Source organism: Neolamprologus brichardi, chromosome 7 (assembly GCF_056152115.1).
Source record: "Neolamprologus brichardi isolate AB-2024 chromosome 7, ASM5615211v1, whole genome shotgun sequence".
Classification (NCBI taxonomy): Eukaryota; Metazoa; Chordata; class Actinopteri; order Cichliformes; family Cichlidae; genus Neolamprologus; species Neolamprologus brichardi.
In genome coordinates, this window is record NC_142110.1 from 53,270,241 (window position 1) to 53,388,168 (window position 117,928).

Below are 117,928 nucleotides of genomic sequence, written 5' to 3' on the forward strand. Positions count from 1 at the left end.
GAAGTGTGTCCCCCTCTAGTGGTGAGAATAAGAAATAAACCTCTAGAGCCTCTCCAGTTTTCTCACCTTATCGCACAACTTTTTAAACATCTCCGGACATTTAAACAAATTTTAAAAAAGTTTGAAGTTTGACACATTAAAAAAAAAGCAAAAAAACAAAAAGATCTAAATCTTTCAGTATGTTGTTAGGTGGTACTCAACCTCTGGTTACATCATCCCTGAGGTTTGAAAATACTGCATCAGTTTGAAAGAAAAAAAATAGATTTTTATAAACCCTCAAAGCATTTCCTTCTTTTTTTCTCTCCAACAGAGGCATGGACCAGAGTTTGTGTAGGCCTTAGTTTGTGATTCATTAGCGCTGGGGGGTTGGGATGATGTGTTTACACTGGTTATACATCCCTTTTTTTTGTCTGTGTGTATCAGATAAACAGTATTTTTTTTTCTCTCCTCTCTTCTTCTCTTTCTCTCCATACTGCTGATGTGTCACAACCCCCCCCCCATTCCTCTGCAGTTCCCCCTTCTCACACACACACACACACACACACTGGCTCTACCGTTTCCAGATGTGTGCAGAGATGATGTCATGGCAGACCGGAGGCATTGGCCTCTTATCCTTCTCTTTCTCTCCAGAAAACATTCATCACAGACGAAGGCGCACGAGGCGGAAGAGCAAAGCATTGATAAGTTCCCAGACAACAACGTGAGAGAACAGCTCTTAAAATAAGGCCATCTACCTCTGATTAGTTCACAGAGTAGGATTTTCTGACTCACAGGCTGTTTGTCATAAACTCCCACTGGGGCTGTCCACCACCAGATCTCAGAGCCTGAAAAATATGTTCTTTCATTTTGACTTACATTACACCCCTGACTACCAGTGGTACCTGAACATCCTAAAACATGTGTAGGCTGCTGCAGCTGTTGCTTTGTACAAAAGTGGGTTAACTACCACTGACACATGGAGAACAAGAGGGGCAGGAGTTAGTGAGTGTTGTTTCAGTTGCTAGACAACTGCAGAGTAAATAAATTGCAGAGTAAAATACGGCACTGGTCCACAGCACGAGGCCTGTCTGAGATCTCTTGGGGATCATGAAAAAAGCGAATGACTAGCGAGGGATAACATGAGCTGTCCCTAGCCTTGTTACACACCACAGCTGGGCTGGAATTCAAGCCTCAGACACCAGCTGTAAGGGAGAAACCCAACTAACACCCCCAGGGAAAAAAAACTCAAACTTTTTGGGGGTTAGCACAGCTAATACTATCCACTGTCCACTGCTAAAATAGCACTTTGGTCTCATCAGTCCAAAAACGTGTTGCAGAAGTTTTGTGAGCTGTTCAGATGTAAATTTGCAAAGCTAATGCGCGCTGGCGTGTTCTATTCAGACAGACGAGGCTTTTTCCTGGCAACCAATCCAAACAAGCCATATTTGTTCGGTCTTCTTCTGATTGTACTGTCATGAACGCTAACATTTAGCATGCTAAATTAGATCTGTCTGAGATGTACCTCTCAGAGTATTGCATGATCTGACCCTGGGGTGAGTTTGCTGAGATGTCCACTCCATGTAAGATTGTGGCACTGGTTTCACACATGCCTGAATGCTTCAGTAAACTGCCAACACTTCTGCAAGGTGCTCATTTTTGATGAAGATCAGGTAATCAAGTGCATTTGGTCCTGTGAAAACAAAAGTTTTCACAGGACTGTATGCATAATTGCTAAGGAAGAGAAATTAAGGGGGTAATGTGCAAATCAATCTTGGACTTAGCTCCACTTAAACACTGTATATAAAAGATATACATAGTTTCTGATCTGAAAAGTTACACCTTTAAACCTGCATCCTTCCAGTTGTGGGGGACTACTTTGGTTACCAAATGAGAAAATGACCCTGCATCCCTACTTGATTTTATAGCTTAGTAAACTTTTTCATAACAAATGAATGGTCTCAACAGCTAGTTTAAAATATCCTTTTTCAAATCTCTTTCAATACAGCATGGGGTAATTTTGTAGATGGTCCCAAATGGTAACAAAAAGCCAATTAAAGGAGATTTAAGAGTGTCTCTGCTGATGCCATGCACAATGGAAGAGAAAGGACTGTGCACAGCTGAAAAACATTAAAAAAATGATTGTGAATGTCGGTGACAAAGCACCAGAGACAGCTCAGAAAACAAAGTTTGTGAAAACACATTTTGTTTGCTCGATGGGAATTTAATGAGCAGTGTCTTTCGGAAGTTGCGGCTTAATTTACAATACAGTGAGCATTTAGTGTCCTCTGTTAGTACAAAGAGCAAAAACTGTGAGAATTACCACATAATTGAAACCATAAACAGTGAGCATGCTGTATGGAATTACAACCTGGATATTCTGACTTTCCAGCCACAGGTGTAGCTAACACCATTAACAATGGCTATGGCCCATTTAGGTGCTCCAGTTCCAGGCGTCTGGCATTCTGGGTGATGACTCACTTGGTATGAATTACTGGGACACTTAATGGAACAGAGGGATCATTAAAGTCATTAGTTCCACCTGTGCTTCTCCCACATCCACTACAACTGTCTGGAAAAGTTCACAGTTCTCTCCAGAGCCTTGGATCTCTTAAGTTTTGATCATATCTTCTAATTTCTCAAGAAAAATAAATTCCGTATCACGTTCAGCTTACAGTGTGAACAATTGAGTGTAGCACTGGCAGATAACTCTTCTCCATCAGCCCAATGTGTTTAAACCTGTGTAGGAGATCAGTTTAGCAGTTGCAGACTTTAATGAGATTATATCACTTTAGTCGTGTAGTTTAAATCCCCAGCCCACCCACGTGCAAAGCTGTTGTGGTGCGTGCCTGCACAAAACGTCCCTCCTATTTGGACTGTAAAAAGATCTTTTGAGGACACGAAACTCAAAGCAAGTAATCCCACCAGCCTACAAATAATTGCTTTTGATTGTCTGTTGTGATTAAAAATAAGACTAAAACTTTCTTTTATCCTCTAACTCTAAATCCAAATCCCCTCTCAGTCTTTTTTAGCTGAGCGGTTTCACTACAAAGGCAGTGTGACGAATCTTCCAGCTGAGGCTAATCTGTCCCAATCTGTGTTGCACCTCCGGGCCCTCTGTTACTCTCGGTTACACCTCCGAGCCAACTGATGCTTTGGTCGGGGGAGAATCAAATGTCTTGTTTTAGTTTTCTGAGATGGTGAATTGTGAATTCAAGCAATGGCCAAAGAAAAAAAAAGTTTGACTCCGTTAAGTCAGGCTGAGAAAATCATTACTAGCAGTTACAAGAATGACACCGAGAACCACTGCGGTACTTTTACCATGGTTCCTTTAAAAACATACCATCACAAAAAGCATCAGTGAAGTGTCCAATTACTGAGAGACCATTTCAAATCTCTCCAAACCATCTCTGTTTAATAACAGTGCTCTTTAATTTTAGAGGGAAGAGATGAAAAAATAACTACACTGCTCAAAACAGTTAAGGAAACATTCAATCATCACAGTATTACAAAGTCAGTTAAACTTCAGGGATATCAGTCTGTCCAGTTAGGAATCATTCACCATTTGAATCCACCTACTTCAGTGCAAATTAAAGTGACAATAGTTGTGCTGAAGGTCTACAACAAGCCAACACCCCCAAAAATCTTTTTTCTCTGGTTTCGCATTTTCCTGGTGTCCTTGTCACTATTTCAACCCTGAGACAATATCTAGAGCATCAGCATAAAGTCTAACACTGAGTCTTCATCCTGGTAGCTAACAGCACTTGGGATACCATTAGGCAGCACCTGTAGGTCTGACTGATGCTCCAGGGACATGTTTCCACAGTGATCACTAACACATTTCTAAAGTCTCCAGCTATCTTTGTGTAATGTCCCACCTTCTTGTATCTCCTCCACTTTGTCCACACTCTGCTGGGATACAGAGCAATCCTGCTCGTCTCCATTCTGGAGGCGCTGGATTACCTGTGGACCCTGATTGTAATGACTGTCTAATGCCACCATTAGAGACGAGGACACTTGCGAAATTCAAAACTAGAGAAAAATCAGGAAGCAAGGATAAGGAGAGAACAATGCAATGCAGCTGATTTACACCGAAGCAGGTCAAATGGATTCAATTCAATTTTATTTTAACTTTTTCAAACACAGTTTTGCATTCAATATCGTGAGCAGTGTATTTACAACACAAAAGATATTAAAGCAGTTTTAAGACATAGACCACCAGCAACAATGGAAATTACTTACATTAAAATCTATTCAGTTACAGTGTTTTTAAATTTCAAATTTAATCAAATTCACTATAAATTCTAATAGTTTTACAATGACAGAACAATTAATGAAGGAATATTTTTTTAATTAGGGTAACCTTTTCAGCTCAGATGGAGCTCAAAAGCATAAAAAATATAGCTACTGTGAAAGATTCTTCCACTGCTTTTATGCTTCACCTGGGACTGGCAGTTGTCAGTTTGAATATGCCAGCAATGGGCTAATTTTGGGTATAAACTATATTAGAATTAGAATAGGCACAGGATTAGCTTTGCTAATGTTTTATGTGGGAAAAATGTGTCATGTCTGTTATAGCACAAGCACGCCCACTATTTGTAATGGTGAGAAAATCTAAATAAAGCTTAATGTGTTCACCAAAAACATCTACAGGGTGTTTTTGAAAAAAGTGAGAGATTACTGAAAGTTAGTCTGCGTAGCCAGAGGTTGATTCCACTGCAACAGAGAAAAAGAATACAGGACTCAATACTAAAAAGGATAGGTGCAGAAAAGCTTTGCTTTTTGCTTCAATGAAATACTGTACTTCCTTGTCCTGAGACATAAAAGGAATAGATCCATGTTTCCTGCTCTTTTATTATTATGACACCAGTAAATATTGACTAGTTTGACATTTCTGACATTGAAGACAGCTTAGCCCGAGACAGTGCACCAGAAGATTCTGGGGAAACTAAAACATGACTCAGTTTTTCTTGGTCTTGGAAGAAAGTAAAGAAGGGGGAGCGTGTAATTGCAGAGATGCTTCCCAGATGGAAAAAAAATATGCTTGTTTTTGATTTTGCCCCTATGTGATTATCATTAAAGAAATGTGATTCCAGCTGGAAAAACTCACCTGCTTTAAGAATAAAAAGCATAATGTCTCCTGTTAGTTTACCAAATCTGAGGAGTGGAGTGTTGAGCTGTCACTTTGTCGGTTTGTAAACTCGTATATCATCTGCATACGAATGAAATAAACAAATCAGGAACCAACAAGGAGAAAAAAAAGTATTACTCATTATTCAATTTAAAGCAATGCTTTAAACTGGAAATGGATGTGAAGCTTTTTTCCCCCTCATCTATCTGTGGAATGGCATTTGTGGCATATCATACAAGAAAAAGCAAAGTTTCAAATAGTAATGCTCATGAATGATCTGTTTCATGTACATCATCTGGAAACACTCTACCTCTACATCTGACATCAACAATGAATATATTTTTAACAAACATGTTTAATAATAATCCAAAGAAATAATATGTTCAATTATCCTGCACTAATTGCAGGAATTTCAAATTCTGCATAAAACTGAGAAATCTGCAAGCATGGGGTATTTTTTTTATTCCCTGTCAGATGTTGCAAGTCAAGTGTAAGTCAGTTTTATTTATGTTCTAAGTAAACACCAGATCACACACTAGAAACAAACTGATTGCTGATGATTCACTTTCAAGATTCAGCCAAAAGTCAAACGGCGGGGTGGTGATGAGGTGGCCATTAGCAGAAGAAAACTGAGCGAATAAACACAATAACATACTAAAAGTTGGTGTTGTGTAGAAAGATGAGAAGGAGCTGGCATTAGACATATGAATATTGTTCATACATATTTAAAATCCAAGGTTAATTAACCTTTCTTGCCTTTGACTGTCAAAAGACAGGGGAACGATCCAAAATTTGTATCTATACAATCAAGGATTTTGGTATTGGATCGATATTAGCGTGATAGGATACTTTGTTTCTATCCTCTAAGTTCTGTATGTAGTCACCTGAATTGTGTTAAATTCATTATTTTTTTGTAAATAAAAAAATGTACCTCAGATATATATCCCAAACTTTGCAGTATCGCACAGCACTACTGATTTTTATCATGTTATTACTGCCTCAGGCACAAATCCTGTAATTGGTAATCAGCTCAGGCATGAGACAAGTAAGAGTCGCAGTCAGAGTCATCTCATGAATTAAATCCAGAAGAAATTTGATCTTCTGTCCTACAGGTAGCTTAGGATTTCACTGGAAACAAAGCTTAATAATTATTGCATATTTTGTGGGTCATTCCACCTCTAAGTATACTTATTCCCCCCAGAAGCTGGGGTTTGCTCCATCTATGATTCATAACAGCAGCCATGAGTCATCTCTAAACCCACTTACTTGGTCAACTTCTCTGGTATTTCATTTCAGAAACACAGTTTTCTCAGAAGAGTCCAAATTAAAGACAATGTCCACCCAACAGCTTTTATTTATTATTTTGTAAAAGGAAACAGAATAAACTATAACTGAAACAAAACTATATAGTCCTTTTATCTTTGAATTTCTAAGCGAGAGATACATACAGGCCCTCATCTCCAGTGAGCTCTGACTGCGTGTACCAGTGTGGGGAGTCAGCAGGGATCTGTTGGTTCACTGCTGGCTCCACATGAGTGCTTTTGCCATCTACATTTGGGAGATGAGTTTTCTGTGGTACTGCTGCGTGGAGTCAGAGATGGCCAAATGGTCTGGATGGTTGCCACAGCTGCAGTCATGGTGGGGAGAAAAAGACCTTATGAAATTGTCCAAAGATTACAAAAAGTGGCTGGAGCAACAGACGTTCCTTTGTCCTGCGGTGAAGGCATTCCTTACACTCATGCATCGCGGTATTCATTGTGCATGCTCACTAAAGTTTGTTTCCAAATGTCATTTTCCATAGCGGTGTGTGTGCATGATTATGAGTGTGTGTATGTGTGTGATTTAATGTGGGATCTAAAAGAGGACGATGACACTGGGAGAAGCTCCACAATAACATTCCCTACAGTAAAAATGTCACCCTGCAGTCCAGCCGTGAGTGGCTCTGAGCCACTGTTGAGACCAAATTACAAGTCAAGGTGAGGAGGTCAGCGGAGGAATTTTGTTGTTGACCAGTTTTTTTGTTTTGATGTTTCTTTTTTTTTTTCTTACAGGTGGAGGGGATGTCTTTAAAGGCTGCTGTTGTCTCCGAAGCAAATCCACACAACAAAAAAAACACTTTTAGCAATGAGTGGAAATACTGAGCTCACAGGGAAAATAAGCTTTTCTACAGTCGACCAAAACCAGAAATATCACAGCACATGAGCCTGTTTTTAATGCCTACATCAAAGTCTTGGTGTCTCTTTTAGTTTCCCTTCTGCTAGTATGATGCTTGCCATACCTTCCAAAGAACAAGCTTCTGTTAGCACAGTGCATTTTAGCAAAACACTTAAAATTTCAAGTCAAAGCAAATGCAGCAGTCCTGAGCTTGCTCATCTGGGCCCTTTTTGCTCAAGTTTTCCCACTTAGTGGCAGCATATTTTCCACCACTGCACCAAAGAATAAACGGGATCTGTTGTAATTTTGCCAGTGCCTGGAGCAAAAAGAAGAAGGAGGGAAAAAAAGAAATGAAACGAGGAGAAGGCTCCCATAGCAAGAGATTTTCTGCTCGATTGCGAGGTGTTTTATAGCGTTTGACCCACGCTTGCACGCCTTCGTCTCTAATTAGCAGCAGGTAATTGAAGAGCAGAGATGAGTGGGTAGTAGCAGTCAGGCTCGCTGCAGAAAGTGAAAAGTATTTGCTGACAACCTCCAACCCCACCCGCACCCCCCAGGCTCAATGTAAACATATAGCTCACATCTGCTTTTACAAGTCTGGCTGTGATTGGGGAAAGTAGTGCATGCTGTGAATCAGTTGAAGAGGACGTTCGCACCCAGCCTGCAGCTCTGAACGCTCTCTCTGTAAGATGTGCTCGGCGATGTTTGTCTGTTTGTCCATTTGTCAGCAGGATTATACATAATCTATCAGTTTCATCAACATTCATGGAGAGCAGTATTAAGGCCTGTGTGTTGGCAGGCGATTCACTCTCCGAATGCCATTTAAGGTTTTATGCTTTTCAAGACAGACCAGTAGAGTGCCCGTGGCACAAAGTTGAGCCACCTTGAGCCAAGATTCAGCTCCAGTGATTCAGCAACTTTGGTTTTGGACAATTGAGATCAATAATACCAATATGAACGTTATATAATATAGGCTAATATTTATTTATTTATTTGTAAATAGCTGATTTAAGAAATACACAGAAATACACTAACCAGCCACTTCATTATAAGTACCTGTTCAACCGGTCGTTAATGCAAATATCTAATCAGCCAGTCACATGGTAGCAACTCATTGCATTTAAGCATGTAGACATAGTCAAGCTGGCCTGATGAAGTTTAACGTGAGTATCAGGATGATGGAGAAAAGTGATGAAACACTAATTAAATGACTGTGATTGCGGCGTGGTTGTTGGTGCCAGGCTGGTCTGAGTGTTACAGAAACTGATGATCTACTGGGATTTCCCCACAAAACCATCTCTAAGTTTTTACAGAGAATGGTCAGAGAAAGGGAAATTATGACCATGACTCCTTCAAGATGATACAACGGCAACGGTAATCCAGATAACTAATTATTACAACCAAGGTATGCAGAAGAGCATCTCTGAGCTCTTGAAGCTGATGCACTACAGCAGCAGAAGACCACACCACCTGCCATTACTGTCAGATGAAATGGGAAAGGTGTGGCTGGTTTTTAATTAACACAAGCTCACTAAAACAGAAAAACATTTCCTGGTCTGCTGTGAAATTTGGTGAGCAGGTTTAGGATTGAACATTTAAAAAAACAACATGGATCCATCCTACCTCGTATTAAAGGTTCAGGCTGATGGTGGTGGTGTAATGATGTGAGGATATTTAATTGGCACACATTGGGCATCTTAGTACCAACTGATCATTACTGAAACGCTACAGCCTACCTGAGTGTTATTACCGTTTACGTCCGTCATTTTATGGTCATCAGTTTACCAATTACATCCATTGCACAATGCTCAGATCATCTCAAACTGGTTTCCTGAACCTGACAATGAGATCAGGAAGCTCAAATTGTCTCCACAGTCACTTGTGATGAGTTTAACACGCCAAACCGTTCCAGTCGTTGCCTTGCTGCCCCCGTTGACACCATCGTAAACCTGTGATCAAAACACAGGTTACACATTGTGAATGTGTAGTCATAGGTAGTTCAGTTGAACAAAAAAAGGGTTTTTGTCATGTTTTCATAAGAAACAGTAAGCATGGAAGCTAGTTGTACTGTTTAGCAATTAAAAAAAAAACGTTTAGTGTGAAGTACTTACGTTAAATGTGCTATAGCAAAAAATGTACTTACTGATATGAAAGAATTTTTAAAGACTAATTTTCTTTTGCTGGGAAGTAAAAAAAAAACAAAGTCCAGGAGATTTCCACGGTGAAGTTGTGCCTCTACGTCGACACGACTTTGATTTCAGAACTATCTTTCAACCTTGACTAGATGTCCTGAAAAGACCGCCACCGACTATTCAACGCTGAAATACTTGCTGGGAAGCTGCTGATAAACAAAGGATGCTAACTGAGGCAGCCACTGCTAAACAGTCAAGCAGAAACATGACTTTTATTGGTTGCTTGCTTTGACATGGCCACTGCGGGGATGAAACAGATTGCATCTAAAACATACAACTCAAGTTTCTGCATAGTTTGAGTTTAGAAGGAGCAGTCGGTAAATGTGCCTATTAGCGTGCACACACACACACACACACACACACACACACACACACATATAAACACACAACAGAGCCCATTGCATTGCTCTGGGGAGTTTGTCACTCACAAACAAGCATGCCTTGGACTGTAGTTGGAATCACGAGCACCTGGAGATAACGCCATGCAGGCACTGATGCTGGACCGCTCCATCAAACAGCAATACACCTGCCAGGTGGATAGGAGGAGGGCCCCTTCAGGGAGGTTTCCAACTGGAATGTCATTGCATTCATCCGCAGCGTGAATGTTGTAGCCACAGCAGCTCCCACACTCAGTCAGCTCCTTGAGTGCCCCCAGTTGCCTGTATTACCTAACAGGAAACGGCTTCTGGCCAAAAGAGGACAGCTCAGCCAAATGACTGCACTTGAGTCCAAATGACGGACAAGCATAAATCAGAGATCTTTGCTCCGTAGTTAGATGTTTGTTAGCCATGTTGAGTGCTTATTGCCAAATGGCAGTGGCAAGAGGTTATATTGTACAATGCTGACTTGACAGTCCTGGCTGTAATGTGCAAGATATTAAAAATACAGAAACCAAGCGCCACACTCCAAGTATTAGCTCAGCTCAGGACCCGGTCTGCTGACAGCATAGCTATTCCAGATGGAGGAACTAGCTTTCCTCTTTGACTCGGTTTGTTACACTGGAGAAACATCTGCACTTTAATTTTGAGAAATGCCACTGCTGACGTCATTTTGTTTGTTTTTAAATTTTGAAGCACTGGCTATTAATGGCCTTTGTGTCTGCAAAGCTTGATATCCGCCAAGCGGTGTGAGGTGGCCAAGCTTCTTTTGTTGACTGGTGGCTTGTGTCTTCCTTTCCCACATTTGTCATACCTTTGGGAAGGATTCAGCATATTTTGGCTTTGAGAAATTTGCCAAAGCTGAAGATGGTCCCAGTGAAGAAGACGGAGCGGCGGCAGGCCAGGACTGAGCGCTGTTCACAAATGAAAGCTGTTTACTCGTTTCAGGATTAATTTGACGTTGCTATTGCAAAACCTGTGAACAGCCTTCCTCGTTGTGTGGACCTGCGCTGTATTAACGCTCAGCGTCATTAGAAGGACAGGAGAAAGAGGTCCACGAGGCCTGCAGGGCCTTTCGGCTGCCATCGCTTAAAGGACATGAAGAACATGTAGTAACAATAAATATTTTTTGATCATATGTAGCAATCATAATTGTTCAGGAAGTTGAAATAGGTTGTGGTGACTTAACACATGAAAAATGCTCAAACAGCACTAAAATGAAAGGACCTTTTGAACTACAATGCCAAATTCGAAGTAAAAAATACATGAATAAATGAATGAAACAAGCTGCAAATGTAGCTTATGAGGTGACAGCCTTGATTCAATTCACAGATGGATGCCAGCCCCCAACGGCTGTTAATGATGGGGCAGACTGGGCTGATCTCCAGAGGTGTGTTTTCCCCATCAGGCGGGCTGCTCTCACTCCAGGCCAGACAGGAACATAGCAGTAATGGAACAGAGCGAAAGCAGCAGGTAAAGCAGACTGTGGTAAGTGGCAAAAAGTCTCTTACAAACCTCCAAACAAGCTGCTGAATTTATACACCAGGTTTATTGATTCGCTGGAAAAAGCCTGACAGTGCAACAGTAGCATAGAGTGTTCAAGTCGACACCCTTTTTAAATTTGTGACGTATGAAGAGTTGGCCAGTTTGGGATTTTCAAGGATTTTGAATCTTTGAAGTCACCATGCCAAAGTCCAAGTCATGAGACCATCTTTTTCTGGCGGGGTTTTGTGGAGATCACTCTAAAATCATCAAATATATGGTTTTACTTAAGTTCATGCCTCTGGCTACATAAGTAAAATTACAGAGGAAGTCTGAGTAAAGAATAACAGGGTCATTTAGATGTAAGATTATACTAAATCTAAATCTACACCTTTCAGAAAATAAAAACTAGCTGCTGTAAGCATGCTATGCTTTCTGCTAAATGCTAATGTCAGCATGCTAACAAGCCCACAAAGATAAAAGAAAGAGATAACATGCTGATGTTCAGCAGGCGTTATTTTTTGCAAACAAAATAGATCTGAAAGTTGACGGGAATACTCTTAGTTAATGCTCCAACTTGTTACAATGCGTATTAACTTGGATATGACCTCTAGCAGATTTCATGGCAATTACTAACTAAAGAAAGCAAATGCCAACTTCTTTGTGCCATTACAGTAAAAGTATTATTCCCAGCTTCTGTGCCCCATTTATATTTGTACAGTGTTGTAAAGCCTGGAACAAACTAGTGGTCTGACTGACCCTAGAGCCATAGCATCAGCATCCACATTCAGTCCAATTTTTAGGACTGAATAGTCAGTTGATTGTGCAGAACAGAATCTTCTCCTGCCTTACTTTCATCCTGCTGCACTGCTGTGTTTCTTATTAGAGGGTGTTGGAACACTGAAACAACTAACAGTTGTACTGTACGAACAAAGCCATGGAGTATTATAGGAGAGCACAGCATAGACAGTATAAATCTCAAAATGCCACATGCTCATTATCTAACATCCTTGGTCAATCACAAGTGAGCATAGCCTGAATAATCCTTCTTTTCGACAATGAAAATTCATAAAACTGACTTTATTCGTTTTATTCAATAAAACTCACCAAGAAAGTGTTTACTGAGGTCAGAGCCAAGGGTTGTTTTCCCATTGACAATCTAAATAATTCAAAGTATTTTTGTTAGCATGGTTATCGCCCCCTAGTGGGAACTAGAAATAATGTGTAACGTAAATAACAACAATAAAAATACCTCTTTAGAACCAGCCTTATAGAGTAAACACATATGTTATAAATGGTAAATGGATACCCAGAGTCATCAAAGCAAAAGCAACATATCAGTTTGTGTGTAGCTAACAGCAAACCATTTTCACTTGTTGTTGGTTACAATAAAACGTACATGACTTCTTACAAAGGTGTGACGATCCATCAGCGAGTGAGCGATACTAGCCTATAATTCTGTAAAGATTGTTCCCTGACTTATTTGGGCTCCAAGACAGATGGAAGATTAGTCTGAGGCAGCTTTAATCATCAATTCTTAAAGCTAGAAGCAGTGGTCCTATTTTAATGGTGTGATCATCTCCACAGAAAGCAAATGAAGTAAACCTGCCAACCAGGCGAATGAAAGAAATGAACATGTAACGCTTTGCTGCCATCTACTTATTTTCACCTTTAATGTAATAATTCAAAAGCTAGCTATTTTTGAATGAATTATGTGAGCTTAGCTGGTTACAGTTATGTCTTGTAATTCAATTTTCGTCTGTTCTCTTGTCATCTGTTTCACATGTACTGTGTGATGTTGCACTTTGAGGATGACACACATGGCTGCAACATGCCTTCCTTCCTGCACGTGACTACAGATGAAAATGCTGCTATTGCAGGGCAACTCCTGCATGTGATATAAACTCGCTCCTGAATAAACCAATTTAAAAAAGCAAAGTGGAAGAAGTTCTGAATCGTGTTGGCGACACAAACTTCCTTGCCCTGTAGGATCCACTGAAGCAATTAATTTTCTTTAGCCCTTTCAGGCTACTGGGGAGTTCTAGGGAGCAAAAGCCAATGAGGCTTTTTGAAAGTGTGGTGAAGTGTGGTGGAGGAAGTGAGTGCTGCATCTGCTACACAGCATGCACCTGCATACTGTGGGGCAGCTGGGATTTATCAGGCTGCAGCTTAGTGGTCCAGAATCAATATATGTGACTACTGCCAGTGTCTGACTGCCAGATGCAATCCAATAACAGTACAGTTAGTAAGAACACCTTTTTTAAAAAAGTACACTGGACATAAAATGCTACGAGACAGAGAGAGAGAGTTAAGTAAACACAACATGATCCAAACTGAGGTCTATCCAGTGAGCACTAAACATAATTCAAGAACCATCTGCGTTTTATTTTTCAGCTCCATCCTTGAAAAATACTTCCTTTTTTTCCAGCACTGTTGCTGAAAAATAAGGCAATAAAAAGTGTAACACTCCCAACCATTTAAGTGACATTACCATAGCTGAGAATGGAGCACGACTACCCTCTGCTGGACGAGATGGGGCACTGCATCTGGAGCTAAAAGGAAAGTTTTTGATATACAAAGCTTTGTGTAACCACAGTGCAGTGTGGCATGGAGGCGGGGGGCTTAACAATGCAAGTGTGCTCAGGCTATGTTGCAGTTGTACATATTAGCACACAGATTCCAAACCGGGCTACACGTTGCCCAGTGGGGTCGGATATAGGGCCAAATGCTGAATGTTAAAGCCGTGTATGAGGTATAAAAACTGCTGCTACCAGTACAGGTAAGCAAATCTGTGTTAGCATTAAAATTGCTTGCAAAGCTAAACAAATAAGCAGCAAAAATTGTTGAAATTATGAATAAAAATATGGAATATTTTACTAAAGACGTGAATGACATGGCTATAGCCGTCTTGAAATATTAGCTTTATGTGAAGTGTGGATTACCATCAGTAATCACGGGTAAACAGCTGTCGTCAGTAAACATAAAGAACTGTTTGAGCGCAACTGAAGTCACAAATTAATGGCAGCTTGCTAACCAGCAATGTCTGACTGTAGTAAATGATAAACTGAAAGCAGTCCAGAGACCAGACTGAAAAATGAGTTCAGCGTTTGTTGAACACATGTGAACATGAGAGGAGGGGTGGATGAAAGGGTTTAAAGCTGACAGACCTCTGGGGGGCGTGAGTAGCTTTAGGTACACCACTGCTGTAAAAGAGACTTGTAAAAGGTAGTGTGTTGCCTTTTCTGATAGTAGATGACTAAATCCAAGTGTTGTGCCTTTAATCATAGGAATGGTTGATGTATTCATTAAAATGACTCAAAATTAATATAATAAATTATCCACATTTGTATGGTGAAAAGCAGAGTAAGAAAAAGTCAGCTAACTGGTTTCACATTTGGATTGTTGTTCCAACAAAGAAGAAATATGAGCAAGTCATTCTGCGCCCTTACAACTCGTAATGCTTTTGTCATTTTTTATACTTGCATAATTTTAATGGGCTAAATTATTAACACACGAGTATAAAAATGACAAAAAGAATCTTTAGTTATAAAACAAAGTGTGTTACAAGTGGTCTGTGTTAAGAGTAATTAAATCATAAAGCCCTGCCATCACACTTTATCTGTCTCCATTCACATTGTGTTTTATGGTTTAAGTTGCTGATGCAGTTAGTGGTGATTGATGTGACTTTTGTGGCTCATCGAGAGAAGAAAAACAAGCAGACAATACACAGTTTACTCTCCAGGCATATTTAATTGGCACAGTAAACACAATACAAAGTATTCAGTGCTCCAAAACACAAGCATGGCCTACCGAATGGAACACAAACGAAAAAGTGCAAAAACACACCATCTGGTAGACCTTACAAAGGAAAAGAAGTCTTACTTTGCAAAGCAGATAAAGTAATGGTAAGACTCTCCATAGTTAAAATAGATGTTTTCCTTTTTAAACTTTATTTATATACTCATATATATTTTCTCTAATTCCATCACGCCATTTCCACTGTACACGCGGGTTATTCTGGGGCATCGACAGAAAAGGTTTGTGGTGGTCTCGTGTCAGAGCACTGGCAGGCAAAAGCCTGCCCTAAAGCTACTGCTGCCTCATCGGATTTAATCATATCACTTGCCAGACATTGTTTGATCACCGTGATGTGTGAAGCGATGAGAGGGGCGAAAGCAAACGTGGTATTTGATTCAGCAGGGATTTGATCATTCCTTACATCGGCAGTCCAAATGATCAGTACGTCCATCATTCCTCCACACGGGGAGTGTTCATAAAATTCTGCATTAGACAAATATACGATGGCTTCATCCAAAACATAAAAACAATGTAACGGTTACTCATGTTTGCAGTTAAGGGATTTTAGTCCCATTCAGGTACAATAAGCAACAACATATCATTCCAGCTTTAAAAAAAGAAGAGAGAGAAAAAAAGGAAGAAAAAGAGAATCTTCACTCGTCATATATAAAACAAAAATGTTAAAAATCACGTGCATTATGTGCCATTGAGCAGGGGGAATCAGTGGACATCATTTCTCTACCCTGACAGTTTCATGATTAGAAATTTGCCCCCTCGAGATAATCACATCTTCGTCTCCTCACCATACCACAGCGAACGTCAGCATCGTTCCTCCTCTCAGTGAAACCTGGTTAAGGCCCAAAACGGGTGATGATCGGCGTGTTGTCACATTTCAGTCAAAAACTCACAGGAAAACGATCACAGTATATTTTCATATACAGTAGACAGTAGGTGGAGCTTGTTACAAACATCGGGTGTAACTCATATCTTCATAGGTTTCATTTTTGGGTGCTGCTTGGACCAAGTGGAGCCACTTCCACAAGGTGATTAACTTTAAACTAACAACTTGCATTAGACGCTCTGATCAAAATATAGCAAACTAACACTTTTCATACGTACTGTACTTACAAAAAACAAAACAACCTTGACCTATCTATGCATGAGATCATTCAGGAAAGAAGAAAAGAAAAAAACAAAAAACAAAATGACAGTTCGGGTTCCTATCGTCCTTTTTTGTGATTAAACTACACAAATTTGAGATCACTTACTTTCTGTTAAAAACAGGGAAACATGCTTTCTGAACAGATGACTGAAAAAACATGTACGTAATTTTAAAAAAAACAAAAAAACAAAAAGACCCACAGGCACCAAACCCAAACAGTAGCATTCAGGTTAATTCAAACAGTATGACTAGGCAATGAGGGTTAACTGAACTTAAAGGCTGGAGGGAAGGGGCGTAAGCAGGCTTAACACCCCCACCGCCTCCTCCAACCCGCCAGCACAGGGGCGAGGAGGAAGACAGGGCAAGCATGCAGCACACCACAATGCTGAGGGACCCCCGCCCCCCGAGCTGTTGCAAAAGAAAAACACAACAAAAAAAGGCTTAAAGCAGCCAAGGGAGCTAGCCTGAGCCGCCATAGCCTGAGGGAGGGGGGAAGGGCTGTGAAGGTAAGGAAGGGGGTGGGGTGTGGTCAGAGAGAGGAACAGGCACCAGTGACAGAACAAGAAATGGCTGGATGGTATGGATGGTGGATGACACCATCATCTAGAGTTCTGCCCCTTCAGCTGGTCCTGGATATGTGGAAGTGATCTTGGTGAGGAGGAAAGTGGAAACTGTGACACAAAAGACCAACGACCACTGAGCTCAAACGAACGTACATGAGAAGCACAGGACACAAAGACAGATGATTAGCACCTTCAGTTCTTCTGATTCCAGTTAAGTGAAACCTGCAAATATAGAGCTGATTTAAGTGGAAGGCGTGAATATGAGCATCTTATGGCGTCAGATGAACCTGGGATGATTCTGTCTCGAGTCAGTGAGCGAGTGAGCGTTTCATCCACCTGGTTCTTCTGTCCGTCCGCTCCTGTCGGTCTCCGTCCTGTCTCTGACCACACCCTCCTCCATGTATGTGTGTGTGTTTGTGTGTCACAGGGCAAAGGGAAGGAAAAAAGAGAAGTGGCAGAGCCAGGGAAGCCAGCAGCCTCAGTCATGACCGCACATGGTGCGAGCAGTTAGTTACATTAAAAAGCAAAGCGTTGCTGAAAACAACATAAAGCCGTTTGTGTACTGCGGCTGTGACTGCTGAATGGGGGTTAAAAATGGAGAAGTTATGAGCACTAAATTTTTGATGCGTTCTGTCTAAACTTTTTCTTTTTGTTTGTTTGGAAAATTCAGATGCGTTCTAATCGGCCGTCTCTCTCTTTCTTTTAGACTCAGGTCATCTTTCTCTCTGACTCTGTGAGCATGTGAGGAACGTGGTGGTTTCTCCGAGGCTGCTTGCCCTGCCATTCCTCAGCCAGCCTCACACTTTTAGGAATCTGTAATTCAAAAAGGAAAATACAAACAACAAAAAATAACAAAAAGAAGAGTTAGCTTTAAAAAGAAGTGAAGACCAACCCATATATTCAGATATGGAGAGGAGGTCATTGCATTAAATATGAGACTACATTGAACCGGTACTACTACTGTATCTTCAAGAAAGACGTGTGTTGTATGACCTGAATTAACACAAACATGCATCTGTTTAACTAAAACCACGGGGCTTGAATGCATGTTAGAATGAAATGGCTGTACTATCACAACACGCTGTAATCCTGTTACGATAAAACTCCCACAAATGCCACAGCACACACCAAATTTCACAATTTCTGTGTGTTAAACCTGATGTAGAGTTACACCTCGCACACACGGCCATGCTATGGCTGTAACAAATCTTCAAAACTGATACAAGGGACCCTTCAACTCCCAAAATCATACGATATCTGGCCTGTAGTACTATTTTTAGATCTGTGGTGTCAAACATAAGACCCAGGGTCCAGAATCGGCCTGGCAAAGACTCCTAACCAGACCCACTGGACAGCTTGGAAAACATGAAAAATCATGTTTTTATAAGTTTTCCAGCTTTATCTTTAATGATAAAAACAGCCTATAACTATTCACACTACACTAAAGTAATTAGGTTATAGAAAAAAAAATGAAATAACAGAAACGTTTGGTTTTTTTTTACAATGTGTATACAGTAAGAAAAAAAAGGTATTTTCTATGAATTAACAAAAGAAAAATGCTATTAATTACAGGGCAGCCAATGTGCTACACCTAAAACTTTTTCTGTAATTTGTTTCTTACCATTTAAGCCCAAACAGACAGATTTCTGTTATTTACTACAGCAGCTTTTCTTTATTATGTACAAAAAACTGAGATGTCCCGTTGAAATTGCACCTTATTTTAAAAAATTATATTAAGATATCTCAAAGTTTAAATGTGTAATTTGACTTTTGTTTTTTACACTTACAGAAAGGGGAGTAGAATGGGTAGGCGGCTATATGTGGTCCACAGTGTGAAATGCTTTTGACATTCCTGATCTAGACTGTTTTGGTGCGAGCAGATTTATGTAAAACCTGTTTACCTAAACTGTCTCACTGGGCATTCATAGCAGAGTGACAGCATGTACGATCGTCGCTCAGGAGTTCGACTTGTAATCAGAAGGTTGCCGGTTCGAGCTCGGATAGTCTCGGTCGTTGTGTCCTTGGGCAAGACACTTTACCCGTTGCCTACTGGTGGTGGTCAGAGGGCACGGTGGCACCAGTGACTGGCAGCCTCGCCTCTGTCAGTGCGGCTGTGTCTGTAGCTGTGGCTACAATGTAGCTTGCCATCACCAGTGTGTGAATGGGTGGATGACTGAATGTAGTGTAAAGCATTTTGGGGTCCTTAGGGACTAAGTAAAGCGCTATACAAATACAGGCCATTTACCATTTACATCAATGGTGCCCCCCTCTGCTAATGTTAGATAGCTGCATGTTTTTTACAGTTAGTGGATGTAGTTGCACAGTAAGAAAATAGCACTAGAGGCCAGACGAAAAATGTGTAAATTCTATTTTGAGGTGAGTTGTGTCTTTAAAAGAGTGAGATGATTTTTGAGAGAGCCCTGATCTTGGAAAAGAGTAACAGAGTAGTGAAACGACCCAGAGGCTACACACGCCATGCTTTTAGAGTAAACACTTCAGAGACCGATGCAAACAAACCACAAAGCTTTAGAGTCATGACCAGCTCCATATCCCAGCTCAGCCTCACCAAACATAGTTTACTTCAGCTAATTCTCAGTCCTTTATTCTTTTACCACTGGCCTGCAAAAAAGGACCAGAACAGCCCAACACTGTCATTATCAAAAGGTGAATTTAGAAAAAGGAAACATTATAAGGCGGCTATTAATGTTATTAAACTGGACAATATTTTTAAAAAATGACCCCTTACAGGGAAAATAACTTGTTCTTGTTGTAACAACACTGTAATTTATCTAGAGCATGCAACACTTGAGAGGCAGCAGCATGATTTTTAATCTAGTTTAACCTACAAAAATATCTCTTGATATGTCTTCATACTGTACAGCTGATTTAAATTACATTTGCTTGATTGCACATTGAGCATTCTTTCTTTTTAGGTACGTCAAGTGACCAAAACACAATAACTTCTAAAAATGTAACTTTGAGTTGATGGTCACTGCCTCTTCACATGGTGCTTACATTCACTCAGCTGACTTATCACCACACAGATTGAGCTTTGGCCACAGTTCTGGCTCAAAGTCTTAATTAACAGTGTTTTTATTTGAGTAGAATATTGTTATTCAACATTTTAAAACCTAAAAGAAAATCAAATACTGAATGTCTCAAATGTACAGGTGATCACTGTTAGGTGCTGATTTGCGCCATCATGAGCTTTGAGTGTGCCATGTTTTATTTTCAATGACCACTAGGTGGCACTGCCGTGAATAAGAGATGAGATAACAACAGGCTTCACCTCAAACACTTCTTAGACATGATATCTGATTGGCACAGCTCACGCTACTAGAACCAACTTTTCCAACTGTTATGAGGCACAATGGACAAATCCGATTGCTCCTTCTTTGTGGAGCGGCATGAAGTGTCTGTGTGTGTGTGTCTGAACTAGCATCTATAATCTCTGTAACTTGCCCCACTCGTTCAGCACGTGAATGGAATACAGAGTAACAAAAACTATCATAGCAAGAACTTGCTGAGTTAAATGTATGTCATAGCACCTTTGGCATTCGTTTCCAAAAACACTTCAACGTAGGATGTGGGCACGTATCCCTCCTCATCCTCGTTCCTCCGCACGCGTGTCCAGCCATCTCCTTTGTCTTCTTCTATGACGTACAACAGCTCACCCTCAGCCACGGAGATGGTGCCCTCGTTATGACCTGCAGGAGAGAACAGCCGCAAACCAACAGAAGATAAGAACGCTGGCTCTGTATATTAACAGGAACCATGTTCGCACTTTGAAAATCAGAGATGCAAGAAAAGAGGAAGCAAAACCAGATGCTGCACAGCAGGGATATAGTCAGTACTACTTGTAGAAACTGCACAGGCACTTGAACATGTCCTGAGTCAACATATATGAATAAGCACAGGTAGTTTTAACAATTAGTAGCACTTAATGTGATCCATCCATTTTAACAGAAATTCTAAATTTAATCTATTTCTGAAAAGTAAACATTTATAGATACATTAGTTAGGAAAGTGTTACTCAGTGTAAGCCCCTCTTATTCAGTTTTGGAGCTGGGGGGCTGGGGTTGGGGAACCAAGATGTTTGAGACCCTACAAAAAACCATAACCAGATAATTAAGGGAATACAACTCCAAGATGAATGTTAATGTGTTACAGTTTATTTGTTTTTTGTGATGTTGTTATGTAGTTGAACTTTGCTGCTTTGTTAAATGTTGTGCTTTGCTCAAGTAGATTTCAATAGACCAGATTCCAGTAAGTTTAATCTTTTACGCTGCACTTGTGTAACACAATTACGTGGAAACCTTATCTGTAATGAAATTGCTTTTTTGAGTGTACACTCCTTTTTTACTTTTGAACAAATGTTTGAGTATGAAGGTTTTATGCCAAAACGCAAGGTATACAGGGCGGTGAGCTCTCTGGAAATATGTGTAGCTGTAATTCATTTACGTGACTGTAATCCGCAACAGTAGGGACTGGGGTTATTCCTGGGACTTTTCTCTCATTTCTTGTTGCCAGTAGGGTGGGTAGCATTTAGTTATGTAGCCTTGCTGAAAGAAAAACCCTCCAGAATGACTGAATGACTGCAGTATTACAGAATTACTTTATTACTACTATTCTAATATTCATGATTATGACTCATCAAAGGTCTTACACAACTGAAAAACTAGTTTAACCTATACAATGAACCACAATTTCACCGTTAACCCAGCAATCGCTACAGCTAAAGTAAGCATATGCCAATAGAATACACCAGATAGACCTTTACCGCCTCTTTATATGCACTGAGCTTTATGTTTAGCAGCTTTGAATAATTTTCCAAATTTGATTTTGAAATAGTGCAACTGAGAAATGAGTGTATTTTTATACATACTCCTCCACACATTTGAACACAAAGGTCACATCCCTACTCCTCCTCCTCATTCAGAGGAATCAAACTCCTCCACCCGTTTTCCATCAGACTCAGGTTCAGCTTATTTCCAGAAATAACGGGACCTCAGCAGCAGCCACCAGCCAACGAGCAGGCTTCATACTTACATTGACCATTTTTATTTTAAACCAATGTGGCTGCAGTTACCTTCGAAGGGATACAAGGCTTTGCAGGTGCCGATGGTAGGCAGGACCTCCTCATCATCAAACTCATCATCGAACTCCGTCGTGGTGGTTGCGGTGGGGATGGGTTGGGCTTTGACCTGAACCTCTGAATTCTGCTCCTCTGTGTAGCTGCCATCCGGGCTGCTCAGGGGCCAACACACACACAGTAAATATACTGTGAAAACACACATCAATTTCTTCCCAAAAAGTCATGTGTGTTACAAACTCTGGGTTCTGTGGCCGCTTTTTGCCAAAGTATACCATACCTCTCTCTGTCCTGTGCACAGTTGTTGCTCACTGTTGTGCTATTCTGGGTCTCATAGAGTCCGCTTTTCCGGTGTGAATCACTCTTAGACGGCATCCTCTCCTCCACCTCTGCTAACCAGCCCTGAAACACACGCAATCATTATTTGGCTCTAGCTTTTTATTTTTAATTACATGACAACTTGGACCAATGACAACTTGAGGAATTCTTTTTATCTGTGATAACTTTACATTCGGCAAGGACCTAGCACAGAACGAACACCTCATCCTTGCATTCCCCCATTTATTTACACGGTTAAACCAGGCCATTGTTCTGGGACTTCTCTCTCTGCACAGAGAACATGGAACATGCAGCCAATCCCTGCAGCTGCCTTGCATCTTCTCCTAATATGGATAAGCGACAGTCTTCTTTGGAATTACCCCAGCTGGAGATGTGTGTCTGAGCTCCTCATTATTTACTGTTTCAGATAAACCAAACAACACAGCCTTGCCAACATTAACACTCAAAAAGGAATAGGGGCTGAGACAGACACTGAACTTACCTCAAATTTCTGTACTTCAGACTGGAGCTTCTCAATGTTTTGACCTATTTCTGTTAGCCGGGGGTCCACACTGGTCGGGTCTCCCATCTGAGGGTTCTTTATATACACGTCTTTCATCTTAGTCAAAGCATCTCTGGAAGAGCAAGTATTTTTAAGTCTTTGAGGCTTCAGAACAGAATGGAAAGATTTATAACGCTAAATTAAAAAACCCTCTGAATACCTCTGGTCCATTTCTTTTTGTATGTCTTTACTCAGCTCATCGATCTTGCCCTGCAGCTTCTTCCTCCTCTGCTCTGGTGGCAGGTGACTGAAGTCCTCCGGTACAGAACCCTGAAAAAAAAAAATCACACCATGGAAACTTTTTTTAAAAACTCAAAGAAAATAACCAACTTCAATAATCCTTTTTGTGCCTTAGCAGGAATCAGTTTTTGATAGGTGCAGTATCTCTCTCTGTTTTTGGGTTTTTTTCTATTTTTTTTTTTTTTTTAACCCTGTGAAACAAGACTCAGGGATAAATGGGTATCAGAGTAAATAAATGGAGCTCCTGTTAGGCTGAATCATTGAAGGAGATACTGCAGCCGCTCTCTAACACACTCTATATTTAGGATGTTTGGCTCTGTGTAGACTTGAGGCCTTTCACCTATTCAGTCGCCACACCTAATTTAGAGAGCTCTGTAAATGCAACAGAAATGTAATAAAGTTTTGGCCACATCCTTTCATTGCTCATATAGTGTTTCAGGGTCAGCTAGCTAATGGATCTGTTCTCTGACAGGAACGGCTCTTTCTTAAAATGAAGGTTATATGAGCTGCGAGAGGTTGGCTTGACAGGAGTCATGTTTCCTGCTGAGACTGTAACACTGAATAGAATGAGTCATGCTGCTCCGCTGCCTCTCAGTCTTTCTGTAAACATCTGTAAACAAAGCATCAAAACTAATAAATAAATTGATCAGTAAGGATAAGGTAATTAACTAGCTGCTTCTGTAAGTCTTGGAATAACTCAGAAATGCTGGTACTGCAGTACAGCTTACTTGATACATGGTTTCAATTTCTGGACCCTATATATATACTGCGTTCAAGCTACTGTTGTTGTTTAAAAACAATTGACAATCCATAGGTTTTAATGATAGGATTTCGCAATAAGATGCAATGAGGCCTTTGTTTTATATTGTTACTCCATTTGGGGCAGCATTGTGGTTCAGTGAGTTTATGATTAGCTGGAAAAAAAGAACGAAAATAGTGACATATCGGCAGAAAATCTTTGAACTGTGTGGACTGAAGAGGTCAAGGCCTGTGATTGGATCTCATTGAGATGGGTCACAGTGGCACCACAGGAAATAAATGCTGGATCTACAGCCTGGAGGTCAGGATTCACATCACATGAGCCAGATAGTTACCACGGCAACCTTACCCCTTCTCCCCGTATCAGCATGCAACACTTAAAGGCATGCAACACAACAAAGATCTGTCAGTCAGCATGCAGGCATGTCATGCTCTCGTATCAGTGAAACATCACAGTACAGAAATGACTTATTAGTGTTTACGTATCCACGTTTCCTCAGACTAGTGAGGCACTACGATCTAAATGTAGATTTATTCTACGTGATTAAATTTAATCAATAAACAAACTAAAACTATATGCAGGCATTTAGTTACTTGATGTTGTAGTCAATAAAGTTGGACTGTTAGAAAAGGTTCAAACTGATCAGTCTTATTTGACTCAGGCACTGACGTACAAAAACAAACCAAGCATATGCTGTAAAATGTCAAAATGTAAAAAAAAAAATTTAAACTGTTTAAAATTTGTGAAAATGCACTTGTTAACTTTCTTTTCAGAAAAGAAACTCATGTCTGTACAAATATGCTTAACATAAAGACTGGAAGGACAGGGAAACGGCTGTCCAGAGGGGAAGATCTCCTCCTCTCTGCCTTGCATGAAGGGCAATACTCTGATGTTATGTTACATCAACTATTTCTTCTTTGAAGTTGTGCACTATCCCATCAACACTCCCCCTGTGCATCTAGACCTAACTTACAAAGCAACATGGAGAGACACGACTCAGACTCATGTGGATTTTTGAAAATGAATTTTGCTTAATTATCCACTTAAAGCTTTTTAGTTTTGTTTGCCGGAAACACAAACAGATTCTCTCTGATCCGCTTTGATACTAAAGGCGAGTCGCAGGCAAAGCAGGCAGGCCCTTTCTCCAACTGGGATATACCAGTTAGCCCTAAAAACAGATGTGAGTTTCTCGTTTTATTGCCAAAACCTAATTAGTCCATTTTGGGGTTTTTTACATATTTAAACAGGTAAAACAGATAAAGTACTATTAGAGAACCTTTAGGTTTTTCTGCATAAAGCTAGGACAGCTGTTTCCCAGTACTTCCAGTGTGTATCACTATTATCCCTTAACACACCATAAAGTGAATGTTTCAAAATATGAAAAGGATTCCCAAAAGCATTAAACAATTTCACTAATCCTTATGTTTTGAGGAAATCCTCGCTAGTGTTAGATTTACAAACCACACACAAAAATATCAATAAATCAATAAATGGAACCGAAGTGGCATGCAGTGTAAGGACAGGAGCTCGCTTTCTACAGATCGGCAATTAGTATATGTTACAGGGGCATACAATCAGCTGAGACAAGAAGGACTACGAGACAGACTAAGAGACAGACGAATAAAACACAGAGTAAATCTGATCACCTCAATGAGATTCCGGACGTGGGAATTGAGTGTGATCTGCATCACAGAGACCACAGACACATTTTGGGAGAGACAAAATGGGAACACAATCACAACATAAAAACAAACAAACAAACATAACACAAAAATGAGACAGCGACGTGAGTCTCAGGTCCATTGTTGTGTTACAGCAAAACTTAATTAATAATTAAATTAGATCCAAAACAAATAAAATGAGAAAAAAAAAAGCACACCAAAAACATATCAGCGTACAGAACGTTATTAAGACTGTGTTACTGGGACGACGTGACATGCGTGCTATGGTCATGCCGCTATGGTCGTGCAGTTATACGGTCATGCTTACCAGCTTGAGAGAAAGCTTCATGGGGGGAGAAGAGAGAAAAATGGCGAAGAGCAGGAGAGAGAAACAGACAACAGATACATGTCAACATGAGGAGGATATTACGGCCATTTGTTTTATTTTCCTTTCAACAAAAATAGTTTCCGTGATTTTTATAATAATGTTTTACTCTGCCAGACTTCACCATAAAAGGAAAAGAGGGTAAAGTAGTTAAAACTTCAAGAATCTGATTTATATACTAGCTGTGTAATTACTAAAAAAAGCTCTATCAGAAACGATTTTAGTTACTAAGACCCCGCTCTTTTTTTTATGTGGTGAAGTTTAACATTTCTAACATGATGAATTCATGAGAAATGGAAAAAAAGTTGGCTAACAGGCCAACCTACTGCAAAAGCATGAAGTCACTGAGAAAAATTAAGGGAAGACAGATGCAAATTAAGAAGTAGAGGGAGAGTGACAACGACGACAGAGGACAATGTACCCTTTACTTCTTGATCCCGCTCTGCTGCCAACACAATGACACACAGGGCACAGCAGAGGGCGCCAAAAGCATGTTACCACATTAGCAGGTCCATATGTTGACATGGAGGCAGATACTGTACACAGACAAACTGGAGAGATGCTTTCAGAAACCAAATATTCACACTCGTGAAGAACAGCTTAGAAATAGACGGGTCTCTAAATTTTTCAAACTCAAGTGGCTCAGTGAAAGCCAAAAATTAAAACAGGGATAGAATTTGGCGAGGGACTTTGGAGAGGATATGGTTCTGAATACAAAGAACAGAGCAGGTTAACAACAACTGGTTGGTAGAGCCAGAGCAGATGACTTGTAATCCTGTTAAAAGGTCACATGCTGGTGCACCGAGGAGCTCTACTCACTTAGATCCACTAATCAAGTCATCCACCTGTGAATGGCCTTTTATGGTCATTGCTATGTGATCTCCCACCCCCCCCCCCACACACACACACCTTCACATGTATAAAAACTGCTTTTGTAGAAGTGCAGGCAAAAACACAGGCCTTTGCTTCTGTCACCGGTGGGTCATATATGGACTTTGTATCCGGAAATGAAAAAGAGAAATTTTTGACTGAAAGTTGATAAAAACTGAAGTGAAAGAATCAAGTAAAGCTGGTCCAAAATATCCTTTCATATTCTTTCTCACAATCTAAATAAAAGTTATGTTTGATGTTTTTGTGAAATTAAAATGTTTATAGAATAATTAGCTAAAAAGTCTAAGCTGGTCTGCTTCTATAGGACACATTATACTCCAATTGTAGGCTCCCTTTCTAACAGCAGGCCAAATTAGCCTTTTAAGCTAGTTTTGACTTTTGCATTCATCATTGCATTGAGGACTTGTTTTCCTTTGAACAAAACTGTTTGCACTCATCAGCCTGGCTGTCAGGATTTCTCAGCGCTACCTGACGAGCAGCATAACTTCTTTTCTGCTGTCGGCTGCTTTCGGTTTTGTTTACAGTGGGTTTCCTATAAATTAGCAGCTTGAGTCAATAACTGCTGTTCATTTGTAACTGTTTGTTTTATTACTAAGTTTATGTGTGATTTATCATGGGGCCACTTAAAAGCTGCAGCTTTCCGTAAAGAGCGTTTTAGATTTGTTGTTGAGACAGACACAGATCAACAGTTATATTACAGACAGATAACACTGCTGCACTATGGCACACCAGCACAAAGAAAGCCCCAGAGGGGTAAATTCTGGGTACTGTAAGCTGGACCCAGACCCAAAGTGTAACCAGCACCTCATGTCATACAGCCACATGAGGTTTAATAAGTAAGGAGGGGTAATTCCTCAGTATCATAAATAGCGTCCTTATAACTCTCACATCCTCAGGTGCTTGTGACACTTTGTGAATTGACCCCTTGTAGATGCTCAGTGGGGAAGCCCTGAAACAGCTGCGAGACACAGCAGACCCCAAGCTGGCACATGTGATGAGGGATGAAGTCATCATTTTCTAAAATTATTCTTCCGACTCTGCACATGTCACAACCATGTGATCAATACTGAGCCAAACACAGACACTAGCCTCCTTTGTGAGCATGTTTTGCCTCATTAATGGTGAAAATTTCCTCAGACAATTATTAATGAGGCTACTGCCTGTGTTATACATGGCTTTTACTAATCACACACATCCACAACTATTCAATGTTTATACACACTTTTCACCAAATACACACCTGCTGTCTCTCTCACACACACACACACACCCAACACACACACACACACACACACACACACACACTTACAACATATTGCCTTGCTTCAAAAGCATACGTGGGTCTGCCCAGAGTCCTCTTCATTAGCTCTTTGTGATAAATGAGAGAGCGCGGAGATTGTTGCTGTGTGGTCATCAGAGAGAATAAAGCTTTGTCAATAAGAACTTGGGAAACTTGAGCTCTTATACTGTATACTGCCTTAATTTGACTCTCAAGACACAGACGCGTTTCCTTTTTTCTCAGAAGCAACACACGTGCACGCACACATACAGTGACTGGGGATGGATTAGACATCTTATATGCAGTGCACACAAGCTCTCCTGCAGGGGTAGACATCCTGCCATTGCGCGGAGACACAACACCCCACCTCCACAGACATGACTACACTAATCCTAAATGTGTTCTCCTTGTGGGAGGTGTCACAGCAACACTTGTGTATTTTATTTGTTTTCCTACAGCTGTAATGACAGAATGTGACTGTAAGAGATTTTATTGGTAGATTTTCAAACAGGGATTATGCTGGAGTTACATTTGACAATAACCAAGGGAAAGTAATTATTTAGTATATTATATTACTTTTTAGGTTAAACATTTTCTGAATCAAATTAAAAGCTGTGTACCCATATACGCAACACAAAAAGGATGGATGGATTAAGCAATGATAAATGGTTTTTATCATGTAGGGCTTTAGGCAAATGACCTTTTCCCATTATGACACGGTGAGCTCCCTACTCTAGCTCTCCGAAGCCTTCTACACACGTCTTCTGTCACGATACCACTTTTTGATTCAGTGAGTAACATCGCTGAGAGGTCACAGGCACGTACAAAACCACATCTTAACATTACCACATACATTAGTCCAATATATTTAGACTTCCTACAGACTTAAGATGATGACCCTAGTTTGAAAACACAGTAAAAGATGGCGATAAAGTGCTTGTTACCATGGTTACCTACATTTTTGATGTTTTATTAGATTTATTCCAAAAAGAAAGCAATATTTTAACACGGTAATCTACATCAACCAGCATCTAAACACAGAAAATAAACTTCCACTAGATGTAAAAACACCTACAGATCAATTCAATGCACCCTCGTGAGGAATGGAAAGCAGTACTGATGAATTTAAAGATCTCCACAAGGCTTTCTGGTCTGATAAAGCTTTTAACCTTTAAACCTTTATTCAGCCTTTCTTATACCATGAAATGTCAAACTTCACTGTTTAATCTGTGCATAGTTGAAAACAATGCATCTGATTTAACTCTTTTTATCAGTCTTCTCATGAGCTGTTGCAACACATCCGCTTTTAGAAACGTGCACTTCCTGATAGACCTGCTCGAAAAAAATACGCACTTCCCTCTGCACTGCCTCATTTTAATCATTTCCTCTTCGATACTCACACACTGCACTACTGCAACACATTGTTCTTTTGCCTTTTCAGACGTCATGTTAGCACCAATTCAAACCAATGTTTTTACTCTGAACTGCTCCCATTTCAAATTATGAGCATAAACAAAAAAACGATATTTGTGGAGTCCGGAAGGAACATTGGGAGTAACAGCCCATTCCTGAGGTCACGGACAACTGGAGAGTGAAGTAAGAAAGGGCAGGAAAGCATGCTGTGACCTTCCCCAGCAACTGTCGCCTGTATCTCTACAAAACACGCACTGGACTTTAGAGCAGAAATTGTGATGACACACACAAGGGCACTGGAGAGGTGCTGATAAAACCATCCTTCAGGAAGTTGTCTAAACTTACTCTCCCACCATACCAATCGCTTTATTCATACTTTGATTCATACAAGGTTTAACCTTCTTGGTTCCTAGCACGTGCAAAACCCAAAACAATCTGCCTCCAGCATAGACTGCAGAGAAGAGCACAGGGAGCAAATGCAGTCTTCATGCGACTGCCAACACTGCTTAGGCTCCTTAGTTTCTGTCAGAAGGGGAAGGTGGTAGAGAGGGACTGTCATTGTGAGCACAGTTAATCTGAAGAATGAAGGGACAAGATGAAGAGACTGTTGGTGAGTAGGACACATACCATGGAGTCAATACGTGATGGTAATGCTCTACAGAAGCATGCTAGAGAAGCACAAAAGCTGAGCACTGTATGAGTGAAGGTGGGACACTTGTTGGAGGTCGCGTTGCTTACACTTGATCGGTTACTGGCAACAGAAGTAATAATGATGCTGTAGCCATCATGACCATCCAAGAAAGCTCAGCACGTCTTTGGATTATTCACTCATACAGTGTAGCAGCCACAGAGCTCAGGTACAGGTGTACGGACACACAAACACAGGCACAAAGCTGGCTTGGACACACACACTTACCCCTCGCCTCAGGCTCCGGAGGCAGTGCATTTTGGGTTTGGAGGCCATGAAGTCGTTGAGGCGGTGGGAGAGGGGCTCCTTGTGCTGCTTGGGAGACTGGGGGTCGTTGGGAACAGCAGAGGGTGAGGGTGGGGATGAGGCTGGGGGGGCAGGTGGGGGCTGGTGGGGGGACGTTAACAGGGACATAAGCTACCAATAAGAGAGGGAGCCGTGACGGAGAGGAAGAGGAAAAACGTGGAAGAAGAAGAAGAAGAAGAAGAAGGGGTCGAGAATCCAACGAAAAAAGACAAAGGAGGAAAAGGAGGAGGGAACACAAAACAAAATAAATAAGCCTCCTACAAATATTAAAAACACGCAACAGAAAACCCAAAGGAACATAAAAGACAACCAAAGGGATGTCAAACCCAGAGTAGCAGTTATGTTGTGGGAAAAAATAAACTGTTCAACATATAAAACATAAAAAAATTAAAGAATTAAAAAGAACAAAATGACCAGAGTGAGTAGAAAGCGCACAAACGTGTTAAAGCAAGCAGATGCACAAAGCAAACAGCGAAGAGTTTCGGTCAAAGCGCATGCCGGCTTCCATTTTAGAAACCTCCGTTTGAGTTTTGTTTTGTTACTTTCCCAACCTCGTCAACATGCCAGCTAAGACGAGTAATTCACCACATCCCCGAGGATAACAGCTGCTGAATTTGAGGCCATCATCAGCCTAATCTAATTGCTTATTGCGGCTCTAAAACATCTGACTGCATAATTCATCAACCAGCAGTTAAGGAGAGAGAGTGAAGCAGTGATGAGTTTTAGGATACCACATGATGCACATTGCACATGCACTGGTGCGCGATTAAGAGATCTTTTTTTTTTCATTCTGTAAACCAATAGTGTTTTTGTGTTTCTGTTGGCATGCATGTGTCCTTGTGTGCATGTACAGTGTAAATACCTCTCTGTACACTGTGCTCCCAAATTCTGCCTTTACAAGTTTGCCTTAATTTTGGGAGGTTGCATCATTTTCTGCACACCAGGGTTTCTCATGTAGCATTGCACAAACTCGCTTTCTCCCTCACCCACACAGACGTGCACACACACACACGCACACACACTCACAAACGATTGCTCAATCACACTCTGTTCTAATTCAATACCAACAGTGCCACCAGCCCATAAGACAGCCAGAGATCAGTCTTGATGTTTAGACACAGGAAGCTAAAGGAAGCTACTCAAGGATGATCAGTCAGTGGAAAAGTACTGAGGGAAGACTGTTACATCAGATCCAAGAGGAAGTTAATATCTGCCACTTGAGTCCGTTCATAGAGTGAAAAGTAGAAATATATTAGTGTGTGTTATGAAAGGGAGGCTCCAAAATCGGTGAGGGTGATTGCCAGGGGAGGAAACGGGTGGCAAATAATAACAACAAAAATGGCAATAACAACAGAGAACTAGCAATAAATTTCTGAAGTTAACATAGTGAACAAAAGTCAAAAAAATCTATTAAAAATATATAAATTTAATACAGAATCAGCGCCAAGACTGTAACACACACTACAAACACTGAACACATATTTCTACAGCCACTAAAAGTCATAAGAACAAACATAATGGGACCTGTAATATCCCTCCATCCCAGCCCATATAAATCTCCCGAAAGTGCAAAGTGAGCTCCAGGCGAGGAAACTGCACCACAACTAGTGATGTTTTGCAATACGTTTGGGTGTAGCAGTGATTTTTGAGTAAGGTGTTCATTCATATGTTACCTTGTTCTTGTTCTTAATGAAAGGCCACAGTTTGCTTTTGGCCTTGACACCAGGCTTCTCTTTTCCCTCTTTGGTGTTGGACAGGCTGGTTTCAGATACTGTCCTCTTCATGGCCTGGCCATAGTCCTCAAACTCTACATCTCCCGGGGGCTCGAAACCGGACTTGAAGGACTCCACGACCTGCTTAGAGTCCTAGTGAGAGACGACAGTTGCAGCAGTTAGCAGAACTCTTAATCCTGGAACCTCTTTAATTGCGTCAACGACTTTTTCAAAGTAGCTTTTCAGATACCAAACAATAACTAAAGGGAGGGTCTTTGTTGTTTGAGAATGTCTCGAGCATCATTGGTCTGGTGATTATATGCAACACAAATGTGGCCCGGTGACTCAGCTGTTTATATCACTTTCTCTCTGATAACAATTCAAGAGTGTGTCAAGAAAGAAGAGAAGCTGGAATTACTCAGTTTGTGGCCTACAGAAGAAAGAGGAAAAGACCTAAATCTGTCAGGCAGGAGTTATGAGCAAACACTGAGGTCGGGGATACAGCCAGGCTTCTCAGACACAGGAAGAAGCACATTCATCAGTTGCAGTGCACACCAGGCTATCTGAACTGATAATAGCAAAGGGTCTGGTTGGAGTTAGGATCAGGGGGTCAAAGATCTGCTCTTGTGTCCTCCATATGTGAGAGAAGAAGAAAAGAGGAAGAGTATCTGCCAGAGGAAAAGTAGCATGTGATGTGTTATTCCCTGCCGTTGTTTACTCCAGCACAGAGTCATCTTCCTGGAGCCTAGCCAAGGACACACACATACACAGCTACACATACACAAACTATGTGATCCCTGGTTTTGGGTTTTTTGTCATACAGCAGGCAGCCAACATGTGACAGCTCAATATATCACACTTTTAAACACAGGCAAATACTGCTCTCCTTTTACCTATTTAAATAATAGATAACTATACGCAATGAGACACAACCTTAATCTGTGGTTTACGTTTTCTTTAAGGAATTGTTTGACATATTAGAAACTGCCTTGTTCTCTTTCCAGGAGAGATAAATGACAAGACTGATAAACCTCTCACATCTGCCTATGAAATATGAAACCGCAGCAGCTGGCCAGATTTCTAAACTTAGCATAAAGACTAGAAACGGGGCAAGATTTAACACATTAATGTGTGCGCTTTACAGCTACTCATAGCTAGCCTTTGTTACCATTTACCAGAGTTAGGCTACCTAACTCTGTGTTACTCTGTTCAACTAAAAACCATGTCTGTTAACCGACATTCATCATCTTTAAGGTAAAAAATAACGGTGTTGAAGTTTGAATTTTATTCAGATCCACTTTAAACATATTTGAATAAAAAAAGAGTAGCCAAAAAGGAAAGACTAAAGGCCTAATTCTCTGTAACTTTTCCTAATATATTTTCAAAAAGGCCTTCACTTGATAAATGCTCCTAAATACATGTGTCTTTCAGATTTCACATCCCCAGTGTGCAGCTCTGTCAGAAATGGTAATCCTAAAGCTAAAATGGATATAATCCTAATGACACAATCACTCTTACTATTTCAGTCTTTATAAGTTTCCTTCCAAAACCACACATATTACACAATTGCTTTCACCAGGTGTGAAGTACATCTGTTGAGGGATTAATGGAATTTTCTGTCTAATATCAGTGTAATACCCCTTTAAGGAGGACTACAGTGAAAAGCATAATTGAGATTGTGTGGGTTGTCAGTGATAGACTGGCTGATTGAGTAATAACCCCCATACAGTGATGGGTTAACCAAAACCTGGTTAAGAGGTGTATAGTATACATATATAGCTGGCCAGATACTGGCTGCAGACTGTGCAGAGGTGCTCCTGAGACAATCCAACATATAATAGTAGGGGTTCAAGATGCTAACAGGCACGGCGTATATGGAATGCCATAACCAATTTTCTGGCATAGTATACAGGAACATCTCTGCTCAGTATAGCCTGGAAGTCTCAAGATGAAAATGGGATAACCCCCCCAGGCCCCCAGGGTGGCTGAGAATGAGTACGCTAAAACTCTGTGGGACTTCCAGATACAGACAGACAAACTGGTGATGGCTAACCAACTGGACATAGCAGTGGTGGACAAGCAGAGAAGACAACTGTAGTGACAGATACAGCTATACCGAGTGATAGCAACATCTGGAAGAAGGAACACAGCAAGCTCAAGAAGTAACAAAGGCTGAGAGAGGAGCTAGAGAAGATGTGCAGGATGAAGGTAAGAGTGGTCTCCATGGTAATGGAGCAGTAACCCCCAAGCTGGACCCAAGTTTGAAGGATAACGACCACCCAGATATTATAATATATACAGAGAGAGGCTGTAGAGCAGCTGTATATGCTTCTTCCACATGCTACCGAGGCCCTGTTTGTTAAATGAAGAAATTGTTTAATTGCCAGTATGTTTTGTTTCTTTAGACTTCAGTCATCCAAAAGATCTTCCAAGTTTTTCATTAGCAAAACCCACATTCTCTGATACTCAACCCACAAATGCATTTTCCTTACTATTGTGGCACCATTTAAAGGGAAATACACAGGCTTTTCAAGGTTATAGGATTTATTGCCAATTAGTATTGTTACCACAAGGAAATAATTGACTAGATGGATAAATAGACAGATACTCACAGCCTTGGGCTCAATGGACTCGGCAGCATTTGTCATGCCATCTAAACATTTTCCCACAATGGGCAGCACCTGGCGATCCACGTCTGCAAATGTCTTCATGCACACTGATATCCTCTCAATTCTTTTCTCCTCCATGTCTTGAAGTTTCTACAGTTCGATACAAGCATATTTATACATAAACAAAAGTGTGGGTAGAGTTTGACTGAAAAAACAAAAACCCTTTAATCTATCTCAAAGTGCTGTCTTTTGATGCTGAGCAACAAAGGCTGGTCAGACCAAACAACACTGGAAATGGGAGTGCTCAAAAATCATGAACTTTACAAAACAGTGAATTCAAAGTCACAAACTTTGTAACTGTAAGATGAAAATAAGACAAAAATAACTGCACTTTAAATAAGGACTGCTTGCTTCTGTCAGTGTTTCCTGCATGACAAAAAATGTAATTTTAGCAACAGACCTGCAGGGGGGGGTTGAGTGTAGCGAGTTGCAAACAACTTTGAATTCACAAGATAAGATCGTGCATTACTGTGCAATCATTGGTTACGTGAGAAAAAACAGAAAAGGTGTTAATATTCTCATGTGGGAAGAGTAAATCATTTCTATTTAATGGTGACACTGATGAACCAAAACCAGCTTTATGACAAATCAGCTGAGGTAAATCATACACTGTAGAGCTGTTGTATGTACCTGGAATATGTTGGGAATAATTGTATAGTAATGTTCATTCTGTTCCTTGTTGAACTTCTCCAGGTAGGCGGCGTATTCGCTCTTACTGTCACTAGCCATCTGGTGCCTCATCTGAGCTTGCTGTCGTGCCTGAAGAAAAAACACACACACAAGCACATATATCACAACCACATTCTCTTCACTAACCTTGTGTCCCCTGATGAAAACAGACCACAGACACAGCCAGAGCATAAAAACCTAAATGAGTCAACTATTTGTGTATGAGCACTCATGCATGCACATGTACACACATATTCACAGAGAGCTTGTGAATGCATATCTAAAGGTGCAATTCAGAGTTGTGAAGCAGCAACAGCCTTTGGCATTAGATTATATGTAGGGCAGAACAAACAAATAAAGAAGACGACGACAGCCTGCACAGGCTGCAGAATGGAGGGATTTGGATTTTCTCTGTCCGCCCCGTCTGGCCTGCCTCTGCTGTCGATAATGTTGATTATTTTAAGCTAGTCTAAGGGAAGGAAGGAAGGCAGTCAGAAATGCTGCAGGAGAGGCCTATTACGAATCTAAGCAGATGGAGATGAGATTATCTCAGCTAGACAGCCTGTGCAGGTTGTGTGTATGTGCGTTAGTGTTGCGTGCAGCTAAGTACTCCTATCTGTTTCCTCTTTCCATCAGACCTAAGGCCGTCCTCACATAAATACTGATTTCAATGGGTCATCTGTAACAAAGAGTTACCTCATGAACCTGTGATTGTGATCAGCATTTAATCTGCTGAAGGCTACACAGAAAAAAGAGCAGCTGTATAACTGTATGAGCCAGCCAAGGAAACATAACCCTGATCTCTCATAGTGAAGAGGAAACATTTAAAGGACTTCATCCAGTTTTCACCTACACACCGATCTAAGAGCAAGAGCAGAGTATCTCTAACTCATTTACTCACATTCACACACACACACACACACAGTACATCAGAGTCGAGACACACGTCAGATACAAAGGTACATTATTTCCAGCACATGAGGGATGACAAATGATACCTCAGTGGAAAATGATTGGCTGTGAGTCACACAGCCTACGAAAGACAAGGAACGTGAAATCTAGAGAAAAGCTAAAAAGCACATGGGGAAGTCCAGCAGTTTAAATTCTAAACGCCAGCATGTGAGCATGCATTTAGCGTATGTGCTTTGCAAGTGTAGGTGCATGCAAAGTGTATTGAATGTGTTTAGAAATAATGAGGGTACGCGCTATCACCATGGTAACTTTGCCAGTGCTTCAAAACGAGTTGCTGTGCCTGCAGCCACATCACATCCTGTTGTCATTTTCTGGAAATTACCCGTTTTGCTAGCAGTGACTAATGGGTATAAATACATATTTACACATTTCAAGTTATTTATCTAGCTGTCAAATGTGGATTTTAAAGAAGAGTTTGATGAAATAATGAGGATGTGGAACACAAAGAAACTGCATGAGTGTTTATAAAGGTTTGCCTTAGCATAATCAGCCTTTCTCTCATATTTCTTACACATAAAAATCAAGAGTGGGAAAGTGTACAGCAGCAGACAACGCGATAAGCCACAGTCAGACAGGACAGGGCGTGGTAACAGACCTGGTTGAGGCTATGTGTCAGACTCTACAGGAGACCATGTGTATATCGAGACACAAGTCGAGACAGTGTGTGTTCCGACAGATACGGGTTCTCTGCTCGCTGGACCTACCTTATGGAAACTTCGCTTCAAGGCATGGCATAAAATAAATTTACAAACACACACATACACACAAAAGAATTGTTAGCTGTTTCCAGCTAAACAAGAAGTTGCTATAGATGCACTTCCTGCACCACCTCGAGAATCATTGCTAAAAAAAGGAAGCTGGTATCAGAATAAACAAACACGATCACCACTAAAGTAGTGGGATTTTAAGCTGCTGTTCTCCGCTACTGGTAGAGGCTGAACAGTTGAGAGGAAGGTAATATGTTGCATCCCTATACTTTATGACGGGGAATCCACAACAGGGAAGTCTGTCAGTGTGTGTGAGGGCCGGGGGTCCCTCAAAGAACCGTAACTGTGTTTGTGGATATCTGGGCTGCAAATCCAAACCCCTAATTCAGGGATTTGTTTGCCAGAGGTGGAGAGAGAACACTTAGAGGTTTGCTCCAGCTGTGCTTAAAACCACAAAACTCCAGCTCGACAAACAGCAGCTCTTTTGCATTAAGGGCATTGCATGACCGACAAAAGCATCTAGTTGAAGTGAACTTTCAAAATACATCTCTGTTAAATATTTAGCCAACTTAGCTGGAAAATACTGATTTGGACAGGTCAAAATACACATGACTTCTCTTCCTCTGCTTTTCCTACCACCATGCCACCACCTATCTGTTCACCCCAAACCTCCTCACGGAGCAACAATTTTCACTATGACTAAAATGCAAACTAAGCTGTGGTTGTGACATTTCATCTGGGTACCTATTAAACTGTGTATGTATTTTGCAGCAAATGTAATAACGCAAGTGTCTAAATGGCTATACTCTATATCTTACTAAGAACACTAAGCTCTGCTTTTTTGTACTTTTTGGAAGAAAAGTACCTGTTCTAGAAAGACGCTGACAAGATCATCTTTCAGGTTTTCCTATTCCGAATTCTTCATTTCTGTACAACTGAAACACGAGTAAGTAAAAAAGCAAGCCAAGTTCACCCAAATGATCCAAAGGAGAAGGACTAGGAGAGGACTAAAGCACAATTAAATGATGTGTAATGTGAGAGATGTATTTAAATAAAAGGGCAATATCAGTGGTTTTAATGGGTTTGTCCAGTTAACTACGGTTCATACACTGTTCATGAACATTGCTTGCATATGTACCTATAATCTAAGATTAAGACTATTTTGTGAAAAATCTGGCATAGTATGACACAGTTTATGTCCCCACTTTACAAACAGGCTAAACTCAAAAAAAGTGAAAATCAAATGATCCTTTCATTTGCTAATATCGTGTGTAATTTATGAATTTTGTGTGATAATAAACATAACTCTAATATGAGTACAGCAACTCCTGCTTCAACAATAGATTCTTGAGCTGCTGTGCCGGGTCTTTCCAGCAGTCTTAAGATGACTGTAGTTCTCTGGCTGCATGTCCAGAGTGTAGAAAGGCTCTTTATTCCAGCCTATATTTGCATAATAATCAGGTCTGAACTATGTCAACTGTGAGCCTCAGCTCTGCTCCAACAGCTGATGAAGCAGCAGGAACATGCGCTGCCGACCCATGATGCCTTGCGGGCGTGGGAGCTGTGTGGGTCTGAGATTTTGAGGGCTCTTTTAATTGGTCATGACAACAGGAAATGACATCAGCTACGGGCCCAGGAGACTGTGGGCTGCAAGTTCTGAGAATCGGATGATTGCTCCTTGTGATGATTTATTGAACAGGACATATAATCTCTAAAGCAGCACACTACGTATTTAGTTTTTCACAGTCAAAAAGCAAAAAAAAAAACCTACATGTATAAACCGAAAGACACATAACAGAACCAAACCTTTTTATACTAAACAAAGATGTTTGGTGGCTGTTCTACATAGATAATACAGACTTGTTGCTGCTATCAGCTTTGTTTAGCAGCAGATCACTGTGCTGCTGGGACAATGCCAGCTTCTTCGCACAGTTCCTGGCATCAAGAATGTCATCAGTCAGTCTTTGCTGTCTTTTGGGCTCATTGGAAGGAGGACTCAGGATTGGGGCATAAAAGGGGGAATACGTGGAAAAGAAAATCGTGACAAAAAGGTTGCTAGGTGGGAGGGTGAGAAGCCCAGGCAGTCGTGTTAAGCATGAAGGGTACAGGGCAAGCTCATTGGATATGAGGTGACACAACACATACCTTTTCCACGTCAGCCTTAGTCACGTTAATGTCAGCATCCATCTTCTCAAAGTACTGCTGTGCTCTTTCTGCCTCTTTACACTCCCTCTCAAACCGTTTTTTACTCTGAAATAAGAGGGTTTAATGATTTAATGAGATCACACACATTACATCAGTCAATTCCTGCCACGAGCTAAAGCAGAACGCTATATTACTTGACTTTTAAATAAGCACAGTAATGGACGTCATAATGTGTACGTGTACGTCAAATACATTTAAGGCCTGGCGTTGTGTGCAGCAGAGGTCAGTTTATGTCAACTGACACAGGAACAGGGTTTGTTAAAGTCTGCAGTCTGCAGATTAAACAAATGTTCATAGTGGTCATTTGTGTACAGAAAAACAAGCATTCATCCAACCCTCTTTCGACCCCTCTAACTGAACAATCAGTGTTTGTTGGGCTAGTGTGCACTCTGAACTATGCCTATCTGCCTCACATACAATGGTATCCATTGAGTGCACAGAGAAGTTTGAGGAGGACAAGGCATCTCTCTCACACGCTTTCTCTCCCCCGTCAAAGGGGCCAGCCAGAGATAAGAAGTAGTGTTCTGTGCAATTTCTCTTCGAGCTTCTTTACTTAAACAAATACAAACAGAAATCCTGGACCTGCACTTTTTCAACACGAGAAACAATGTACTTAAAATCTTGCCAGCAGCTGATATTTACATTATACTTCAGTGTTTCAGTCTTCAGTACTAGGTGCTCCTCAGGCAGTGTGTGTATCAATCAATTCATCTGATGTCATTATTATTATTTACAGTGTGTGACTTCTGTCCCCCTCACCGCATGTAAAAAAAAAATGTACACTGAGATTTTAGGACATAACAGGAGGTTCTTCTGTACAAGGACCTCTGCTGATTTACATTTTTCCCACTAACACCTCATGTCTGGCAGTTTTTGATAATGATGTGGTTTATATATTTTACTTTATTACTGCTGACTGGTAGCAACTCTTCGCCTGGGAAATAACTGGAATGATCTACAATGCCTGGAGCAAATCGTTCATAAAGAAACAGATATTTGTTTGTTCAAAGAAGTATTGCTTTTTTTTTTTTTTGTTTTTTTCATCTTGTGTTACACTCATTTTTAGGTTGGGTTAGGCTGCCACTAAAATCTGAAGTGCCTCTGGCTCCCTAGCCAAGAGAAACTGACAAGCGATCCAGAAAAAATGGTTTATTTTAGTCATTTATAATTTCATAATGTTATAGTTGCAAATGATGCAAGCTCAGTATGTATTTGTTGCAACTAGTGCACAACTGTGGAACTGCACGTAAATAGGTTCACTTACTGCTTCCAGCTGTTTCCACGAGCTTTCAATGTGCTGCTGTGCCTTACGCCCATCATGGAAGTGCTACAAGAGAAAACAGACAAAGTACAGAATTGTTCATTTCTCTCATATTATTTATGAGCTCAAGGGATTTAAAATCAGATGAACATGTCTTTGATATAGTCAGGTTTACAAATTAGATGAGGTAATCCTTAACCACTATGAATAGTTCCTACACTGTGACAGTGAGGTATTAGTGTCAACTGAGGAAGCAGTGCAAATTCAAATAGACACTGTATTGTACATACTCTAAAAATTACGACCATAGAACCCACGAGCTTAGCGCTCAGAGATATATTCAAGCTTGAGCAGGAGGCTAAAAGTCTGTTTGATGAAAGGTTAACCACAGGCTCACCACAGGTGTGCCAACACAGCTCCAGAGAAAGTGTGTAACAGTGACAAAAACAGGTTAACAGTAAAATCATTAAAATAAAACCAGTCAAAGATACTGTACACAGAGTTGTTTTCACAAAGCACTAAAGTCACACCATGCTCATAGCAGAGCTGTGCACCAAAGGTTTCTGTTTTTAAAAAGCAGTCCTCTCTGCTCTCTGTTGAGGGTCATGCAAATACAGAATGCATATTATTTGATAAAAACTTACTAAATCCTACTTTTTTCTTACCAGAAATGGTTAAAAAATATATCCATAAGACCAAGAAGAAGTTTAAACAGCTTATTAGAAAGCGTGTTGAAAGAAACTACTAAAAGCATGAATCTACTGTTGGATGAGGGAAATTCTGTTGGTCAAACAGTGCAATACTGTGACCTACAAACAATATTAATGATTAGTCTGATGATCCCCCTTTTCTCTGTGTGACAGCTCTGATGTCTGATAAAGCAGTAATCATGTTGGTATTCCCCTAACTGTTTTAGAGCCATTACCAGGTAAAGTTTGTACTTTCCCAAAAAAAAAAAAACAGTATTAATAAACATGATAGTAACAGACAGAGCAAAGTGGGCAGAATAAGAAACAGATAAAGGCTAACTGATGAAGTTCTAAAATAGCAGCTGAAGCAACATAAAATAGAAATTTACAGAGAACAAGGCATGAATTAAATGATAGAAACTATTTAGAGGCAAACACACAATGAAGGATTTTGGCAATGTCAACTGTAGCATATTGGAGAGGACTAGGTGGCAGCTGCTAGTCTAAACTTGTACAGCAAATACGCTGTGCTTTTTGTACATGGCCTCGCTTAGCCTACTAACGTGCACTTGGCCCGACGACAGAGCACATCCCTCTACAGCTCTGTGTGGATCACAGCCAAATCCCCTGGAACTGCAAACACAAGGGTACAATCTAAACTTTTTATTTTTTTTAATAGATTGCGATTAGCTATAAAGTATGCAAATACTTCTTTAACTGCTGACAGAAAGATTAATCTGCACAGGACTTCAAAAAGAATCAAATGAAAATGAAAATGGCACAGGGACTTGACTATTAATGTGGTATCCCATAGTAACGCAGACTGCGGAAGCTGGGACCAGTAGCTGAGTTGAATATCGATGCTGCTATTCAATAACGGACCCAGGCTATTATAAAGAACAGAAAGCTGCTGTTTGTACGCTGCTGGTATTTCAGTGCTTGGGAATCACAAGGAAGTTGGTATTCTGATTAAATAAGCAAGAGATGTGAAATTACAACTGATGCAGGAGGCTTAAAAGTTCATCTTACTTGAATGACATGAGAGTAGTAAGTGAGAATGCAACCTGGTGTACCTCAGGCATTCACACTTCCCATTTCCCAAAGTTTCGAGGGAAGCTGAGTAAAATAAGGAAGTGTTCCAGTGTTTCAGAGGAAGTATTTGAGCGTTACAAAAAAAAAAAAAAAAAAAAAGAACAGGACACTGTGGAACTGCTAAAGTCAGCTCCCAACAATGCAACATTTAACTAGCCTTTTTTTTTTTTTTTTTTTTTTAATCTGCTAACCAGGACCTGCAGGTAACTGTTTAATAACACCAACTTTTCAATGATGTACTCTGAAAGTAATTCTTGGTAATTGGTAAGTGAATGTGAAGCCTCTCCACACAACACAAGCTCACAGACCGTATGACATCACTGTTACTATGGAGAATTCGTTCAACCAAATATTTACCTCTATAACCACATTTATAAAAAAGAAATATGCACATCATCTGGTTTTAAAAAAAAACATAAATATCTATGGAGATAAACAAACTGCGATAAACAGCTCCATCAGGTTTACAAGATCTGCTGGAGGATGAAGATTTACTGACTACAGGGACAAATGGGGCAGTTTTACTTTCAAACACAATAAAAAGAGCCATCAGCCACCTGGAACGGCACATATGCAGCGATCAAAGCAGATGCTCTGCCGTACTGGTTTCTCAGTGTTTAAATTAACAGACCCTAGTGATACAAATATCCCTCGTAGCCCATTCAGAACTCAATGAGCATGTCATCTTTTTTCCATTCATGCTAATCAATAACAGCATGTGACTGCAGTGACATTTGAGAGCAGTTCAGTGACCTCAAGCCATTTCCATTAACAGAACAAGTGAGAGAAAAAAGGCCTAAAAAATTCTTGAACCAAAATTCATCCTTTTACTGCATTCGTATTTAACCTCCTAGGACCTGGAGTCCACATATGTGAACATCACATTTTGGGTTGTCTAGACCAAAATACTAAATTTTGCTCTACAAGGGCCTGATATCCACTTACGAGAACATTATACTGCCACTGTTCTATTAAATTTTAAAATGAACATCCTCATATGTGGATCTCATTTCTCTCAGAAACAAAAATCTGGTAAAAAATAAAATAAAATCTGGTAATTCTTTGTTTTTACATTCATCAGGTCCCAATCAGCCCAAATAGCAAAGAGAAATTAAAAATGCATGACATGAAAGAGTTCGGGTCTTAGGAGGTTAAAGTTTAATAAAAGTGGGATTAGATAATATGAGATCAAAGATCAAAGTTGAATATTCACTTAATAATGGAAAGTAGACATGCTTTTTCATGACTGTGACACATCCTTTATAAATAAAGGAATTCCTCATGCTGCGACACAGACTATCTAATGCCATCCAGGTACCATAGCACTTGACAAAGATACGAGACATCTAAGGACAGAGATTTGGGTTTTCACAACCATGATCCTTACATGCCTCTTTTTACTGGCATCCTTTTCCAGGCTGAGCTGAGTGTGATGTGCACTCACAAGCTGCCTTATCCACTGTAAAAATCTGTATTCTCTGACACGTAAAAGAGAAAACCTCTTTACTGCTTAACATGTGCATCTTTAAGCTCACTTGAGTCAAGATGTGCACATGCACATCTGTGCATATGATATATTACTCATTCATTGACTTGACTTGGGTCATAGGAATGTGAACCTGCAACCTCATACAGCTGTCAGCATGCATATAATCATTAGGTACTGGAAATAGCCACAAGTTGTGTGGAGTTCTAGAGACGACAGAGATGATTAAACCCTATGAAAGCTCCACTGGGACGTTTCTCCTCATGTCGAATCCATTAGGCAACAGTTTAAACCTTGTGGTACTGCAGCGTTTGTTTATACTGAAGTCATTCTGGATTGATATATGCATGCAGAGACTACTGGAAGATCCAACGATCAATTCTCCCTCTCACCTTCCTATTTGCTTTTCCACTCAACACAAGAAGGCATTTGAGGACAGCCCAGAGTGATGCACTGTTTTTACCATGATTTCTCTTTCTTGCCTGCCTCAACGAGAACAACAAGGATGATATTTTCTGGCACAAAAGCACCTAATATCTATTGCTTTTCCACTAAATGCAATGCTATTTTTTCTGGTCTTTGCAGCTAAATGAGCTAGTGTCTTTCTTTTTTTTTTAATTTTCTACCTGGCTGAATATGTCACATACTTATATAAAAAAGGGAACCTATGATGAGTTATAGGAAGTCTTGCACAGTCTAAGGGTCTTCAGCAGTCTTCATTAGAGAGGCCAGTTAAGCCTTGTGGTCAGAGACCCGGTAAGGACAGCAGTATGCTGACTGAACACCTTATTATGATTCCTCAGCACAAACAGTCCAGTGAGACTTAAAGAGTCTTCATCCCATATTAACCCTGCCCCCTCTTCAACATTTCATATTACACTTTAAGACATTAAGCAATGCAAAAACAAGAAAGTAGGTTGTCATAACTGTGAAATATTTAAAATATTTCTTACTGTGCTTACAACAGCTTTACTCCAGCATATAAAATGTGATTCTACCTTTGTAAAAACACCTAGATTTGCTATGTTAAACCTTTTAGGAGAACATTGCTGGCCACCTCTTATGCCACCCCGAGCTGAGTTTAGCAAGCGATTCACTCAAGAAGACAGCAAAGGGGAAGTGTAGAAAGTTACAAAACAAGTCCATATGAGAACTTAATGAGGATTTTTTTTTTTTCATTTCCGGGTTTGTAATGTGGCTTTTACCTGCGCAATAAGCTTCCTATAAATCCTGGAGGGGCCAGCTTCAGCCTCTAATCCCACTGTCTGGGTCTGCCTACACGGCTTTGTCTAACACAAACAAAATGCTGCAGAGGGGACACTGAGTAGTGATTAGAAATAAGGGGAAAAAAGTGGATGATAGGAAGCTGGGGGCTTTACAAACAACACCCAATACATCACTTTCTCTGGTAGTGCTATGTTTTTCTGTAGCTGGAAATTTGCTTTTGTGAGCAGGCTTTTCAACACTTAAAATAAGCCAAAGTCACACCCCAGTACTCAGGAGTTGTATGAATGTGCTTTTGAATCTCAATGCAAAATCATTTAAATGAATGGAAGCTTAACAGGTTAAATTTACTCTACAAGGACACTGTACAAAACATGAGAAACCCAATAAATTTAGATGAAATGATCCTCTGTACAGAACAAGCTATCTGATCTGGACAGGGGATATAGCATAGCCATAAAACTTGTTTTATGGCTATGCTATGAAGGGGAACCCCCAGTACTAGCTAACTGAAGAAATACTGCTTTAGGCTTCTTTAGTTAAGACACATGACTAAAGAAAAGAATGGGTAAAAAGGATGAGAAAGGATCAAAAAGGGACAAACAGATATATTTAAGAATTAAATAGAGTAGAAAAAGAGGAACTGTGCAGAGAGATGAGAAGGAACAGTGGGGTCAAAGTGACATTCTGCAGCCTGCGAGCAGCAGGAGTCTCTCTAATCAACCTTTACAACAAGAGACAAATCTGAAGTCTGTATGTGATCTTTGCTGTGTGAAGCAGGCTAAACCAAAGTAAAAAATGAATTGGGGGTGTTTGATTTCTCTTTGCAAATATGGGAAATTCCTGTTTTTTTCTGTAGCATCTCCATCTAAAACTTAGCTTAAAATTCATTATGATCACTAATGATGTGGTCCACATAAATGTAGGAGCCTTGATGTCTGTGCCTGTGCGAATGAAAACGCAATCTAAAAAAAGGTCACTGAGGCTTTTAGCAGCACTCGGGTTTTGGGTTTCCACTCCAGTTCCCCCAGCAGGACTTCCAAGACAAAAGAGCTCATGAAAGATTTTCAGAACACTTTCCCAGGTGGCTAGGTCTCATCCTCTCTCTCGCTTTCTGCTCTTCCACCACCTGTATGGATTTTATTTCTATGCATCACACAATGCAAGTGCACCACTCTTTCTAATCACTTTATAATGGTAATGATAAAAGTGATTTAAATGTTTAAGAATAGCATGTGGTGTACCCATATTTAGTTGGTTTAAAAGAAGGAATAAGTGTGTAATGACAGAGAGACGAAGACTGTGTTCCATAAAAAGGACTCACTCAGTCACGTTTTGCTCTTCTGGTGAGCCTTTGGGTGTATCTATATTTACTCTGTGATGACCTCGGTTCATAGAGAACAGAACATGCAAAGGGGAAGCACTGCTAAAAAGCCCATTGTGTCTGTTTTCCTTAAACATATCCTATTGTCTGAAGTCAAAGTTTGTTTTTTATGGCATGGGAACAGAGGGATAGAAGAAACAGAAATCAAATACCGAGAAAAAGAAAATAACCAAAGATCCGATATCAAAAGCTCTCACCGATTTTCTCTCAGCCTTGAGTTCTTGTAGGTAGCGCGTAAGTTCGGTGATGATAAGAGATGTCAGGTTCTCAGAAATAACTTCGTGTTGACCTGCGTAATCATTTAACTCGTTCAGTGTTGTTAGGAAGGCTCGACAGAAGGTGTACCTAGTGGGGCACAGGAAATGAAGTCAGAGGAAAGACATGGCTACCAAAAACATGGCTCATTTTTGAAAGAAAACAACCTCTGTGAGAACAAGTAAAAGGAATAGTTAAATGTTTTTAAATACAGAGATAATGAGAGGATACCACTCTCATATCTGCCAATTATATACAAGACTACAGCAAAAAACATAACAAATCCCCATTTAAATGATGCTTTATGTTTTATATGTTTCTATTAAATGTTTCCAGTGATTTCTACTCATTAAAAAATTGGTGGCTCTTCTCTCCACCTCAAAATTTCACAGCATTCCTTTTACCTCGTATGCAGCATCATTTAACTTACTTGCTCTCTTCTTCTTCTTTGGAGTTCTTCTTGGGCTGATATTTCTTTGATAGATTCCTGTAAAGAAAACGATTCCAGTCAGATATTCCTTACTGGAACTCTTACAAAGAGCCCTATCTTCAGACCAGTAGTGCACCCCTGCCATTATATTTCCCTGACACTGCCCTTATGGACCTGCCAAAGGATCATTCAAGTACACCATTCAATCCAGCAGAGTGCTTTCTGCTCCTGCTGCTACGGTCTCTCTCTTCATGTCATAAATCATTGCCCTTAAGGAGTATGCATGCAGAGCCAGTCACCAGAATAAAGCTGTTCTAAAGCAGCCATTACCCTTGTTTTGACTCTGGCTGTATGTTAGCAGTATGTGACTAGAGCAGGGCCGAGAGGGGGAGGGAAAATGAAACATATAGTGAACAGGGATGCGTAAAGAAGAAATAAAACATGGTTGTAACTATAGATGCATGGTTAGTTTTGTATGTGGAACACAAATAACAACCTTTAATGTCATTACAGCAGCATTTATCACTGTCTTTCATGCAGCCCAGCAACCTGATGCATTGCAGGCTACAGTACATCATGTCACTCGTTTCATAAAGACACTGTGGCAGACTCATTATCAGCCAACTGGGACTCTGTCACCAAATCATAATAACATACTCAATGTTCTGAAAGATTTGAGCACACTGTGTGCTTGCACCTTTAGGATCCTTTGTCTAATTTAGAGGAACTGTTGTCGAATTAAAAATGAATATCCAAGCTGTGGACTAACAAAAAAAGACATACCAAAAGGAAAAAGCCACAAATTTGTTAACTGAAAAAGTGAAATTTTCCAGTCTAATGTCATGAACCTTTGGTGGCATTATTGTCCAAATTATTACACCATGTCAATGTAAACTGATGCAAAGAGCTGATTACAGTCATTGGTGACTGTGTTTGATCTGGGATTCCAGCAGATTATTCAGTGATGGGACCTAAATGCCTCAGCTTGTACAAGAGCTTGCTTAATTCATGCCGAAATAAATAATAAATGTATTAAGAAAGATATAATGTGGGTCTGCATGAACTCCATCCAGCTCTCTCACACCCACATCCCCCACACGACTTTCCAGTGGTGTTTGCACTGTTGCTAGGCAGATCTATGTGCCTATCTCTCTCTCCTTTTCACCCAACCTCTAATTATAGCCCTAGCTCCCACTCACTCATTCATTCACTCACAGCCAGAAGCCACGTGTCAGACTGTATGTGTCCCACTCAACTCAGCAACATATTTAGCAAATGTGTTGAAACTAGGGTAACAACTAGCTTTAAATGAGGATGGTTAAATGGGGTTGGGGGCAACTTAAGAGGATATGTCTCCATATTTTACTGTACAGTTACTGAGGCAAAATCTCTGAAGCAGTTGATAACATTTTCTCCCTCTACCAGTGTGTTTTCAGCAAGACTTTATTCCCACTTTGATTTGGATTACTCCAGACTGGACTCTAGGGGAGAGGAGGGTGGGGCATTAATGCACTGCCCCTGCAATGACTACACTGAAGCATTGTGCATGTTTACACCAATTCAGGGAAAGAGGATTATTCGTGGATTAGTGCAGTGTGGTTGGTATGGTGATGAAATGGTGTAAAGTAGACTTATAGCCATACATGGCATTCAGTTCTTTAGAAAAGCAAAGTGTTTCATATGTTTCACATTGCATTTGTTGCAACTGTATTAAAACTGTGGCCTCACTTATTGATGATTCCTCCCCCATAATTGGCCCATTTCTGCAGGCTTATTGATCTGACAAACATTTTCTCTCTTAATCCTTTGGCCTAGAGGAATATAAAATGTGAGTCTTTGTTCACCCAGATATAACATTTGAATTTGTTTTTTTAATTAAAAAACTAATTCATATGCAACCCAGCAAGTTAAACCATAACTATTAACTTGCACAAGGTTAAGCAATGTCTTTAAATACACCTGTGCATTTCCTGTTGTGACTTGTCAAGTTGTCTACTGTGATGAAAGACGTTACCTCTGAGCCTTAAAAATCTGCCCAACAACACAGCTGAGAGAAAGGAGGACTAGATCAAAGGATTAGTTCCATTAGTTTATTAGATTTAAGAGCTCTGCATTTTTTTTTTAGCATGAGTGTGCCCAATAGATTATACCTGATGTCACAAATCACGTCGATTACAGAGGGTAATTAGTCCTGAGGTATGGCCAAGTAGCACCACAACAAAGAACCAGTGTGTTGAAAACAATAGAAAACTCAATGAGTCGCAAAACCTCTGTCTTAATGTCCTAACTATCCCATTTTAGCTTTTCTGTCAAGCATGTCGATATGCACATATATCTGTGTGTGTATCTGTATGCTAGATAACAGTAAGCCCTGAAAACATTCGGACCATCTGGAGAGCCTCCAGGTGAATAAACCTACTATAGCTAGATGAGCGGAACACACAGTGACAGATGCTAGTCACTAACAGAATTATTGGATATCTATATTTGTTTAAATAGAAGCCCACCTTAGGTCCACCTTATTTTACTAATGCGGTGCTTTAATTTAACTAATTTTATTTAACTGAGGCAATGTATTTTACATGCCATTAAAATGATCCAGACAAAAAAAGAGGACCTTAAATACTTAAAGTTCAACATTATTACTTAGCAGATTTGCAGAAAGAAAAGAACAGAACAAAATTAATAGTTAGGAAAACTATATGCACCAATTAAAAAAACACCTCTGTTTGCATGTGTCCGTATTTAGGTCTGAAAAGTTAATGAATACAGAGATATGTAGGTAATGCATGCATATAAACACAGACAGATAGTCCTATTATCTCAAGCTGACTTAATTATCAAGAAACAGGCATGGCAAGGTCTGCATACAGGATCACAGGGCGTGTTACAGAGGCCTTCATTGTGAATACTGGAATGGTAGTGGCAAGATTCTGTGAAACTGGGGGGTGGGGGTCAATACTTAAAGCATTAGCCATATTGCCTGGCCTCTTTAAATAGGAGGATTGTGGATTTGGGGGGTATCTCCCACTGTGCATGGATGCAAGAGGTCTTGTGAAGCGCATCCTGTCAATGCAGGACCGAATACACTCCCACTACTTCCCCTGAAAAAAATAAGTGACTGCAGCAAAACACAGTGGAGGGGGCGGGACCAACACTTGTGATTGGAGGGGGAAAAAAATCTGGGTCAGACCTGGGGTTGATAATGCTGATACCTAGTAATCTCTATGGAAACACAAGCTTCACCCCCTTCCCCCACAACCTGACTTCCTCTTGCCTGAAACTGAAGCTAGCAACACAATCAGACAGCACGCAGGAGAGAGTGCAAAGCAGCAGACAGACTCTTCACAGACAAAAAGGATGGAGGGGAATAGACAACCTCTTCCGCTTGCATGTTTGGTTCTGCAGTTACATAAGGTAATTCTACTTCCTTGCAGGCAAACAACAACACTGCTGTGAAAATAAGAGAATTTCTTGATAACTTGTATTCCAATGCACGGTTTCCCACATCGAATTGTTCATTTAGTCTCCTCTTCCTATGGGAGGCCAGAGGTCAAGGTCAGCTTCAAAATGTGGTGTTTAAGATTCAGTCTCAAGGGCACTTCGGTAGGTCAAATCCTGCTGTAGTGTCTGTTTCTGTGTGTGTCTTTTTTATCTATGTCATCAAGAGGAAAACATTCACCATTATTACAACTGCTTCTGCAACCCACAATGTGATTCTGAGTAAACTTAAATACTCACCTAATCTGTTTTGCATAGTTGGTTTCAATTTCTGATCTCTCCTTGACAAATTTGGTGTACTTTTCCACAAACTCGATCCCCCACTGTGTATGCTTTTCCAAGTTGTCAAACTGATCCTGCAGAAAAGAAGAAGACGGTGATTACATCATTCAAGAAGGAAAATAAAGCACTCTGTAATGCCATTTACACTGTAATAAGAAAGTTAAGCATTACAAACGATTCAATCAGTTCAATGACGGCACTGCAAGGGACCTACTGTCGATCTTTTGCTCACTTACTCTGGCCCACTTGCATTTTCACCAAAGACCTTTGCAGTTGAGCACTGCTCATGCTAATCATTAAGTTTATTAAAATTTAACTTCTATTTGTAGACTACTGCTCATCTGGCTTCCCACAGGCCACGCATTGGTTTATTCTGAGTAATTGAACTCAAACAACCTAAATTGTGATTTAAACTCTTCAAAGGACGTGTTTCCTGGAATAAGCCTGCAACTGTCCTCCTGACACCGAGTCATTTTCCAGCAAGTTTCCCCTTGCTACTCTTAATTTAATTTCAAATTGTGGTCTGTCACAGAGAAAAAGTAGAGCTCATAGTAAAAACAGGCAGCAGCAGCAGCAGCAATCCTCACTACTGATAACCAAACACAGCTGTTCAGACTGAACTCATTCTTCATGATTCGTTCATGACTTGTGAGGAAAAAATGAGCCTTTAGTTGGCTGAGGTCACGTCTTGAAATTCATCACTTCAAAAAAGAAAAGCCTTCATCTGGAATATTGATTTACATACGTGCAAAGTTTCACTAACAATCGTGTGCTTAATTCCAAGAGAATTACAAAATAATTCCAAAGATGAACAACAAAAAAGACACGGACAACCTTAGTGCGGCTCCAACAATCTCCCATCCTCTCTTCTAACATGTCGGTAGTCTTCCTGAGTGCGGATAATTGCTCTTAAGCACAGTGCAAAAAGTTCTTTCTAATTCTCAACGCAAACCATGCAGGGCACTTTAGAACATCCTCCACAAAGTGCGCTTTCTTACCCTAGACACAGGAAGTGGTTGTGGTGATGAAAAGTTTAAGAGGTGTATTGTAGCCTATGAGAAGGTGTGTTAAACTGGCTTATTTGTTAGAAGTGCAAAATATTCAAACACTTCAGGAAAATATATTTCTAGCTTTACTGAAGCCACAAAATGTTGTCTAGAGTGTGATCAAAATTTCTTGCACACCTTTGAACAAGCCTTCACACAATTAACTGCTACTCAAGCAAAAACAATGGAGTGAGAAGGGTGGGGGTGAGGGGTAGCTTTGCACTCTGCATTGTTAGTCAGTTTCAATGAGCAATCACTCCTCATCAACGAGCCACTCAGCAGAAGATGAAATCAACAGATTTACACATTTTTACTGAAATTAAACTCTGCCTCATCAATCCTAAAGTCTATACTTTCAGACACCCATCCACTGCTTGTTGTTATCGCCCAAGCACATGCTCACTCTGAGACGCCATGTTCCAATTAAAGCAATTAACAATATTTACTTCATTATGAAAATTATTACAGACATCCAGCATTCAGGCCACAAAACAGAAAACAATAAGCATACGTAGCTGCACCCACATCATGCACACAAAACCCTCCTCTCCTCCTCTGCACACATAACTACCCTTTTTTGTAGGGGCACCATCTTATCCACTGTGTCTCGTCGTGGAATCATTCAAAAATATCCAAATCCAGAAAATGTCCATCCGATGTCCTCCAAATTAGAGCACCAAAAAGCTGTGGTTAATTTGGAGAGGGCATCCACAAGACCATGCTCAAGATATCCACAGTTAAAGGGGTAACGTCATGGGGAACAATGAACCCCCACTTCTACACAATAACAACAGAAACTGGCCAGTTCAAGCAAGTAATTCCTGATTATCCAGAAACAGCAAGAATGTGAAAGACCAGGGGAGGAACTCGCGCAGCAGTGGCTCACTCAAGTGCACGCTCTGAATCTGAAGCAATGGCTGCCCACAGCATTCAGGCTTAATGCTCCATCAGCCGTAAGGTGGAATAAGTGGGATGAGAGAGGACAGTGAGAGAGAGCGGAAAAACAGAGGGAGGGGTCATGAAAAGAATGGAAATGGCAGAAGAGGCGGGATTATATGCGAGGGGATTAAAATTACAGGAGGGACTAGCCCACGTTGCTGGGGTCTTGTAAACATTGTGACCTTGTTCACTTTACCATTTATCTAATTTAAAAAAATAAAAAAATAAATTAAAAAATGGATCCATGATAATGATGAGTCATTCTGAGAACACGAATCAAGAGACACTTCCTGAAGTAAAATGGAAAAGCCATCAACCAAGCAATTTGCAGGCTACAAGAGAAAAAGGGTATTAATAAATTATGAATTAGAAGAGAGTGCGATCAAAGAAAGAAATGCATTATGTGAAAGTAAGACACAAGCATATACTCATAATTTATCATTAGGTCACACCACATTTTCAATCCTGTATTGTATTGCCATGATCTCAACAACAGGAGCATCTCAAGCTGATTTTATTGATAAACTGGAGTTACTGACTTCCCAAAGGTATCAGGTGGGGCAGACTTGACCTTTGTGCTGGGAGGTTTTGACCCCACATATTTCAAAGTAAGTACCTCTACTTGACAGGCATCAAATAAAAGGTCAGGTATTTTGAAGGCTCTATTTATACTCAGGCATAACTTTCATTTCAGTGGTTAGAGGAACATAAAACGTGCATATATAGAACTGCTCAATTAAAAACTTTAAAACTTCCACTATGCATGTGCACAGATTCACAAGATGACGGCTCAAACCAGTGTCAGCGTGATGAGCGGAGATGCTAATCCCATGAGACCATTGAAGACGCTGATTCATTTAAAGAACTAGTAAGCAGCCACAAAAAAGTTTTTAAAGCATACGCTTATGCTACATTATGAATGTGTTTATTATTAAGGGAGAAAAAAAATCAAACCTATATAGCCCTGTGTGAAAAAGTGTGACATTAGACCTTTTGTTTACATTTGTGTTATCTTATTTAATTTGTTTGATGATCTAAAACATTTCATTGTGACAAACATACAAAAAAAATAGTAAACCAGTATGGATATAGACTTTTTCACAACACTGTTTATTACAATAACAAGAAATAGGCCTGTCACTGCACAGCTGAAGCTGAACCTCAATATGACTGACTTATGTATCTTGCTGCTGACTCTTTTTGGACAAGGTCTCCCCATGTCTGATTTAGGAATCACAAAATAGATGTGACCCAACAGATTAAAATTGCTCACCGTCTCTGATTAAATGTCATGCTACTTGCCAAAAAACCGACACCAGTCAACTAAGCCAATATTAGCCAATATAATACATACATTTGCTCTGCAGAATTGTGAAAACGTAACTAGTTTTTGACACGGAACACACTAAATGAATGACTGCCAAAATTCAATCAAGTGTGATTAGTCGTAGCCCTAAAAAACACGACAAAAATTCAAGTAGAAATACGGAATATGATAACAAAAGTGGTTTGAATACAAACAAAACCTGTAACAGACATTAAATTTGAAACAATCCATTCCATTAATCCTCCTACTGCCCCTTGTACTAATAACTTATGGCAACCATCCTTTCATCTGCTGCCTCGGACACCTGACTTTATTGCTATCAAAGCCAATATGCTGGAATCCCTTCAGGAGATGACCCAGGTCCACTGCACTTATTTTTTCAGGATACCGTCCCAGTCAGTGAGCCACATGTACTAGTGTGGTCGTTTGTAAAAGAAAATAAATATAACTGTGTGACTAAATGTTTTTTATTATTCAGGAAATGGAAAACAGATTCAAACTGAGAACAAAGGGAACATTAGCAGTTACTAAATTTACGTAGGTGGTCCATGGGCTGTAAGAAAACTAATGCATATCTGTATAAGGGTCAGCCTCATAAACTCTAGTTATTCTTGAGCGTTTTAGGAAGATTACAGTGCAGGTATCAGACTGCCACTTAATCTGAACTAATACATATTATTGAACAACAACTTTTGAAATCCCACAAATAATAAAGGCCCAGGCCATTGCCTTGCTCCCCATTTAAAGACAGGCTTTCTCAACACATCAACTCATCTCAGGGCTCGCAAATTTTCAAAATCCCTGGTAGCCCTTCGGGCAGGGACTCTTCAGTTTTTGGTAGCCCAAAATAAATTTAAGTAGCCCAAATAAAAAAGAGAGCAATTTTTTGATTGATGTTTTGTTTCCTGTTTTGTTTCCTTTACAATATTATACATTAAAGTATAATATTGTAACGGAAACAAAACATTAATCAAAAAATTGTTGAAACACAAATTACAACATTGTATAAAAATTACAATCATCAACTCAATACTTGGTTCTAATTGAACAGAAATTTCTATGAACTTGTAAGAACTGTGTAGAACATGAATCAGTCTGTGTCAGATCCTGAATTTGAAATTTCCACTGAAGTCACAGGTAAGAGGCAAGTGGAACCAAGATCTAGGCCATTTGCTTTTTGAAGTTTGCAAAGACTGCAAAATTTTGCCAGTGGTAGTTCACTCTTTGCAACATAGTACGCTGTTCTAAACAGATTTTTCAGGTTTATTTTTAGTATGTTATTTGCAATTGGTGTTTGTTCTGGGAAAGATATTGCAGACTGAGCAATAATGCATTTCTTGCATTTCTCGCATTTCTCATGGGTTCTAATGGGGGCCTTTCTTAAAATGACTGGTCCCAGTAACAGAGGCACCTCAGAAATCGAGGGAAAACCAACAACACACCCGGCAGAACATTATGTTATTTACACAGGTGCACATAAGTGGTCCGCATGTGCGCATTCGCTGTCAAAATAAAAGACGCGCACCAGATAAGAAGTTGCAACATGCGTTTGCGTCCATATAAAAGGCACTGTTTTTGTCTGCTGGGATTTTCACGGCACATTCTGCACCACATCTCTGTGTGTTCATCATTTGTTTGAAGCCAGCTCACCTCCGGCAACCACTTTTCCGAGAATACACGCTTCTTTTGTGGTTCGGACTCCTTCTGACATTTCTTTGGAGGTGGAGGAACACCAAAGTGTTTGCTTAAAGGAGCTTGCTTCTTCGACATCTTTAAGAGTTCTAAACAAATGTCTGTCCTCCTCCAGAAAATCTTATGTATGCAAACACGCGTTGCAACTTCTTATCTTGTGCGCTCTTTTTATTTTGACAGCGAATGCGCACCTGTAGGACCACTTATGTGCACCCCTGGTTATTTAGCTCATCATTTTGCAGCCACAGAAATTCTTTTGTCCATGAAACCATAAAGCTGCACTTTCTTTTTGCCTTATAGTCTGATTTGCCATAACTTTTCCGTTTTGTGGTAAGCTTTTCTTTGGCTGTCACTTCTTCACCCTGACCTGTCTTATTTGGCTCAGCAGAACTAAAATATATATTCTGCTGCTTTTACACAGGCACTCACATAACGCTCAGCGATTCTCTGCGCGATCAACCTCTCACGTGTTTAAGCTTGCTGCGGGAGATTTCACTTGTCATGTTTGCATAGCAAGCTAACGATTGATAAGACGATGTCAGAGGAATTGGTGCGCAAATGATCGTCACTCACCAATCAGTGCTGTCGCTCTCTATACACAGTTCGCGCGATTGCAAAGTGAAAGCAAAAAACAAGCACAAATTCTGGCTCACCGATGCCAATGACATAATTACCCAGCTACATTTCCGAAAGAATGCAAAAGCATTGACATATATTTTTCCTTCCTACGATAGCCCGACGGGCAGGGCAGAGATAGATTTTGGTAGCCCAACTGGAAAAATCGCTAGTCCCGGGACGTCGGGCTAGTGATTTTGCGAGCCCTGCATCTGAGGCAAAGATGAGCCAGTTTCACTGGAATGGTTACAAATTCCTCTTGGATTAAATTCACAGAAATATTTCACTTTGTAAACAATATATGATATTATGTGGTTGGAACTTCTCCCTCTATGCAAAATCTAATGAAAAAAAGGGCACAAGTTATATGTGAACAGTGACCGGTATAAAAAAAAACTTCAAACATCAACATTCAGGCCCTTAAAATATCACTCCAACCTCTCTGATCATAGCAGAGCTTTTGAAAACCGGTGTAATTACATCAAACCTCACGAAGACCTCAGGCTAAATTTCACAATTGCTATGAATTTAGTGGTATTCAAAGTCAAAACTAATCTTTTAACCCAATCTGGGTCTCAGTAGCTTTAAAATAAAAATCTTCCAGGTCATTTCATTGCTTCCATGCTGTATGCCTTACACTTCTTCCTTCAACTGAAAGAAGGGGCTTCTTTTCTTATCATAACAAATTAGCAATAAGAGCTATTTGAAGGGATTTGGAGTAATCCACTCAGGGGTTTTTGTTATCTTTGATGTTACGCGTTTTTGGATGCAACAGTGGCCTAATCTATGAAGATTTTATTATCTATCCTATGGGAAACAATAAAATAGTTTTATCTTATCCTAATAATCAGTTCCTAACCACTGAATGATTTTGAATAACAAATGCACCTTTTGAGCAGTATAAATTTCTTTAACTGTCAAGAGAACAGGGTGGCTGTAGCTCAGTGGCAGAGCAGGTCAGCCACTAATCAGAAGGTCGGTGGTTCGATCCCAGGCTGCCTCCTGGCTGCATGCCAAATATCCTTGATACTAACAAGATACTAACCTCATATGAATGCCTACTGGAAGAGGGCCCAGTGGCGCCTGTGTCCGGCAGCCTTGCCTCTGTCAGTGCGCCCCAGGGCAGCTGTGGCTACAATGTAGCTGCCATCCCCTGTGTGTGAATGGGTGAATGACTGAATGTAGTGTAAAGCGCTTTGGGGCTAGAAAAGCGCTATACAAATGCAGGCCATTTACCAAGAAATGTAGTAAAGTCATATACAAATAGTATTGAAGCAGAAAAATTATTTTCTGGCCTACTGTCTGTTCTCCTTTCTTCAACAGCAGACAGTAGAGAGTATCAGCACACTTACATTCAGATATTTAGTAAGCTTAGAATCAACAATTAAAATAATTAGCCTAAAATAAAAAATTATGTTTAAAGAACAAGGCATCAGATCAATCATCTTTAGCACCCTGCTCCCCAGGTTTTGTTAAAGATTGAGATATTTGCTTTTGATTACTACCAAAGCTTATAAGCTAAATGTGAGTATTTAGGACAGCCCTAGACTTTTCACTTCATGAAGGAATGCAGGGAGCACCAAAAGGGAACCATTTAGCATAGTTATCTCTCCTTTTGTACAGCCAGGATAATGAGATCATGGAAAAAGCACCTGAAACAGGCCCTGTGTTACATCAGCAAACTTCTGGGCACACTTCTTATATTACTGGACTCATACCAACTCTGAAGAGGTCAGTTTGCTGCTCTGCTGATCACAGTAAAAATCAATATGCCATTAAAGCACAGGAATAAAGAAAAAGGGGCGAGGGGGGGCTATTTCACTCATCAACTCAGAGGAAAGAACATGAAAAGGAATAACAGACTAATAACTTTAAAAAATGAAAGTATGAATTATGTTTGGCTTTGTTTTGTTAGTAAAGAGTTTGTATAATGTGCTTCATTTATTTCTCTCTGCAACGTAGTCAATTCTACAGTAAATGAAAAATGAATTAAAAATAACAATAAATCCCCACTGGGAAACGTTTTACTGAAATTATTTTGATGATGAATTTTGATGCATCGCTTTTTATTTTTTTTATTTATGCAATTACAAAATTCCAATTAAGCCTTTAATTGAATTTCAACTTTAAACATAAGAAGTCCAACCACCCACTGAAAGGCTTTGAATGAAAAGAAAGAACAGAAAGTGATGAGGTCACACGAGCACAGAGGGTAACCCGGAGAGGTCGAGGAGACAGATGCTCACCTAGAGAGGGAGCAGTGCAAAAGTCCATGGATGCTTTTGCCTTTATTTTGAAGGGTCAATGCGTTGACTGAAGAGCAAGAACAGCAGGCCTGTGCTGTCAAAGGAGGAGCTCTTTCTTTTCGACTTGTCTAGACTTTTGCTGGTGGAAGCGAATCATGCAAGGTATATAATGACAGGGATTCCTACACAGACCACTGACTGTCTGAGTTGCAGAGGTTTTTGTTTTGTTTCACACCAAACTAGTGTTATGGGTATCAGAACAGCTTTAAACTCTAATCACGGGAAATATGAGCGAGCTATTTTGAGTCTCATTAGCTGACAAACCCTGTCCCGAATGAGAAGAGTGAGGAAGAATCTACTTTCACTGATAACTGGTCATTAAGCTGTGAGGGTCACACCAAAGAAAGAAAGAAAAAAAACAAATAGCCCTATTGTTCTACCAAATGTAGCCTCAACTTTAAAAAAACAAAGTTGCACAAAATGTCCTGGTCTGGTTTATTAAGTGATTATTCAGAACGTTACATACAGATTTTTACTGACCAGACAAAAGCACCACCCTCAGAGATGGAGTGAAAACTGATGTCCCCCTGAGTGGGTCAATGCAGCGTTTTCTTGTGCCTCCTCACGACAGTGGGCGTTCAGCTGCAAGAACAAATATTTGGTGGAGATGCCAAACCCTCTCTCTGACACACATCAGGCTTTGTCCAATAAAGTGGGGTGGAACAATGCCTCCATAGCTCGGTATGACCCCCTAGTCCAGGAGGAGAAATTGGTCACGATTGATTTAAACTAAAGAGCTACATCTTTAAATCCACGGTGTTTTCACAACTGTGGTAAACAAATTCCCCCAAACCAAATGGCTTAATTAGTAAAATTACTGAAAGTTTACTTTACGTCAGCTGAAAACTACCTGACACCAGGTCACAGATGTGTTTTGGTTCATTTTGTTAAAATAAGCAGTCAAGTGTAAATTTTGCATTAGTTTGCATACTACCGCTCAAAACAAAATTATTTTCATCTGCAGCACGAGCTGTAGTTACTCCTCACTCGTCTCCAACTATGAACAAAATCATTATCAAACACCATCTAAAAGCGGGTCTGTGTTAGGATGTTACACTAACTTTAATGTTAAATGTTTAAGACTTTGAGTGTGAAATTATGATGATTACTTCAAAGTAGGTTTGGTCTTATAATAGTTTTGTAAATGGTACACGTATTCAATCACAGCTCCACCAGCTGCAGCGTGGAGTAGCAACATATGTTCATATTTAAATAGCACAAAATTCAGTGAGTTACAAAAGTCAATAAGTAGCCTACCTGCAAACTTACGGGCAATGGCAACTTTGAAGAAAGAAAGTACACTCAGAGGCATCATAACTTGGGTTAAAAGGACTTATTATGGTACACACACTAAATTTACCTATGTCCTCATAATGAATTAAAGCCAAAAAAGACTAGCAGGTAGAACACTCTTCAAATACAGTGCCCCCCTGCCTCAGCCTTACCAACAACAACAAAACTGATGATGATATGAAAACAATTTTTATTATCACTTTTTAGGATCAGCTATCAACTGTCTCATGTTAGGTAATATGAAAATAACTGTGAAAGTACAAGGCACACGTGTCCAGGGCAAATGCACACATGTGCCGCCAACCATACATGCAAAACTTCCTGTAAAATATGAACAGCTGTTTGAGGCGGTGGATGACCTTACGTAAAACAACTCTTGTTTGCATGCACTGCAGGTATTTATAGAAATAACTCCTCTGATGGTCTGAAAATTTATGAATGGAAGTCGATTCATGCACATGTGCATAACGCACTCTTGCTTTAAACTATAGTGTTTTTTTTTTACTGTGCTAGCTTGTTATTTACTTCTGTCTTGTAACACTGATAAGAAGTATGAGCTCTCATAGGTTTGCTCCTTTAATAAGAAGAGCTTCTTGTGGCATTTATGTAACAGGTCATTTCTGCATGTCAGTTGTTAGTCATAGCCAACTCAAGAAGGAAAGTTTGGACATCAAATGAAAAGTTCTGCTGCAGCTCGGCGTCTCTTTTTTCACTCCAACAGTATATCAGAACCCTTTATGACTGTTACCCATACCTTTGACTAATCCTGCTGTTTGTCTGAACTAAATGAATCACTGTGCAAATATGACTTAAGTCAGAAATACTTGACTTACAGCACTGGTCGTTTTCATCTGCAGTAGCACCTGTAGATACTCATCACTAGGGCTCAGCGGTGGCTCTTCTTTCTGTTCCTCTTTTTGTGTAATCACAGAAAGAGCACTGTCCAGAAAAACAAAAAACTCACTTCTTCTCCGCAACATGGTCACTGTTTTCATGAAGCAACAGGATAGGAAAATAAGTCGCAAATTAATCCGTCTCACTGGGATAAAATAGAAAAGAAAAACCTGTCCTGGAATAATAATTGAGTGCTGATAGTTTGAAGATCCAGAATACAGTGGTGCAAAGACTCCTGATAATACCTAATATGCAAACATTTTCATTTCACAGGGGCCAGTGTAAACTCCGAGAATGCACCAAGAATAAGAAGCATAATGAGAAGGAACTAGCACAGAACTTGATTAAACCATGAAGTCATTAATCTGATTACTACACCCCCTTCTACCTTTACTACCCTATAGGCTGCTTTGTGGCTAATCCTGCAAACACACATTAGCCATTGTTCCTGCTGAGCTGTTTTTCTTCTTTTTGGAGGATAAAGCTCTTTAATTCTTTATATAACACGGTCTGTGGAATGAAGGAAACTTTGAACTTTGGAAAATGCCCAATTTGAATGAACTGTAATGAATTTATATTTTAGTCTGTCAGTTGATAATCATGTCTCATTTCTTCAAGCTGAATGTTATCTACATTTAACTGTGATAGATTCCCTGTCCATAAGCTTCATAAGATTATATAAATGGATCACTAAAGCAAGAGGTGTACTGACTGTCCATTACATATAGGCTGATCTATACTTTACCTAAATCTGGCACTCTAATTTGCAAACAACTTGCAATTGAATAAACCTATACCAGCATTTTCTGATATTATCTTATTGCAGATATATGCTATTATAGCACATAGGAAAGATCCTCTGTGAACTCGTTACCTGAACTACTGTTTTAAAGATTTCAGCCATAATTACTATTGCTACTTTTTGTTTTATTTTTTAGCAGCTAAATTATGAGAGGAGTGCTAAGTGCTAATGGCAGTGCTGGTCAAACTTATCACCAGTTTGACCAGCTCAAGGCATCCATAGCTAAGGGTGTATTACAAAAACACAATCCCTCTCGTCATTGCTAAAATAGAAAAAATACAACTAGAATTTCATCCCCTATAAATAAATAAGCTATGAAAAGACTTCTTGCGGTGTCTGTCGGTCTAGTGTCAGATAATGTAAAATAAGGAGCTTAAAAAAGCTCCAACATGCACCAAAACAGTCTCAGCACCCACCTTGCATTAAAAGCAACCATGTCTCAAACATAAATAACTTTTAAGTGTGAAGACACTTTAAATGAGAGTGGTAACTGCACAGCGGCAGATTGCTCATCTTTGGAACCAGCCTTAATTGGCCATTTAAGGAAATGCACCTTTGGCACTTGGACATTGGCTTCATTTTTACAGGCCCAGAGGTTGCTGTTGGTAAATAAATACAGACACATGCCAAAGCAGTGAGTTAATACTGACATCAGGTTCTAAATGACACCCCTGCTCAGCTGTCCCTAATAGTATAGATGCCGGGTTTCAAGGCAGTCATGCTACATGTTGCCCTGACATGCCCGATTTAAATACTTTCCACTGAATAACATATTAACAACATGTTCCTTTGCAGTGGCTCAAACTATAATGTCTGAGATTACTGCACATCTTTGTCAACAAGTGTCAGTCTTAAAATCAAATTATGGCTGCCATGGGACTTATGTAATTAAAAAAAAAAACACACACACACACACACAAACAAATTGCACTGCCTTATAATTACGTCTGCTGGCAAACATTGTGGTTGTAAATGAGAGACTAGATTAAACATGTTTGCATCTTATGTATTTTACACTTTGACCCAACTGTCTTGCTAGAGACTATCTTCAGAAGTGACATGGAACATTTATTGCAAATGCTTCCAACTCACTCCAGCTTAGCTTCAGATAACAAGGGTCAAACCACTTTCTTTAAGGTGAAGGCGCACATCAGCAAGAAGTCATTTATACTTGAGTGGCGTAACACAATTTAAAAGTGAAGTCATACAACTACTGCTAGCGCAGTCAAGGAGGAGTGTTGCAAATACAACAGAGAGCGCTGTTTTTCACTAGTGTACTTGTTAAACTAACACAGCTAAACAAAAGCCAGTAATCTGCTAACAGGCCACACAAACTGTGGGACCATAACTGGATTTTATAAATCCATTCATTTCTCTCTCTTTTAAGCTCATGTTAATATATGTGTACTACTTCTCCACAAGGTAAAGGCCTTAGGGAACATGGAGTACTTTCACTTATCTAAATGAGCTGAGATATGTGCTACAGTTTCCCAGGCAATCTCTAAATTATGTGGCAGTCGTTTCGCTCCACCCTAACATGCCTCATCTCAGGATATGAGTAAATATGCCTCTTTTTAGGGGCTGCCTGACAAGACAGGCAGATTACTCATCATGGAGGCACTTACACACAAAAAACACATTGACAATTCTAAGTTCTATGCAGTGTTTTCTATTTTAATGTACAGTATATGGAGGGCAACACTTATTCAGGGAGAAATGTGAGGGACATAGCTGTTACTGAATGGGAATCAGGGTTAAAGATTTAAATGGCATTTACTGTTAAAGCTATTTTACACTACAATCAGTGCTCTCTGTCCTCTCCGTCTGGCATCATTAACTATTAATTATTAATGTAAGTGCACACAATTTACCTTCTACCTTATTCAAAATACCAGTCTAGCTGAGACAAAATAGGTTTAATGCAGAATCCTGCAACAGCAGAATCCATTACAACACTGTAGTTTTCCAAGGAAGCCTCAAAAAAGCTCACACAGTTACGTATTAACCATAAAATATGAAGTCAGTTCTTCTTCTTCTTCTAACTGTAAAGGGAGGAATATCACAGATATAATCAACACTGAAGGGACTGAGACTGATGAACCAATGCCTGTTTAAGAAGTTGGTGCATCCCCCCCAAAAAACTACAACACATAAATGCTGTATTGACATGGTCAAAGCAAACAAACAGTATTTTAAAGCTGTTTCCAAACGAGTGAACATGAAGAGAGCATAAGAGACCAGAGCTACTGAGCAATATTAAAGAAAGGTATGAGTGGTCTAGAGTAATTGGTAGAAATGGAGTCCCGCAGTTAAAAAAGTGGGAGACAAACGTGTAGTAACTGGATGTCTGCATGGTCCAGTTTTTATTACCACTAAATCATTTGACATGAATAAAGTCTTGAAGTAACTGATAATATGGTCTGAGCACATCTTGAATAAAAATGAACAGGTTTCCAGAAGGCAAAGTATCAGGAAGTGCATTCACAACAACCACTAAACTCATCTTTTCAGCACGTTCTCACACACACACACACAAACCTTGATGGTTCCTAGATGTGCTATCACATACAATTTGTCTTTGGGGATAACCAAAATGTAAAAGCCGCAAAAATAACAGACAATAAATACACTACCAACACTACAAGTCACACTTACAGTATGCGGTACAATATAACAGCAATTAGGATAATACAGACAGCTACAAGGTTCAGGTGGCAACATGTCAACTTGGAGTGACTGCAGTTCAACAGCTGTATATTTGCCACTGTCACAGCAATGATTAGAGTCTGACTTTACAAATAACAAAAGAGGTGGTGACTAAAGATTAGAGGTTACAGTTACACTCTGTGGTGGGAGGAAATGAGTCACATTTCCATGGACAACATGACAAAACAGCCTAAACCGCTCCCATTGTGGAGGAAGTCACGTGTCATCTGAAAAGCACCAAATTTTCACATTTAAGAAACCAGCAAATGGGAATCAAATCAAATTCTACTTTAAATCACCAGATCTAGATTAAATCACCAGATCAGGTCTAGATAATTTTAAAAAATGCTGTGAGCCAATTCTGTATGAATACCGCTTTCTTCTGCTCTTCACTCCTTAAGAGCCTTTAGAACAAATCCAGATTCATTCATCTTTGTTTTAGCATCACAAGAGCTTAAAGGAGGAGGAGAAGAGAAAATGGACTGGAAGTGGTATCGCTGAGTCAGCAGGTGGGTGGTGACGGGTACAAGATTTAATGGTGAGAGCAATGGTGGTTGTAGTCTGCCAAGGGTTTCAGGCTCTGACCCCCACTGACTCCAACACACTGATAGAAAGAAACAAGCTAGCTCAGGTTTCAGTCCTGGAAGTGCCCTGAATATCAATAGAACACCAGGAGGGATGAGGCTAGACCCCAGGGGAGCTTGAATCAAGATGAAATGGAACAGCAGAAGACACTGGGGAAATATCTGCCTAACACTAGACTCCAAAAACACCACCAGGAAAAGAGCCCTGAATACTTCACTGCTGCAAATGCAAGACTAAAACCATCAGGTGCTGACTTAAAATTTCCAATTAAAAATATAAGAGAAAGCAAGCAAGTTTACAAATCCTCTCCAAACTGTACAACTTTCCCTTTTGATGGCCAATACACAGATCCATGTCTTGGGTGAAACTGGCAATACAATACAATGCACGATCAAAGAAACTGGGAAAGTGCACTTCACTTCTGTGGGATATTGTGTCTTCATTCATAAATCCAGTGAGGCTTCTGTAAAGCTCAACTCACCTTAAGCTGCTGCTCTTTGAGTAGAGTTTCAGCCTTGTCCATGTTGCCTCATCAATTAGTTATGTCACAGGAAAAGACACTTTTACATCCTACAGGCAGTGCAGACTTAGTGGACTCCAACATAAATGTGAGAAAAGCAGCTTCTGTCCAGTTCCCAAATTATCCACATGAGAGAAGTGAAACATTCAAGGTGTGTCATAATGGAAAGCTCTATAGTCACATTGTAAAGCCAGAAGGTGAGGTTAAGTTCTTTTTTCAGTTTTCACAGCTATGCAACTTTGGTTTTTGAGAATATTATGTGCATCTTCTTCTTTCATTGATCTTCATATAGTAGCACCTCTGCAGCTTAAAGCACCAGCTCTACACTGTGCATCTGAGCAACATCTCAGAGGAAATGCTGCGGTCTTGCTTTCTTCAATACTTCAATCTGACTTGATTTAGATTTTTTTTTTTTTTAATTAAAGGTGACAAGACCTCTATAGTTAGGAACAAAATTTTAATTTTAATTTTTTTCTGACACCACGTCCACATTGAAACAGTCACAAGTTAGACCACATTTGACTTCCTTCTTGTTTCGTTCCATTCGGTCACATTTGTACATAATGCTTATTCCCTTTTGTGCATGCATGTGATTCTAATTGTTTTACTCAATTCTCTGCTTTCACAAAAAGAAAGCCAGTTATTTCCTAACAATCTTGCAAAGACTTTGATGCCAACTTACTTTTTATAGCATTTTGTCAGAATGTAATGACGTTTAATATCCTGGTTAGGTTGTATTGTCAGTGGCAAATGCTGTTTAGAAATAATGTTGCAAACCACAGCAAGGCTCTTCTGACACACTGTTTCTGTAACACTAACTGGTACTGTGACAAGGACATGAGTGTGATGGCATGCCAGTAAACATTCTCAAAACCTTTCTTTAAGAACACAGTAAATGCTATTATCAGTGCTGTGATGTTGCACCAAAGGTATTCAACATTTTGGAGTTGACTGGTTGGTGCTTTACTCATTGTGAGTAATGCAGTTCAAACAATAAAGACCCACCACAAGTCAAGTTCATTTATTTACCCTGTTAATCTTTCTAACGCTCACATTTGCAAGCCACAAAAGTAATTTGATACAGTTCTGCTAACACTTTATTCTCTATTGTGATAAAGTTTCAGTTATACTCTACTGTCTCCACAAAGCAGCAAAGGGAGAAATATCGCCATAAGATCTGTTTGCACTACCTCACCATGTGGCTAAGAGTTTAGAAACTGTGCTCTACTTTTACTTCACTTCCTGAAATATCATACACTTTCCTGTTCAAAGCGAGAAACAACAGGATGAGCTTGTTGAAAAAGTTCAGTGCATGTCGTGACTCAACCTTCATCTGTCACGCTGCATGCTCCTTTTAAGGCTAATGTCCAGTACTTTGTGTTGTGCCAGGCTAATAACTACAGCTGCAATGATTAAGCAATGGATGGTTTACGCAAGCAGAATTTTTGATATTCATCCATTCATGTTCAGCTATGCTGTTCTCTCTAGATTTATAGCAAATGGATAGCGTTGCATTAAGTGAGTGCAACATTACACTCGAGCCTTGTGACAGCTAATGCTCATATTACACTGCCAGAAACCGTGCACTCATCTTAAAACAGTTATTATGATAACCATTTTATTGTGAAAACTTTTCTGCCTATAGCTCTTCAAATGTGAGGGATGTCTACTTATATTTGTTTAATAAACATCAAAGTAACTGGATTGTACATAATAAAGATCGTGCATAGCTGCAGGGCACAACTAAATGTACATGCAATCTAACCAACAACATACTGGTTAGTTACATCCTTGTTCTACTTAAAAGTGTGGGTGCTGCCCCAATAGCATAGCTGAGGTTGCTGGGTTGGGACGACAGCCCAATTAGCTGTGTGCATTGTCCACCTGCAGAGCACTGCTCAAATCAGCCTGCATCCCTATGGCATGTTGAAGAATCAAGTGTCTGGACTCTATTCAGCCTGCTAAGAAAAAAAGCAAGCATCTGGTTGTAATACATTATTCTCTGCAAAAAGCCAGACTACGTTTAAAAACTTGTAAATGCTTTCCAGACCAAAAGGTACACATGAAAGTCTGTAAAGTACCTCAAGGGTATGTTGGCTATGCATAACTACCTAGGCAATAGCATTTGTCGGCCAAGCATTGTGGTACAAAAGTGAAAATACACAGAGAGCAGAAAAACTGCAAAAAAAATGTGGAGTGCCATTGGTTTTCTTTGTGAACTTTGGACCAGGTAAATTACTGGAGAATTCAGTGAGTGGCTCCCCCTCCTTTTTTTTCTGAAATGAAAAAACATCCCTACGTTAACTATCTCCAGACCCCTTGATGTCTACTAGAAGAAAAAAATTCAAACTTATAACATTGACTTTAGAGTGCTGTTTGTGTCAGGGCAAAAAGGCTCCAAGCTGCAATCCTAAAGAGACTGTAATGTGATGTATTGCACACAGGTAAAAACCAAGCAAATAAATTTCTCAAGCTGAACACCTCATATTAAAAGAAGCTGTGTTTGCAATAAATATTTGCATGAAAAACGGTGCAACGTGAGTTTATGTAAATACACTCTGACCCTCCTGGCGGGTTCAAATCTATACTCCGTGCTTGGCTTCATGCATGTCTGTGCCAAAGCACAAACTAGCACGTGTGCTATATTTAAAACGTGCAATTAATTGTGAAACAGCCAACAAGCAAGCACCTCCCGGGGGGAGAAGAATCACTCTTTCACACTTGCAACAACTACCTATTATCGAGTCATAAAAAAAAGAATCCGACAGGGTGCTGTAATCTTCATTACTGCTTTGCTTTTTCCTTTTTCTTTACAGGGTTGCCTTACAAGTGTGAGCATGTGTCTGAATACAAATTAGGAAATGCAAGCTAGCTTGATGAGGGCTACTTCCAGGTTGTAAGAAGTTCAACACTGCCTGAAAGTCAATTTCAAAGAGGAATAGGCTTAAAAGTGACATCATGGTAGAGGAATTTATTGTAGTCGGGTCACTGGGCTTCTACTTTGTCTTCTGCTGCTGCTCATAAAGGTCTTGGTGACTCCAGGAACCATATTATTGTCTTTTCAGCCAGGCCGATGTAGTATGCGGTTTCTTTTTTTTTCACAGCAACTATCTTGACATGAAATAAGAGATAAACGCAGGTGTTACTAATCACATTAATTACACCTCTGATCCTTCGCTAATGTGATTAGCAACACCTGCGTTAACCTGCTATTTCGAAATAGCTACTATGGCAAAACTTTTTACTTCAAAATCTATCTGAAATCTCTCTATAGATGCAAATACTTTTTAGAGAATGCAAATAACTACACAGCTTGGGGGCTTAAAAGTAGCGACTGTAATAAATCCATAAGTAGTGAAATGAGTGTAACCTGCTACTTAGTGGAAGAACGAGTTCAACATTTGCCTCTGGTTTTAGTAACCTCACGATCAGAGATGCACAACTAGGGGAACTTAACCTTATCTACTTCCTCTGTTTGCTTTGATAATGCAGCCTGTGAGATGTGCGCATTTATCTGCGGGTTAGCCACGCATTACACGGTAACAAGCAAAGAGAAAAAAAGGCAACCGTCGCCGCAAAGAGAACAAACAGCCACAACGATTTGTCTGCGCTGGGAAACGGGAATTGCCGTGTTATATTGCGAGGGGGTGTGTGCAAAAGCGTGGTTTGAAAGGCTCAAATGTAAACTAAAATGGATGGCGAGCTAACGCTAGCTGCCCATATTTATGCACCATCCCCTTCTTGCTAACAACACCATACCACCTCGTAGTAATAAAACACACAATCTCAAGAAATAACTGCTACAAATTAGCCCCCCTTTAGCTTATGTCATCGAACACTAACACGCATAAAGACGTGCTCGCTGGACATCGTTTTTAGCGGAAAAAAGCGGGGTACTGCGCATTGTCACACGCGTGTTTATTCTGAGAACCGTTATACGCACGCACACGGACTCAATGATAAAGCGAGAGCAAACGTTACAAGTGCACCAGGACTCACCCATAGCTCTGTCCCCCAGCTCATGGTTTCAGTGTGATGTCCTAGGAATAATCCACAGCTCGTACGAGGTCTTTCCAACACACACAGCGCCGATAGCAGACGTGATTTTTGCCTCTGTGGTATTCGCCTGTCAACGCTGAGAAGGAAAAAAAACGCTCCTCTCCTTGTAGGTTTTTTTTTTCACACTCTCATCCTGTCTGACACAAGATGGCCAAGAGCTGCAGCATAATCTTCAAACAGGATAGTCTTGCTAAATGCAGCGCGCGGGCACAAGCGCCAATGACAGCTGCTTCTGCGCGCGCACAGCCGAGAAGAAAAAAAAGCCTGGTGGGGGGTGTCACTGCGGGGTTGTCCAATAAAGCTTTTACCGATATCTCCGCTCGCTCACTCTCTTCGCTGTGTCATTGCACTAGTGAAAAGCCCGTTTAGAAATGCTATATGAATGCAGGGGGGTGGTGTGAAAAGGGTCGCCACCCTTGGCAGATGTTGCATTGAATAGTCCCAGAGGGTTTCGGAGTAACTTCTGGCCAACAAACCCTACTTTCTTTCTCGTCTTTTGTCAGGGTCCCCCCCAAGCCCTTGTCTGATGAGCCATGGCGATCACGCATGACGCCGACAACGCCTTTAATGTAACATGTACCTCACAAGATCCACAATATGTTTCATACTTATAGGTTTGATGTATATTTTCTATCTACTTAAAACTTTGCGTAGCGACAGGTGGCCGTTGTTTGCGTCATCTAGCGCAATTATACATAAAACTACTTAGGGTAGCTAAACTAGTTTAGTTCTCAAATAAAAAGTATCTTATACTTGCTCCCTCTTGTTCCAAATTATATTTTTATGTTCCCTACAATATACGCTAATTAAGTATAAATATAACTATATGTTACAAATAGGGAATTATTTTCATATTCAACATATCATCCAGGCGTAAACATTGATCTAATCAGGCACCTGTAATGGCCATCACATTTATTGTGATGATTTATGTCGATCGTCTTTATTAGAAAACATTTCAGTCACGCACTATGCTTTCCTCCGTTACTATAGCAACACCGCCATCTGTTGGCAGAAAACAGAGACACACCAGTCCAGCCACTGTGCGTATCAGCACAGATAAAAGAAAACAAAAGCACTACAAAAAGAGGACAGGGATCGTGTTTGTGATGCCTGGATTAAAATACTAATAAGGATCAAATGATTTTGAAGTAGTTTTGAATTGTGCACGGTTTTTGGGGACTTTGAATGAAACTGGCCATGTCTTATTTGTTACCTTTGTGCTTGTTAAAGTGGAAATGTTACCTCATGTCAAGCTCCATATTTATATTCTTGGACTATATCACTGTACATCAACATATGATAAAGGTTCTCCAGAGCACAACACAAAATAATTTCAATCAAAACATTTTATTATTTTAGATAAGGGGTCACCAACATGGTGCCCACGGCCACAAGGACCACGTCACCAGTGGCCTGTTCTAAAAAATAGCTCACCATAGCGCCACTTAGCAGTGAGCAGCATCTAAGATTTTTGTTGCTATTCTTTTTTTTAAAAAATCACACTTGCATTGGTCTAAATTTAAAAAAAATAATAATAATTAATTTAAACAACAACAAGTGTTTCATTTTAGATCAGGACTACTGGTCTTCACAGCAACGGTTGCCGTGGAGACAAGCTAGCTGTCAGCAAAGAGGAGGAGATGATGAAAACATCGTGCAATCCAAAGGCGAAGACGCGTCGCTGATGGAGGAAACTGAGTCGACACTTGATCTTGCATTTTTAACGGACATTACTGGAAAACTGGACTATTTGAACGGTGAGCTCCAAGACAAAGATAAGATTGTTGCCGACATGATGCAACAAGTCCAGACGAACATTTTCTCTGTGCATTTATAGAGAAAAAAGGTGCTGCACTTTGAACAGCACGCAATGCCAGGGTCCCCACTAACATACAAAGAAAGCAATACCAGATGTTCTCAGTGGCAACATAACAATGTCATGGTAAAGTTGGATTTAAATATTGAAAAACAGATGTGTTCGTTAAATGTACTATATGATCATTTTAAAAAATGCTGCAGATTTGGTGACAAGTTCAGTAAAATCAGAAACTTGATTTTTCTTTGTTACATAAGTGATCATCTGTGCAAACATGGTGCATGATTTGTTAAAAAATTGTTAGTGGCAAGTGACAATGTTGTACATGTGATCATTTGAAAATGTAAATACTCGCAGAGACTTATAGAACCATAAAGTGTTGCATGTTTTTATTTATCTTTATATAAGAAAGTAATTGAATATATCAGTCTAAACCAATATTATAAAATACTCAGCCAGCAGGTTCTCAGCTTTAGAGAGCCCACCTGCTGTGCAAACGTCCTAATCTGAACATAATCATAAAAATGTTATTAAGTCTACAAGTATCTTTAAATGTCATTTAGGGGAAACAATCTGTTTTTCATATGTTTAGAAATGTTTTAAACACAATCACATCAACTTATTTTATTGTAAATTTCCTTTTTTGTTTCTATGTCCGACTTCACTTTGTCCCTTTGTAGTCGATGCTCAACTTGCTTGCAAGTCTAATAACATAAATAATTTTTATATTCTGTAAAATTGTTGTGTGAAATAACTGTGCTAAAAGGTCCCTTTCACACAGATTTGACTGTTTTGACATATCCAGTTAATCATCCAGTTAAATTCTGTCCTTTGTCCTTGTGTGACAATAGATGTTAGCCTCAGGCCATCAGCTCTTCAGCCTCTGAGACGACCAAACCCGTGACACTCCAATGCATCTCTCTCCTATATGAGATAAAAAGCAGATTCTGTGAGACGCCTTTCAAGCAAGCTGTTAACTCTCAGAAACTTGTCCTCTGATTCAGTTATGGCTTTGGGTCTGCCAAACCTCTTCCTGTCACAGTTTGCCCCAGTTTCTGAGTGCCTTTTGATGGTGAAGGAAACTACTCGCTGACACCTTCACTTTCTTTGCCATTTCTCTGTAGGAAAGACCTACATTTTTAAGTGTTATGATGGTATGTCTCTCTTCAATTCTCTTAATTGGGTTTTTTTTTTCGCCATTTTTGTAGCAACACACTACTTTCTGCAGTACAACACTTTTCAACAGATGCTCACGAGGGTATGGTACCACAGTATGTTCCAACAATGCAGACAGAGGGGGTTGTAAGTAATCCAGAAAAGTTGGAAATAGCACCAGCTTTCAAGGCTTGATCAACCTCTATTGCTTTAACAGCTTTAAATTATTAACCCATTTTGTGTTAGCTGAAAAAGGCCTTTTTGTATAATTCTGAAATGTAGATTATTTTTCAGTTTTGGGTAACCTTACTCTATTTAACCTCTGGCAGTTCACCACTTAATTTTTCCACCATTTCACACTATTCATCGGACTTGAACAACTTGAATTGTTTTGAAAATTGCAATTATTAAGACTTTTATTAAGTTTCTTAAACATTTTTTTAAGTGCAGTTTATGATGATATGAGTGTCTGCACTGCCATCTGCTGGCTGTGTTGGCTCAATTCACTGACACTGTAGGAGAGAAAACTTCAGACCTACCTGTTGATAATGATGCGGTAATATGTTGTGTGGTAGACAGAAAGAGGAGAGGTTTTCTGTAGGTAATTTCTAAGGATGAAAAATAAATATCAGTGAGATATTAAGTCATGAATCTATTGATTTGATGGGACAGTTCTGACTTTAACTGTTTCCTGACCTTTAAGTCTCCTCTTGGTAAAACATTTAGTAACAGACACATGAAAAACCATCAAATTAAATAATTGCTCCATAGCAATAGAGAAAAAACTTTAAGTGGAACTGAAATACCCTAATGTACTGTACATTTATATCACCAAACACTTTGATGTAAATAATTGTAACTAATAATAAATTTGTTTGCAAATTTTCTGCTTAAGTGTCATTTCAAATTTTCAAAATAATTTGCTAAACATGTTTGTGGTTTTCAAAGTAACAAAATAGAACTTTTTGCTACTTGAATTTCGTGTGATTGTAGTTCAGTTGTATTAATACAGTATGCCAATGAAAAAATAATTGTAAAATTAGACATGAGAAAAGAATGATACCGAACAAGGCAAATAGTTTTAAAGGTGAAATATAAAGGTAAAATTAAAAGTAGTCAAAAATAGTGCATTGAGCCGTGGACCCCTGAGGGTTAACCTGATAAAGCGTGAAAAATTAGGCTTACACTTTTTGTAAAACATTTGTTCATGACAGTGCAGATCTCTGTGATTTTGTGTTGATTTGTATTGTTTAACAATTTTATTATTTCCACGAAAAAAAGAGTTAAACTTAAGTTTTAAGATTTGTATTTCTAATTGAACCACCTCATGTTATATAGCTTTCTGGATGTACTATTTATGGGCTACTTCCTTTTTATTATATAGGTTATACAGTAGATAAAATGAAAAATTCACGTTTGATAATGTGGGCTAAAGAAAATTTTTAAAGTTATAGACTATGTTTACATGAAATGTGTATCATTCATTTTAACATATATGTATATATTTTATATTACAGAAATTTAAAACCTGCATATGTGTAAAGAAATGGCTTTGATTTTGCCACCCCATTTGCTACACTCATGCCACCCTAAGAAAATTTCTCTAGATCCGGCCCTGAAGAAGAGAGATTGTATTTAAAGGTAAGAACTTTTCAGTTGTATTTGACAAAGAAATACAACCCATCTGGACAGATGGGTTACACCACACAAGCCCTCTTGTTGCACTCTTCCATACCATCATAAAAATAAAAAATAAATACTTAGGTTAATAAAAACATTAAACAATGGTTTAGAATGAGTTTATTGCCCAAAAAACACAATAGAATCCAACACATACATCTGTAACCACAAGATAAAATTATTAAGGAACTTAATTGCCAAATTTGTTATCTAGGTAGTTCTAAAGAGTTTTTGGACCTGTTCATCTCACGCTCTGTTTTCAATAATAATCTTAACTGATAAGGGAAGAAATGAATGCTTGCACCAGTTATGCTTACCTTGAAAAACTCTGGACCTTCGCCCCAAGTTTAGTAAAACATACTCAGAAGACAGAACATAAGAGGGATCTGTTAAAATGCCATGTATCTGTCTGAGGATGGTCTGTTCTAGTAATTCTTGATGATTTAGAGGAGCTGTTCTGCCCATAATCCTCCCTGCTGTCTTAAAGTTAAAATTTGAGCTATGTTTTTAGGTGTGAGACAGACTGGTCTAAAATCATTGTTTACCTGGGGGCAGGCTTTATTAGGAACGCAAATTAACAATAGACTTTTTCTAAAACTTGGGAACAGAATGAATGTAAACAGAGAGCTGGAAAAGCTGAGGCCAAACTGCTATAAGCTCCTCAGAAAAACAATTTAAAATGAAAGGTGACATACGATCCGGTCCTGTGGAGTTATTTGTGTGCAATGATTTAAAAATCCAGTTGACAGAGTCTGGATCAATTAAAATTCTCTCTTTGTGCAGATTACAATTAACCCCCTCCATGATTTGACTGCATTCTTCTTGATTGTCCTTTTCAAAACCAAGTTAAAAATGATTTCGCTTATTAGCTCTGGTGATATTGTTAATGGCAGGCACAAGATCATTACATGTAGGAACCTTTTAAAAACAAGAGTGTTCATACTCACAGGTGTACACACGGGTGCTCACACACAAACTACACCCTTTTTGGCTCCTACCTTAAAGCACACTGTGTGCTGTCGATCTTACGTGCTGCACAATAATGTTTAACATTTAGTATTTACTGTTATATTCCCATAGATCATCATGATGTTGTTTATTCTATTGCTCTAGTCTTCTTCTGCTTGCTTTCTTTTTTTCTCAACAGGTGATCCAAGAAAAGAAAAAGAGGGGGGGAAAAAAGACAAAGGTGGTGAAGCAGATTTTCATTGTCTTATCTCTCTATCTCTTTTCTCCTTTTTCTTTCCCTCTCCTTCTGTTAACTTTCTTCTGAACTTTTCTTCTTGTTTTACTTTCCCGTCCCCAAGTCCAGTCTGGCCTGATTACAATAACTAATTTAATATATAGTAATAATAATAAAAATAACTAATAAAGATCAAATAAGCTATGACAATCAAGTGGACCAGTATAGCAAAAGGCCCACTTGGGAAAGTAAATCTGTTGGGCATTTTTCTTGGCCTTCAGACAATAATTCTGATTGCTACAGTGCCAGACAGGACACACACCAAAAAAAAAAAAAAAAATGGCAGGCACAACTTTCTTTTTTTGTGTCCATATTGGTCCTGCTTCTAATAGAATTAGCCTTGACTCCTTCAGTGTTCCCTAGACATGAAGGCCCGTCTCTTACTGTAGATGCAGTCCTATATTTCCTGTGTAATGTAAGGCTTATTGTTTGGATATTTCTTAGTGTTCTTTGAATTAATGAAAAAAGAAATACAAGATGTAATTGATTCTGCAGCAATGTTAATATCTGCATTGTGAAAGAAGATGTTCCATTTAGTACACAGAAGGTACTAAATGGAACTCAGCTCCTCAATTTTATCAGCAGACAGTGAGTGAAAGGGATGGATGAACTGAATAAGGTTGAATTAAATTGAACTATTAGAACGGACATAGTGATCAGAGAGTTAGAACAACTAAAAGAAACTTAGATTAACCTGAAAGGAACTGATGAGGGTTAACTGGTATTTGACATAAGTCAGGATTTAAAACCAAACCGGAAGTGGGAGGAGAGAGAGATTTTTGTTTTGTTTTGGTGTTTGTTGACTTTGTTTACACATTTTTATATATATATATTTTTTATAAAATCTCTGCTTTTCATCAGTCTAAATAATGCATATTATGCATGTGTTTCTCTTGTATTAAACATCTGCTGAAATTCTGGCCTGTTACATAAGGGAAACATAACTCTGTGTTACTTGTCTATCCCTTTCTTTATTGAGTGAAACAAACCACGAGATTATGACAGATACTGGTAATAATGTAAAACATAAATGTGATGCCCCACTACACATGCAGCTATCACCTGTTTGTTGCTTTTATTCTTAAGATGAATTATTCTTGAATGAAGACATTGATTTGACACAAGTAAAAATATGGTTGATGGTGTGTCAAGAGATGTATTCTAAATGACACTTCTTCAGCTGAGAGTCTAAGAGTGAAGACACACACAGACGCTGCAGTTTTAACTTGCAAGGGCGTTTCACAGAGCGCTCACATCAGAGAGTGGGGCCCTGTGATCAGCGCCCTGTTCTTGCACTTGTCTTTTATTCATACAGAAGGAAAATGAAAACATTTGTTCAGTGGAATGTTGATACGTGAGCATGTGCGTATGTGATTGTGCGCATGTGCGTGTGTGCGAGGTCAGAACTGCTTGTTCAACTTCTTACTATCGCTGTGGGAAGATTCAGATACAAATATCAGAACACGTTTCATAAAGAACAATCAGTTCTGAGCAATGAAAAGATCATCATGCAGCATTCTATCACAAATAAACTTATATCATTAAAAGCTTATACTGGCTACTCAGTACAACCTTCCCTTAACATTCCCTCCTGTTGTCAGTATAACTTTTAAGTGAGATATCAGTATGTAACATCTTGTTGTACATTTTCTGTCACATCATCATTAATCACACAAAGTCTTCACATTCCAACAGGTCGGGGTCATCATCATCATCATTTGTCACGGCTATGTATGCAGCTACAGTGGAAACGATTATGCGGTTAATCATGAGTTTTAGACATGGCAGGATACATGTTCCAAAAACACAAAATAAAAGTAAAAATACTCCAACTCCGATGAGTAAGATAAGATAAGATAGAACTGTATTAATCCTATTAACTGTAAAATTCGGTTTCCAAATAGCACAGCACCGACAGAAGTTACAGAATGTGAGCAGAATACTATATATACACATATATAAATACAGAGACATATATAAATAAGAGTATACAAAAGGGATAAATAGAATAAATAAGAATACAAGGGAATTGCAAATATTTCAAGCATTGAAGTCTATTGCACCGTTGGTTATTAACAAAAAGTATTGCACAGTGAAAAGGCAGTAGTTGTCTTTTTAGCACCTGTAGCCAGGAGCCAGTGTAAAGCCAAAAAAAACCAGTCACTTGTATCACTTACATAGTCCTGATTTTGGGCCTGCTGGATCCGTCTCAAGGCGTTCAGGGCGCCAGTCATGTTTGATGAGTGTACATTGTCTGGTATGTAAGTGCAGCAGGCGTTGTTGAAGAGGACGCAAAGTCCCCCTTTCTCTGCTAGTATCATGTCCAAAGCTACTCGATGTTGCATCACTGCGATCTGTAATGCATTAATTTCCTGATTCTGCTGATCGTGTCACGCTGGACGGAGGCCAGCAACTTGAACAGAAACCAAGTGCAGACACACAGAGCGGAGGCAAGAGGGCGTTTTAACACAATTTATTGGTAAATATATAATATGGGTGAAAACACAATAACGTGGCAAACTGTGGTGTGGAAACGTAGCCGTGGAACTATTAGCGTGGCATGAACGTGAGGACAACTGGATCTAGGCAGGTAAGTATTGGTCACACTGGGGAGAGAGGAGAGCGGAGTTAGAGCTGGGTTGAAGTGGATTACCAGAGAGGGTAAGTATGAGAGTCTTTTCAGCTTACGTGCAGGAGGTGGAGGTGTGGTATCGAGGGGGAGGTGAAACGGCTGACCTGGGGTTCGTTGGATCCAAAGTGGTGAGTGAGCAGGAGGGCAGGCAGGTGAGGTTTGGAGATATTTCCCAGTGAGGTGGAAAGGAGCTGAGATCCAAGTGGTGAGCAGCAGTCGACACTGGAGAATAGGTCCTGAAGCACAAGAAACAGCGTGAGTCAAACAACTTGAGATTAGCAGCATGAACATGGGAGCCGGTTACCAACATTAGGTAGTTGACGAACTGGCAGGGAGAAGATGACAGCGCAGAGCTTAAATCCCTCTTTGGCCTGATTGCCCCAATTAGCTCCAGATGCGTGAAGCTGAGGAAGTCCTGCCCACGGGCGGAGCCAAGGGTGCTCTGGCACTGATGGAAAATCCCAGCTGCTCACCCAGACCATGACAGATTGTTGATCTTGCACGAAGCGTTCAAGAAGAGTCCAAAGCGGTAGTCCAGAGTTTCGATCCTCAGCATGTTTTTTCCGGTTCCCACCCAGGGGAACAATGTGTGGATTACTTTCCGTCCGGTAGTCCACAGTTTGAATTCCTTGGGTATGTTGCTTCCCCATATCGGGTCATGTGGTTGAAGTTTAGGGAACGTTGATCTTCTTTTCCGGCGTGCTGTAGAAGTGGTGTTTACTGCGGTCATCCTGAAAGTGTGGTCTGACAGGAATATAGGAGCACATGTTCCTGTCCAGCCTGGGGGCAGTATGAAATATGCCCATTGTCCACATAGCCAGGCCATTCCTTGCACCCAGTACGTGCCGTTAGAAGGTCCACTCATATTCACAGGGGCACCCTCTCCGTGGCCTGCAGTTTGGACACAGTTTGTCGTGTTTCCAACGGGTGTGTTACCTTTCTCTTGTTGATAACACATGGAGTGGTTCTTCCCTGGGAGTTGGCCCAGAAACACTGGGAAGTGGATGGATGTATTCCAGTTTGTCACGCTGAAATCGATCCAGAAGAATCGATCACATGTTCCATTACTAAGTCCAACAGCGTGTGGGATTGTGTTGTTGGTGATGATTCGGCTGTGTTGGAATCCAATGCCAGCGAAACTGGCTGCACACTTTGCTTGAGTGTTGTTCATATTCACCATATAGTGTGGGGCGTGTCGATGTGCTGGGCATATGAGAACAGACATAACAGTCTGTATCTGCCGATTCCGCCTTGGTCCTGTCGTGGATATAACGGTACCAGGCATTGTTCATCCAAGGGTGTATGTGGTCTTGCGTCATGTCTCTTAGGTGGGAGTTGTCGTGCGTCCATCTTTTCTGTCTGCCTCGTGGTTCGGCTGTTGTTGGCGTCAGCTGGGGTCCTGTAAGGGTGAGCGTCGTAGTCAAGGTAACCAAGAGGGTCCACCTTCCCATGGTTGCACACAGGTATGTCACACCGTGTCACTTGGCTGCCCTAGAGTTGATCAGCGGCTGGAGGTTGAAGTGCGAGCAATTCCCTACGGGCGCCCAATCAGCACTTCCCCCTCACCACTGAAGCAACCAAGTGAGGGTGAGACTTTCCTTTACTAGCTGATTTCTGTGAAGGAAGTGGAATCCTCGGGGACCTCAACTTTTTTGCAGTGGTTCTGATGTATCCAGGAGGGTCTCTCCGCTATTTTGCAGGCAGTTGGAGTGGTCAGAAGCACTTGGTATGGACCGTCCCACCGTCCAATTTTTCCTTTATTGTTAGTTAAGAAAAGTTAAGTGAGGGTTGTGGTGAACCACTAGAGGGCTCCACTCACACCCAGTGTTGAGGAAGTGTGTTCCTGTGTTTTGTGGTGCGATATGTGCAGTTGATGTTGGAGACGAATAAAGAAGGAGTGAGAACTGAGAGCTCTGTGTCGTCGATGCTTACCTCCACAGGGTGAAAAAAGAAAAGAAAAAGGATGAAGAAGGCAGGGGAGAAAGAAAAAAATGGAGAGGTGGTAGGAGAGAAAGGGAGAAGAGATGAAAATAAAGGGATATAAAGGAGGAAAGAGACAGAGGAGAGAAAACCCCAACAATCCCCTCTGAGCATGCACTAGGCGACTGTAGTTAGGAAAAACTTCCTTTTAAAAGGAAGAAACCTATTGCAGAACCAGGCTCAGTGAGGGTCATCTGCCATGACTAGTTGGGGGGTAGGGGGGGAAAAAGAAAAGAAAAGAAAAAGGATGAAGAGGAGAGGGGAGAAAGAAAAAACAGGGAGTGATGGAGAGTTGGTAGAGGAGAAAGGGAGAGAAGGGAGGTAGAAAAGAGGTGGATGAAGAGGAGGCTATGCCTTCATGTAATCAAGTGAGGAAGCAGACGGGCCCCTCCTCCTCCTGAAAAAGCGGAAGTGTTTTTCCTTCTTTTTCAGGCACTGTTCCTGGAGCTCTTTTTTCTGCAGGATGGGGGTTTTCAGTTCTTCTATTGTCACTGCATTTTCCTCCTCAAGTTTCTTGCATTTTTCCTCTTGTTCTTGTAATTTTGCTTGTTCTTCTTCACTCTTTTCTTTCAGATCTTTAGATTTTGCCTCCTGTATTAGCGTAAATATCTGTATTCCGGTGTTATACTTTGTCGATTTCTGCTCTGGATTTCCTCAAGCGTAAATTGCAGGTCATTACGTGCTTTCTCCAGTTCTTGCTCTTGCACCTGCATTTCATTGTCTTTGGACATTAAGTTGTTATTAAGTTCTGTTTTTCCTGAGCATTTCATTTTTTTTGCATTTTAAGTTCTTATTAAGTGTCTCGAGCTCTGTGTTCTTTTTCAGCATTTCATTGTTTCTGCATTTTAAGTTGTTATTAAGTTTCTCGAGCTCTGTGTTTTTCCTGAGCATTTCCTTGTTTCTGCATTTTAAGTTCTTATTAAGTGTCTCGAGCTCTGTGTTCTTTTTCAGCATTTCATTGTTTCTGCATTTTAAGTTGTAATTAAGTTTCTCGAGCTCTGTGTTTTTCCTGGGCATTTCATTGTTTTTGTATTTTAGGTTCTGATTAAGTTTCTTAAGCTCAGTGTTTTTCCTAAGCATTTCGTTGTTTTTGCACTTTAAATTCTTATTAATTTCCTCGAGTTCTGTGTTTTCCTTGAGCATTTTCTTGTTTTTGTATTTTAAGTTGTTATGAAGTTCCTCGAGTTCTGTGTTTTCCTTGAGCATTTTCTTGTTTTTGTATGTTAAATTGTTATGAAGTTCCTTGAGCTCTGTGTTTTCCTTGAGCATTTTCTTGTTTTTGTATTTTAAGTTCTTATTAATTTCCTCGAGTTCTGTGTTTTCCTTGAGCATTTTCTTGTTTTTGTATGTTAAATTGTTATGAAGTTCCTTGAGCTCTGTGTTTTCCTTGAGCATTTTCTTGTTTTTGTATTTTAAGTTCTTATTAATTTCCTCAAGCTCTGTGTTTTCCTTGAGCATTTTCTTGTTTTTGTATTTTAAGTTGTTATGAAGTTCCTCGAGCACTGTGCTCTTTCTCAGCATTTCATTGTTTTTGTATTTTAAGTTCTTATTAATTTCCTCGAGTTCTGTGTTTTTCCTGAGCATTTTCTTGTTTTTGTATTTTAAGATGTTATTAAGTTCCTCGAGCACTGTGCTCTTTTTTAGGATTTCACTGTATTTGTAGTTTAAGTTCTTATTCTGTCCCTCGAGCACTGTGTTCTTTCTCAGGATTTCATCATTTTTGTATTTTAAGTTGTTATTAAGTTCCTCAAGCCCTGTGTTCTTTCTTAGCATTGCATTGAAAATGTACTGCATGCCTGAGCATTGTTTTATCAGTTTTTCCCTTTCTCCTTCTAGTTCCATGATTTTCTCCTTCATTTCATTATAACATGCGTGTAGTTGTAGATTTTTCCTTTCTAAGTCTTGGAGAATAAGTTGTGTCTTTTTGTGCATTTTTTCCTGTTGCTGTTTCTCCTGAAGAAACTCTTTGTTTTTCTCCAGGGCTTCATCAAGTTTTACTTGAAGCTGCAGATTCTTGTTCTCAGTGTCTTTGAGATTCCCATAGAGCTCCTGATTAATAGCTTCTGTTTGTTGAAGTTGGTAGGACATTTTTCTTAACTGGTCGCAGTTCTGGTTGTTTGTTGTCATCAGGCTTACAATATGCTGCGGATCTTCAATAAAGATTATTTCCCAGCCCTTATTTACAATATCTACATTCGGCAGGTTTTGTGTATTTTTATTTTCTTCGTCTTGCTGGTTTATGAGACTTTCATTGTGAAACATTTCTGCATTTCTGTGCAGTGCTTCATTAAGCTTTACTTGCAAGACTTTATTTTGTTTCTTCATGTTCTGAAGTTTACATTCCATTTTTTTCTCCTTTCGTCCCTGTTGTTTCTTCTCTTGAAGCAACTCTTCATTTTTTTCCTGGGCTTCATCAAGTTTTACTTCCATCTCTTGGTTCTTTTTCTCAGTGTCTTGGAGATTCCCATAGAGCTCCTGATTAATATCTTCTTTTTCTTCAAGCAGGTGGGACATTTGTCTTAATTCAGCACAGTTGTGTTTGTTTTTTGTCATCAGGTTTAAAATCTGCTCCTGTGCTTGATTAAACATTATTTTCCAGCCCTCATTTATATTATCCACATTGGGCTGCCTTCGATTATTTTCATTTTCTTTTTCTCGTTGGTTCTTGACAAATTCATTATGCCTTTCTTCCAACTGGTTATTTAGGGCCTCCATGTGTTTGCACTTCTCTACAAGCTGAATTTTCTCTGCTTGGGTTTGTTTAATCATGTTGTCTAGATTTTGGTTTTCCTGCCTACTTTCATCTAATGCCCTTTGGATGGATGGACCCTCGAGCAGAGGGCCAGTGTAAGCTTGTTGTTTTTTGCGGTGTTTTCTCTGAGACATGTTGGAATCTTAATAAAACAACTGTGTAAATGATCCAACTGTTTCAAAATGTTTCTCAGGTTTATGTTTGAATGCTGCGAACACGAGTGCTGCGAATAAACTGACTAAAAGTTTGCAATTCTCACCCCTATTTATGCCTTCTGAATGGATCAGATGCCTTTGATCTGCATGCACGATATATGATGTCATAGGAATTAGGTTGTCACCAGTGTTGGGGAGTTACCGTTACCGTTTAAAAATGTGGCATTTAGAATACAGTTACTTTGTTGAAATAAATGGATTACACGGCGGTATTTTCCTGTTTCATATTGTGGCGGGTCAGGACTGTTTGGGTTTTGTTTGACTGCTACGTTCTGTTGTTCCAGGCGGCAGCGTTACGGTTGCCATGGTTACAGGGTGACGTGTGCTCTCTCTGTGACTGTGTGTTTCCTGGGTGAGAGAGTGCCTTTTTGTTGTTGTTGTTGTTGTGCTAAGCTAAATGCTACAGAATGCTACAGGCATCACCCTAAAGAATGTAGCCTCATGGGCAGTGTAGTCCGTGCTGCAGGGAGAATGGACTGCCATACCCCTTATGTGTCTGTGAGCGGGAGGAGGGAGAAAAAGGAGAGTGGAAAACTATGGGTTGTCATCGAGCAGAAACGGGAGCTGGAAGCATGTAAATATAATAATAACCACTGCAGCCAAGAAGAGTGCCTGACAGCCCAGTTGTAAGTAAGCTATTAAGACTAGTGATGTGTCAGTCACGAACAAAATGGCTCTTAGAACCGGATCTTTGAAGTGAACAACACCAACAGTGGGTTTTTTTTCCCTTTCTCTCTCTCTCGCAATTTTTTTTCGCTTCACTTGGCACACGAGCCTTGTGCTTTACGCTGGGCAGAGGGGGGAGGGGCGGTAGTTACACTCGCAGTAGCACAGGAACAGAGCAGGAGGAAGAAAGAGAGAAAGAGAGCCAGGGACAACAACATCATATTAGAAAGGTATAGTAATGTGTGGTAATAACAGGTAAATGAATTTTTTTTTTATTATTTGAATATATATGAGTGCTTGTGTATAAATACACAAACAATACAAACATGCTTTCAATTGTGTAATTTAAGTGATCTAGGTAGCTCTGTTTTGGAAGTTCAGTTCATGCTAGAAATGTGTTTTGGAGTTTGTACGTGCTTTGTCTCTAGGGGCCACCGTATATATTTATATATAAACATTTATAAATAAAACCACCGTGTTTTTTTTTTTTACATTAGTAATTCCTTTTGTTCATAATTTTATATTGTTGTTAATAGTAAATTAATTAAAGCAACAAAACAACCTGAAGAGCCGGTTGGGGGCTGAAAGAGCCGGTTCTCTAAAAAGAGCCGGAAATCCCATCACTAATTAAGACTCGACTGTACACCATGTTCATGTTTTCCTCCGAAACAATAAGTTCCGTTGGAGCAGCCTTTCAACGCCTCTCTCTGTCTCTCGCTAGCAAAGTTGACCCAGACAACAAAGTAAAGCTAGTTTTCAGCTACGAGCCCGACACGAACCCGACGTATTAGCCAGAGGTCCCTTTACTACGGTTCGGAGCCGCGGACCTTCAGTAATAGTAATAAATCATATTCATGCAGTTGTAAACAGCATGATAATATATTAAGTAATCCAAAGTATTCAGAATACGCTACTCTCATTGAGTAACGTAACGGAATACGTTACAAAATACATTTTGGGGCATGTATTCTGTAATCTTTAGTGGAATACATTTTAAAAGTAACCTTCCCAACACTGGTTGAGAACACACTCTTTACATAGCTTTGGTTCCTCCTTTCAAGGACTTGAAGTGCCTTCCCAAAGAGTGACAGAGAGAACGGATAAATGTTTACAGAGTGTTTTGTTAACATGAATGTTCAAGATGTTCAATAAACATATTAAGTGCGTAAATTTTCCCTTTTTTCTCGATTCTGTTTGCTCATGCAAAATGAAATGCGATTAATATAGAATAAAAATGAATGATATCTAATTGTGATTAATCAAAATTAATCCACAGTAACCCTGTGAAGAATCTGATTAAAATTTTTAATTGTTTGACAGCACTAGTATATATAATATATTAGTATATACTTACCTGTTAGTATATAGGTTTTTTATAAAGTTGTACTTCACAGGAGATAACCTATGCTAAAAGACTGAAGAAATCTATTCAAATTCTCTTTGAATTTAAGCATACATTCTTTGTGTTTATTCTGCATTTACTTCATTATATTGCATACATTTCAGTTACATGCTTAAATATAAAGTTGAAAAAATGTAATTGCAACCGGGCTACTGAACAAGTAATTGCGATTAATCACGATTAATTACAGAACATTGTGCAATTAATTAGTTAATTTTTTAATCTATTGACAGTACTAATATGCAAGGGCATAATTCGGTCAGATTTGAAATTTTCCACCCAAGACATGTCTCTCTGTTTCACTAACTCATCCTAGCTAATATAATCCGCCTGAAGTATCAGTTACGTTAGCAATCTAACTTCAGTTAATGACATTTTTGATGTGTCTAATAATGACCATGGTGACAGTCATACATCTACAATATGTGTCAATGTATTGCATGTTCAGCAATATATGTACAGATGGGGTGTACCACTGGGAGAGGGGTGCGATGGAACAGTCTAACTGATAATAGCTTTTATTTCCCGGTTAACTAGAAAGCCACAACTTTTCAACTATAAATCACACTGTCATACACATACACTGTCAGATTTCATCAGTATTTTAACATTGATCCAACATTTATATAGCACTGAGATTTCAATCTTGACTATAATGATAATGTGGATGAAAACTCTGCATCAGTTTAATGTCATCTTACTATCTGGGGCATTTTATCTACCTCACATCTATACCAATTTAGAATCACCAGATCTCCCCTGTGCTTTGAACCTCACTGTGTATTTAGTGCAACAGAGAGCTTGGATAACTTCCAGCTCTATTGCAAATTGCAAAATCATGCCACCTTTCCTAAGCAGTGGTTCCACTGCACATTCAGACTGACAGTTTCCACCGTGTCCACCTTGCTTTACCCGTCCAAATGGATGAACTCATAACCACTGCTACATTATCAAGTGGAGTTATACCGTACACATTTAGTACGGTACCGTACTAAAGATATCACTAAAAGACCTTTAATCTCTTCACTGTTTACCCTTCCAGATCTCTCTTTAACTTGGAAAGTCATATATTGTATTTCTGACAATAAATTGTACTGTTAAAAAATTCAACTGTGAACATGTGAGCCATTATATAGATATAAGTGTGCAGATGTCTATACATGCATCTTTTACAGTGAAAGAGTGAGCCTGTGGTTTCTGTTTGAATATTTCACCCATGACCAGTGTGTTTGCTTAAACTCCAGTTTAAACACCATCACACCCTACCAGTGAAAAAGCAAACATTACCAACTTGTAAACACAGTTAAGTCATTTAATTTGTGGGTGATATAAAGTCGACATAAAAAAAAAATAATTAAAAAACAACAACAACAAAAAAACAAACAAACATGCTGATCAAAATATTCCATTAATGTTTTTATCACAGTTTTGTTTTCATAAGCCTACACATTACATTTTATTCACTGCTTACACAAAGTGCAAATTAGACAGCCTTTCTACTGCCTCTAGTGCCAAGTTTAAAGTCCTTGATTAGGATATTAAATTAGGATTAATGACCGATTGATCCTAATCTTCCAAATCATGTCAAGCAGAGCTCTTGGACGTCGCTGAAACTTCACGATCATGGCTACGGACAGTGTGAGATTATAGCTGAGGACTGGATTATCACTGCTAATCCAATTACACATGGTGTGCTGTAATCGGCTGTGAAACTACTGTAAGTAAAGATGACCATTTGGAGACTGAATTAAAAATTTTGAACATGCACTCGTACCAAATAAATAAATAGGAAAGCTGTGGCTGTACCTAGAAATTATTTCCAAGTTTAAACACCTACTGGCATAATAATTGATGTGTGGTCTCTGTCGATACTTGACTATCTCTAGTGACATCGGACCATTTAATGGTCAAGCAACCGGAAATAGAAAAACTCACAACCGATGACGATTTGACTCCACCTCATGATACCATTTAGCAACAGATGAGCAGCGCTTCATGTTCATTTTGTCGGGCCAGAGTGAAGCACACCCGCTGCCGTGGTTTCCTGAGGGAATACTTCACTGTGTAAATGTTTGTCGGGGTTGCGGTCCGTCCTTTCGTCCCTTGCACCGTAGCTGGCTGAAACCGTTAACGGCTTCCTCATCCAGAAACACCCCGCGTGAGTCAGTGCTGCTGCTAGTTTCTGCGGCGGTTACGCTATGGATGTGCTGTGGATGATACCGCTGCTGCTGCTCATGATTATTCCGCTCCTGATGTGCACCAGCAGCACGTTCGTTTTTTATTTCAAAAAGTTCTTTTACGTGGCCTGGATGATGGTCTTGGCCCTCATCGGTATACCTCTGTGCATACTAAAGAGCGGAGGCAGAGACATTGAAAACATGAGGTGAGTTTTGCAGAAATGTCGCTCGCGGCGCCGTCTGACAGCTAGCCCTCGCTAGCTCGTTAGCTGGCTAGCAACCGTGGTTGTTTATATTGAAGCATTTGGGTTTTTAATCTCAGCAGAAACAATAATGGCCTCATTGTTGCGAGGAGTTAAGTTGGCGTTACAGCAATGTGGTGCAGGAGGTGTTTCCTGCCAAACTGTGTGAAATTTGAAAGAAAGAAATAAGCAGAAAATGAAGAAATCCCTAATGCATTTTTCTTTATCATTCATATGCTACTATTAGCTCGCTTGACACATTGGCAGTAGCGGCGTGTGGACATTAGCTAAAAATTAGGGTGCTAATGTGACGTCGCGTTCATGCTGGGTTAATGTTTGGTAAATCTTAACGCAAGAAAAGCAATAATATCTTTAGATGACGGATATTTTCAATGTATTTTCTGCAGGCACTTTCTTAGAATCCCAACCCATACAAGTGTCCACTAACTTGTGCCCTCTGAACGTATAACCTAGCACTGTATCCGCTCAATTTGTCCTGTCTTTTTAAATCTGTCTGTCTGTGTGTGTGTGTGTGTGTGTGTGTGTGTGTGTGTGTATGTGTGTTTAAAGGAGTGACTCGTTTATTGAATCCATAGTTACTAGTAGTACTGATTTAACTTTATATCTCTGTCTTATCTGCCTCAGTTTACATCTGTGTTGGGGGCAGAATGTTAAACATTTTACAAAGGCGTTATGTTACACCTGACACCAAAATCAGTCACCAAAACTGATCCTTACTGTAGGAATGTAACACATCTTCAGTGTTGGTGTTCACGTTGTAGGGGGTGTTGTTGTGTGGTTGGTTAAATCTAGTCAGTGGTGATGGCTTGCTGCACACAAATTACTGCATTTCAGTAATTACCCTGAAGAGACGGATGCCAGATGGCACTTTCCCCTGATTGGAGCTGGGTTACTGAATAGTTATGAGACCCATCCTCAATGCAACCTCACTTGGCCCTGAACTGCTGACAGCAGCAATGTCGGTTACAACAGCAGACCTTACTGCCTCAGTGCTCCAGGAATAACAGTGTCACAGTCATGTTAGCTGTGCCAGTGGTGTCATGTTGCACCAGTGTACCGTTCTATCAGTGCAGAGGTTATCTGGACCGGTTATCTCTGACAAAGTGACCGAACTGAGGTCAGACCTTAGATGAATGAATAGACTTTTTGGATGGATATTTTACACGGCAGACAGGACTGGAAGAGAGAGCACTGTAATTCAGCGGGTTCTGTCACCTAAATTTACTGTTACACCAAAGCCTGAAGACTTGCTTTCCAGTCACTTTACCTCTGAATTAAACCTGTAGGCCACAGCAGGTATTCATGAGTTCGCTCAGTCAATAACATCTGTAAAGCATCAAGTTACAGCTTGTGTTGTGCTTTCATTTTTTGAAACGCATCCATTAATTTACGTTTAATTGAAACTGTTTTATCCGTCACTTATGTGAATGGCTACTTCTGGGTATGGGTTAGTTATTAGGTAGGATCTCATGACAACAGATAAAGGACAGGGGTTTGGTTTTCTCACTCACAATTGCATGAGCTCATGTTCTGTGCTGTGTAATGGTGTCGAACATCAGTGGGAGATCAGTGGCCCTGTCTTTTTGGTAAAGGAGTAATATTGCCACTCAACATACTGTATTAAAAAAAAACAGTTTTTTTGCCATAGTATTTCTGATGGAAGTAATTGTTAGCTCTGTCACCCTGAGACTGTGATTAGATGCCTGTCCTTTGTACAACCTACTGACCTTAAACTTATGAGTAAACTCAACAAGATTGGCAGTTTTACATTTTGGCAAAACAGGTCAGGCTGACCTTTGGAGTGGCCACATTGCATGTGATTTATCCTCTTGTTCAAATTTGATTGCACTCTCAGGGTTGCAGATAATGAAGTGAACCAAAGTAAATGCTTAGTGGACTGATCATAAAATATAATTCAACAGCGGTCACTCATTACCCTTGAACATAGAGTTGCTGCAACACTATATCGTTGCATAACCTGTGGCTTTTACTTCAGACCGAATGTGTTATCACTGCACCACTATGTTGTAAGATAACCAAAAGACTACTCTAGTTTAAAGGTTAACAAGATTTTTCCTGTCGATTACCAGTCAAGCACAAGTGGAAACAAAGTCTACTACAGTCATCAGAAGATAGTTCTGAGAAATAGCGTACCACCACTTACTACTTTATATTTTGCTTATATGGAGCCGGACTGTGTTGCATTTTTATTAAGAAGTGGTTGAGTAATGGTTCTGCCTGAAGGTCGCTTAAAACATAAAAAAGGGCACCTGTTATGTCCAGACATTATAACTTATCAAAGAACCAATTTTAAATTGTTCAAATGGTAAAAAAAGATTGTCTAAGAGAGTTTAGGCTGTGTTGAAGAATAAAGCTGGTCATACCAAATATTAACTTTGCAACTTGTTAGAATTGCGCAAACTCAGTTTTTTTTCCTCTTATGTTGTAGTTGCATGTATGCTTGCACATTTCAGTAAATACAGTACTTATGTCCTATATTTCCTACCAAAATATAAAGACATGAAGTGTGGTTCAAGACTTTTTTTTTTTTTTTGCTGTATTTTAGTAAGAAACTAGGTCCAGTGTATATTCGAAAAAAGAATAGTCTGGTAGTTCCCATTATAAATTATTTTATTTAATTTTTAAAGTGTTTTGCTTGTCTGTTAGGTATTACTTGTAGTAGAGTAGAATCACTATAAAATTCTTAAAAGACTATGCATGTGAGGCCTTTGTCAGCAGAAAAGGGTGTGAAATTTATATATTAAAAAGAAATAATACAGTTAAAAGTTCAAAAATTTTTGCCCTTCATATTTTCCAAAGCCCTCTAGCAAACCGAACTGCAGTCTTTGCCGGACCAATTCTAGGCCCTGAGCCTTATGTTTGACACTCCTGCTTTCGAGTTGGCAGTATTCAGTTGGGATGTGCCTAAATCCTTAAAGCTGCTCCTTCATGGCACATTATTAGTATTAGTGGTGTAGTTTTAATGAGTATGTGTGGCATCAGATGCACGTTATGGCTGAAACTTGCTCAAAGATGGTTTTAAGTAGTTGGGTAGATGTTTTAGTCCATCGACAGATTTTGTGTACAGTCATAAAACTGAGCTTAAATGAAAGCAGAGTTGAAGATGAGTTCGGTTCCTGTAATAGCTGGTTTAGCAAGAAAACTACCCCATGTTACAAGGAGGATAGTTTGTTGTTTTTGTGACAGCAAACAGAGGGAATATGATTCAGGGATGAGCAAGGTCTCTTCTGTAAGTATTATGTATAGTATTATGTATAGCCTCTTCCTGAGGCCAGATTGGTAGTGCCTCTGCTCTTTTTCGGAGAAATTTCCTTCAGAATATTAACAGAAGCCAGTTTTAGTGTGTCACGCAGCTAGTTTGCTATCCAAAATTAGTGGTACAGTTTAGCATGGAGAATGTTATGGGAGTATGATTGTTTAGCTGCAAATGTAAAGTAGCATTTACATGATGTGTGAACTCTGCCTGAGGTCATCATGGTTGTTAAGAATCACACTGAAAGTTTTCCAAGCCAAGCCAGCGGGCACCTTGGATTTGTCTTAACAGAGGTCAGAGCTGTTATCATGTTTGTGTCTACAAAGGTTAAGCTTCACAAGTCCCAATAGATCTCATCTGGTGGATCAGACAGTTTCAGGCTTTTAATAGTTGCAAGGGGGAAAGAAAAGCTTTAAAAAAATAGTTTTGTTAGATCATCAAATCACATTTATAAACAAGCACATACTGACTAACAAACAGCTACAGTAATCACGTCATTATTGAACTTGAGTAATCATGCACAGTGCAGCCCCCAAAAAACCCTTGTTTCTGTTGATTTTTTTTCTTCTTCTTCCCTTTTTTCCTTGTCCATTGCCTCATTGCATCAGCAAACCTCAGGTCATGAATGCCCTGACAGTTTCTAGTAAAATTTCCTTGTAACATTTTTTTCTTTTAACCCTAACTACAAACAGATTATTTTTTTGTGATACTTGGAGAGCGCTCCCATAGAAGCCTATAGTTTTGTAAGTTATTGTAAGGTCAAAAGACGGCTGTTTTTGTTGTTGTCAGCAGACTAGCTCTAATAAACGAACTGTTCACTACCTGCCTATCAGAGTAAGACAGATAGTGACTATCTTGCAACGAGATAAAAAAATTTAATGTTCAGATAAATAAAAATGTGCATTTACTTTGACTAATCAAAGCCTGTATGTTCTTTTATGTAATGTTTGTCGTGAGGCAGGTGGATGAACATTTCTTTCTCAATGGTTACTGGAGCGTTATACTTGGTGAATGTAATTATTTCCCCAACCAGGAAAAAAACAATGCTTAAAGAGGTGTTGAACATGATTAATTTAGCCTATGTGTTTAAAGATAGTTGTGATTATATTGCCTGACACATTCCGCTTTTGTTTCTACTAGGGCTGCACGATTAATCGTTAGAAAATCGCGATCTTGATTTATACTTATGTGCAATCTCATTTCCAAATGACAACGATTAAAAAAAAAAAAAAAAAAAAAAAGACGACGACGACTGTACCGCATTTTGATCCGGGATGTAATCTGCATGAAAACAAGCGCTCACTCTTCCTGCTCAACAAATGACAAGGGCGGAGCCTTATACCACGTGATACAGAAGCTGTGCTGTGTGATGCTAAAATTGGCAGGGAAAAAACAACAGAGAGCACGTCAGGGATGACCAGAAAGTGACAGGAGAAAATCCGTCCCGGTCAACCACCCAAACATCAATAACGGGAACCTTATACAGCGCTTCCCCATACCCGTCGAACTTCCGCAGGCACAAAGAAATTACGGAGGCTATTACTTATCACCTGACCAAAAATATGGCCCCAATGAACATTGTGCAAAACGAGGGATTTAGGAAAATGATCAACATCCTAGACAAACGCTACACAGTACCGTCCCGCAACTATTGTTCTATTGTTGCACTACCTGCTCTATACACGCAGTGTCGAGCAACGGTGGAGACGGAATTTCAAGCAGTACAACACTTTGCGGCAACCACAAAACGTGAGACATTTGTTGTTTTTATGTTTATTTATTGTTTTTATGTTCAGTCTCAACTGTTACGAAGTTGATGTGCAGTTAATAAGTGCAATAAATATTTATATTGGAAAAGAGAATCGTGATCTCAATTCTAAGCCAAAAAATTGTGATTCTCATTTTATGCAAAATCATGCAGCCCTAGTTTCTACCTTTCACAGTGCTTTCGTTAGTAATATGCAATACACTGGCATCATAAGTAACCAGTACATACTCACTGTATTTAACCATTCCCTCTCTCAGGATCATCCGTTTCATGGTTCGACACGTCAAGTATTTGCTGGGTCTTCGATTTGAAGTGAGCGGTTGGGAGCATCTGCAGACCGAGGGTCCCTATGTCGTCATCTCGAACCACCAGAGCTCCCTGGATGTTTTGGGTAAGTCTTTTAGTGCTTCTCTGAAGACAGACATTTTTTATATTGATTTAAATGCTTTCAAATACAGTCATACAATCAATTTCTTTTGGCATTTTAGCAAAAAATATAATTGGTGAAGCAGATAGAAAGGACATGTGGATAAAGAGAAGGGTGTGCAGTAAAGGTCCAGCTGGCTGGGAATTGCTAGGATCCTGCTTGGGGCATTTGCACCCATGCAGGATGTCTTTACTGCTCTGTCATCAGGTAGGCCTGTTTGATGACACACTTAAAGGTTATTTGAAACACATTCAACTCTCTACTTATAAATGGTTATAAACATCAGATTGAAACATGCGTTGAAAGTTTAGCAGTGACAGCCTGTCTCGTCTGTTTCTCACTATACACCGACTTTTAATCTGAGAGGAGGAATAAAGCAAGGCAGTCATGCGGACGGCAGATTTGTCTCAGCTGTAGTTTTTGTGCTTTTAAGCCCTACAGACTCAAGAAAACGAACCAAGAGTAGGAAAAAGAGAGAATCCTCACCAGGGAAGAGTTGTTTTACAGTGAGTCCAGTTCATCCTGAGCAACTAGGTACCAGATATGATGCATGCGGTCCTGAACATTTTAGTTGGAGGAGCAGCATTCCTCTGCAGTAGATGCATGAGTCCCAGATGGAAGAATTGTACCGTTAAGCTCCAACCATGGGAATTTTTGAATCCCACCTTAATATACATGTGACAAATCTCTACCTCATGACCTAAAGTAGGAAAGGAAAAGCTGATATCGAGCCTCATCGGCTGATGGCTAATTTAATGTCTGCTCCAATCACACAGGCCGAGAGACCAATCAGGGACCCAATAGGGCTAAAAATGTATTTACCTACTGGCTTTAGGAGGGCGCTTTTGTGTCTTGGTGAAATTTAACACAAAGAGGTATAGGATTACTGTGATTGCGCTGGTCACTAGCAGATTACTCTCGTCACCTGTACATTTTGTAAGATGGAAGATGCCAACTTGTCTGCAAACAGTTGCCAACTAATCACCAAGCAGTTAAGAAAATTTGAATTGTAAACACAAACTGAAAATAGGAAAATGTTGTGCTTTTGGAAATGTGTTCAGTGGCCCAACTTTTACTTTGGAGGCATTTTGCAGCTCCAGTTTATCGCTCTTCAAGTTTTACTACCTGTCTGTGGTTAGTTCCCCGGTATCTACAGACAAGTTGGCATCTTCATGCAAACTGCTGGCAAAACCACAAAATATGCATATTAACTAATACAAGAACGAATCTTGAATATCAGAAGAGTTCATGTCACCTGTATTCTGGTCAGCATGTAGTGATAGCTAAACTCAAGCCTGTGTGAAAGCACAAAAGCAACCAGCTAACTGGTACAGATGTTTGCAGTTGGCTCAGTTCCTGCAGATGTAGTACCAGATGCAACTTGTTTTTGTGTGAAACTTTATCCTTGGTCTCTCCTTTTGAAAGTCATATACTACTATCATTATTCTGTGTCACGATGGTTATACATAACAATTCCTTTTTTTCTGGATCTAAGTAGCTACTATTTCTGAGCCGTACTCCAATTTTAACGCTCGTTCCTTTGTATGCAAACAGGAACTGGGGAATATGTAAATAATAACAGCTACGTTGTGGGTTATGCCATACGAAAACACTTTGTGATCAGACTGCAGGATTGTCTGCGGCAGCAGTGATGGAGCCAGACTGTGATCTGGTCTCATCCTGTCACAGTTTAGTTCTTATCAGCCAGCAAACAGTGGAGCAAGACTTTAGCTGTACCACCATCTACAGCTTTATAGCTCAGTTCATTAAGGGAAAGTCTGCACAGGCTACTCACAACTTACTGGAACCAAATGTTATGGCCTTCCAGGTTTATCTCACTTTACACTCCCACCTACTTAAGCAACGGGCACCTTTTCTGGTTTGTCAGACAGCCAGTAGGCATGTTAAAACTAGGCCAATTGTTAGATTACTGCATTCCAGCTTTGTGTTGGTACACAGTGCTTGTCAGAACAGAACAGTTTTCACAACCTCTGTTGATACAGGATCACGTGCTGTTTGCTTCTCAGCAAGCTGAATAATACAAAGCACAGCCACAGAAAGAACCTGTTACATTGGTATGGGTTTTTAAACATTCTTTACATACTGATCACTTACTGTATCAATAAAATGTTGGCCTCACAGAACCCTGTCTGAGCTACACACTGGTCGGAAACAAAAGCATGTTGTAGAAAGGGTTCGATTCCTCTTTTATTTATTTTCTTCAGCTTGTATCGTTGATAGTTGAGATGTCTTTTAACAGTATCTCATTCTTCCCTGTTCTAAATCTGAGTGTTGAGGGACGATTTCTCTCCATCAGTGTGTGGGGGAGAGGGTTTTTCAGCACCGGTGAGTGATGAGGGTAGGCTCAAGGCCAGGGTAGTGATAGCAGGAGGAGAGCTAGGCATCTAATTAGCACTGACAAAACTCAGCATGCGGTTTGTTTGGCGTCCAAGTTGCCATGCCGACTGCTTCACCCCAGCCATTAGGAGATGCTGATCCTAGAGCAGATGTTATATTAGTGTCTTCACCTTTCTGAGCTGTTTTTTCAGCTTGGTTTAAACGCATCTGCTCACCTGCTGTTTTCAGAGTAACATCTTATAAAGAGATAAGACAAAGAGGCCAAAGCATGGATGTGTTCATCTGGTCACTGATTTTTCTCTGAATGAGCTCCAGTCAAAAGGCAGAAACATGTGATTTCAGTTTGGGTGTTATCCCCTTCTAAGAAAGTGCCACTTCAGACATGTAGCAGTGCTACAAATATCCCATTCTGACCACTTATCAGGGTTCATATCCAGCTCTTCGTGGAGGTGGACTCTCTCTGCTTTGAGAGGGCATATTTTTAAAGTCTCTATGGTATAAGTGCATTGCATTTGGGGTATTATTTAATGACTGAAAGGAAGACAATTTATTATAGTAAAAGTTCTTATTGACTCTCTGTAACTTGTCATATTAGCAGACTTTGAAGCTACAAAGCAGTTGCTAGTAGAAAGTTGTGCGTTTAATTGCAATGTCTTTAACTTTTTATTTTAATTTATTATTTTTATATTTTAATTTTAAAAGTAGTTTTTGTAAAAACTGTCACCACAAGGTGTCACCGTTTCACTAGGTTGTAGTATAGCATTACATTTTTATTTTTTTATGGATGTTTGAAATATGTTTAATTTTGAAAAACTGCCATCTCTGTGTTCTTCTAGCTGCCAAAATAAGTCAGGTGAGTGTGATAGAATCATGAACTCTTTACAAGTATTGAGCTAACATCTGGTATATCTCATTTTGGACATAGCAGATTGGACTTACTGCACCATCTTGTGGTTCAAATTGGTATTACATGGAAGTACAGCCAAGCCTTGTTTGTACTAGAGTTGTCTCTCATACACTGCACAAAGACATCTTGGAAATGGAAATGAGCTGTTGTTTCTTTGCCAAAACCAAAATAACCCCACTATGTACATACAGTAGCTGTGATGGTTCTAAAGGTTTCATGATCCTGAAGGTTAAGTCTCTTGTTTTATCTCTCAGGCTTGATGGAGATCCTACCAGACCGCTGCACCACAATTGCTAAGAAGGAGCTGATCTATGCCGGTACAGTGGGCCTCATTTGCTGGCTGGGCGGGATCGTCTTCATCAACCGCAAGAAGACGAGCGATGCCAAAAGCGTGATGGCTGATGCCGCCAAAACCATGTTGGACGACCAGGTAACCTGCCTCCAGTTAACACAAGAAACATCTTGATCTCAAGGTTCTGTTGTAGTCTTTGTTGGAGAATGTGAGCTGATTAAATCAACCTTGCCTTGACTTTCACAGATTCGTCTGTGGGTATTTCCAGAGGGAACCCGTAACCAAAATGGCGACCTGCTGCCCTTCAAAAAGGGTGCTTTCCATCTGGCAGTGCAGGCACAAGTAGGTTTGTTTATTTGCTTTAAAGATCTTAAATTTTACCTTGTACGTAGAGGGAGGGAGTGTTAGAGCTCTCCTAGCTTTTTGCTTCATCCATACATGTAAACATCCTGTTTATTCTCTTAACCCTGACAGGCTGTGATGATTCTGTTGGTATTTCAGGAAGCTTCTGCCAGTTTAGGGTTCCCAATAGTGAGGGGGCTGATTCCAGACACGTGGGGGAGCTAGCAGACTTATGCGGGGCAAGACTAAATTATGAAATCATAATTTAGTAGAGAGCACAGCTTGCAGCCAGGTCATTTTCATTTTCTATGATATTTTTTCGGCATTGTGTTTGACACAATGCTAGTGCGCTCTCACAAAATGATTGGTGGGACAGCAGCAGACATGACCTCCAGTTCAGAATGGCTGCAGCTCAGCTGTGCAAATTTATGAGCTTTATCTCTGCGTGCATGCAGGTGGGAGGTCTCTGTTCTCCAGTTAATTCATATTTTCATAGCAACACTTGGGGTCAGACAGGTGGGATAAATTACACATACGCAAAAAGAAAAACACTCTCGAATGAGACCTAGCCATGAAGCTACAACGGTGTGTGCATGTGTGAACCCAGATTTTGTAACTTGCAGCTGAAGATCGATATCAGTCGGGTTCAGATGTGCACCAGAGTCTGCAAAAATAAAGCCCTGCTGCTCCTCGTTAGAAAACACATTAATATTTTGGTAAGAGGTTCTTACACTTTAGAGCGCTTGCTAACGCATTTTCCAAACAGTGTTTAGTGGATGTTAACAAAAGCACTTTGTTTGCATTTGAAGTGCTGGAGTAACTCCATTTGAAATGTGTTGAATACAGTCTGTTTCACCTTTCCCTGATGGCTTTTTTCTTCTTCTTTTTTACACACTTGAGACTGTTTCTCTCTCTGCATTTGCTTCTGCTGAGTTAGGCCAGCCTTTTCATTCGTACCCGGCCGGCCAGATTGAGTGGAAACAGGACAGCCCCCAGGGGGAGCCGCGTTTGGCTCAGTCAGCCCTGCAGATGGGCCATTCGGGGCCTTGAGACAGCAACTCGGCCTCTATTAGCAGGAGTGGAGGAGATGGAGAATGCTTGTGTCATGCTGAGTTTGTGTGTGTTTGAAGAAATGTGCTGCTGGTTTAATCGGGCATTTCGGCCTTTTTTTGATTGGTTTGGAAAGCATTTCCTTTTAGGGCTTCTTTTCTGTCTCTTTTCTTATTTTTGCCTTTGTTTTTTTTTTCTTCCAGGTACCCATCATACCTGTTGTTTTCTCCTCCTACAGCAACTTCTACCTACGGAAAGAAAAGCAGTTCAAATCAGGTAACTGTCCTCAACTTTTTAATTTGTGTTGGGTCAAATGACAATAACATGAAAACAACAGCTTGATGTTCCCCGAGACTCCTGACTCTAAAGTTTTTGGGGTTTTTTTTTGCCCCTGCAGGAATCATCAGATTGAAGATCCTTCCAAAGATTGAGACAAAGGGGATGACTTCAGACGATGTGTCATCCCTGTCTGACAAATCCTTTGACCTGATGCGCGCTGCCTTCCTGGACATCTCTGACTCCATAACCCGGAGCAACGGGCCCGTAAGGCACTGAACATTGATCTTCCACCCGCCCCCTGTTTTTTCAGCCCCATGTCTGAGATCCACCCCTCCCTGAGACCCCCCCACTCTCCGCCCCAGGTTGTCCCACCGCCTGGCCAGGAAACAATGTGACACAAGTCTTTTTGTGACGAAAGCTCTTCATGTCTAGTTGACGCCTGGTCCGGTCCACCTCTGGCCTGAGCACACAGCACAGTCAGTCCTGACCCTCACTGTCCCAGCAGCAGCAGCAGCTGCTCTGCACTTTGTGAGTGGAGTGACGGACGGCGAGCCGAACGGTCTGGGTGTGTGTTGTTCATGCATGCCTTTTGGATGGCTCTGTCCACCTTTCATCCTTGCTTTGGAAATCTCAGCTTTCTTATTGTCTTACTTTATCACTGTTTTCTACTTTTATTTGGCCTTTTATCTTCACCTGCTTTTGTTCGTTTTGCCTTCTGTTCAGCAGATAAACTTTGCGGGGGGGGGGGGAGGGGGGGGTTTCTGATCATAAATGTCAGTAGATATTTATGTTTTCCTCTCATGCTGCCTTGGTTTTAGTTCTCTTCGGATGCTTAAACAGACATACACAAAATCAAAGTACCCCATCTCCTTTCTTCGCTTTTAGTTCTTTTTTGTTTCTCCCCTATATGCATTCCAGTCTTTTGCCCAAAGACAAAAATGAGTGCGGGTCTCCACAAAGTGTGGAGCGTGTGGAAGGAAAGGACACCCACGACTTTCTATAGCTCTGTCGCTCTAGATTGAACTCTGTATCCACATTGGCTCATCAACCCAATGACCAATAGCTCCATGACACGCTTCATGATGTCAGAAGGCAAGGAATGCAAGATACCGTGTATAACAACAGCACCCATCTGTACTGGATTTATGGACTTAAGTGAACTGATCAGTTCTCAGTGTCGTATGTTGGTGTATCCCTGTACATTCTTCCAGTTTGTCTCTCTCTCCAAAAATGAATTGAAGCAACCGGTCTGCAGCATTGAGCAGCAAGTGTCCTCCAGCAGTGCTCTAAACTCAAACTCTAATTTCACACTCTTGCTTTGTTGTTGTTGTTTTGTTTTTTCAGGATCACCTTTATGCTCCCACTCATATACAAAGTGTCAAAAGAAGTGAATTCTTTAAGTGCAATGTCCAACTGTTTCAACGTTACTACTGTTCCAAAGTGCGAGCTACCTGCTGTGCCATGACAAAGATGTTTTGGGAGGTTTCCAATGTGCATGGGGTGGTTTATTTTTGTTTGTTTGGTTGGTTTTTTTTGTTTTGTTTTATTACTATCTCCTTATGGTCTACTTAACCGGTGACCCACTGAAATTATTTAAGGCAGTTCTTGCCATAAACAAGAGGAGGAAACCTATGAGATGATTTAGATCTCTAGTATTGTTGATTTATTAGGATTAAATCAAGGAATCCCAAAGTACTAACAAACTCAAGGATCTAATGACTGAAGATGTGTTATGTTGATTGGGTTTGATGGGAAGCCCTGTTTTTTGTTTTTGTTTTTTTTGTTTGTTTTTTTTTACCCTATGAGAATAAGTTATTATATTTAGTTATGATGTTCTGATTATTTAACCTCACTGGAAACTATTAGATTATTTAAACAGGAAAAAGTGGCCTGAATTTTAATTGTTGGCATCGTTGGGTGAGTTTTGCTCAAAATGGATTTGTTGTATGATTTGTACTGAAAATGTCTTCGGACCACTGACTGAACCACTTTCGTTTACACTTTCGTTTAGTTTCACTTCGCTCAGAGTACAGCCACAAAAATCATTAATTCTGCCCATCAAACACAATCTGAGAATGTACCACAGCATTCAGGACAGTTGTTTGTTACTAATTACAATTTTTGAAAAAAATGACTTTTGCTTTCTTTAATAAAAGTGTGACGTTGCCTTGCATGTACTTGGCATCAAATGTAGGTGATTTATTGGGCTGAGCACAAGGCATTAGGCTTAGTCTAACCTTGTTGTGCGCACTGACCTCCTGAGGAGCTCATGTGAATGGATTTATGGATACTTTGGTAGTATGCCCTGCTACGTGCGTTGCTGTTCGTAGTTGAGTGCACTTACTTTTAGTGAGCCCTCCTTTGGTGACATGTGAGAGTCGGATTTCAGACAAGTTCCAAAGCCAGTTTGGATCATTAGCCCTTACTATTAATCACTACGAATAACTCACCAACCTGTTCTCTATTATTATTATTATTATTATTATTATTCCTATTATTTTATGATTATTATAATTTTTTTTTATTCTTTTTGTTTTGTTTTGTTTTTGGGGGGGTGGGGGCTGTCTAAGACCAGTTTTTACCTTTGCAGCAGGTGTTTTGAATGTTCAAAAAGCACTCTACCAAATCGGTTTCTTTCCAAAAACGATCTATACCATATACATTTATTTAATGGAGCGTGCTATCCATTTATTCCCTGTTCATTGTGTGTGTTGGGGGTGTTTTGTACAACAGATTGTGATTTGTTAGCTTTGGCTAACAGGCTCTGCAACAGTCCTGCCTGTTTAATTTCTTCCCTTTTTTTAAATCTTTTCTTTTTTTCCCCCCATAGGGCCGTTGTTTACAAACTAATATGTAAGATATTGGAAAATATTCAAAGTATTCTTAAAGCACTTTTCATGCTGAGTTCTCGTGGGCGAAAAAAAAAAGAAGTTTGTTCTCACCAAAGCTATTAAAGTGTAATTTAGATGGATATGAGAAACAGAGCTGACATCCTGCAGAGCCGTGTGTGTGTGCGTGCGCGTGTGGCCCTTTATTGTATGTGTGTACATATGCACACATGGTATAGATGCCCATTACAAGTATCTGGTTAATATTTAATGTAGTGTTCTTGATTTCACATATTCTGGGTAAATGTGAATGCCTTGCATAACATTAAGCAAATAAATTCTTTTTGTTTTTTCTTAATTGGTCGTGTACTGAAATGCCTGTCTTGCCCTCCTCTGGGACTCATTTTAAAATCAACAGTGGAAAAGGTACTTACTGTATGAGACTCGGCAGTAATGGCTTTAATCTGAGGCACGACAGAACTTAGTTTGTTCCAGCTGTTTCTAGAAGTTCTCAAAGTTCACCGCACACCATCAGACCAGATCCATACATAAGCTTCGTACAGTTGCAGCAAACTACGCTCCGCCTTAAAGCTGGGGAATAACGACCTGGAGGTACTTTGTTTCTATTTTCACTTTCTGCTCCTTCATATTAATATTCCACATTAACTCTGCGCTATTTGACTGCATGTTTGCAGACATGCTGCACTGTGAAGCACAAAAAGTGTTCCGAGACCGAAAACATTTTAATTTCATGGAGCAAAAAGGGGGGAAAAGACATTGCATTGATGTACTTTTAGGGAATTATGACTTTTCTAGAATGATTTTCTGATTCTAAAGCAATGATCTCATTTATCTACAGAAAGCAATCATTGTACAAAACTGTATCTATGTAAAGCATCATTTCTCATAATATGGACTGTAGATATATTTTTTTTCAAAATCCCATTTTTCTTGGTGTGCTTTGACTGGAAGTATCTGAATACTTTTACCACTGCAGTATTTCCTGTACACACATGAGGTCAGCAGGTTTGTAATTGCACTCTTCCATCAGCATTGTAGACAAGCTCGCATATCTGCACACATTAATCAGTAAGTCGTGTTTTTGATTAGGAAGTTTTATTACAAAATGTTACAAAACTAGTTATAAATGTCTATTGGAGCACTGAGACAGACCTACAAGTAATCATAATTTAAATACATAAATACAGATGCCCCAGGTCACTGTGGGACAAAGCTGCACTGGAGAAAAACAAACAGAAACTAGGTAGCAAGTTTGACCTCTGACCCTAACAGGGGAGTTTAATTTAGACGTTCCTGGGGTGATGTAATAGTGAAACTGCCCCCTACCACAGGTACTGTTAGAAAATCAACAACGTGACAGTGATTCAATGAGAAAAGTAAATGAATCTGTCAGGAATAGTAAAAATCTCAAATGATTTCCGAGGCGATTACATCACGGCGTAACGAGGACCGAGGCGCTTTCTGACGTCAGCCATCTCTTTGCTGCATATGCCAGCAGTCTTGGCACGTCCAGTCTGGCAGGTTTGCGTGGACGGTAACTTTACTGGAACAATGGTGGCCCTGTTCAGAGGCTAATTCTCCTGACATGAACCTGCAGGGAAGAAGATGAAAAGACTTACCACAGGTATGTTTATAACTGTGGATTTTGAAATATGATTGAAAACACTGGGCGCTATCCATCAGGATTTCCATTAAAAGAACAATACTTTTTTTTTTTTTTTTTTTTTTAAACTGTATTCCTGGCTCGGGAGACCTTTTCAAAGAATAGAAAAGAGGTTTGTTGCAAATGCTTTTATTTAAGTGTTTGGATTCCCAAAGTAGCTATTATTAAAATGCAATCAATCTAAATTTGGTTAAGTTTGTTTATATGATTAAACATTTACACTAATGTTGATGAACGTATTCTGGTTAAAAACCAGTTAAATTTGATAGAAGACTTGGTTGTCTTCATCTTGTATGCTATTTATTCTTCATCTACTTTAAAATACCAGCATGACGGCGCAGGTTGTTAAGCCGAATGGGATGTGGGCTCGTGTGGCTGCACGGTAGCAAGAAAGTGTTTTTTAGTGAGCACAGCAGAGACTGGAGTGTTTAAATAAAAAGCGGCATGTCTGCCGCACGGCTAACGCTGTTTTAGCAGCTCTTCAACAGAACACCATTCTCCAAAAATTCCTTATTGTCTTTTATATCCCATCTCCCTCCCAACCAGCTGTGGCAAACAGCTGCTACTTGCTGCTCCTGGTTCTGTTGGAGGTTTCTTTCTGTTAAAAGCGAGGTTTTCCTTCCCACTTTTTCCATGTGCTTGCTCACAGGAGGTTTTCTCTGTATCATTGTTACGTTTTTACCTTTTGGTGACTGTTGTTGTGATTTGGTGATATATACTAAAACTGAATTTAACCCCTGGTTACTCCTTTAGAGCCACTGTTTGTATTTTTTATGATAGTTGGATAGACTGCATTTCCGTATAACCAATACACAACTTGTGATTAATTATAGTAACATTTCTGCAACATGGTTTGTCTAACATGGCTGTCCATGAGCTTCAGCTGTGCTAAATTAGGTTAAACTTTAAGAGCAAATGTGTCATTTTTAGCTTGTACAGTTTACTGTATTACATCATAATCAAAGGTTATTACATTAGAGGCACAAGACTGTATTATATTGATGGATTGGATTGTGAAATTTATTACATTTACTTTAATTTGACTTTTTTTTTGTTACAGATCCTACTTTCCCAGGAAACCAAGTTCCCATGGAGTTCAACAAAATACTGGCTTTTAACTTTTGAACAATAAAAAGTGTCAGTCTGTGGTCACTCACATGTGCCAAGCCGCTCCTCCAGAAAGCCGATCTGCTCGCTGAGGGAGTCGATGCGATCTAGCTGCTGGAAAGAGTGGGATAGCAAGGTGGTTTTCTCCGACAGGCCCTCATCCAATGACAGTGGGAAGAAGCTGCTGAAGGGCGTCAGCACCAACTGCAGCTTCTTAACAGATCGATGAGAGGAAGTTAGGGAAAAGAGAAAAATGCTCCACAAGAGGACCATTACACATGGTTATTTTATATGCATCCATTTGCTCTTTATAATTGTTTAACATGAGAAGGATTTTAGTAAACTCGTGAAAGTTTTAAAAAGCCACTGTGCAGGTCTGGCATATCTAAAAATCTTTGGTTGGGGGATTAAAGAGCAGCTAAGACGTCAGATCACACACAAGGCTCAGAGGTTTTCCTGGTGAGCCAGACTGGGAGGTATCAGAGTAGGTGGCTTTTATATGTTTGAACATGTGTTCATGAGTTTTTCTGTGTACCTTTTCCAGGAGCTCAACTCGGTTCCTCAGGCTCTGTACCTCCTCTGTCACATTCTCCACCAAGCCAAACTTTCCATCTATAGAAAACCACACAAATGCAGACATACTCATCAGACCGTGGTGACTTCAGTCTGAATCTGTAGAAACAAACTGATGAGGAGCAGAACAGAGAGAGGGGTAAGGGCATGGATGTGATGATGCGTGAGAATGATGCAGAGTATATATTGCATTGGATTCCTTGGAGCATCTAGGAAGCCCCCTTCAGTCCCTCCTCGAATGATTCATGAGCACTGCAATGTCTCCAAAGTATAAACCAGGAAGAAGACGGCAGGGCTGCTGAGAGAGAGGGGGGATGGCCCAAAAAGCCAGTAGATAAGCTCAAAGACAGATCATGAGAAACATACAGGCAAACATTCATTCCTCATGTGATTTGACTGTGAGGAAAAGCCTGGTTGTCTCCACTCGAAGGGGAATGTGTCTGCTGCAGGCCTTCAATCTCTGCCAGATGTGGCCCATTACTGAGACAAGAATAAGTTGAGAAACAGGGTGAGGAAGAGGTGGAGGTTCAGGAGAAGAAAGGGGAGGGGAGCTGGCGATGGCCCCCAGCAGACGGGGTTGATGTGGCTGGAATGAGAACACAAGTGTTGGCCAAGAACAGGGTGAAAAGAATGCAGGCGAGAGGGGGGGTAAAGACTGCAGCATAGAAATGTAGTCCAACACCCCTGGCAATATCACTCTGATATGTGCATATGAACACAAATAACAGAAAACTGTCTCAGGAAAGACATCTTACAAAAACATTGCAATAATTATTTTTGCCTCTGACACAGAACACATTGCTTTCTTAAAGTACAAAAATTTGTCATATTGGCTTTTTATTTCCTTTTCCTCTGAGTGTTTTTCTGTCCTTTTCGCAGACTCAGCAATGCTTCCACTGATCTATCACGCCGAGTCACGGAGACGAGCACTTTCCTTTGAACAGAGAAAACTCGCTCAGTGTGAAACTCGATAAACAGAAGGGAGTCTGGAGCAGAGCCTGAGAAATTTGGCAATCTCACACACTTTACAGAGAAATATTTCTTTTTCTGCAAGTACAGGAGACGCTCTCTCCTTTTGGATTTTAACAATGTGGTGACTCACAAAAAAAATCCCCCAAGTTTGAAAGATCAGGATGAGGTACGTCTTCTTTAAACTTTCATGTTACATAAATTTCTGAGAGAGCAGATAATGTTGACACAGAATTGGAGTTAAAAGGAACATCCTCGGGTCAACGACCACATTTCTAGACATGAAGAGGGAGGGGGGGTGTTGTATTTTTCTGTTGTTGCTAAGATACAGTAAGCACACACGGGGAAAAAAATGACTTTTTCTTGGTAGGAGATAACATTTAAACTTTTTTTTAAGAGAGCTAATGGAGTGTGTGGGATAAAAATATGTCTGTATTAGCACGGGAGCTCTATTAGAGGCAGATGTTTGCTTTGCTCACAGGACTCATAGGAGTCATTATCAAAGCCCAATCGGTCCCAGTCTCGCCGCACGGGGCCAGACCGCAAGACATCTGTCTGGAGTCGGCACCAGTCGCAGTGCATTATTACTCACGGTACGAGTTGAGAGTGGCATAGCGCGTACCAAAAGTAATAATGGACCGCGAAGCTGGCCATGTTCCTCTCTTCTGTCCAGACACTTTGCTGCTGCGTAACACAAAATTAGACACACTCCTATCCTGTTCATTTACCTGCATCAGTGTGATGACCCACACCCACTGTTGCCTGGCTGCTCTGTGATGAGGAGGTAGGAGTGGCAGGAGGAGGAGATGGAGGAGGAAGGCTTTGACAGGAACGGCCGTCTCCAGCAAGGGCGAAGCCCTCTCTGCATGCACATCGATAGCTGCCAGCTGTGTTCACGCACTGCTGGGCGCACCGCCGCCGCTCACTGCACTCATCCACATCTGACAGGCAAGAAAGACCACTGTGAATATATACGCAGACACCCGAGAGTGGCTTTGCAGGTAAATGGTATGAGCACATGTACCTGTTTGGCACTGGTGTCCCGTCCAGCCTAACGGACAAGCACACTGGTTGGGTCTTAAACAGGTACCGCCATTCAAACAGGGTTGTCCGCACACAGCTGTGAAAGACATTTATGAAGCGATCATTTGGTTAAGAGATCACTCTTGTATATGGATTCATGGTATCACAGTTAGCAAGGGTTGGTTTAGGCTAGCCTGGCTTTCTAACATTTTAATTGTTGTCACATTTAATGTAGTTTGTTTTAATCTGTACAAGTGACCTAAGTTCTAGGAAATATGCAGTTTCACTTTCTCACTGAGATGAAACAGATGTTCTTGCTGAGACAGAGACAAAAAGATCGCAATCAAAATAATAAATCAAAGCAAATTAATACAAACAATAAAAAAATACACCCCCTCAGAACTTCAGAAAAAACACAGTTAATATTGTACAAGAATAATGTAGCTGCATTCCATCTGCAGAGAACTTGCTAGCAAGCTATCTGCTCGACTCTATATTTGTGTTGGTAACTGCGACTTTTTAACATACAGAATGACTTCCCATATTATTTGCTATTATTTAAATCCAATAAAATGCTCTAAAAGGCAAAAACAGCATAAACACAGAGCTGTGCAGTTAAAGAGCTTAAATGCAGAGATGAAGCCTAGCAGGCAGCCATGACAGTTGTCACTAAAAGTTGCCACACCCCAAATAATGCAAACTTTAAGCCTTACCAACCTTACACTTCTAATAGAGTAAGAAATCAGTTATAAATAGTGTAGCGGGATGTAAATACGCTTATTTCTGCTCTAAATGTGAACATTTAAAATTTGAGTATCTATGTGGAGTTTTAAAAGCAAGCCTAAAGTGGACATTTGAGGAACTGCAGTTTTGTCATTTGTATTGTTTATATTAACTGCCTCCAAGACTGGAGCTTGGACAGGGCCTTTGACTTCCTGGAATTTCTGCTGATCCAGTTTGTTTTTTAAACTGGGCTAATATAGCTCTTTCCTCATTATTCTAATTATTATGCTACATTAAGGTAGCTGTAGCCTACAGCTTCATATTACATTTAAACATATAAAGGTGGGATCGAGCTCTTTATCTAACTCTCAGCAAGAAAACAAATTGGCATTTTTCTAAACTCTCTATTAAGACTTGATGCTACACAGGGAAAGAAAATGAGGTAAACAACCCTGAAACTCATCACATCCCACTGAAATACCTTGGTTGCAGTTGTGAGAGTAAAATCTCTTCCAGCCCGGGCAGCAATCTGGGTAGAAATGCAAAGGAGAAGCTGCTCTGTTCACCTGTCGGTATGCCACCAAGTACGTAGTCCTGCGGAGACGAAGTACAGACACCCACAGCGTTTAGGCATTTCTAATTATTCATGCTGTCATCACTCTCATCTGTAAGTGTGTGTGTCTGTGCGTGTGCAGTGGGGTTCAGCCTGTGAGGCCTTTTCCATGATCTGTCACACAGCAGGAATGCTGATGAGAGGATGGTAATTTGGTGGAATACTGAACCACGGACCACTGACTTCCAAGAGTGTGTCAGAGATGAGAGAGGGGCTGGAGATCGTATCGAAAATCAGAGCTTTTGCTGCAGCCTGCTGAGAGCTTGGTATGTTTAGCTTGCAGGGGGTGATGAACCGAAAGCTAAAGGAACCAGTTTGGGATGTGCTTTCTTAAAACAAAACAAGGAACTGTTTCCTAGGGCTGTAATCGTCTACATAATGAGCACGCAAGTTACAAATACTTTAAAGTGAAGCTGCATTTTGGTGGCAAGAGGAGTTAAAGAGAAAAAAATGGGGAGAATGTAGGGGTGGGTTGGGGGGGGGGGGGGGGGTCAGAGCTAGAAAAAGGGACAGAGAGAAGTATGGAGGGAGATAGAGTCCAAAATAAACACGACCAGTCTCTGTGGGCAAGCAGTTCATTTCCCGTCGTTACACAAAGTATTCGATATTTAGATTCTACCCAAATATGTGCCACCATGACCCAGTTCTGTGAAAAATGCACGTGTATGTGTATATGTGTGTGTTTGTGTGAAGTCAAGATCTATTTATGATTGTATTCCTAACCCTTTCCCTTCCTAAACATGTCAAGCACTGTTTACTCCTTAATAAACTAAACATCTTCAGATAAAGGCTGACTCTCGATGTAAACTGACCGTGCAGCTCGGCTGGTTTTTCTCCCCCAAAAAGCTGTAGATGTCTGATTTAGTTGTTGTGTCTTTGTGCTGATTCAGTGTATGGAGGGCTGAGAGAGTTTGTCTCACTTGTATGTGCTGCAGAGGCGATGCCCCTGACACAGGGTGAGGTAGGGCTTGTGCACTGGCTGGACGAACGACTCTGTCGTAGTGACAACACTGTGACCGAGGTCTCTGCCGCACACCCTTCTCCTGTGAAAGGCAGACGTGAGATTTGATGTTAAAAATTGACCTGAAGTGCACATTTGTAGGCGCTCCAGCTGCACCAGATCTGAGCTGGTTTTTAAATGGAGACATTTTTACAGCTTTTAAGTCATTCCAGACCCAAGTTCAAACAGTTTGAGATATTTAAGCCCTAAGTGGTCCCCAATTCACATGAAAAACTCCAGATTGGAGTCTAACTGCTCCTGAATGACCTATGTAATCACTCCTGAATGTGTCCGAGTTAAGAGCTGATCTTCGACCTCCAAGTTGCCACTTGACCTTTCATTCACCTTTCAGTTAATTTTGGCCTGTGTACAAATCAACTGAAAAGGACAAAATGAGCCTGCCCATACTGATGTGCATCTAAGAGTTGGAACAGAGACTGAGGTCATTTGACCAATCTGTATACATTCACATTGGCTGAGAATGTCACAGTATGAATGACAGCTAAAGGGGAGATCTGCAGCTGAAATCAGGACAGAGCAACTGACTAAATGACAGGCCATTACAAACACAGGAAGAGTATCAAGTGAGCTATTACCCGTGGTGAGCGAAGAACTGGGGAGTGGCCATCACATGAAGGATGAAGAGGGAGGAGGAAAGGAGCAGTATTTGGTACATCGTCTTCCTCTTTCCCACGTTCCCTCGCTGGGTCTCTTGGACTCTTCTCCGTGCCAGTCGGAGGGAAGAGGAGAGGAGGATGAAGAAGGGGTGACGGGGGGAAGGGTGTGGATTGAATCCAAAGTCTCCTCACGCTGAATATCTATGTGTTTCCTTCAAGGAGGACCACTCCAGCTACCTATAAGGAGAGGGCATGGGGAGAGGATGTGTTAAAGCAAAAAAAAACGGAACAAAAAATTATGCGAACAAGGGGATAAATAAAGGAACTTCAATGGAATACAGTTCATTCTTTTGCAGCCACAGAGCAAATCCTACTTCCTTTGAAGCCATGGACCACTAGAAGGAAGGACTCTGGTGTCAGTGTCAGCTGTGTCATGTCTGCATTAGCAGATTTCTACAAGCGACCACACCAGAGCCTCTGCACTCCTTTTCAAAAAAGGATTAGCACCCATTAAATCTGTGTAGAAAATGTTAATGGGTCTGGAGAAGCTCTGTCACTTATGATTAGTGGGGTCGCTGAGGACAGGTAAAGGGGAAGCCTGAGAAACAGCAGATTACTGAACCCGGAAGTCATTAAGTAGCAAATAAAAAACTAGCTGAAACTGGAAAGTGGTCACATTTGTACGGCAGGGAGCAGCTTGAGCTGAGCAGTATGGGTCTGGGCAACAGAGACACACGATTGTGTCACATAAAAATGAGAGACTTTACATCTGGAAACATCTCAATTACAAAATGGATCGTTTATAGCTCTTTTCAGTTTTTACTTTCAACTTTTAACATCCCTGATTTGTATTTTATATCACAAATAAAGTTGTTGCTGTTGGGTTTTTTCTCAGTGAATGTTTCTAAAAGTTATTAAACAGGGTGCAATGAGAAAACAGCAATAAAGACCTAACATGCATCTAAAGAGATCATTTGCTCCCACTGTACATTTGGATTTCTGCGCTAACCCTAAATGTCCAGTTGACATTCCCAACGACACAGAAAAGCCTTCTGGAAAGATATTGGAGATCTCGCTGCTAGGCAGATGTTTGAATGCATCCAATAAGAACACAGAGAGGCATCGATGACCTGCACCTGCCCTGCCTCTGAGGTCACAGGGTAAAAGACAAAAAAGCCAGAGCACTCTCATTTCACAGATATGTTCATCCACCCTCACACCATATTAGATTATAACATACTGTAGAGGATTAAAAGAAAGACTGAGCCACCCATTCCCAAGTAGGACTGTCAGAGTGCATGACAGTCAGCTTGGACCCGCTCCTGCCCTAATGTAAGCCTACAGGCATGTTTTAACACAGCCGATACTAAACCCCTGGGAAATCTCTCAGAGCACATTAAATCCATCCAGGCAGTATCACCAGTTTTCAGGACCGTAGCCTGCTGGAGAGTCCTCAGTTATCCTGGAGGTGACGCTAAGCCACAGATGACAGTTTGCATGTCTCTCTGATCTCTGGCTGGCTTTGTGCCTGAAGACGTGACATGCACTTCTAAAGCCCTGCATTCATTCACAAATCACTTCAGAGAGCAGGACACTGTGCAGTAGGTAGCCACTTTCAAGATGATAAGTGTTAACGATTCAGCATCATTAATCTGGCAGGGGAAGGTCGCCACAGGGGAAACACTTGTCCAAAATGTTAGTGTCGGTTAGGACATGGGAGTTTTATCAGCTTTATTTTAAAGTCTTTTGGGTGTCAGGAAGTACATCAAGGAACACCAGAGACTTAATCCATGTTTGTATATGCACATGCAAGTGTTTCAAAGCATAATCAATCCTGGCCTACTGACACATTAAAAAGCAATCGGACCATTTTAGATTCACCGCGAGAGGGCGCTGTTTTACAGGCACTGTACATAAAATCTAAGAGACCCTCTCTCCTCCGCGCTATTCTCACGCACACAGAGTCACGTTAAACGCATGGTTTCACGAGAGAATCGGAAATAAATACAAAGAAAAACCAAAGAGTCCTACATCAAAGAACAAGCGGGCATGCCGGACACACCATTAAACACGAGCTAAACTCCCGGGCGCCCGCATGGATACATAAGAATAATGACAAACCGTGCAATAAACAATCAGCTCCTCTAAGATGACTCCCGCAAAAAAATTTAAAAAAATTAAAAAGCACACACACACTCGTACACTGCTGGTAGTAGAAAAACAGCAGGTCTGATAAAAGTTAGTTTCCTTATATTCCGCCAAGTGAGGGGAGAGTCCAGTGATAAAAACTCCGCCACTACTCAGGTTTGTCCTAGAGCTCGGACTGTCAGAGAGCATGGGGGGCGATGGTAGGACCTCCTCCCACTCCTCCAGCTGGGTGTCCCGCAGCTCACTCTTGCCTTCACTGGGGGTGGGAGGGTGGGGGGGTTCACTCGTGTGTGACGTCAGTAGGTAGACTACTCAGCTTTTTCATTCATAAACTATCGACTGCCGACTGGTTGGTAAAGAGACCCGAGAGAGGCACGCTGCCCCTCCCTTCAAGCAACTTACCCATCACAAGGAGGCAGATTTTGGGTGCTGGGATCACTCCTCCTGCTCTGTCTCACACATACATACGTCCACTGCTTTTGTGAAACGATACATTTGTTGGAATAAATATTTTTTTCTTTGTTTTGCACAAAGCAAGAATCACGCTGTTTCCCATTCCTCAAACAGCTCATTGCAGGGACAAAATAATCCAATCCTTTAATTAACTGCTAAAGCTGAAAAAATAAAATAGTCCAAGGAAATCTATATCAACAATACTTATAAATCATGTAACCTATTATTGAGACTTTAAACATTACAACCCTGTTATATGAAAACAAATGGCTACCCCCCCCCCCCCCCCCCCCCAACTAATGGAAATGAGCTCAGAAAGTCACCAAACTGATGAAAAACAGCGTATTTTTTCATCCAGGTCAGAAGGTGTTGGACCTGGTCTATCTACCAGATTACTATTTTAATGTATGTAAGTTGTACGGGCCTGTGATTCGGTATTTGCATGTACTCTGGTGATTTCAAACGAAAAAAAACCCCACCAATTTGAAGTTTTACTCTATACGATAGTTAAGCACACACGTTGCAATAAGACATATAATTATGTGATCCTACAGTTCCGCAAAACGACTTCTGTGTTATCAATACACTACTCTCTTGTGATTTACGGCACTTTTAACCCTGTATAGATTTTTATCAACAACATGGATAATTTTGCTAAGCAACTCTTCTCAGTACAGCTAGCCTATGCTGAATTTGAATTAGGTTGTTTTATCTAGCTAGCCTTGCGAATTTCCCTTCTTTGAAGTGCTCCTGTGAGTGTAAGTAACGAGCCCAGTGTTTGTAGTATGTGAAAACTATCATTAACTTTGAAACACGGGTTAGTGCAGTGTCCTACCTGCCGGAATGTGACCTTTGAAATAGGCACAAATCTTACCCTTGCAGTATGAGGTATGAGGTCGTCAGGTGCGTGTGCGCGCGCAGGCTGAGAGGCGGCCATGAGCACGCGCCGCTGGACCGGCGGGTAACGAGACATTTCCATGGTGCCAGTTTCTTTTAAGAGCTTCTAGCGTTGGTGCATCGAATTAAAAAACCCTCGCGCTTGATTCGAGGTGCTCCCTCTGAGTCGACTGGCGGCAAATGAAATGTCTTTGGGCGTATTTCACTTGCTTTTTATGCAAAGCTTCCTGTGGAACGCAGGAATTGGATGGACAATCCCAAACCGGAATTCCTGTGAGTGTTTGCCGCTGATAAAACCCCCTCTCCTGCACAAACACTCTCCATCCTGCTCAAACCGCTTGGCGAATCTGATTTTGAAGCATTTTTTCTCCCCCACCACCACGTCCATTGTGACATTTTTAGTTTTGTTTTTAAGGCAAGTGCCTCCAGTCTTCTCACCTCACGGCCTCCTGCTGCCTATGCAAATATAGAGAAAAGTGAAGCTCGCACTAGGCCCAGTGCAACAGCACTTACTACTATTCCATTAGAGGGTAGAGTCAAGTTTACAACTTTTTAAGGTCACTGCCAGATCAAATCTGTGAAATTGCAGCTTGTTACATGATAAGGAAGTAGATTCTTTTCCCTGCTTGCATGCATTCATTGTAGATCAGTGCAGTGCAGCGGGACAAATGGTAGCCTGTAACTCACTGTCAGACCACTATTATTATATTAAGAAAAAAAAAGACTTTTCTGATCACCTCCCTTATACGTATGTCTCACTCCCACCTCCACAGTAATGACCAACAGTTTGATAAACTGCAAACCCCAAACTTCTCCTGACATTTTCCAGATGCATGAATTCACTTTAGAATTCCCATCTTTAGAATTCCTTCCTTGTGATTCACTTTTTGAATCCTTGTTTGTTTGCCTGACGTGTGAGAACTCATTCGTTTGTTGGGTTAAATCGCCGCGCTCAGTCTTGTAAGGCTCCTGGAGCGTGTTGGATGTGTTCCTGCCTGTGTTCATAGGAATCTTATTTGAACCAAAGTGCATTTCGGTGGCTGCAGCTGACATTGTATCAGCAACAGGCTCCTCAACCTTCTCATTTAAACTGAGTTTAACTTTGACAAATCCGATGAGAAGGATTTAGTGTGCAGAGCTGCTCTGCTGCACATGCATTGATGTGTGCGTGCACACTCAGACAACTTCAGTGTGTGCATTTAGGGTGAGCTTTAAGTGGCAGAAACCGGAACTTTCCTTCTGCACTAATGATAAATGCCTTGATTTTTAAAAAAATATGTATTTGGGTTCTGGCTTGTTTCTCTTTGTTATGCAATGATGCTGCTGTGGGAGATGTTTGGCCCTTTTTTAAGTGTTTGTTCAAGAGCTTATATTGACTAAATCAGACCCTCCCTGCATACAAAGAACTATTTTCTCCGATAACAAAGAGCCTACGTGCTGAGGCACCATGGGAACCTTTGACTTTGGGGTCGCAGGTGAGCATGCACCTTCAGCGCTGATTGCTCAGAGGGGGTGCGTTAGAATAAGATGCAAAAATCAGCGTGGGCTTGTTTGTCAGCGCATTAGCCTGTGTGTGATTGTATATTAAGGCTTGTGTAACAAAGTGGGAGGGTGCCTCTTTTTTCCTTTCTTTTTTTAAGGAACTTTCATTCTTTGAAATCAAGACTTGGCTGACAAAAGCAAAATCATGTAGCTACTGTTCCAGATTTGTCCCAGAGAAGATGTGCGCGTGTGTGTGTGTGTGTGGGGGGGGGGGGGGGGGGGGGGGGGGGGGATGAAAAAAAGAAGCAAAGCAGCACTTCCTCTTCAAAAGGAAACAGGAAAAGGCTGGGGGAGTGAGATTCTGGAGCCTGCTCCCTTGGAACAATAAGAATCTCACTTTGACAGGAAACGGATCTGCGTCAAAGAAGGCCTGACAGATTTTACTAAAGGGCAGTAGCAGTGACCCTGGATGGGGCATGAACAAGAGGGCAGCTGTTCCCCGACAATAACTCATTTAACTTCAATAACTTATTACTTGCAATTTGAAAACACAGATTCCAAATCAGTGCTGAGGAGAAAGCTGCGTTAGTATGAATGCAGAGAATGGGGAGTAATGGGCAAACTTTTACAAGAATACAGGGCTAATACGTGCACATCAGATACTTCTTAAAAAGGGAGTCAAGGAAAATCTAAATTATTAAAAGAGCAGCGAGTTGTTGCTCCCAGCAAGCCTAATAGTCTGTTAGGCCATTCGCAAAAGCATGCAGACCTTTTAGAGAAACGTAAGTGTGGAGACGATTCTTTTTCCAACCAAGTGTTAAATTCAAGTTTTACTTCAAGTTTTTTTTTAAAGTTTGCGTCATCCTTAATCAGTGTTGTGTGCCAGTGGAGCAACATAATCAACATAAAAGCCACTTTTAGGGTGAGATCTAACATTTTAGAAAAGTGACGCCAAAGTAGTGACTGATTGTGTTTTAGGTTTTACTGTTAAATAGTCAGTATGACAGTATGTAGATGCAGTAGTTTCACATAGTTTCTCTATTTCCAATCTCTGTATTAATATAACCTTGGAATTTACAGAGGAGTTGGGAAGTATTTGATTTTGCCAAAGCCCTGCTGATTCCTTCTGCTGAACAAGACTAGAGGTGCAGCCAGTGTCTCTGCTCTGATTTCCATGCTGAGCAGCCAAGCAGGACATCCTGTTGTCCAAGTCCTGCCACTAGTACCATCACTCCCCTGTCACCCCCAAAGCTAAAGCATGCAATCCTCCAAAACCATCGTGTTAATGACTTCATGTTGGTGGTCTCAGTGCTTCCTCTGTTCCGGAGTCAGACTGTATCATACTATAGTTTGAGACTGATTGTGAACTCTTACAGACCCAACAAAACTATAAAATATCTCATGAAAAATTTGTATTTAGTTCTAACAAGTTTCAGGAAAATATTGATTGAGTGTTAGTCCTTCTTATCGACTCTTTTTACTCTGTGAGATCTCCCAAAAAAATTCATGAAAAATTTGCAAACTTCCATATGGTTCCTTAAAAATCACTTCCTAAAATATGGCATATTCTGGTATTTGTCCACTGAAAAACACATCTGGTACACTATTCTACTGAAATAAGTTAATTAGGTTGTCACTTTTAAAAAAAAATCTCTAAAGAAAAAGGTTTCACTGTCGTGCTTTAGAAATGAGATCTGGGAACCGCTTTATTTAATTTCTGAAACAGGGCATAGGCCTGTAGAGTATTGTCTACGTTTGTTTATTTATTTTATTCATTTGTTTATCCTCTGATCTCTTCTTTTTCCATCACCCCCAACTTGTTGTTGCAGTTACTTGCCTCTTCCTGTTAAAAGAGACTTTTTAATTGCCACTGTTGCTAAGTGCTTGCTCACAGGGGGTTATCTAATAATTCTCTCAATTATTATACGGTCTTGACATTACAATGTATGGGAATTGTTGTTGTGATGTGGTGCTATATAAATAAAGCTGAACTGAATTGAATTGGTGTGTTTTCAACAAAAAGACCACTATTTGTTAGATCAGCCACAAGAAGATCTCTTCATCTTGCCCTGTTTTGCAGAAAAGGTGTCAAATAATACTGTTATTCTGTAAGGCTTGCTTTCATTTTTCTTTTCTGTCCTGATTGATATGCCCCCTTTTATGGCCTCTTTTTCATAGAGTGATTCTTTGCTCCTCCTGCCAGCTCTCCGTGTCAGTCTGTCAACATTGTGGACTTTAAGCACATTCCCCAGAAACACATGTGAGTCTGATTGGTTTATTTACCGTAGTAATCACATTCTCCTCTTCTGAGGATATTCTGAACAGTGGCCATGTTAGTTGTGGCTTAAAGTCGATCCAACATTTGTTCTTGTTGTGTGTTAAGTGTGGGTGCTGTCATTGCTTAGCCACACAAATCCTAAAATATTTTCTCCATTCATCCAGCATGATTTAATGTCAGTTCACACACAGATATTTATTGCCTAGGTGAGGTGTCACAGCGAGGAGTGATGTTTTATGAAGAGAAATGCTAATATGTCCTGGATATGAGATTCACGATACCATTGCCAGCTCTAATGATGGCTGCCAGCAGCAGTATTTGGTGTTTTACTGATGGGTTTTTTTCCGCTATTCTTAGATTTACCTTCAGTTTTGTTTTGTTTTTTCAAACTTTTGCAGAAATAGGAGCGTTAGGAGCGCTATTTATTTTCTCTTTGGCTGAATAGGCATGATCTTTACAGAATATTACATTAAAATAGTAATTTCTTTCCATCAAGTACTGGTCATGAAGATTTCTAAAGAGTACATTTTGCTGGCTAGAGGACAATATGAGATTGCTTAAGTCTTTAGGATTCCTCTACATGACTTTAAAGTCTTGAATGGCATCCTACCTAATTCATGCTGCTTGTGTACAAATATTTTACTGAGAAAAGAGCAAACTTGATATTTTGGCAGGATTTTGACGTGCTTATAGTTTCATCATCAGATAATGCTTACTACCTTAGCTATCTTTGTCTTCTTGTTAGGACAAACAGAAATGACCAAATGTTGAAATTGAGAAATTTTAGGCCAGCACCAAAAAGGGGGAGAGGCAACAAGACTAGAAAAGGTGTGTAAAGATATATAGCAACTAATAGGCCTAAAAAAAAGATGTGTGGAGACATGGTTCAACAGTAAATAGCATTTTTCAACATTATCAATGGTCCAATAAATTCAAAATATCAGAAAAGACCCTCAAATCAAGGCATAATGCTGAAACCCAATAATTAATGGCTGTGATCTTCAGGCACAAAAGTGCATTAGAACAGGCACTAAAGGAGCACAGGAACATGTCTGAAAACTGCTGTCAGTGAACACGGTTTGTTGCTACATCCATAAATC

The 117,928-nt window shown here is 40.2% G+C and overlaps 5 protein-coding genes and 1 pseudogene across 27 annotated transcripts; 1 reads left to right on the forward strand and 5 right to left on the reverse strand.

The window, feature by feature from the left end:
* Nucleotides 1-15,042: 15,042 nt before the first annotated feature.
* Nucleotides 15,043-70,079, reverse strand: fnbp1b (formin binding protein 1b). Of its 20 annotated transcripts, none has more exons than XM_087843837.1 (19): nt 61,020-61,317; nt 50,927-51,042; nt 47,186-47,242; nt 46,698-46,845; nt 40,629-40,691; nt 39,305-39,409; nt 37,157-37,171; nt 35,442-35,570; nt 34,755-34,901; nt 32,104-32,295; nt 30,353-30,541; nt 25,797-25,811; nt 25,454-25,489; nt 22,968-23,077; nt 22,748-22,880; nt 22,208-22,329; nt 21,925-22,085; nt 20,384-20,542; nt 15,043-17,648 (listed from the first exon to the last, which is right to left on the reverse strand). In XM_087843837.1, the coding sequence occupies exons 1-19, from the start codon at nt 61,179-61,181 to the stop codon at nt 17,641-17,643; spliced, it is 2,067 nt and encodes a 688-aa protein (XP_087699963.1). In that variant the 5' UTR covers nt 61,182-61,317; the 3' UTR covers nt 15,043-17,640. The 20 variants fall into 20 exon arrangements, with proteins under 20 accessions (XP_087699963.1, XP_087699975.1, XP_087699969.1 ...); XM_087843849.1 differs by adding an exon at nt 28,054-28,146 and having other exon boundaries at nt 15,043-20,542; nt 21,925-22,082; XM_087843843.1 differs by lacking the exon at nt 61,020-61,317 and adding an exon at nt 69,693-70,079 and having other exon boundaries at nt 15,043-20,542.
* Nucleotides 70,080-78,112: 8,033 nt separating this feature from the next.
* On the reverse strand, nt 78,113-78,931 carry LOC148102219 (uncharacterized). Its single transcript, XM_087843851.1, has 3 exons — nt 78,590-78,931; nt 78,338-78,517; nt 78,113-78,255 (listed from the first exon to the last, which is right to left on the reverse strand). The coding sequence occupies exons 1-3, from the start codon at nt 78,929-78,931 to the stop codon at nt 78,232-78,234; spliced, it is 546 nt and encodes a 181-aa protein (XP_087699977.1). The 3' UTR covers nt 78,113-78,231.
* A 21-nt stretch (nt 78,932-78,952) lies between these two features.
* LOC148102220 (uncharacterized) lies at nt 78,953-79,740 on the reverse strand (annotated as a pseudogene).
* Nucleotides 79,741-79,762: 22 nt separating this feature from the next.
* LOC118454642 (uncharacterized) lies at nt 79,763-83,414 on the reverse strand. Its single transcript, XM_087843850.1, has one exon. The coding sequence runs from the start codon at nt 83,145-83,147 to the stop codon at nt 81,003-81,005; it is 2,145 nt and encodes a 714-aa protein (XP_087699976.1). The 5' UTR covers nt 83,148-83,414; the 3' UTR covers nt 79,763-81,002.
* Nucleotides 83,415-87,243: 3,829 nt separating this feature from the next.
* Nucleotides 87,244-99,175, forward strand: agpat2 (1-acylglycerol-3-phosphate O-acyltransferase 2 (lysophosphatidic acid acyltransferase, beta)). Its single transcript, XM_006796837.3, has 6 exons — nt 87,244-87,679; nt 93,036-93,169; nt 96,725-96,900; nt 97,009-97,104; nt 98,358-98,430; nt 98,552-99,175. Exons 1-6 carry the CDS (start codon nt 87,495-87,497, stop codon nt 98,707-98,709), a joined length of 822 nt encoding a protein of 273 aa, XP_006796900.1. The 5' UTR covers nt 87,244-87,494; the 3' UTR covers nt 98,710-99,175.
* A 3,185-nt stretch (nt 99,176-102,360) lies between these two features.
* egfl7 (EGF-like-domain, multiple 7) lies at nt 102,361-113,238 on the reverse strand. 4 transcript variants are annotated; one of them, XM_006796838.3, is made up of 9 exons: nt 113,046-113,238; nt 109,550-109,807; nt 108,874-108,996; nt 107,822-107,934; nt 106,619-106,714; nt 106,323-106,535; nt 104,588-104,664; nt 104,103-104,265; nt 102,361-102,873 (listed from the first exon to the last, which is right to left on the reverse strand). In XM_006796838.3, the coding sequence occupies exons 2-9, from the start codon at nt 109,627-109,629 to the stop codon at nt 102,854-102,856; spliced, it is 885 nt and encodes a 294-aa protein (XP_006796901.1). In that variant the 5' UTR covers nt 109,630-109,807; nt 113,046-113,238; the 3' UTR covers nt 102,361-102,853. The 4 variants fall into 4 exon arrangements, with proteins under 4 accessions (XP_006796901.1, XP_087699978.1, XP_006796902.1 ...); XM_087843852.1 differs by lacking the exon at nt 113,046-113,238 and adding an exon at nt 111,765-111,922; XM_006796839.3 differs by lacking the exon at nt 113,046-113,238 and adding an exon at nt 111,692-111,922.
* Between the last annotated feature and the right edge of the window lie 4,690 nt (nt 113,239-117,928).

Coding starts and splice junctions, on each gene's coding strand:
- fnbp1b (XM_087843849.1), bottom strand. CDS start 61,181: ATGAAAACAGTGACCATGTTGCGGAGAAGAAGTGAGTTTTTTGTTTTT. Junction 51,043..61,019: donor AGATGAAAACGACCAGTGCT/GTAAGTCAAGTA, acceptor TCTTTTCTGCAG/GATCAGTTTGACAACTTGGA. Junction 47,243..50,926: donor AACTATGCAAAACAGATTAG/GTGAGTATTTAA, acceptor TTTTCTTTACAG/GAATCTATCAAAGAAATATC.
- LOC148102219 (XM_087843851.1), bottom strand. CDS start 78,931: ATGGGGAAGCAACATACCCAAGGAATTCAAACTGTGGACTACCGGACG. Junction 78,518..78,589: donor CAGTTCGTCAACTACCTAAT/GTTGGTAACCGG, acceptor CTTGTGCTTCAG/GACCTATTCTCCAGTGTCGA. Junction 78,256..78,337: donor CACACCTCCACCTCCTGCAC/GTAAGCTGAAAA, acceptor CTCTCTCCCCAG/TGTGACCAATACTTACCTGC.
- egfl7 (XM_006796838.3), bottom strand. CDS start 109,629: ATGTACCAAATACTGCTCCTTTCCTCCTCCCTCTTCATCCTTCATGTG. Junction 106,536..106,618: donor GGGACACCAGTGCCAAACAG/GTACATGTGCTC, acceptor CTTGCCTGTCAG/ATGTGGATGAGTGCAGTGAG. Junction 104,266..104,587: donor GAGTTGAGCTCCTGGAAAAG/GTACACAGAAAA, acceptor CGATCTGTTAAG/AAGCTGCAGTTGGTGCTGAC.
- agpat2 (XM_006796837.3), top strand. CDS start 87,495: ATGGATGTGCTGTGGATGATACCGCTGCTGCTGCTCATGATTATTCCG. Junction 87,680..93,035: donor AGAGACATTGAAAACATGAG/GTGAGTTTTGCA, acceptor TCCCTCTCTCAG/GATCATCCGTTTCATGGTTC. Junction 93,170..96,724: donor GAGCTCCCTGGATGTTTTGG/GTAAGTCTTTTA, acceptor TTTATCTCTCAG/GCTTGATGGAGATCCTACCA.
- LOC118454642 (XM_087843850.1), bottom strand. CDS start 83,147: ATGTCTCAGAGAAAACACCGCAAAAAACAACAAGCTTACACTGGCCCT.